Source organism: Orcinus orca, chromosome 4 (genome assembly GCF_937001465.1).
Source record: "Orcinus orca chromosome 4, mOrcOrc1.1, whole genome shotgun sequence".
Classification (NCBI taxonomy): domain Eukaryota; kingdom Metazoa; phylum Chordata; class Mammalia; order Artiodactyla; family Delphinidae; genus Orcinus; species Orcinus orca.
Window position 1 is genome coordinate 119,030,740 of NC_064562.1, and position 144,179 is coordinate 119,174,918.

The 144,179-nt window shown below is 37.2% G+C and overlaps 3 protein-coding genes across 9 annotated transcripts in view; all 3 read right to left on the bottom strand.

Annotated features, from left to right (window-relative positions):
* Nucleotides 1–9,113, bottom strand: part of SLC9B2 (solute carrier family 9 member B2) — a 70,588-nt gene extending 61,475 nt beyond the window's left edge. For 4 of the 5 annotated variants that reach the window (XM_049709493.1, XM_049709492.1, XM_033427841.2 and 1 more), the window contains exon 1: nt 8,645–9,109. The gene's annotated coding sequence lies outside the window, so the exon portion shown is untranslated. Of the gene's footprint in view, nt 1–8,644 lie in introns of all 5 variants that reach the window. The other variant, XM_033427842.2, reaches the window with a different exon arrangement.
* A 2,426-nt stretch (nt 9,114–11,539) lies between these two features.
* On the bottom strand, nt 11,540–34,390 carry BDH2 (3-hydroxybutyrate dehydrogenase 2). 3 transcript variants are annotated; one of them, XM_033427840.2, is made up of 10 exons: nt 34,165–34,390; nt 30,535–30,626; nt 29,650–29,728; nt 28,008–28,104; nt 26,196–26,304; nt 20,439–20,499; nt 19,144–19,257; nt 15,117–15,175; nt 14,434–14,526; nt 11,540–11,724 (listed from the first exon to the last, which is right to left on the bottom strand). In XM_033427840.2, the coding sequence occupies exons 2-10, from the start codon at nt 30,604–30,606 to the stop codon at nt 11,671–11,673; spliced, it is 738 nt and encodes a 245-aa protein (XP_033283731.1). In that variant the 5' UTR covers nt 30,607–30,626; nt 34,165–34,390; the 3' UTR covers nt 11,540–11,670. The 3 variants fall into 3 exon arrangements, with proteins under 3 accessions (XP_033283731.1, XP_033283728.1, XP_033283730.1); XM_033427837.2 differs by lacking the exon at nt 34,165–34,390 and adding an exon at nt 31,010–31,127; XM_033427839.2 differs by lacking the exon at nt 34,165–34,390 and adding an exon at nt 30,984–31,080.
* Nucleotides 34,391–38,526: 4,136 nt separating this feature from the next.
* CENPE (centromere protein E) lies at nt 38,527–112,605 on the bottom strand. The gene is made up of 51 exons (XM_033427836.2): nt 112,495–112,605; nt 110,907–110,998; nt 108,761–108,850; nt 108,526–108,644; nt 107,061–107,180; nt 106,542–106,623; nt 106,316–106,383; nt 106,173–106,238; nt 100,471–100,522; nt 98,665–98,752; nt 98,191–98,320; nt 97,115–97,234; nt 96,080–96,238; nt 91,670–91,814; nt 90,915–91,003; nt 90,139–90,306; nt 86,284–86,358; nt 85,940–86,059; nt 83,947–84,069; nt 83,700–83,865; nt 83,157–83,311; nt 82,347–82,661; nt 81,961–82,233; nt 81,648–81,806; nt 78,394–78,597; nt 76,266–76,424; nt 74,138–74,428; nt 73,858–74,016; nt 72,665–72,955; nt 71,142–71,426; nt 70,834–70,992; nt 70,325–70,612; nt 70,070–70,222; nt 69,606–69,893; nt 68,880–69,038; nt 68,428–68,709; nt 67,586–67,744; nt 66,614–66,904; nt 65,843–66,001; nt 65,355–65,646; nt 63,272–63,375; nt 61,080–61,298; nt 58,689–58,886; nt 57,818–58,021; nt 55,509–55,727; nt 53,254–53,439; nt 47,379–47,491; nt 45,841–45,938; nt 43,726–43,909; nt 41,802–42,088; nt 38,527–39,069 (listed from the first exon to the last, which is right to left on the bottom strand). The coding sequence occupies exons 1-51, from the start codon at nt 112,554–112,556 to the stop codon at nt 38,975–38,977; spliced, it is 8,562 nt and encodes a 2,853-aa protein (XP_033283727.2). The 5' UTR covers nt 112,557–112,605; the 3' UTR covers nt 38,527–38,974.
* Nucleotides 112,606–144,179: the final 31,574 nt, after the last annotated feature.

Below are 144,179 nucleotides of genomic sequence, written 5' to 3' on the forward strand. Positions count from 1 at the left end.
TTCTTTAGAATTTGTTTATTTATATATGCATCAAAATGTGAACTCAGAAACTATACTCCTTAACAAGATCACTTTAATTCTTTTCAAGTTGCCTGGATGGTTCATAAATATTCAAACCTAGCATTCTGTGTTGGCAAATTTTTAGAGCTTTTCTTTAAAGCGAATGTTAAACAAAAATGTTGCATTCAGTAAAATAGGTGTTAGTTACCAATAACATTAATTTAAGTGAAATGCTTTGTTTTTCAACAATGCTAGTTAAATGATATACTATAGTTAATGGACCCTAATTAACTTTTTTATTGTGTTCATGGAAGTCTTTAAAAGTCTTTGGGTCCAGTAAAGGTTCAACATAGTTAAGAATCGATGTGAGATGCTAGGTGTCTGAGATGGAAAAGTTAAAAAGTGAGGAAATATGGAGAAACTAGATGGCTTTTAAGCAGCTAAAAATCACTCATAGTTTAATGGAATAATAAAAGTTGGAAAGGCCTTTAGAAATTACCTTGTTCAATCTCTTTCATATTTAAATAAGAAAACTAAAACTTAGAGAAGCTAAATAACTTTTCTCAGTGAACACAGCCAGTATCCGCCAAGCCCCATAGTAAAACTATAAAAATTTGTGAAATGAGGTAGTTCTTTAATCTATATCTTTGACTTCATGTCCTTTCTATCAAGTCACTGAATTATAATTTTACATTTTTGTTATATTTTGTTTAAAATTCTACTTGTATATACCCATAGTTAATTATAAGTTTGAAAACACATTCCACAAGCAAATATAAATATTAAAAATTTCTATCTTTTTTGTTCAGCTCTACTTTTTTCCATTGTTATCAATGTTATAGAGTTTATTACAAACAAAAATTCTTACTAATCCATTTAAGTTGCACAACATTGGTAACAAAATGAATGAAATAAGAACTTTTATTCTATTCTCTTGACAAATATTGTTTACGTATTCTGAATTATCAGTTAACTGGCTCGGTGACAACTTGCCACTTAAATATGACTTAAGATTCTAAGAATTAAGAAGCTTTTCATTTAAAAAAAAATCCAGTTAAACTTAGATGGTTTGAGAGATTTTTGTATATCAGAAAATTATACTGAGAACTAGGAAGGCAAGGTACATTTTAAATAAACAGTAAAAGGGCCTATACACAGAACCAAGTTTTTTCAAGGTTTTTTTCCTGCCTCTCAATCAGGATATTGCTTTATTCAGACTGATACACAACCTGTAAACCATATTAGAAAAAAATGTATTTTTTTCAAATGGTGAAATTTTTTAGACTTCATAAATTCAGTAAATAATGTGAGTTTAATCAAAGTTCTCTGACTCAAGTACAGATTTCAATAGAAGAATGAGGCTTGACATAAGCCCAGGGACATGGCTGTTATGACTGTTGTGACTGCCCACTTGCTTATAAGTTAGTAGGTAAGTATTTTCTAAAAACAAATGCAAAGGCTATTGGCCAATCATGCCTCTCTTTAGCATTCCCAGTATACAGAATTTCCTACAGGACTGATACACATACTTAGAAACTATCTTGATTTAATTTGAGCTTTATTTTCCAGTATTAGGCACATATGCCACCAAAATCATAGAGCTGTGGACTTCAAAGGAACTTTGTCTTTCCTCCAAACTTGAGAGAAAACTGCAGATCAAGAATATGAGCAGTTCTGGTATGTATATATACGTAAATAAAGAGGAAAAAGTCTGTTAACATTAGTTGCCTTTGGGGAGGGAAATGGAGTTGTTGGAATTTCATTTTTATTCTCTATGTTTCTTTATTGTTAGTATTTTTACAATAAGAAGATTTTTCAGGGGCTTCCCTGGTGATACAGTGGTAAAGAATCCATCTGCCAATGCAGGGGACATGGGTTCGAGCCCTGGTCCGGGAAGATCCCACATGCCGTGAAGCGTCTAAGCCCATGCGCCACAACTACTGAAGCCCGCGTGCCTAGAGCCCGTGCTCTGCAACAAGAGAAGCCACCGCAATGAGAAGCCCTCACACCGCAACAAAGAATAACTCACCGCAACTACAGAAAGCCTGTGTGCAACAAAGAAGACCCAACGCAGCCAAAAATAAATAAATAAAATAAATAAATTTAAAAAAAGATTTTTAAATGCAATTTAAAATACATTTTAAAAGAATTTATGCAATTCTTAGAGCTTTAGAGAAAAGAAAATGACACAGCTTTCCTCGGTAATAATATTTTTCATAAACAGACTCTGGTAATTTGATTTTAGGTAACTTAATTCCACCTGCCACAATTTAAGTCATTTTTTTGTTTTTGTGGTTTTCAAAGAAGATGGGGGAACTGCCTAGAAGCTTCTACAGCAATTTTCAAATATTTTTTTAAGCCAGAGATCTTCTGTTAAATGAAATCTTATCCTGAAATCCAACAAATGGGACAGATAAAGGTGGAGCTGCAGAAACCCTGTCCACTCACCCCTGTTCCTCCTGGCAAGTGAAGCACACTTTGAAAACAACTTCCGTAAATATGCTTTCATATATAGAAAGAGGTTTGTTAAATCAACCTTCTCTTTTTCAGGTTATCTTATTAATCTAAGTGTTTAAAAGTGCTTTCTGTAATATTCCAGAGGAAATGAGAGAACTATCAACTTGCAAATGTCCACAGGCTCTTAGGCAAGTAAAATACACTTGCTGCTATCAACTGAATTACTGCTGAAAGATCATTACATGGATAAAGAATGGTTGTTCTTGTTATTTTCTGTCTTTGGTAGGACAGGCTGACATTTAATGGGGTGACTGTACTGAGAATTTACATATATTGCCGGAGTACTCTGTGCACTGTATTCATGCATTTGAAATAGCATCTCCATGATTGTTCATTAAGTACTCTGTAACAATTATAATAAAAATCTCCTATCTTTGGTGTTCATCCATTTATATGTTAAAAGTGTAGGGTTTCCATACCATACGGTATTTCTATGTAGAACATATTGAAACTTTCCAATTTCTGGATTCTGCTAATCAACTCTGATCTAATGCTCATTTCCCCAAAGAAGCCCTATTCCATCAGTGAGGAATTCAGATTAAGTGAAGAGTAGGGCTTAAAATTTCCTTGACAATTAATTACTGAAATGACTAAGAATGTCTCCTTGAATGAGAACTACCTTATCGGAAAGGATTAAGTGTTCCAACTGCATGCAATCAAGTTATCAAAAGAAAACAACCACTATTCTATTTGGTTAATTAATATAGTGATTTGACTGAATCATCATGAAGTAAAACACTATGCAATGAGATAGGAATAAAAGGAAATTATCCCTAGGTAAGAAGGGACCCAATACTTGCTTCTCTTTGTAAAAAATCTCTCCCCCCGCCCAAAGGCAAATATGTTTAATTGAAAGTTTAAAATATTACTTTTAGGCTTACTAAAATCAGAATCTCCAGAGACTGAATCTCCCCAAGTGTGGCAATGTGACTTATTACCTACCTAAGAGCCACTGCTCAGGTATGCCAGTGGGTCCCTTCACCAGCCCTAGGAATAAATCATGACTGGTCTAAGTCAATCTCTGTAACATCATTCCTCTTTGCCAGCTGTCAGTTTAAGGATGAGCATGATTCATTTCTTGCCAATGAAATTTGCAGGCAAGGCTATTGCAGACCACTGGGTAAGATTTTCCTTTCTAATATAAAGACAGAGAGGCAAGAGGCCCTCTTCTCTTTTTGTCTGTGTGTGTGTGTGTGTGTGTGTGTGTGTGTGTGTGTGTGTGTGTGCGCGCGCGTCTGTTAGCAGGGGAGGATGAAGCTGTGGATGGGGATTGTGTTTCTTGGAATTCTAGCAGCCATCATTTATCCATGAAGAAAACGTCAAGATTAGCTAATGGAAAGCAACCTGGACCTTGATATCAATGTGCTACTGAACAAACCTTGGATCTACTTACCTTAGATATTTCGTCGTATGAGGAAAGAAGCTTGTATTTTTGAAGGCAATTTTGGCTGAATATCCTGTTACTTATAGCCAAAAGCATCCTACCAATACAACAGGTGACTCTGATGCAGAGCCGTCTCTGAGAAGCTCTGATAAGAGCAGTGATGAGGAACCTTTGGCTTACACATGTCTCCCTAGCTTCTTGACATGGTGCAAAACCTTCACAGAGGATGAACAAATATTGATAGAACACTGCCTTCGTATCGAAATTTCTCAAAAATGTCCAGAAAATAACATTTCAGCAGCTAAAAATCAGTGCCAAGGTTTTTAGCACCATTCTTTTAGTCTTTAGAGATTGCATAGCTTGTAAGGTTATATATATTTTTTCTGCCCTATCCCTGAAGTTTAGTTGTAATATTTGAATATTGAATTTTTAAAAGTTGGGCTTATAAACATATGATTGTTTTGTTACTTTCTACTCATGAAACAAAACAACAAGAACAAAACACAACTACCATCACTGCCTGGGGTTTCATGTTTTACTTCTCTACTTGGTAAAGTTCTACGAGTCATTCAAGATCTAACCCAAATGTCACCATCTCAGTTAGTATTTCTTAACTCCATGTAGACTAACTCTGTTCCTCTTTTTTCTCTCTAAGGACTCATTCATTCAACAAACCTCTATTAAGCTCTTACCATGTTCTAGCCCTTGTGTTAGGGATTTGAATGTGAACAGTCTGACACAGTTCCTATAGTCAAAGGTTGCAACCTAGTCAGAGTATGACAGATCATTCCCTAGGTAACCATAATGAAGTGTGGTTAAGTTTCAATTTAAGGCACATGAGATAAGCAACCCCATCTTTTCACAATCATTGAAGTTCATCAGCCTTTTACTGGGTTTCTATGGTGTGTAAACACAAGAGACAGAAAGATGACTGAGATGCAGTCTCTGCTCTTTAAGAAAGGGACAGAGATTGTTATGTGTTCACCAAACCAGTTTCCTCTGCTGCCTAGACACACAGATAGTTGACATTTCCCAGCCTCCCTTGCAGGTCAGTGTGGCAAGTCCCTGAGTCTGGCAAAGGGATGTCGGCATAAATGATGTGTTGTACTTCCACTGCTGTAAGAAAGCTCCCATGTTTTACATTATGCTCTCTCTTTTCCTGTCCATTGCCTGGAAACTAAGGACTCAAAGGTCTTAGGGGGTGGCAAAGCCATAATATAAAAAGAGTTAGCGTTCCTGAATCACTGAGGAGAAGGCCACCAGCTGAACACCTGGTTGGACTTTATATGAATGAGAAATAAGCTTCTATTGTGTTAAGTTACTGAGGTTTTGGAGATTATCTGTTACAGCAGCTAGTGCCACCTTAAGGTAATTTAATTATAATGTGAGAAGTGCAGGCATAGCGTTAAACAGGGGAGAGGAGGTAATGCCCTACGTGGCTGATACTTGAAATAAGCCTTGAAAGATGACTTAGTCTCGAAAAGAAAAGAAAGACCATTACAGGCAGAGGAACCACATGATTAAAGGGTAAGGGGTAAAAAGGAAAGTGCAGGTAGGGAATTTTGTGCACATCCATGTCAATGAGCTCATAATGAGCATCATATGCAAGCTATGTGGAGCGGTCAGAGGAAGAAGGACATGAAAACCCTGAGTTTCCTTCTTGTGTCATTGCCTCCTACTTGGGCCATTTGGGGCAAGTTACTTAGCCAGTCTGGACAATTTTCTTCAACCGCAAAATGGTGATAATGCCTACGTCACAGAAAACCTTAAACTAGTACTAAGTACATCAAGGAGTCCCCCAAAAGTCCCTCAGTGCGGGCTTGCCTGATGGCGCAGTGGTTGAGAGTCCGCCTGCCGATGCAGGGGACACGGGTTCGTGCCCCGGTCCGGGAAGATCCCACATGCCGCGGAGCGGCTGGGCCCGTGAGCCACAGCCGCTGAGCCTGCGCGTCCGGAGCCTGTGCTCCGCAACGGGAGAGGCCACAGTGCGTATCGCAAAAAAAAGTCCCTCAGTGCTTTATCTTCCTTTCATGAGATTTTCCTTGAGAAAGAAGCATACATGTACTGTACTGAAGAGCACAGATAAGGGACACTGGTAAACTCGAACCTTTCATTCCTCCTTATGAACCACAGAAACATAAATAGATTCCTAAAAAAAACACATAAAGAGCTTTTACTGTATTGGCAAGGTATACTTACTAACTTTATAAGGCTGTTCAAAACTCCTTCGAACTTATCATCAGTGCACTTTCCTTAACATGTATGACCCAAGACTACAAAGAATGCTCCCTCACTACACAAGTGCATATACAGGGAGCTCCATCTCCCCACATACTAGTTTCCTAGGCTTTGTGTGAAAAAGATGTAAATTCCTTTTCCCAAGAGGAAAAATCTGTTCTATCATTAGGGTTTGTGTGCCAACCAAGAGTCAGTGGCCTCCCAATTACCAACAGGACTCACGAACAGTTAGTCATGAACCAGATAGTCAACGATCTCTTGTGATATACTCTGAGAATGCTTTAAATGAAGAAATGTTTTACATTACACTTGTAGAGCAAGAGACTTCAGAGGTAATCTAGTGTATGGGTAACAAACTCAAATACCTTCAGGGGCCAACTCAAATGTAGGAGTCTGTAGCAACTAGAGAGGGCAGAGCCCAAGTGAAGGCATTCAACTCACTGCCAGGCCCTGGATCTAATCTCATGGTTTCATTTCCCATCTAAAGAAACTGAAGAGATTAGCTTTAGGTGACTTTTAGAGGCTATACAGCAAACATATTACGCAGAGTCAATGCAGAAAACAGACACCATGCCAAATATTTTAAGCAGAAAGAGATTTTATACAGAGAATTAAGTGAATTGTTGAAAGGCTAGAGATTGTTGAAAGGGCTACAAGTGCAGGGTCTTGGCTGGGCCTCTAGGAATGACTTCCAGAACACTACTAGATGAGCCACCAGGGAATATACTATTTTTGCCACAATCAGGAGGCCTACAGGAACCAAGGAGTTCAAGAACATACTGTACCTGTGACCCTGAGAAGCTGGGATATGGAAGCTGTCTGGACAGGGAACTCAGAGTATGTTCACTATCTCCCTCAGCTGCCTCTTGACAGCCAGAGGGCTGGTGATTCAATATGGCATGCTGAGTCTGGTTGCTGTAAGTCCCTCCCAACACCCACAGTTCTAGAGCCTGGACACTGGCACCTCGTGCACCTTCCGTGCTAACAGAAAACAGCCAAAAACATCAGGGAGGAGCAGGGAGTCTTCTGCCTTATCTCTGCCTTTGAAATCTCAGGCAAGTCATCCAGAACTCTAATTTACACCCAGAACTCTAACTGGAAGGGAGTCTGGGAAATGTTTTTAGCGTTCCTGTTTCTCCTGTACAAGAAGGCACACTAGCCACAGGTAGGAATGAGGGTGAGTTGCCCTCCTGGGGCAACTTTGTGTGTAGGCCCCAGGATTCAGACCTACATCACTGATTTTCCCTACTTATTCTATCATGCCTTCTATGGAAACCCTAAAAAGGCAAAAATCTAGTCAATAGGACTGTAATTCTAAAGACCTTAATATGCTAGAAAATATGTGAACCGGTCATTTTGCTCACATCATTAGTATAGGGTAAATCACACTACCTAATTAATCCTTAGGTATATTCTGATCCATTGGATTTTGAGCTCCTGGAATGTGGAGCTGGAATCCTAAGAATGGAATTGTATTCCATTCTTATTTGTATCTCCTGTCCCCAGGCCTGCTTGGCCCACAGAAGATGCACAGGTATTTGCCGAATTGATATGTTTCACTCTTGACTTAGAGAGAAAGAGTAAACCAGAATTTCATGAGATACTGTATAGCAGCAATAATATTAGGTGGAGGGCCCATTATAGACGAATGGGGAAAGGGGGTTTTAGCCTTTCAGAGAAAACAGAGGTAGATCTGGCAAAGTAAAGCACCTGCTGTCTCTAGCCACTGGTGTCCTGGATTTCTTTTTTTTTTTTTTTAATTAATTAATTAATTTTTTGGCTGTGTTGGGTCTTCGTTTCTGTGCGAGGGCTTTCTCTAGTTGTGGCAAGCAGGGGCCAACTCTTCATCACGGTGCGCGGGCCTCTCACTATCGCAGCCTCTCTAGTTGAGGAGCACAGGCTCTAGACGCACAGGCTCAGTAGCTGTGGCTCATGGGCCTAGTTGCTCCGTGGCACGTGGGATCTTCCCAGACCAGGGCTCGAACCCCTGTCCCCTGCATTGGCAGGCAGATTCTCAACCACTGCGCCACCAAGGAAGCCCATTTTGGATTTCTTGATGGAAGAAAGTTAGTGGTGTCTTCCTGCTATTGATCTTTTGGGCAACAAAAAACACCAGAATCCAGGGTGAGATAACAAGGCTGACATAACAAGCTGATGCCTGGTAAGTAAAATAAAGCCACAGACTCAGCGAGCGCTTTGAGCAGGGGCTTATTTATATTCCCCAATCAGGAGGAATTGATGAGTCTTTGCACATGAGGGGTGCTAACCCAGGCCACAGTAGCAGCAACGTATGGTGGATTTGAGAACTAAAACAAAACGAACAAGAAAAACCTACTCCAATAACAACTAACGACGGGAGATACACACACACCCACACCCACCCACCACTCTGCGTACAACCAGAAGGCGCTGGGCGCTAGCTCCCAGCCTCCGGCCCGGCACTAGAGGATTGCCGCCACGGCCGCCGGTTTAATTTACGCTCAGTGCTCTCCGGGGGCTACTCACCTAACGCTCTCTGGCTCAGGCAGCCGGCTCAGCCTCATGGATGCAAAAAGGGGCTCAAAGGCCTGCGGTGGAGCCCGGCGGAGCCGGTTTCCGGGTGGCGCATCGCCCCAGGCAGCGGCGGAGGCTGCAATTATTGCAGATAGCGGGGCGCTGGGCGCGCCGCCGGGTGTCTGCGGCCCCGCCTTCCCCGCGGCGTGGGCGGTTCCGGGAAGGCGGCAGGGCGCGGGCTGTGTGGACCGCTCAGGGAGCCCGGGTGGGTGGGACCCAGTAGCGGCCACCCCACGCGCTCTCCGCGGGTCTGGGGCCTCAGGGGGCGGGCGCGCGGCTTGACTGGGGGTCGGGAGAACCGCAGGTACACTTCCCGGGACCTCGGGGCGGCGCCGCGCGGTGGGCGGCCTCGCCGGCCCCTGGGGACCGGACGAGCGTGTCTCCCCGGGAAGCTACAGGGATGGTTGCCCAGCGCGCGTCGACCCTGGCGCCGTCTCGGCCGGCGATGACGAGCTCCTGGGCGAGGACGCGCAGCACTGCCTCTTGCGGAGCCAGGAGTGCGGCCCGGGCAGCAAATTGCTGGCTTTATCGTTCCCTTCAACATTCTGGATTTTCACTCCACCTTTTTAGTTGTGCTTTTTAGAAGTGTCTTCTCAGGTGGGGCGGGAAGACCTCTCTTCAGGTGACCAATTAAGTGGGATAAAAGACTTGTTCTCCCTTTCATCGCTTAACACTTGCCCTTCTTGCGTTTATGACTTTTTTTCCATCAGCATTCATTTAATTCTGCCTTCCATTTCTGTGTCTTCCTTTCCTCTATATTTCCCTCCCCCTCCCCTTTCAACTAAGTGTGTGTATATGCGCGTGTGCCCCTTTCGGGGTAATTTCCATTTCCTACAGAAATAAAAATTTTCTTACCTGTTTTTCACGCCTTTAAGCAAGTGCCAATTTTAATCGCCGTTTTGCAGGCAAGAGGTACAATGTCACGTAAATGTCTCCACCAGGCAGAAACCACTCATTCTTCTCTCTTAGGTCCTCCCTTATGGAGAGAATGGATGAACCTAGGTTCCGTCTATTAAGCTTCTTCAGAGCACCTAAAATGATTATTTTCCTAAACAGAACTCTTCCTCTCCTAAAGCTCGCCAAAGTTTCTAGTGACATCCAGCTTCCTCTTATAACAGAAATCAAATATATTTTTCCATTTCTTTCAGTCATATGATCATTGATACATGACTTTGGAGAACATGACTTTGGAGAACATTGAACTTTTTGGCTAGTTTTTACTGTTTATAATGTTTTATAGTTATCTCTGGGAGAACTCACTCTGAGGGAGCATTTGTTAATATTTAGAGTCCATTTTGCAGTGTTCATCATGTGTTTATTTACTTGGCTGTGCCGGGTCTTGGTTGCTGCATGAGAGGTCTTCCATCTTCCTCGTGACACGTGGGATCTTTAGTTGCGGCACGCAGGATCTAGTTCCCTGACCAGGAATCAAACCTGGGCCCACTGCATTGGGAACGCCGAGTCTCAGCCACTGGACCACCAGGGAAGTCCCATCATGTTTATTTATAATTCATTTTTTAATAGCTTACATGTACATGTATAATGGCTCAGAGCATGAAGTACTTCATAAAAGCTTAAAAGCTTCAGTGTTCCATTACTTCACTTGATAAGAAGTTACAGCCTTTTGATAATGATACATCAAAAGAAACCCAAGTCATTTGGCCCAACTCCTTAATTTTACAAAGCAAAAAACTAAAATGGAAGAGAAATTGGATGACTTAGGTTCTAGGTAACCAACCAAGCTACATGTGGTCCAGTAGTGGAATACCTGGTCCAGAACCCTAAAGCAAATCTTAAAATCAATGGACTCTTCAGGAATGTTAGTCAAAATATCCTTTGCTGTCAGATTTATTTTATTTTGTTTTATTTTTTGCTGTTGGTTTTAACTTACCTTCATCAACTGCATGTTCTTCCTCATACATAAAATTTTAAACTTTCATTGTCCATTTCAAAATTTTCCTTTTTAATATTACAGTTCTGAGATGAAAGATTAACTGTTCATTTACTGAGTATGTACATGTGCATCATACCATTTGGTCTTTTGAGGTAACAACAAATAAAACACAAACATAAAACCCTGAAACTAAAAGAGCAAGAAAAAACTTCTCCCTAGTAATCTGTTATGGAATTATTTTCCATGAATTTAAATTTCTTATTGAAACTTTTATTTTCTTTAATTTTGTTTCCTGTTACATGATTTATTTCTGTTTCTTCATCCGGAGACTATTTCTAAGTTTCATGTTCTCTTGTCTGTTATCTCAGAATTTGGTGAGGAAATCTATACTTAATCTGAAAAATATTCTTCAAACTGACAATACTGTAAGGTAGTTAACTATATGTTTCTTATGTCCATGTCAAATACTGCTTATTTTAATAAAGACTTTTTAGTTAGACTAAAAAAAAAGTATTTACTTATAAGTGATGATATCCATTAAGGATAAACATCTGATGATTATTTTTCTTTTACATAACAGATCAACAATATATAGTCCTGAACCTAAACTCCTTTAAGTGTAAGTTACTGAAGCCAAACTCCTTTATACCTTTGGTGTTCACTTATGACTGTGTAAAATTTTAAAATTAGTACCCACATACAGACCAATGCAGAATCGTACAAAAATATTTGAATACGCAAAACAGAAGTAAAATAGAAATGAATAGCTTTTTTCTTAAAAAAGAAACTTCCTTTTTTCTTCATATTCACATTTTAATTTTATATACTTAGAAATTGAGGTTTATTCTTAAAATGTTTTTTGCAGTGAGTTCATTATCTCACCTATCTACAATGATTTCAGAAGAGATTAGAAAGAGATGAATATATTTAAAGAATCAGACTCTTGTGAACAATGACATCATCAAAAAGGTCTTATTTTCATTAATATGCCATTAATAGGAAAGAGAGGATGGGTGAGTTTTCTTCATAAGCAGGTTCACTGTAGACAGGAACGGCCTGCCTTCCCAGCAAGGAGATCCTGAAATCACAAGCTCCAGCCTCCATCAATGATAATAGGATTACCTGTTACATAGGCAGACTGCAGGGATAAACACAAGGAGATAGAACAATTAACCAGGTTGTGTTTCTTCAATTTTCCTGACTGAGATAGCTAAACAGTTTATCCTCATAGAACCAGGAAACCACACTTTTAACAAATAGAAATTAGGAAAATCTGAATTAAATTTCAGATGATTTAAAACTGCTGAGTGTTCTTGTGATCTGGATCTGACTGGCCTCTGGCTGGTGTTTGAGCACATGTCACATCATTCTAAGAGTGTCTGGACTCAGAGTCAGAAAATTAAGAAATTTTGTGATATAGAGCCATTACCCAAATTAGGATAAAGTATAGGCTAAAACAGTACATTTTCATTTTGAATCGCAGAAGTATTCTAACTAGCTGAGTTTTATGCCACTAATAAACCTTTGAACATAATCAAGTGTGTCAGTAACAAAGTAGTAATGTCAATTACCAAACAGAATTTTAAAAAAAAGATGTATATTTAGTTAATCAATATACATGGGTAATTCCAGGTACTGAAGCACACTAAATGTCTTTTTAAAATTTATATGAGTAATAATTATTATAATCTATTAACCAAAAAAAAAATTCTATACTAGTTTCAGACATCCAAATCTGTACAAAACTAAAGAAGTTTAAAAATTACTGATATTTTTCCCCATAGAATTTTTCATTTTCCAAAGAATTAAAGCTGAAGTGATTCTTGTGGTAGAGGTTTAAAAATGTTTTGTTTTGTTTTGCTTTGTTTTTTGCGGTACGCAGGCCTCTCACTGTTGTGGCCTCTCCCGTTGCGGGACACAGGCTCCGGACGCGCAGGCGCAGCAGCCATGGCTCACGGGCCCAGACGCTCCGCGGGATGTGGGATCTTCCCGGACCGGGGTACGAACCCGTGTCCCCTGCATCGGCAGGCGGACTCTCAACCACTGTACCACCAGGGGAGCACCCCCCTCTGTTTTATGTCTGTGAATAGTACACGACCAGGGAACTAACTGGAAGAGAGAAGAGAGAAGGAAAGGGGAGTAGGCAGGAGTGAGGAGGTGTGTTACTGATCAGTTAGCCCCTCTTCAGTGTAACTTGGTGCACACCAGGTGGTGGTAAATGTGACAGATACAGAGGTTGAAATGTTTTAGTGACAGAGCAGTTACTACTTCTCAGAACTATTAACAACAGTTGTTCATAGCAGAGGAAATGACTAGGCAGATTATGAATGACTGAGTACATTAACCTTTCTGATTTCTTTGAATCTGTATCTTCACAAGAGCTCATTTGATTTGTGGGTACTGCTGATAAGCTAAATTGCCCTGGTTTAGCCAGAGCTTAGGTTACCAAATATTTGGGAATGTTCTGGCTTGAAATGTGCAACAAAAGGACCTTTGTCCTTTTAGAAAGATCTAGAAGAGTCCATATGTAAAACAGAAAGCTTGCCTTTTGAAAAAAACTTGGAGAAATTGGGGGTGTTTCTTGGTAGAGTGTCTAATAACCCCCTAGTTTATCTACTTTATATGATCAGTCTTCATATATTGAATTTTATTTTTTTTTATTGGAGTATAGTTGATTTACAATGTTGTGTTAGTTTCAGGTATACAGCAAAGTGAATCAGTTATACATATACATATATCCACTCTTTTTTAGATTCTTTTCCCATATAGGCCATTACAGAGTATTGAGTAGAGTTCCCTGTGCTATACAATATATACTGAACTTTAAAACACTCTGTACTCCTGTTATGATGTCTTTCCTTCCAGCCTCTTCCATTGCCTCAGGCTTTAGGTGAATTTAAAACTAGGAACACAAATTTGAGTCTATTATCCATGTTTAAGTTAAAACATTTTTAGGGCTTCCCTGGTGGCGCAGTGGTTGGGAGTCCGCCTGCCGATGCAGGGGACACCAGTTCGTGCTCCGGTCCGGGAAGATCCCACATGCCATGGAGCGGCTGGGCCCGTGAGCCATGGCCACTGAGCCTGCGCGTCCGGAGCCTGTGCTCCTCAATGGGAGAGGCCACAGCAGTGAGAGGCCCGCGTACCGCAAAAACAAACAAACAAACAAACAAACAAACAAAAACAGAGGGGATGCCCTTGTACTTTATACCTTATAAGAAATATCTCTTATGAAAGTTTCTGCTTTCACAGCTGTTTGCCATTAAAAAATATACAGTAGCCGTTAAGGAAAAAACTGATTACTAAATAGGTGCAACGTGGAAAGAGAATTAGGAATTTCCATACGTGATGATAAATAAGTAAAAATTCATAGGGAAAAAAAAGAGGTACTGGCATTGTTCTAAACAAGTCACCAGTAAAACTGAAAACACCAGATGCTAATTCTGTGTCTCCTGGACGCAAATCTGGTTAACCCTTTCCCCATTTCACCGGAAGCTCTCATAATTTTGGAGGTTCACTGGTTTGATTTACAAATCAAATTTACAAATGGTTTCCCAAATTGTAATTTTTGAAAGTAATTATAAAATTGAGCAATTTAATTTTTTTCAATCCTCCACCACTTCATGTGCTATCAGATTCAGTGACATGTAAAGTTGAATGAGGAAGAGTTGGTGGCTCAGATCAATGTGGCCTTTCTATGAGCAAATTAAATCAGAACTTATTCCTATCTTGTAAAAGCAGCATCTTAGCACCTACATGCCATCACTCCCTCAATCATACTATTTTGATGAGCAAATTGTGGCCAAATGTGATTGAGGATAATGAACCCCCTGGGAAGAACAGTGCTTACTTCATCAGAGGCCAGGTACACGCAGAGCAGGGCTATTTCTTCTGCAGTTGCAAATCTTCCTGTTTTCTGTCTCTTTAGGAAATCGCTCAGTACCTGGAACCAGAAACCATACTGGACATCAGTGATGTGAGCTGAAGTAACTCACCTGCAACACCTTCAGAAGGTCAAAGGCAAGAGGAATCTACAAAGGTACCACTGGCTTGTTGCCTTGATTAATTATACATGACACAAGATACAGGAGAATATCAATATCTTTAATTGTGGACCAAACAGGACTATGGTGACTCCCAATCTACTCAAACTATCTGTTTTATACTAAAACCTACAGAGACTGTGACAGATCAGAAAGATAATATTAAAGAAGAGGGCATTTTCATATTTTTTGAAAATGTGGTAAAATGCACATAATATAAAATTTACCATCTTAACCAATGTGAAGTGTACAGTTCAGTAGTGTTAAGTCCATTCATATTATTGTGCAACAAATCTCCACAATTCTTTTCATCTCGAAAAACTGAAACTCTATCCCCATTAAACAATAACTCCCCACTCCCTCTCCCCCAGCCCCTGGCAACCACCCTTCTACTTTCTGTCTCTATGGATTTGTCTCCTCTAGGTAAGGAAGGAGCATTTTTATTTTTTTTAACCAGAGGATTTAAACACATTTAAAATAGCAGATATACCTCTTCAGGATTTGGTCTGGCTTGTATTCTTTCCTGCAGAGATGGGGTATCAACCGTTCCTAAATCAAAGGAGGGCATTCAGCTTGGTTACTTACTTAGACTGAAAAAGAAATTGATGATTAAATTTTAAACTTCCTTTCCATATGATACAACGATCAGTGAAAGCCTTCTCCATGACTTGGAGTGACAATTTCACCTCTACCTGCCTGCTTTTTATTTAATAGGCTTATAAATTCTTTAATAAATGTCTATGATTTTCAAAAACACAGACTATACTTCTTTGTGAAGTATATTAGGCAAAAAATGACACCCAGCATTCCCAGGACATACTTTAGTCACATCACATTGATATGATACTTTATGGATTTTAAGCACTGTTATAGGTATTATCTCAGTTAATCCTCGCAACAACCCTGAGATGTATTATAGATAAAATCATACAAGCACTATATCAGTATAAGGACCCAGACTACCTAATGATCTCAAAAACATTTTCTGCTGTCAGGTTCACTCTGGGGGGATTCTCAGGGACAACTCCACACCCATCACAGTCCTCGATAACTTAGGTGGCTCTTAATTTTCCTCATTATCTTGCCTATTTTCGTCGGTTTTAAATTCCTGTTTTAACCATTGTTTCATATTTCTCATCGAAAAAATATAACTTTATTTTACTTAAAAACAAGAAAAATAATAATGACTAAAAAATTTTAAATCCCACTTAGTTCACATTCTTTACAGAGCAAGTTCCCATACATTTCTGTTAACTTCTGTGATCTGCAAATTCTCTTCAGAGTGCTTTCTTCTGCTGACCGTACTCCCGGAGACCACATGATCTTTCTAAGTTCATAGCAAGTGATTTCACTGTCATACTCTCAGCTCCATCCTTAGACCATGCTCCTGGGTGTGCCATAGATTTGATGTTTGCTTGGAAATCATTTCTTTCTTTTTTTTAAAAAAAAATTCTTTTCTTTTTTTTAAAAAAAAAAATTTATCGGGATATAATACAATGTTGTATTAGTTTCAGGTGTACAGCAAAGTAAGTCTTTATACATATACATATATCTACTCTTTTTTAGATTCTTTTCCCATATAGGCCATTACAGAGTATTGAGTAGAGTTCCCTGTGCTATACAGTAGGTCCTTATTAGTTATCTATTTTATATACAGTAGTGTGTATACGTCAGTCCCAATCTTCCAATTTATTATCCTCCCCGCCTCGGAAACCATTTCTTAATTTTATTATCATTTGCCATTTCTCTGGAGAGACTGGGAATCTTCGAAATCTGCAAATCCTGGCTCCTTTTTGTTTAACAGCCCTTTCCTTAGCTTGTCTCTGTGCTCTCACATTTCACTGTAAGCAGGCGACACTTTCAATAGGCTGGGTGGGAGCTGCCTTGGCTACATCACCTGGTTCATCAGGAACATTTTCTACCCTCCACAGTTACAGCAGGCAATAGTGTTGATGAAATTTCTTAAACCACAAAGCGAAAATCTCTTTGTATCCAATTTCTGGTGATATTTTCCTCACTTGCCTCATCAACAGCCTCCTTAAAGTCCACAATTCTACCAACAGTGTGTTCAAGGCACCTTAAGCATTCACTTAACGCCCTCCTCAAAATCCTTAACAGCTTCCTCCCGCTGAGGCAAATGCTCACCGACTCTTACATATGGCCGGTATTCATGACTATTACATGAAAACTCTGTAGCAAGCCTATGCCTCGCACTTCATTCCACTGTCACCTGACTCTGCTGTGTCCCTGGCACAGACTGACACACCATGCCACTGTCCACACCAGTCTGGTGTTGAAGTGTTGTGACTATATCATCAGCACCAACCCAGACACACTCATTCCTTGTCACATTTTCTTTGTGACTGGCTCAGTGAGTCACAGCTAGTTCCTTGTTCCAGACAGTGGGAGAATATATTTTCCAATCTTCTGAAAAGTCCAGCTTCAAAACAACCACATTTTCCAAATCATTTTGCCATTTATTCCACTGGGAAAATGGCACCAAAAATAGCTAGACTCAAGTATCACCAACGTGTATGTTAAAACCCGGTGAAACTCTCTCTCCTGTAACCTCCTCTTTCTTGGTGTTACCTATGTTTACCGTTCTAGTCCAAGAAAAATTAAACAGAACACCTCAATCATGGAAATTCTGTCCCTTGAAGGTTATTTAGTAGTCTCCCCCTTTCCTAAGTCAGTGGGTTTCAACCTGAGGGGAGACCATGATGAATTACATCAGAATTTCCAGTGGCACTTTCCAAACTACACACGGTGTTCCCCATCAACTCCTTCTCCAAATGCTGGCATGCCCCTCAGGTTTTGAAAGGTCCCACAGGTAACTGTGAATTGCTTCTCCTCCCCAAAGCCACAATACCAGTTGTGAACTACTAAGAGAAACCTTGATTCTGGACATGCAGTACTGAATTTCTTTTCAGAGAGGAAGTTGATAATTCTTCTTAGGCAGACCTCATTTTACTCTCTTTGGTTTGCTGAGCTTCACAGATACTACATTTTTTACAGATTTCAGGGTTGTGCAATGCTTCTTCGAGCAAGTCTATAGGCACCATTTTTCCAACAGCATTTATTTGCTCACTTCATGTCTCTGTGTCACATTTGGTAATTCTTGCAATATTTCAAACTTTTTCATTATTATATTTGTTATGGGGATGTGTGATCAGTGATCTTTGATGGTACTACTGCAAAATGATTATGACTCACTGAAGGCTCAGATGATGGTGAGAGTTTTTTAGCAATAAAATGTTTTTGAATTAAGGTATATACATTGTATTTTTAGACACAATGCTATTGCACACTTAATCGACTACAGTATAGTGTAAACATAAATGTCCTTTCTACTCATAATAAGTTCTGCTTTCCTCCTTTCCTTTATATGAGGAGCCAGCATACTTTTTGGTCAAAAGCCAGACAGGAAATATTTTTAGCTTTGAGAACCATTTGGTCTGTTATAACTACTCAACTCTGACTGCAGCATGAAAATAAACTTAACCAATATAAAAGCAAACTGGGTGTGGATGTACTCCGATAAAACTGTGTTTACAAAACAGGTGGTAGGCCGGATCTGGCCTGTAGGCCATAGTTTGCTGACCCCCTCTTTACAGCATAAAGGAAGGTCTGAATCCCTCCTTTTTGCTTATGGGCCACCCCAGGTGATGGACATGACTCAGTGGCTCCCTATGTCTGGGAGGCTCCTCTTTCTTCCTGCTGTCCTGTGAGCATGGTCTACGTTTCAACTTTCCCCTGACGAGGCCATCCTGGGCTTGCTTCTAAAACACCAAGCCCTGGCCAGTTATGTCTCTCAACCACAGGGTTTGGAATTGTCCCCATCCACACAAGTAGCATTTAAACCTTTTGCATCTGTTAAATCAAAATGGCATCACTTGTGCTAAAGCCCATGATACAAAACCTACATTTAATGCCTAACCTAATTGCAGTTTCAACCTTTACCAGAAATGTAATCTTAATCAACCAGTCTGGAATTTTCTGGTTAGCACCAATGAGGTAATTGGGCCCCCGTGGGTCCTCTCTATCCCCCTAGAGGAAGAAGAGGCAACCTGTAGTATAAAACCTGTGCCATCCCCTCCCCCTTAAAAAAGCAGTCCCAGCCCAGAATAACCTTTTCTTTTCTTTTGCCAATGACCTCCTTGCCCCACCCTTCTTTCTATGAAAACCTTCCATTTTTGTATATGGCTCCCTGGAGCATCCTTCTAGTTGCTAGATGGGATGCCACTTGATTCATGAATCGTTGAATAAAGCCAATTAGATCTTCAAATTACTTGGTTGAATTTTGTCTTTTAACACATCTGTGGGTTATTCCTAATGACTTAGGATCTCTTTCCCAACTTACCATTGGACTGTTATCTTAATAAGCCTGGACTCTTTTTTCTTTGGAGCTTTTCCCAATGACAATACAACATGTGGTAAACAAGCTTACAGATACTTTTCACAGTGGCAGCCGGGAGGTCAGAAAGGACAAGTTCATAGTCCCACAGTGCCCAACTCACCTGGACACACACAGTTGCACCGGATACCCTGCTGGATGAAGTCTGCAGCAACAGACTTTGTGAGACCAATCACAGCTGCCTTGGTTGTGCTGTACACACACCTGTTCACAACTCCTGAGAATGAAGGAAAGTTCAACCGTTGAAGGAATAAAAAAACACAGTCAACTTCAGGAAGCAGGAGACCATTGTCATGCTTCCTCACACTCCACCATTTTTAAGATTTTTTTTTTTGATGTGGACCATTTTAAAAAGTCTTCATTGAATTTGTTACAATATTGCTTCTGTTCTGTGTTTTGGTTGTTTGGCCTCGAGGTATGTGGGATCTGAGCTCCCCGACCAGGGATCGAACCCACAACCCCTGCATTGGAAGGCGAAGTCTTAACCATTGGACCACGAGGGAAGTCCCTGCACCCTTTCTAAAAATCGATATCAGATTTTCTCCTTTAATAGAGCTAGTTTCTGAATCTGGGAAAATAATATCTTTATTGGCACAATTCAGTTGAGACTTCGGTGTTGAGATGCTGCACCTAAGTGATAGCAGTGGCTTTAGTTTTTCATCATCAGTTGGTAGAACGAAGAAATTTAGGGTAAAGCAAAGCATAACAAAACACAACCCAAACAAACCCAGAGGCATAGGCATTTCTTTGCATTCGTCTCCTGTGCAGGCTTACTGTGTACATCCTTGCTAAGAGAAGGAATGTTATCTCAGCAGTAACTACTTCATTTTCAACTCGAAATCCATCTGTGCCAGACTGTGACACTGTCCATCATCTCCACTTTTGCACTGCAATCTGGCCCTTCAACTTGACTTCTCATTTAGGGCTGGATCAAATGTCTTTGTGAAGCACTCCCCCAATCCACAGGCAGAGTTATGTCCCTGCTATTGTAACAGCACTTTGTACAATGCTCTGTTATGACCCTATCACACTGTAGAAGATGTGCATTTGCCTGACTCTCCCCCCTTTTAGACTGTGAATTCTTTGGGGTTAGGGACATCTAGTGGGTGTCTAATACATCTTTTTTGATTAATTAAATGTATAAAAGTTTCCTTCTCCCCGTTTGATCTTCATTTCCATATCCAATAGAAGGAATAAAAGGTAGAGCAAAGCAAACCAACTTATATTTAACTTTATGACTGGTTCACATCTAAGGCAAAAGGACTGGTACTTAAGAAACTTTAGAGCAATTTATAAAAAAGCAGTTTTATGATCTCTGCTACGCTTGTTCCCCAAACCCTTAGCTCTTGAAGGTGTGTGAGTACGTGTGTCATGATGCCCAGAGGAAGACACACCTACCTTTGATGCTCGATGCCACAGAGGACATGTTGATAATGTTGCCAGATTTCTGAGCAAGCATCTGCCAAAACAAAACAAAGACCAAAAAAAGATGCTACTCTGCAGGTTAAAAATACTACCTCTTTAAAAGATGCGCATTTACTTATGGTTTGCAGGACCATCATATTAGCTAGTAACATTAAGCACTGTTAAGCATGTTAAGCAGTCTTTTTTTTTTTTTTTAACGGATTTTATTTTCTTTTTTCTTTTCTTGGCCACGCTACGCAGCTTGTGAGATCTTAGTTCCTTGACCAGGGATTGAACCCGGGCCCTTGGCAGTAGAATCACGGAGTCCCAACCACTGGACCACCAGGGAACTCCCTGTTAAGCAGTCTTAATGGTCTCACCCAATCATTGCTGGGAATTGATGGCTTGTGTACACATTGGCAGGAACATTTCCCAGGGGTTTACTGCCTTCCTGTGGCATAAAAGCATCAGCAAGACCAAGAAGGAACTCTGAGCTAAATGAAAGGCTAATGAATGTTAATGTTACTGTATGTTCCCGATGGAAAACTCGTTCTCCATTCATCACATATTCAACATATAGTTGAATACCTACTGTGGTCAGGTACAGTGGTAGGTCGAGGAGATTCAAAGAGAAATGACTCAGTCCCTGCCTGCCTATAGAGCTGCCAGTCTGATTGAAGTGGCTGGTATAACCTGCATCCAGCAAGAGGAAAGACTGTCACTGGGGAGGGGGCGGACGTGGAAAGAAGGAACCAGGCTGCAGGGCACTCAGAGGAGGTCTGATTTTTTGAAAGCTAGAGCGTTAATCAGAAAATAAAAGAGAAGGGTATTTTCTTCCCAAGGAAGTGGGAAGAAGGGATGGGTCTGGCTGGAAGACAGAATGTGGGAGGAATAAAGCTGCAGAGGCCAGTGGGGCTAAATTTAGGAATTTTGGCTTTACCCTGAAGGCAATGCGGTGGAGACAATGAGGGGTTTAATGCAGAGGGGGAGTGGCATGTTCAGATTTGAAGATTACAAAGATTACTATGGCATCTTGTAGAGGAGAGCACTGGAAGCTGATGCAGGGACTTAGGAAAGGAGTAATGAAAGTAGAGAGCAGAAACGTCGGTGGGTAACAGAGGTGGAGACAGCCGAGGTACGTGAGCAGGACTTGGTACATGGTTACATGCAGCGAGAGCTGCTCCCCGTCTAGGGCAGTGTTTCCTAAGAATACGTCCTTCAGAATCCCACACAGAAAGTGTGAAAGTCTTAAGACGAGGGTCTGTGGCTGTCCTGTCCTCCTAGACAGGGTACACAGCAGCCAGTCAATATGTTTCAGTGAGTCAAAATCTCTTGGGGCTTCCCTGGTGGCGCAGTGGCTGAGAGTCCGCCTGCCGATGCAGGGGACACGGGTTCGGAGCCCGGACCGGGAAGATCCCACATGCCGCGGAGAGGCTGGGCCCGTGAGCCATGGCCGCTGAGCCTGCGCGTCCGGAGCCTGTGCTCCGCATCCAGAGAGGCCACAACAGTGAGAGGGCCGCGTACCGCAGAAAAACAAAACAAAACAAAACAATCTCTTGAGGTGCTAGGTTAAAGTGCAGATTGCTGAGCTCTGCCTCAGACCTAAACAAATATATCACTGAAAAAAGCTGCTATGAATTAAAAAATGTTTTCAGATGAACTTATATTTAATTGAAAGATGTATGTATGTTTTCAAGATGATATAGGTATATGCGAGGGCATGGGTATCCACCCATCAATGTTTGGGGGGAAGAAGCAAGAGCTGGAGAGAATGCCTGCCTTGTGGGCACTAACTTACTGAAATCAGAGGCTGCAGGGGTGACCACAAAGAACAAGCAGGAGGTGGTGAAGAGTTAAAATAAGTGCTGGGGGAGGTGGAGAACAGAGGAAGGAGAACCAGGATATGCTCTGTCATGAAAATCAAGTAAAGGAAGAGCTTCTAAGACGGAGGAGTCTCAGTAGGCAGTGTAAAGGGTCAAAGAAAAAAGTCACTTCTGCTGGGGTGAGTTTATCCAGCAGCTTTCAAGGAGGTGTAGGAATGGAGAAGGTGAATAACTGGACGATCCAGGGATGAGTTTGCCAAGATTCTCTTTCTCCTTATAGTATTCTTACTTTCTGTTTTGATACTTAGCTACTAATCGGTACCTAAGAGCAGAAAGTCTAAAACAACCCTAAGGTATTATGTTGAATGGATTAAAAGGATAAAAGGAGAGGCTGAGGTGACCCAGTGAAATCCAGAAGATGGCAGGGAAAGAAAATATTGAACCCAACTTGTTTGTCTGTATAATGAAGAGGATCATAATGAAATGGGGTCCTCATAAAAAAAGACCAGGAAGATTAGTAAAATGTAAGTGTTGAAAACGAAGCCTTAAAATTATTCTTTCTTATCCAGTTTAGCAAATAACATAACCCATTTAAATTAATTTATTTTCCCAGTGTCACTGAGGTATAATTGATAATATATACAATCCATTTTTAATACATATGGAATACATGTAGCCCAATTTAATATATAAAGATGGGCTATTAAATAAGTTCAGTCTCTGATCTTCTGAAATGCAATAAAATCCTCAGGCAGAACTTTAGAAAACAGTCACCTGGGAGATGCTACTGCTGCCCACTAACACTTGGACTGTCCACTCAGCCCAGGTCTAGCCGCTGATTCTAGAGCCCAGTCCTTGCGTCCTTCTGTGCTGCCTTCTCAACACCAGCTCAGCACCTGCTGTCATGGTGTGAATGCTCTTCCTGGCTCTGCATGCAACAGCCGTCTCTGGCAGGTACAACAATAAAGTGAAGTGCCTGGATGTAGTAATGCTGTCTAGGATTGATCTCCCAGAAGCTCAGGCGGATGCTACAAAGAGCTCTGAAGATTCCCTCTAGCTGCATCTAGTTAGTCCTACTGTGACGCAGCTCTTCTGCCCCCACTGACCAGAGCCCAGCTTCTAAACCTGGCAGACCTTGGCTTCTTGGGTCTTCAGTGATTCCATGCCTGACCTCCACCTGGACTGACAACCTAGATTCATTTCTTCATCCAGCAAATGTTTGCTAAGCGGCTCTACGTGCGAGAGACTCTGCTAAGATAGAGCACGGCTCTACGTGCGAGAGACTCTGCTAAGATAGAGCAAAGGAGGAGAACACCCAAATATCCAAGACCTCCCCGAACCCTCGTTGTAATGGATCCTCTCTTCTGGTGGACCTTGGATTCTACACTGACCTCTTTTCACAGTATTTTTAATTTGTTCTCTGCCTTCTGACTGCTCTTCCAGTCTTGGAATGGTTTTCTGTATGCTTATCCATGAACAAAAATTTCCTACAAGTGTTCCTATGTTTTGACCATCTGACCTTTCAAATCTGCCTAGACTCTAAATCCTGGCTTCCCCTGGAAAGTTCTATCTGGTATATGTGCGTCATGGTTAATGAACATAATTAGGGCTGGAAAGGACTGTGTAATCTATCACCCTCATTTTAAATGAAGAAATAGACACCGAGAGAGCACAGGTGCCATCTCCCAGGTCCCGTGGCGAACTTAGGGGCAGAGCTCAGGCTGTTCCTAAGGTCTTCCAACACCAGATTCCAGAATTCCAGGTGAGGTCGGTTGGGGTCATTTTAACAAGTGGCACCAACTCATTCTGACTCCCCATCCCAGTCATTAATAACTCTTAGGACTTCTTACAGATGAGTTTCATTGGCTCATACGGATTATTGTTAAGATGCTTTAAATCATAGACAAACTCGCTAATTCGCAAGTTAATGTCTGGTATTTTAAAAGTTAACACTTAACAAGCTTAAATTTCAGCTCCACTGTATCTCACACCTATGTCCTTCCCTGATATTTGTCAAGCATTCAGTACTACAATGAGTCTCATATATGTGTAAGTCTTATTCACTTGACCTGAGCTTTCCTCTTTTACCACAGCCTCTGCTTTTCCTCATATCCTATGCTAAGGATTAGTCTTCAAAAAATACATTTAAGTTCCAAATAACAGATTCTCATGAACTCCAAATAAGGAAAAAAAAGGCAATTTATATTTTAAAAAAATTTGCTGGTTCAACATTCCATGAGCCAACCCAAAGATCCCTTCTAGGGGCTAAACAAGAAGATTAAAAAATTTTTAGTTTTTTTTAGTTACTAAGTCAATTTCTCTAATTTTCCTTTTAGCATTCATCTGTATCCTTCTTGACATTAGGCCCAATGTCCAGAGCAAAGTATCTGCCCTGCCTTGTCATCAAAAAACTCTTCTCCTGGGCTTCCCTGGTGGTGCAGGGGTTGGGAGTCCGCCTGCTGACGCAGGCGACACGGGTTCGTGCCCCGGTCCGGGAAGACCTCACAAGCCGCGGAGCGGCTAGGCCCGTGAGCCATGGCCGCTGAGCCTGCGCGTCCGGAGCCTGTGCTCCGCAACGGGAGAGGCCACAACAGTGAGAGGCCCGCGTACCACAAAAAACAAAACAAAACAAAACAAAACTCTTCTCCTGCCCTGGGTTGGGCAGCATTCAGTATGTCAGTCATCTAATGCAGCTGGAATGGAAGAGAAGCATGGCTCTTCTGCATTTCACTAGGGTTCAACTTACAACCTTGAACTGAGCCGGTTCTGTACAAAGTCAACCTCGTTCATTGTCTGAGCCTGTGTTGTCTGCTACTACTGGCTTATAAGCTCATTTGAAGTCAGTGTTTTTCATATTTATACGCCCCCTCCCCCAGAGAACCTAGCGTGGTGCTTTCCATCAAAAGGCACTTAATGCTTGTTTGTAAAATAAAATGAGAAACAGTCAGGAGTTGTGTGCAGGCTGGCAAATTCAAGGGTAGCTCACTCAGGAGGAATCCTGTCTCCTCAGCACACGCTGTCTCTCACCTCTCCAGTACCTCTGTGGCTCAGCTAAAAGCAGGAGTGCAAGGAGCATACTCGGGGTACAGAAAAGCAATGGGGTACATCCACCTTGAGATGGGGGGGCCTAGATGCTGACATTCAAGAAGGGGCCCAACTTCAAGGGTTCAAATCCTGGCTCTAATCACTTGCTAGTTATATGACCTTAGGCGAGTTATCTAACCTCCCGGTTTCATCCTTCTGCACAGTGGCTGTGATAGTACCTACCTCATTCGACTGCTTTGGTCCCACATGCCCCCTTGCTGTTCCAATCCCTGGAACCCTCTTCCCAGATACCTGAACGGACAGCTTGCTCACTTCATCGGGACCTCTATGAAAATTTCACCTTATTAATGAGGCCCTCCCACTAGACCTCACTGATAGCCTAGCTTCTTTTTTTTTTTTTTTTTTTGGCCACGCTGCGCGGCTTGTGAGATCTTAGTTTCCCAACCAGGGGATTGAACCTGGGCCACCGCAGTGAAAGTGCTAAGTCCTAACCACTGGACTGCCAGGGAATTCCCTAACCTAGCTTCTTTTAAGTTCACTGTACTTATAACCACCACACACGTTAGAGTTTATTTGATTACACATTATCGTATCTCGCCCCTCAAAATAGTACCTCCCTTATAGAAAGGACTTTGTTTAGTTCTCTGATGTGCCTTCTGCACCTGGAAAGCAGCCTGCCACATGGTGCTTAATATTCCTTGAATGAATGAAGTGGAAAGTTAAGTGAGTTCATTTCTATGAAATGCTTTGATATCAGTGTTCCCTACAGGTTAGTCATTATGTTCACTGTTATCACTCTTCAGAGTAGGGATCCTCTCTGGATGTCCAGTACGGAGACCTACTTATCCAGTGGTACTCATCCTAGCGGTGGTGGTCACCTTACTTTAGGAAGAAAGGCCTTGATCATCAGGTACATGCTGCGGACGTTGAGATTCATTGAGAAGTCCCAGTCTCTCTCCCCACAGTCCAGGATGGTTCCATGATGGACGAAACTGGAAGTATGATTAAACCACGGGGAAAAAGATGATCATTGAAAAACATTTCTATTCCATTTCCTTATCCTTTTTATTGTCATTTATTGGCTTAGACCATTGTCCTTTCCCTTAGCAAGATTAACAATTCAAACACAGTATCACTTAGTACCTTAGGGGAGGAAGTATCCCAACAACATAAGCTAAAAAAATTTATTTGAAGACAAAATCCTTCTTTTAAAAGAAGGCAGGAGTTAGAAGCCACCAAACATAAGAAACTCTGTACCTACTGCGCAGGAAACATCGCTGCCATTAAAAACAAAGGAGAACAGGGCGCTTGGCCTAACTCCTATTTCAAGATCAAGAGCGCCTTCAGGTGGCACAGATTTAACATTCTCAAGGGAAATGAAAACTGCAAGGAAAACAAGTGTCTCAACATCTCAGGGTAGCAAAGTAATACCCCTACTGTACAGTTCTAACATACTGAGTAAACAACATACAACAAGACAAAACCTTTAAAATAAACTTCACTCTTTTTGAAGTCACACTTCCTCAAGGAAGCTTTCTAAACATCAGTCAGAGTTAGAGTCCTAACTGATTTCACTGTCCCCTAGACCAAAATTACGTAATTAATTATAAAATATTGTCAGTTGTGATCCCTATGCACCACTGTATTTCTAGTTCAACCGAATGACAGCAAGAACCACATCCTCTATTTCTGTTCCCCTTACATTGCTGAAAATTTAACAGGTGCTCAGAAACTAATTTTGCTAGTTGTTTTTTTCATGGCTCTGGGTATATTCTCATAGGAGAAATGAGCAGGTTATTTATAAACTAGATCATCACAATCGTTACTTTAATTTCCAAACATTGTAACATATGATAAACTATGGATAAACTGAGACTTTTTTTTTTTTTTTTTTACTCTGAATCATGATTGGGAAGAACCACAGAAATATATTAGAAGGCTCTAGAATTTTTCTACCAATGCAGCAGTACAAATGTAACACTACACAAGAAGAGTGGGATATCAGAGGTATCTACTGAGTTCCTGGTTCCTCACATCTACTGTCATGCCTGAGAAGGGACAGTGGGTACCAGCACTCGTTGTATCTACATGTAGCTGCCCCAGGTCCAGCTTTTCATCATTCATGCATGGTTCAGCAAGCTGGGTACCACCCTAATAAGTTTAATTAAGCCATTCTCTTTGTGCCGTGTATAAAGGTACAACATGAAGCTTCTTTTGCTGGGACTGATTGTCCCAGCAAGAAACACTGAGCTTGGGAGGTATAAAAGACTTACTAGAATATGCCAAAAAATTGGCAACATCTTCATTTCAATAAACTGAGTACTTGGCTTCTGGTGTATATATACTTCCTTTTAAAGGCACTCTACTGGAAAACAGTTTTTCTTCTTATTTTATAAGTCCTGGTAGAGCACCAGCAACAAGTCCATTGGCATGAGCCTGTTACCAGCCCTGAGGAGAGCAACAGCGTTAGTACTGGTTGCCTTGCGTGACCTTAACGGCCTTTAGGCCCCAAGCCCATGTCAATGTCTATGGCTGTCTTACTTGTAATAAAAATTCTGTCCAAAATCCAGCCACATTCCCCAAGGAATATATTATGATTCACAGTGAATAATTTTGCCATATTATCAAAATTCTTTTAGTGAAAGTTGCAGAAAGCTTTCTGTAAGGAGAGTGCAATTAAAGAGCTATGAATTACCCAGCAACATTGAAGAGAACATCAAGTCTCTCAATGTCATTGGCGAACTGATCAATTTGTTTCTTCTTTGTGACATCAAGGACCCGAGTCTGAACACCTGAAAAATAAAACAAAGGACACTATTTGCCTATACTCAAAAAGAATGGTTAGCCTTGAAGATTCAGCTGTCTCGAAGTGTGAAGACGGTAATATCTGTCCAGTGGGGCTTTGTAGGACTGTTGATCATTCGTAGGGTCTTCACAGTCTGAAGACTCTCAGTAAAAATCTTGACGTCCTCCCCACTTTGACCACCCAGTAACACGTCTCTTTCTCCCTCTCTCTCTCTATTCTCTGAAACGAATGATTCAGGTCTTTTCTGAGTAAAGACTTCACAGTGAAGTATGAATGATCTACAACAGATGCTTCTCAGTAAGCCAGCAGTAATAGCTGAGAGTTGGCTCATTTTAGCCCATTCTTTCCCCCAGAGGTTGAGTCAGTGCTACAGTAGTGCTGAATTCTGTCTGTGTGAAGGGGAAGGGCAGGGGCGGTGGATAAGGGATTGTTTCTACTTGAGCACTTTACCTTTATGTTAATTTTATTATTTTTTAGAAATGGCTCTGTTGGCCAAGGGTACCATTACTTACTTCTGGACAAAATCACAAGTAGAAGAAACGAGAGGCCAGAAGAGGGGATGAAATACTTGAAAGCCAGACATGAGAGATCCGGCATGGGGTCTGAGAGATACCTACTGCACAGAAACCCCCTGAACATTCTCTAATGAAAGCAGCAGTCATTATTTTTATGCTTTAAATAAAAATATATATAGTTTATTATTCTCTTTTGGATATAGAAAGAAAAGGTTATAAACAAAGACAGACAAGACTGAAATTGAGTTGCAGAAAGACTTCTTTTCTTCTGTGCTTTTCTATTCCAACAGTTTGACTTTGACTTATAGGAATTATAATTCAGTTTAAGTCTAATGCAGTTAACTAGGTCAGTGAACTGATTAGTGTTTGATCACGGAACCTGTTCTATTTTGCTGGAATAGTCGACTTCCAGGTAAGTTCTCTTTCTTTCAGCGGTTCTGCTTTCTTTCAGAGTAACTCAAACTGAAGTCCTCTGGTGTTGGAGTTAGGTTCAGTGTGGTGCTGTAAGGGGTAATATACACCTAAATAATCTGGGTAATCTCTTAGGGTTTCTGGTCATGATATTGAAACCAATATTCTGAAACTTAATTTTCGCCTGTTTCTTTTAACATTTTAAATGTAAAATTTACTAGATAATTTAAAATTATGCATATGGCTCACATCATGTTTCTCTTGGACAGCGCTGTCCTCAGACGAGGGCGGCACAGTTGTCATCAAAAGGTAACATAACGACTGTTAAATGTTCACATATGATTTTGTCATTAGCTACTGAATCCTCTGACATGTTGGATAAATTAAAAATTTTAAGTATACAGCTTAAATACTTTGTTTACACTTAAGTGTACAGATTTTTGTCTCTAGGTTCACAGAATACAAATTTGCTATCAGAGAATCAGGCTCTAAAAAGAAGGCCAGTGGAGCTGAGCAGCGAAGGAATTTTCTTTCAACATGTAAGTACTAATGATTTATAATCCCTTGTAGACTGAATCCCAGATTCAAGCTGTGGAGTGGCTTACCTGGGTACTTTTCCAGTTCCTGAAGTTTGAACTCATTGATATCTGTGGCTATGACTCTGGCACCTTCTCTTGCAAAAGCCTGGTAGACACAATGCACAAATACATCCTTTGTTTACATGGTTAAACTGCTCTCATGAACTGAAAGTCATTTAGCCTTTCTCTTTTATCTTATTTTCACTATAAATGGGTGGAATTTCAAACTATCTAGTCTCACCTCATCCTTCCCATTGTTACTATTTTTATCATTAATTAGAACAACGTGACATACATTGTGCTTGTCAGCTGACTTTGTCCCTTTAATACCAAATAAAACGTTTTTTTAAAAAAATAGGATTCTGTTATTAAACACCTCTCAAAATACTATTATTTTGTGATTTGATAGCATGCATTCTATTTCTGAGCAGGTGAGTAAACTCCAAATAGTAAGAGAAAAATGGGTTATATCAACACTTTTCCTCCTAATAACAGTGCATTATTAGCTCTGGTGGGGGGTTTCATGTGTGAGAAGTTGATATAAATTAGAAGGCAAAGGTAACTTGATAGTCTCATAACTCTGGAGTCCTATATCTGGACTGACATAATTTCAGAAAGCCATGCACTTCTGTAGGGTCCCTGCAGTAAATTTATTACGGTGCAGAGGAACTGAGGCAGAGAGAGAAGTTTCTCAGGTCAAAGGTTATCAGTGATGTCACATAATAAACATGTGAGGTATTCATTCCTTTATCTGCCTGGAGTTAGGAGTAGTCACTTTTCTTTTTGTAACTTAAGACAACAGAAGCACTAAAGAAAAAAAAAAAAAGAGCAGAAATAAATACCCATGGAACCCAGCCACATAATTCAATACCTCAAAAGTTAGTAAGCAAACAACAAAAGATAATAACTTACTAAGGTAGCTGCCCGGCCAATCCCCTGAGCAGCTGCTGTCAGGACGATGACCTTCCCATCAAGTCGACCCATAATGGAACCTGTGGTTTAATCTAAAGACATGTGTATTTAATGGCTTACACTGTAGCACATGGCCTTGTGCAGTAATGTCTAGAAGGAACGGTTCAATGCACTCCTTTAAGAACCTGACGACAGCACCTCTGTACAAATACTCCTACCACTTGAGAATATTCCCATCATTCTCCAAGAATGATTACTCTAAATACCTAGCTTTGCATATGAAAAACATTTAGCAAAAACCACTGAAGTGATAACTGGTGACAGACAGACATCGGACTTTAACCCATCTTCAGGTTTTTTCAGTACCCAGAGAAGTCAGCCTCTGATGCTGATACAGCAGCATCCCCTCACTACCACCCACCCTCCCCGCTGGCCCTCCCTGCACACACTGCTATGGCACTGGGTGGGTCCTTACTACTTGGGGCTGCTTCTTGCTTCCTCTCTTGTAAACTTTTCTTTGGGTCTGCACTATTAATCATCTGTGTTTTTTCCATGTCCCTTGGGAAGATTTCACAGTTGGCCTCAGAGAGTCACTGAAAAAAAAGAGTTGGAAAATCAGATCATGTCCAATACCCCCATTTTACAGATGAGGGAACTGATTTGACCTGCTCAAGGTCATAGAACTGGTCAACGGCAGAGCCAGAACCAAACTCAGGTCTCCTGACTCTTTTGCTATGTGAACATTCTACCCAACAACGCTGCTGATCCTGTTTTAAAGTTTAAGCATTCATCAGTAACACTTTAACAGACGCAATCAGTAATTTTTAAAAGGGAGGACTGAGAAATTCTGACATAGGGGAAATATGACGTGCAGAAGATATTTGGTCAGTGCTTGGATTGTAGATCTCAGTGTGAGAGGAATGGCTAGTGATGAGGTTGGGGGTCGTGAAGAGTCAAATGATGATTAAATGAGGCTGTCTGCAAGGAACCAAGTCCCTTCTCTTACCCTGCTGTTCTTAGTGTGTGCCTCTGACCACACACCAACCACAAAATGGCTGCTTTCTCCCAAGACATCGTATCTGCATTCCAGGCAGAAAGAAGGAAAGCCTGAACTCTTTCAGAGGCCTCACCTTTCTATTCAATGAGTAAGCCTTCCTCAGAAATTCTATCCTGTGTTTTATTGGCCAGCTCTAGCAGTGGAGGCTAAGAATCTGAGTTTGTTTTCCAGGCTTTACAAAGTAAAAAGGTGGGGGTGAGGGCGTGAGTTGGGTGGATGTTGAGTGAACTAACTGAAACAGCACATGCACAAAATGACGTCCACAATCAGTCTGCTCAATTACCTGCCTGATAAAGAGTACAGGTAGCTAGCTAGTCTTGCCTGGAGGGCTCACATGATCCAGTCATTGCTTTTTGAACTTATCTCTGTTCTCTTCAGCCAAACTTGGCTTTTTGCTGTACCCAATGTGCACTCACTGGGATTTCAAGCCTCCACTCTTTGTGCAAGCTCTCCTTTCTGAGGGCTAGTTACTCCTGTGGGCAATGGGCAATGAGGCTTTCAAAAGCATGACATGATCAGATGTGTATTCTAGAAAGCTCACAGTGGAGGACAGACCTGGGGAGGGAGTGAGCAGGCGAGAGCAGGGGGTTTCCTTCGGAGGTGGCGGCAGTGGTGCAGAGACGGTGGAGAAACAGCAGGGACGGAGAGCAGGGGTGGATGAGGGAAGTGTTTAAGAGTTGACACAGGGTCTGGTCATCAGTGCACAGACTTCAAAGACATTACGTGGCTTGCCCAGTGTTTCACGGCTATGAATTCAAACCCAGGCCTCCTGATTGCGGGTCCAAGAGAAGACCTCGTGGTTCTAAATCCCCACGCAGCGCCAGGGGCCTGCGGCTCTGTGGAACAGGTGCCCAGTAACTGACCACGAGGCCGGCGCTGTGCTCTGAAACCCATCGGTGAGTTTGTGCAGAGGCCACCTCCCCCCTGGCCTTTCCCAGCCGATGCCTGAGTGCGGCACGAACGCTAAGGCAGGCCCACTTCTGGGACACATCGAGCACCTCCCGCCGGCCTCGCGGACCCACCCGCGCCGTGAAGGATGCGCCCACACCGCCCAGCCCAGCGTCCCTCGCTCCCTCCCTTGCAGGCAGACTTCCGTCGTGGTCTGCTGGCTCTCCCAGCCTTACCTAGATCCCTACTCATTTTCTCTCGCACCAGCATTTCCCCTAATAAATCCCGTGCGTGTTGAACTCTCTCGGAGTCAGCTTCTCGGAGGGCTAGACTAACAGCGCGTTTTTATAAGAGCCGACTCCAGGGACTAGCTTATGACTTCACTGATGGTCTCTGATTGACGGAGAGCTGGGCTGTTACAATGCCTGACCTACTCTGATGCAATGAATTTTCAGCTTTTATTTTTCTTCTTACATGAGTGATACGTTTTTACTTAAAACTGGTTAAGAGTCGAAACTCCAATAATCTTTACCCTCCCCCAGTCTCGAGCATGATGTATTAAAAAGTTGCTGTTGTACACTATTGGCATTAGTGACTTCTGGGTCATGGGACTGTGAAGGCACATTGCAAATGTTTCCCTAGGAGGCTCTGACACCCACCGAAGAACTTACTAAACAACTGCTGAAGCACAGGGCAGCCGTTTTGCTCCCTATGAAAACCTCCCCCGAGCTGTCCTCCCTATTTTCTGGGACCAGATTTTCGAACCAAAGCCTTACTACTAGATATAACAGCACTATTATATTAAAACGGATTTGTTTGGAAAAACGAGTGCAAACATGGGCTGAAATGATGAAATGAGGCAACTTTCAAGAAATCCAACGTGAAAACCAGACATGATGGATTTCTTACTCTAAATATTGGAATCAAATTGTTAAATTTTTTTTGCCGCGCCGTAGGCCTTATGTGCTCTTATTTCCACCACCAGGGATTGAACCCGGGCCCCAGCAGTGAAAGCACCAAGTCCTAACCACTGGACCACCAGGGAATTCCCTCAAAGTGTTAATTTTTGATTAGCAGAGACACAGAGCATTTTCAGGATCTCTTTCTTCATAAGCCAGGAAAACAATGTCCACTTTGACACTGTAAAATCCTCTCCTTTGGCTATTTTGAAAAACCTACCGGAGTTTCAAACTTGTTAAAAACCCATCCGTATCCTGAACTAACTGCTAAGTTTAATCCAGAAAAAAGGTAATGTGCAAAACTAACATCTGAAAAGAAAACCTCTCCTTTTCCCTGGCCAAAGTTTCATTTAAAATATACTGGGAGAGCTTCCCTGGTGGCGCAGTGGTTAAGAATCCGCCTGCCAAAAAAGGAGACACGGGTTCGAGCCCTGGTCCAGGAAGATCCCACATGCCGCGGAGCAACTAAGCCCGTGGGCCACAACTAGTTAGCCTGCGCTCTAGAGCCCACACGCCACCGCTACTGAAGCCTGCGCGCCTAGAGCCCGTGCTCCGCAACAAGGGAGGCCACCGCAATAAGAAGCCCGCGCACCGCAACGAAAAGCAGCCCCCGCTGGCTGCAACTAGAGAAAGTCCGCGGGCAGCAACGAAGACCCAACGCAGCCAAAAATAAATATATTAATAAATAAATCTATTAAAAATATAAAATATATTGGGAAATCTTACTTTATTTCAGCAAGTTGATGGCGTCCTCCAGATCACTGCGCGGGCAACAAACTTAAGACCTTTGTTCCAAATCAGGTCAGGTGCCTAATGCATGTTGGGATTTGTAGTTCAGGTTCCTCCAGTTTTTAGAAAATAATTCGCACATTCACATACTTTATATGTAATGTGCTGCCATCTAGTGGAGCTCAGGTAGAACTGTTAACTCCAATTACGTAGAAGGTGAAAAGTAGAAAAGCATCTTACTTAGAATGTTGAAACTTAGAATGTTGAAATCATTTCCTTCACTAATTTAACCTAAGTCCTTCTCTCTTTTTTTTTTTTTTGTTCCGGTACGCGGGCCTCTCACCGCCGCGGCCTCTCCCGTTGCAGAGCACAGGCTCCGGACGCTCAGGCTCCGCGGCATGTGGCATCTTCCCTGACCGGGGCACGAACCCGCGTCCCCTGCATCCGCAGGCGGACTGTCAACCACTGACGCCACCAGGGAAGCCCCCCCCCTCTCTTTTATTAGCACCTACTATGTGCTGCTCTGGGAGCACTCAAAGATTGAATGAGCCAGGAATTGCATGTGGAAGTTAGCAACAAAATAGAAGGAATGCAGGTCACTGAAGATACTGGAGCCTTCCTTTCTGGACCCTGACCTAGATAGTTCAGAGGGAGGGAAATAAAAAATCTCTTGTGCTTTTTAAGGTATAAGTACAGTTATTTTGGCACAGGCAGTCTATTCTATCACTAATACATACTTAGTGGCAGAATGCAGGCATCCTGAGTATACTGAGGGGGTTGAGTCTGGGGAACTTCAAAGTGCATTGTTGGGTAAGAGCAAAAAATCAGGTTTGGCTGAAGAGAACAGAAATATCAGATCAAAAAGAATGGACTAGATCCTGTGAGCCCTCTCTAGAGGCTTAGTAACTCACCACTTTATCAGGTGTGTAACTGAGCCGAGACTGTGTAGGCTATTTTGTGTAGGTGCTATTTAAGTAGGGCTCGCTCAACACCCACCCAACTGACTTCCCCTGCCTTTTACAAGGCTGGAAAACAACTATCAAATTCCTAGCCTTCTTTGCTACTAGAGCTGGCCAATGAAACACAGGCTGCAATCTCTGAGGTCTTCCTTCTTGGATAAAAAGATGATGCCTCTCTGAAAGGCTTTTGACTTTTGCTCCTTCCCTTCTTTTCTCCTGGAATGCATCTGTGATGCATAGGGACATGGCAGCCATGTTGTGACTTGGTGTGAGGTCAGACGCATAAAGACAGCAGGGTGAGAGAAGGGACCTGGTTCCTTGAAGACAGCCTCAAGACAACAGCCCTAGACTAACTCCTCTGGATTTCCTATGTGAGAAAAATAAACTTCTTTCGATCACTTTTTTGCTCTTGGAGCTAAGTGTATTTACAATAGTCACAGTGGCTCAGAACAAAGACTGTGAAGTCAGAAGGATAAAGGTAAGTCCCACGTCTTTCCCTCACTAGCTAAGTCACTTAACTATAAATCTCAGTTTTCTCATCTTTAAAATAGTCATAGCACTTACCTCAGGGATGTTGTGAGGAAGGACTCGGCATGTAAAACCATCAGTACAATAAGTTACACTTGCACTTAATGATTATTATATATTCAGTTATAATGGATAGCAAACATTGCCCTTTAAAAATTAAAAAAAAAAACCAACCCAAAAGTACATTTTGGGGCCTAGACCAATGAGTTCATAGTAGATGGTCTTTTAATATTCACTGAATATGAATGGTAGGCTCTCAGTAATAATTCTGCCAGGCTCAAGAACATGTTTCTTATGAACAGTAAATATATTTTGTCTTCTCTGGTCCTAATTTTGCTTTTCAGATCATTTTAGTATTGTCTGACCATATTACTGCTTTTTAACCTTCTTGCAAGTTTCCATTGCTGATTTTCACTACCATTCCTTCACAAACACTCATCACAATATTGAAACTCAGATCATTAGAGGTTAGCAACATTCCAACATTGATGGAGGAACAGAAGAGCCAGCTCTCTTTCCCCAACAGACACCGACTTAACAACCATATATAGACCGAAATACTTTTGTGAGAACTTCAGAAGCCCATTAAGAAATTGCAGTACCCTGGGTGAGGGCAAAGCTGAGGACAGCCACACTGAAGCGGGTGAGAAGAGCCATTTTTTACCTGCTACTACCCCTCTCCCAGGCTAGCACAGCTTAGCCCCTGGCTCAGTTTCCCCATCATGGGGACTAGGGGGAAAGGGGAGAGTGGAAGATTCACCCAAAGTTCCAGCTTTTCGAGGGCTGCTTGAGTGACTGGTCACGCTCCCCTACTTGGAGTGCTGATGGAACCAGCATGGTTTGGCACCAGAGAGCCTGCCGTGCCATCAGAGGCTGGTGTGGCTCTGCACAGTCAGGACAACGTGCCCAGCTCGAAGCTTCATCCTTGAGAGGGAGGAAGAAGAGTAGAGTGTGTGTCTGGTGTTCCAGCTTCTTGGATGGCTGCACAAGTGACTGGTTTGTGTTTCGCCTGACTTGGGGTGCTGATGTACTTTGGCTGCCTGGGGGCCAATGAGAAAAATGGGCAGTGGGGTGGCTTCCTGCTGTAGCAACAAAGAACCTGCAGTACTGCAGACAGACACCAGAAGGAGGAAGAGGTTATGAGCTCCTGAAGAAGGCGCTGGCAACCCTCTCGACTTGGCAAATCACACACACAAGCCCAGAGAAGGTGCAATAGCACCAAAAGGCTGATTCAGAGGACCCCAGCATCTATAAATGAGCTCATTGATGGTGCTCCCCTGTACGAAGCTAGAAGAGGTGGCTGTTTTTTCAAATGCATAAAACCCAGCAAAAAGTCAGAAGGCACACAAAGAAACATGGCCCATTCAAAGGAACAAAATAAATCTCCAGAAACCAACTCCAAAGAAATGGCAATCTAAGAATTACCTATCAAAGAATTCAAAATAATAGTTTTAAACAAGCTCAGTGATCTACAAGAGAATGCAGACAACTACATGAAATCAGGAAAATGATGCACGAGCAAAATGAAAATATTAACAAATAAATAGAAACTATAAAAAGAACCAAACAAATTCTGGCACTGAAGAATAATAACCAAATTGAAAAGTTCATTAGAGGGGTTCAACAGCAGACTTGATCAAGCAGAAGAATCAACAAAGTGGTAGACAGGTCATTTGAAATTATCCAGTCAGAGAAGCAAAAAGAAAGCAAAAAAGTGAAGGGAGCCTAAGGTACTTATGGGACACTAGCAAGTAGACCAGAAGAAGAGAGATGGGGACAAAGAGCTGATTTGAAGAAATCAATAATGGCCCCAAATTTCCCAAATCCAAGGAAGGAAATGGACATCCAAATTCAGAGTTAAGCAACGTTCTGCTAGACTGGAAACCTGATGACTGATTATATTTTTAATGGCCTTTAAACTAGTTTTATTATTCAGGTGAACGTACCTACTAGACGTCGTAAAGAATCAAACCTGCAGTGCTGTTATAGTGTTCTGTTTGGGTAAGGGTGAAAAGGAGAAACAGGCCCAGGGGAAATTATAGGAGGGGACACTTTCCCCTCAGCCCTAGTGAATCCCTGTGACAGTATGTTAAGATAAGGGAAAATATCCAATCCAGACTTTAGAATGATGGCTATGATGCAATTCATAATCTTTTCCTTTGAATAAATATTCTTACCAAAGAGCCAAGAATGCCTTGAAATCACTAACTCTGTTCTGAACCTTAAGCATCTTGCTGTTCTATGCGGTTTTTCAAAGTTATATGCTATAAAATATCAAATACTCTCTAAAATGTAGTTCATAACCTCTTGTAGGGTCAGAGACCCCTCTGGGAGTATGATAAAAGCAAGTATGGACCTTAGTACCCTAGAAAAATGAATCCACACACAAAAGTTAACATTAAATTTCAGAGGTTTTACAGCCTACATGAAGAAGTCCACCTTAGAATGCCTTACGTATCTGTGGGGACCCCACGTTTAGAAAACTTTGATGGAAACTCTGGTTGCTGTTTCCCCATGTCTAAAGTGAAAGGGTAAAATAATCTATGTGGTTCTTCCACTTGGGAATAAATGTGCAATCGGGTACAAAGTCTAATAACAAACCAACCAATTTAGAGTGCTTGCATAGGGAGTGGGGTGGTTGGTAAAACACTGAAAAGTGAGGAACAGCTTTTGTAGCTTATCACAGCAAAAGGAAGATTAAACCTAGAAAATGAAGAGGTCGTATCACTTGCTATTCCTTAACAACTTAAGTGTGGAATGCATGTATGTATTTTTACAGCAAAATTCTGAAAGTCAACAAACAAGAAGAGAGCCAAACATACCCTGAGTACCCCACCGAGAAACCATCAGTTAATATTACATGGTGCCATCATTCAGAACTAAGCAAACGTTTATTGAATGTTCAAGGTACTAAAAAGGGAGTCTGTAATTTTGTTAATTAAATGATGTTTCATATTAATTTATGAATCATGCTTTGGAATTCTCTAAGTCACATGTGGATAACTTTACATTAATGAAAAAGTATACATTTTATGTATACGTGGAAAGATTGGAAATTTCCTTCAATAACTTTATTCTTTACAAAACATATAAATAAATAAAACTATTCAACTTCTAAAGGATTGCCACATTCAAGAAGAAGGTATTGCTATCACCATTCTAAATAACGGGAATGAATCCCGTTCCTTCACCTTCCAATTCTACCGGCAAAGTGAAAACTGAACTGAAATTAAGTTGGACTGTGACATCATTGCCAGGGATAAACGCAGGCATTTCCAAACATGGAACGCTGGGCCCCCAGAAAAGTGACAGAGAGTAATCTACTGAGTCTTGCACTCGGGCACATCTTTTCCAGAGGAGGCATGCCAAGGACCTGGCTGGGGATCCACAGTCTCTGCTCCAGCAATTTGTTCTACTGAGAGGGGAAAAAAAAAAAAAAATCAACAACAAAAGTAATCTTAGTAAAAACATACACAAATCCCAAATACAACTAAAGTGAAAAGGATGTTTGGAGTAGAGATATAAGAAGAGATGTAAGAAGAAGGGAACACAGCACTTAAACATGGTTCATTATTTTGCTTGTTACAAAACTATATTTCACTTCAGCAGAGTTGAAGTTTTTTTTTTTAATAGAACTTTATTGGAGTATGATTGTTTCACAATAGTGTGTTAGTTTCAGAGTTGAAGAAGTTTATTCCCCATTTTCTCATAAGATGAATTGTTAGAAAAACCATATTGTACATAAAACCAAGAAGTAATAAAGTCTTATTTGGAATTCATCAATTTGAGATTCAAAGTGAACCAAACACAGATTAGCTCAGTTAGATTTTCTTTTGTCCTATTTTTAGGGGGAAAAAAAAATGGTGAGCTGTACAAATACTATGTATTTTAGAGAATATTTAGCCATCTTTAAAAAGTTTTCTTTGAGCCTTTAAAAAGCACTTCAACTGCATCTGTTTATAAACAATATCTATTTTCAAATTATTATATTCATGAAGGTAAATCTAGAACAACTGGTCTTGGAAATTATCTTAGGTGTTGAGATAATATAAATTTCCTTTTATAATTAAAATTTTTTTAGACTGACATTTTACTAATTCAAGCTGAGACTATGTCCTTTAATTCTGAATTGGTCAGTTCTTGATTTATATATCCCCCCAGACTATTCTTTTATTTTACTTAAAAACTGTACCAGAGAGACCCATGTATTGATTAAAAAACGTAAGCATTTTTATTTGAGGTTGGATTACTTCATATTATGCATGTGCCTTTGGCACTGTCAGATAAAAATCAATAGGTGATTATAAAACTTTATCAGTGTTTGAATAGACCCTTCTAAAATGGTGTGTGTGTGTGTGTGTGTGTGTGTGTGTATACAGCAAAAGTTCCATAGAAGTGTTAGCTAATGGAAGGTCCTCAAATGTTTGTTACATACTGTTCAATGAAGTGAATAGTTCAAAATTTTTCCCAAATTGCGTTGTTACTTCCTATATCTCTAACAGCACTGTCAGAGTGCTGACGTGATCCAGTTTTGACGTGTAGTTGACGAGAACAGACTGATTCCTTCTTTGTCACAAAGTAGAGTTCTCATAAACCCTGGTAACCTTTGCTCAGAGCTTTAAATGATCTCTGCCAGCTGCCTCTCTTAATGTACAGTTTTGTTGCTTTAGGTTTCTACAAGTGCATAAAAGGGTGTTTCTGAGAGGCAGATACACTGTCACAAAGGGCCGTGGCCATACACACGTGGGCACATGATAAATGCTATGTGGTGACAAAGACTGAGAAACGCCATATTACAGAGCTTCTCCGGACATGTTCCCCACCTCTGTGTATAGCACCTCCGCAGAGCTGGGGGCGATCCCTGACTCCACCCCAGTCCATCCGATCAGGCACCTAGCACTGCTCATTTTGCCCCCAGATCTCTCCCATCTGTCCACGTCTCTCCATCTCCATTGCACCTGCCCAGGTTCATGCTGTCACCCTTGCCCAGGCAACTGTCAAACTCTTGCTCCTATGATTTGTTGGTTACCTAACATCTGAGGTAATGTTTTCAAAATTTACAAGTCATCACGTTCCCCTGCTATTGTTTAAAGTCTTCCAACAGCTTCCTCTAGATGCCTACAGGATCAAGTTTAAATTCCTTTACACTATCTACAAAGTCCTGCATGTCTGGCTCTGAGCTCTCTCTTTGGCTTCACTGACTACATCCACAGAAGCCTGTGTTCCTTGTGCTCTGGTCACAGCATATTTCTTTCAATCCTTCCCCTGACTGTGGTTCCTCCTACCCTGATGGCGGCTGTCACTGTCCCATCTGCCTGAAATGCTTTTCCCTCCCCTCTTTGTTAAGCTAACTCACATTAACCTCCTAGATCTCAGTTCCCTTTTTCAAGGAAGACTTCTGTAATATTTAAAAAACAACAACCTATTGTAAGTCTCATAGCCTTTTGCACTCTAGAATTTTACTTTTTTTGGTCACTTGATTACTGTCTATACCTGTTAGACTGTAAGCTCTAAGAAGGCAGGGACCATATCTGGTTTTGCTTATTAATGTACCATTAGGGTCTAATGTGTGACACAGAGTTGAAATAAAAAAATTCTGATCGATTAAATGAATAAGTAAATGATACAAGTCTATGATCTGGCTTGTGTAAAATGAATATAATACTATTGGAAATACTGGCCCATTGAATTGATAAGAAAATCTTTTTCAGTAAAACTGGTTTTGTTTATAAGGTAGTATCTTTATGGCCTTGGGAGAGTTGCTTGTCCATTCCAGGGGAAAGCTGAGGGTTTAAGAGGCAACCTTCACTTGGGGTTGTTTTCTTGCATTTCTAAAGAAATAATATCTTATTTTCAGATTTGATTTGCTAAGCAATGACTCACAAGTAGAATTTTTACATACCAAAGGGAAGAAAAAAAAAAAAGGCTTCACTTGGGGTAAAAAGTGACTACTGCACTTCAGAGCTGTGCTTTGGAGAAACTTTCTCCCACAGACACAGCAATGAAGTCTGTGCACTGTGAGCCTGATCAACGCCATCCTCTCTTGTCTACACTTGCCCTGTGGGGATCACACATTAAAGAGAGGTTCCAACCATTATCTGCCCCCCATCCTCGCCCCATTTCCAAGCAACCAGTATATTTACCTACCTGGGCAAAGGCCTAAACTTGAGTTATCAAAATAGTGAACCGGAGAAGGTACTGGCAAAGACTTTGATCGGCTATCAAAAAACCAAGACTTTGGCGATTCCTTTGGCACAGGATCCTGTAAATTCCTTTCCTTGCACTGAGATGACATATGTTGTCTCTTTTTAGAGGCTGTTCCAGTCACTTTAGGAGACTTTGGAGAATTCTCACAAGTTACTTCTTTGTGAGCCTCTCTTTTAAGGGTTCTCTCCTTCCACGTTTTGACCTCATTGTAAAGATGCTGATTATTGCTTAAATGTGAGGGGTCAGGGCGGGGCGGGTGGGGTGGAGGTGGAGAAAAAAGGAGAACATAAGACTGCAATTCCTGCAACGTACTCATGTTTAAGTTAAAAAAAAAAAACTGCTTTAAATTGTGGTAAAATATACATAACCTATAATTTACCATTTAATCATATTTATAGTTAAGTTTCAACCTAATGCTTCCTGTTTAGACTGTTTCCACAGTTCAGAAAATGAAATGAGGTCAGTATAGTTTAAGTAATTGTAATAAACCTCCGAAATCATGGAGTTTTGAAAAGAAAGCTCAGAGCATGACATCAAGTTTTTAAACAAATCACTGATATCGTCCAGAGGTTTATCTGTTGATAATTTGTGGCCATAATTTGGTAAATCAGTCTGGGTAGATGATTCTAATGTACCTTTGTTATTTTAAAAGAAATAATTCACGGTACTTTTCTGGATTAGTTACAGTCTTGCTTCTCATAGGAAATGCCACCAGCATTTATCCAGTTTCTCCAGACAGAAACCTGGGCAACCATCCTAGAGGCCTTTCTCTCCTTTACGTGAGCCAAGTCTGTTGATACAACCTCATACTTACTTCTCAAATTCGTTTCCTTATTTTTATCGGCATTGGCACCATTCCAGTCCATGCCAAAATTATCTTTTGCTTGGACAACAATAAACAGATTCCTAAATTGGGGCCTCCTATACTGTGATGCTATCTGATCTCAGCAGGCCTTGGCTTAAAATCCTCCAGTGGAATGAATCCTTCCATTGCGTTTTAGGATACCACCCAAACGTCCTCCCAATGACCTTTGGGGCCTGTGTAACCTGGACCAGTTACCTCTGGCATCTCATCTTGCACTTCACTGTCTCAGTCTCTATGCCCTGGCCACAGTGGATGTCTTTCAGTTCCACCAGCTGGTCACCCTTCCTGACTCAAAGCCTGTGCACATGCTGTCCCCTCAGCCTGGAAGGCTTACCCATCTCTCCTTTCACCTGGCCTAATTTCTACTCATTTTTCACATCCAGTCTTAAAGGTCCATCTCTTGATCACCACCCCTCCCCATACCTAGAAAAGGTTTGATCCCTCTGTGTTATACTCTTTCATAATGTCCTATTTTTCGTTGTTGCTGTTTGCTTGATAGCACTCATTACAAAGGATTAGTTATTTGTGGAATTATTTGTTTAATGCCTATTTTTTTCCTCGTCTCATTGGTAGAGGTTAGCACAAGTTTCTAGTCATTGGTAGAAGCCAAATAATTAAATTTGCCAGAACTGCTTTTAAAGTAAAACTAAGTAGGCTACGATAATGGACCTAAGGGGTTCCTCCTTGAGTAAGAGCCTCATTAGCTTGGGTATATGGACTTGTGGTGTATTTAAGCTGCTCCCTCAAAGATCCTGCTTTACTTCCTAGTTCTTGGCTTAGTTAAAAATAGGTCAACTGACAGATAGCCAACATCTGGAATGGTGCTACCATATTCTTATGCCTTTTAAAAAAGACATATTTTATGTAACTTAAAAATTACTTTCTCCGTATGTGTGAAGGATTGCCAACTGCAAAAAACTATTTATGTATGTGTCTATATCATCCTCCCCGACATGTAAGACGTAAGTATAATTTCTATATTGTGTGAGCAGATCTTACCTTAACAGCTCATTCTTTTGCTTTATTAGCTGTTCATTTTGCTGCTTTAACTTGGAAACTTCCTTTTCGAGCCGTATATACTCACTCTTCAGGATAAGAGCTTTCGTGCTTTGTACAATGCCACTGCCACCTCCACAGGTGAAGGGTTTATTTGAAGGCTGAGGATCAGCATGTTCTGATACCACTGTGGGAGGCAAAAATATAGACAGGTGATAATTTTAGTAGTTCCAAATAAAGAAATAAAGAAAACATTATGAAAGGTAGTAAGTCACTATAAAAACCAATACACCACCATCTCCCTGGAAGTCATCCTTGCCCACCTCCTTCTCCCTTAACCTCACACGGCTATTTGGTCATCAGTTCTAAACAGCTCTCGAATCCTCCTGCTTCTCTCCACCCACCAATTCCACTCTCATACTCCTGCTGAGATCGTTCACCACCACTGTAGTAGTGGCAATCCTCCCCAGAGCTATCCTCCACTGATCTATCTTCTAGAGCAGTAGAATCACCTGGCGGGTTTCCTCCTACAGTGTGTGTGGGGTCCACCCCTGTCATTCAGTGCATCACAAGTATTCAACACATACCTGTTCACAAGATAAACCTTAGAATGATATTAGAGCATATATTATTAAGTATTCTACACTGTGTGTGTAAAAGTAACGTAAGGAACTGTTCTGTAAATTTTAGATAAAACTGCATACAAGTGTGAGGTGCTTATGAAATAGAATAATCCACTGGGTCATTGACGATTTATAAAAGGGGGGTAAGGTGTGTGTGGGGAAGATACTCAATGTCCATTTCCTTTTGAATTATTCTGAATTCAGGGACAATATGTACCTGAAAGTCACTTACAAATCAAGAGTAATTATCCTGACCCTTCTGTAACAACGAGGAATCCTCAGTTCTATTTTTATCCCTTGAAGTTTTCCAGATAGGAGCTATGATCATCTTTAACACTATCTCTAATTCTTTTTTTTAAATGAGTGGACAATACTACACACAAATATCATCTTACACTTGCTTGACCTTTAGAATTTTCAGTGTGCTTTGCACACACAACTTTTAGTTTGATCCTTATTATATACATTGCCTTCAGGATTTCACACAGCCCTTAAGTGAGAGCAATCAGTTCAGAGGCCTGGCCCTGACTGCTAGTTCAATGCTTGTCTTACTGTACAAAGCTGCCCCAAGTACTGTTCAGCATTTTCTCTTTTCAAATGAAATATAAGAGATAGAAATACAGAAAAAGGTATAGTTTGAGAGATATATATGCAGAAATTGGATCATTAAACTTGAAGACTGTTCCTAAGATAAATTTCAAAAAGTTTGCAAGTATGCATCAACTCTATATTTTCAGTATCAAGAACAAATAGGATAATATTTAGTTATTTTTACTGTGAACTGATAATATTTTTACTGTGCACATGGTTACAATCTATTAAGACATGTGCTTGTATTTTTATTGGGAAGTATACTTATACCCTGATAGTTAAGTCATTCTTTTACAGTGCTGAAGATATCTTCACCAATAGGTAAAGATCTGATTATGCAAAAGTAAAATTTGTATTTTCTAAAAATCTATAATGGATAGACAGTTAAGATTACAGTAAACTAAGGAGATGTCACAGGATAAATATGAACCCAATGAATTCATTTTAAAAAGACTTTTTTCTTGGGGCTTCCCTGGTGGCACAGTGTTTAAGAATCCGCCTGCCAATGCAGGGGACACGGGTTCGAGACCTGATCTGGGAAGATCCCACATGCTGCAGAGCAACTACACCCGTGCACCACAACTACTGAGCCTGTGCTCTAGAGCCTGTGAGCCACAGCTACTGAGCCCACGTGCCACAACTACTGAAGCCCGTGCGCCTAGAGTCTGTGCTCCACAGCAAGAGAAACCACCGCAATGAGTAGCCCACGCACTGCAACCAGAGAAAGACCCGCATGCAGCAACAAAGACCCAACGCAGCCAAAGAACTAAAAAAAGTTCTTTCTAAATCAGTGATTAACTTAGCTTTATTTTTGACTATCATACCTGTAATAGCAGTCTTCAAAATATGTAAGTGTATTGAAGTAAAATGGAAAGATCGGGAAATATCAGCATTTTCTACTTACTTGAGGTATCTTGGGCCTGTTGATTTCTTCTAAGATTTTCTCTCAATAGCCTTATAACTTCTTTTTGATATTCCACAGTGGCTTTTGTCGAAGCGATTCTATTAAGAACAATAGAAATATGTAAAAGCCCAGAAACTAATTTTTAATGAAGGAATAAACACAACTGCTGTCAAGAATTTTCTAATAAGACACATCACATAAACACAATGTCCTGGTAGCAGTAGGTGAGCCCTCATGATACCCTCCTGGTATCATGCACCTCACAGCTATAACACCACCAAATTGGAAGTATTCTGTTTTGTTGCAGCAGCAATTTTTTTTTTAACATTGAGAAATCAATTCTTTTAAAATTTCTGCAAGCCCAATAGCTATTAACCGGATATTGTGTAAAATTATATCTGGGGGCACCATAAAATAAATAATTGGTATGTTACCATGAGGTCCTAGAAATACCTTGAAGGTACAACAATTACCAGAGCATGAAAGCAAAAAGCAGCTTCCTTTCTACATTGTCAGGAAAGCAAACCCTGGCTGCAGCTCTGGTCTAAGGTGATACAGTCAAAAGTCAAATTCTACTCATTGTTCCCTGGTAGAGACATTTTGTGAACTGTTTGCTTAAGCATTAATCAGCAATGATAAATCAGCAATGATACTCTGCTTTTCTTAGAGGCTGACAGTTATCTGCTGATTCGATTCTATAAGTAGAATTGCTTTTTATAATGAAGATCTTAATAGACCTAAGTTTCACTTCTTATCACCAGAAGCCTGGTTAGAACGAATGAAGATTCAGAGTGCTACATTTTAGGCAAAATTAGATATCATCATTAAATATTTATTAAAGATTTATAGGAAGAATTAAAAGTGTTAGGAGCCAGAAGGGATCTTAAGAAATCCTTTAATATAAACCTATCCTTTTATTGATTATGAATGTGAGGCCCAGAGAGATTAAACAGCTTGTGTAAGGTGATATATTCATTACAGGCAACATATTTCTAATTTAGTTTCCTGACACTGGCTAATGTTCTTTTCATTACGCTATACCACAAAGAACTTGAGGCACGTTATTACATATATAGTACTATATATAAATAAATCAATAAAAAGAGGATATGCTCTTGGGCATTAGGTATTATAATTTAAAAGGAAATACAACTTTTTCATAAAAATACAATGGGAAGAACAAATAAAATTAAGAGAACCAACAGAGACCTTAGTCAAACTGCTAAATACACCACAGGTTCTTAACATTTACTTTCAAGCGTAAAAAGGATATTTTAAAGCTCTTTAAATATGATTGAGCAAGAAGCATCCAAAGACATAGTGTGTTAGTAATCAGAATTGTGCTTATTTTAAAAACTTTGTATACGTAATGAGAATTTAATAGATTTAAAATCTGTGAATGTTTGTATTTATTTTTTTAAAAAGCAATAACAATATTTTCACATATTTAAAAAAGTTAACTAATGCAAAGAAAGTTATATAGTTTTGAAAGGAAATTTAAGCTTTTAAAGTCATGTTCAATTAAGGCAAAGACATACTCCTTTTCAAAGTCCTTGGCGTTTTTCATCTTCTCTAGGTCTATTTTCACCAGCTTCGTTTTGAGCTCCTCAATTTCTTCTTTATAGGGCTTAGCTCCTAAAGCAACTTTGTCCTAAATTTTTTAGAGAAAAGAAAAATAAAATAATTTTAGAGCAGTTCTGAAGAGTTGTTAACTGCCTTGATCTGGTAGAAACATTTTAAAACAGCAATCTTCAAATATATAAAAAGCAGGGAAGGCACGAATTAACACTGAAATGAATAACAAATAGATATGATGTGAAGTATAATCTGAAGCTCTTGGAAGCTAATACGTACTTAGAGGACATATGACTTTTGTTTCTTAGAACAATTTTTTTTCCCAATTTAAAAACAATCTACCTAAACAAATGAAACAAAGGTTGAAAACAATGAAATGGGCAGACGAAGGTTAATCAGGAAAATGAAAGAAAACGATGTCAGAACAGCAATGTAAATATCAAACTGGAACTGAATTTAAGGCACAAAGTATTATGTAGCATAGTTGAGGATATTTTGTAGTCAAAGATGGTTCAATCCAGTGATATATCTACTTTCTACTCAGAGGGAAAAAAATCCATATATAAATCTTTTTTTTTAATGAATAGATTTCATTTTCAAAGTAATTTTAGGCTTATGGAAAAATTGAGCAGAGAGTACACAGAGTTCCCATAAACTGTGCCCTCCCCCTGCCCCAACTCTCCTGTTATAAAACATATTAATGTGGTATAGTTGTTACAAATGATGAGCCAATATTGATACATTACTATTAACTAAAGTTCATAGTTTACATCAGGGTTTATTGTTTGTATTGTATATTCTATGGGTTTTAACACTTGTATAATGACATGTGTTCATCATTGCTCTATCATACAGAATAGTTTCACTGCCCTAAAAACCCCCTGCACTCCACCTATCCATCCTTCCCTCCCTCCCCTTAAACTGTTGGCAATGCCTGAACTTTTTACTGTTTCCCTAGTTTTGCCTTTTCCAGAATGTCATATGGCTGGAATCATCCAGTATGTAGCCTTTTCGGATTGGTTTATTTTAATGAACAATATGCATTTAAAATTCCTCCACGTCTTTCTGTGGCTTGAGAGCTCACTTCTTATTACTGCTAAATAAATTGCTCTTTTTATTGCTGTACCACAGCCACACAGTGGAATACTATTAGATATTGAATACAAAAATAAACCCATCTAAATTAGGAACCCAGAGAGCTCTCTATTCCTCTAGGCTTTCCCACTCCGACCCCCATCAAAACATCTGTACACACACAATGACTAGCAAAGACTAAAAAGATGCAAAGCTTCTAAAAATGACAGATGCTCAGCTTAAGGAGGTTGATGACTGGGTCAGATGAAGCCACTGTTTGCTCAGTCAGAGCACCAGTTCAATACCCAGGCCTTCTGGACCAGACACTGATATCAGGGACTCCCTGGGCGTGTGTCTGGCTGACGTGGTGTCAGTTTCCCAAGAAACTGCCAAACTTTCCTCCGAAGTAGCTGTACTATTTGCATCCTGCCATGATGACTGAGTGTTCCTGTTGCTCTACATCCCCACCAGCAATAAGTGTTGTCAGTGTTCTGAATTTTGGCTGTTACGGTATTTTGAGATACCAAAGGTGTGTAGTGTTATTCTTGTCATTTTGATTTTCAATTCTGTAATAACATGATGTTGAGCATCTTTTCTTATGTTTATTTGCCATGTGTCTGTCTTCTTTGGTGGGGTGTCTATTCAGATTTGTGGCCTGTTTTTTGTTTGTATGTTTTGTTTTGTTTTGTTTTTTGCGGGTACACGGGCCTCTCACTGTCGCTGCCTCTCCCATTGCGGAGCACAGGTTCCGGACACGCAGGCCCAGCAGCCATGGCTCACGGGCCCAGCCGCTCCACGGCATGTGGGATCTTCCCGGACCGGGGCACGAACCCGTGTCCCCTGCATCAGCAGGCGGACTCTCAACCACTGGGTCACCAGGGAAGCCCTGTGGCCTGTTTTTTAATCGGGTTGTTTGTTCTCTTATATTTAGTTTTAAGAGTTCTTTGTATATTCTGGATAACAGTCCTTTATCAGATATGTTTTGCAAACATTTTTCTCCCAATCCATGGTTTGACTTTCACAGGGCAAATGTTTTTAATTTAAATGAAGTCCAACTTATCAATTTTTTCTTTCACGGATCGTGTTCTTGGTGTTGTGTTTAAAAAAGTCATCGCCAAACCCAAGGTCTGCTAGTTTTTCTCCTATGTCATCTTCTAGGAGTTTCCTAGTTCTGTGTTTTATATTTACGTTTATGATCAATTGAGTTAATTTTTGTGAAAGGTGTAAGGTCTGTGTCAAGCCTTGTTTTTTCGCTTGTGAATGTGCAATTGGTCCAGCACCATTAGTTGATAAGATTATCCTTTTCCACTGAACCACTGAATTGCCTTTGCTCTTTTGTCAAAGATCAGTTGACTATATTTGTGTGGGTCTATTTCTGTGCCCTCTATTCTATTCCATTGATCTATTTGTCTATATACTGTTTTAAAAATTCAAAGAACTCCAAAAACAATTATCCATTTATGATATCAAAATTTTTTAAATATATTCTATAAGTGCAGAAGTTATAGTAACTTTTTACCACAATATAATGAAATAAACTAGTCATATATAACATTGTTTAAAATAATTCTTACGTAAAAAAAAATCAAAATTGGAAATACTGCCTTAAAATGAAAGACAATAAGAATTCCATATTTCAAACGTTTGGCATGTGATGAAAGCTGAACTCAAGACATACCGATCACCTTAAATAGTTTTTCTAATAAACTGAAAGTACAATTTTTAGTTAACATGATCTATTTATCATCTATATTTTAGATGGATTCTGTTAAGAAACTTTCCTTGTTCTACCAGAAAAAGAATTCCTTTGTGTATGAATTAAATTACATCAAATTTAGAAATTAATTTGGGAAAAACTGATGGATGTACAGTATTTAGGTTCCAAAACAGGAAATGGCAAGTTTCAAATCTTAAATCACATTTTCTCCTACATTACTCTTTGAAGTTCTGTTGTTCCTTTCATATATGTTTTCCTCATCTTTTGTTTAGTCTTCAAATACTTTATTTTAGATTCTGTGGCCATTATAAGATTTTTTTCCTATTGTGTAGGATGTCCATAAAGTTCTAGTGCAGTTTAAATTTTTAACAAATTCACTGCTATTTGACATACAATTTGTAAAGATACAACAGAGGAAAAATATAAAGACTTAAATGAAATTGTTAATGATTCATTTGTTCAAACTACTTTCTTCCATATTCCATTAATAAACCCTACATTACATTGGATAGGTATTTTCAAATAGTGGTAAATAGTTTTTTATTTTTTTATTATGCCAACTCTTGAGTTACATGCAAAAGACTGTATTTTATAGAATATTTATATAATACACAGAAACAAATTTTTCAAAAATTCAAACTGTACAAAGATTTTTATGGATACCCTGTATTTTGCTTTCTTTCGCCAAGGGTGCTGTACAAGACCCCCCAGACTCCGCTATATTATCTAAATGGTTACTTCTGGTATGCAGGAAAGATACTTGTCTCTCCATAATATAGGTTCAATCTATACTGAATGTGAAGTTTGCTGCTCACTCCCTCTTTCTTTATGCCCTTTCTTCACTTATGTGAGGAAATTAGAACCACTCTCTCTTGCCCCCCACCTGCCCCTCTTTCTCTTTTACTCACGCCTGCTCCATCTCAGTATCTTTTAGTTACTCCGCATCTCTTCTCCATATTGTTCATGCTCCCATCTAGTCTCATGACTTTTATATGCTGACAATTCCCCAAACTTACACCTCAAATTTAGATCTCTCTCTCTCTCTCTCAGACTCACATATCCAACTGCCTAAGACATATCTCAGCTTGGGTGTCCCCAATAGGCATTTCAAATTCAACGTGCTCCAAAGTGAACTCTGAGTCTGCTCCCATGGTCTCAAACTTGCTCTTCTGGCAGTCTTTTCTATCTCCATAAATGGCAAGTCCTTTTTCCAGTTGTTCAGGCCAAAAACTAGGGAAATCATCTCTGACTCCAAGAAATATGAGAGGAAGAGATGTGTGCCACTTCTGGGCTAGAGCCTTTGAGAGTAGAGATTTTAAGATATTTTAGCTTCTCCATCTTGTCCCTTTCCTGTGAGCCCAAGCATGGACAGCTTAAAACCTGGCTTTAATCACTAAGATGAAAACAGGACCCAAGGGTGTGGCAGAGAAACAAGATGGGAGAAATGTGGGCCTCTGATTGATCATGTGGAATGAAGCCATCCTCCAACCTGGAATTCAGGCTTTTATATGAGTTAGAGAAATAACCTTCCATCTTATTTGAGCCATTGCATTTTTGGTTCCCTTTGCTGTAGCAGCTAGCATGTCACACTAACGCACCCTTCTGTATTCTATCTTCAGAGGGCAACTTTTAAAAAATTAAGTAAGACCATAATATCCTTTAGCCAAAATCTTCTGATGATTTCCCATCTCACCCAGAATAAAAACCAAAGTAGTCTGCAAGACCCTTTATGGGTTGATTCTCTGCTACTTCTTACCTTATTTCCCACCTCTATTCTCTTGCTCACTCTGCTCAGGAGACAATGGCTTTCTTGTGGTTTCTTAAACATGTCTAGACTGTTTCTGTGTTGAAGTCTTTGTGTTTGCTATTTCCTTTGCCTAGACGGCCCTTTCCCTACTACATCACTCACCCCATCACTTCATGTCACCTTAAAGGTGTGGCTCTCCTCAATGCCCTTTTATAAAGTCACATCTCTTTCCCTTATACCCCAACTCTCACTCAGTATCCATGTACCCTTGTCTGGCTTAATTTTTTTCCATTGCACTTTTCACCATTTGACACACATATATATACTTCATTATTTTCTGTCTTCCTGAACAAGAACATAAACTCCTTGAAGGGAGAAACTTCTATTTTTTTTTCCCACTGCTGTATACATGGCATCTAGAACAATGACCAACACACAGCAGGTAACCAAAAATATTTGTTGAAAGAATAACAATGTGGTCATTTAATTATTTGAAATATTAAAAAACTACTGTCAAAAATTCTAAAGCCTCACAGTTGATTTTCTTGGTTTTTAGCTATACCAACAATTGTTGAAAAACAAAACTGAGATTATTTTCTCTTGCCTCTCTGTTTCATGTCTCACTGAATGAATCAGAATTTTTAGAACAATGTTAAATAATGGAAAGAACAGATATCCTTGACTTATTCCTAATTTTAACTGCAATGAAGAGACACTGGAGCAGGAATAGCACAAATACTTATTAGGGCTGGACTCAAGTAGCACAAGTGTGAGAAGTGGCTGGGCTAAAAAAAAGGGAGTGGTAAGGATATGATGAATGAGGGTGCAAACTGTGTAAGGGCATTCATGGTCAAAAAGATTTATATTACTGCTCTTTATAAAGAAAATAGGTCAGAGTCAGCCGAAAGGCTGGGACTCAATAACAAGGGATTAAGCAGAAGAAAAGAGAATTTTAAAATGCACTTATCTAATAAAGAATGTTAAATATTTATATAGGAAGCCTTTTTTTGAAAAATAAAAAAATAGACATTTTAAACTATAAAGAATAATATTTATATCTCTTAAAAATAATTTTTCTAGGAAGATAAAAATCATTATCTTGAATGAAAATATACTCCTGCATTTCATTTCTAAGTTGTCACTTGGTTCTTAAGAGTTTGAGTACTGAACTTCAGATATTCATAGATAATAGGAAGTTGAAGTAAAAACTGAGTCCTAGATTATCTGCCAAATTCAACAGTAAAAGAAAAAAAAAAACCAAACAAACCCTTTTACTTATAAAATAAGTTTGTTAAATTACCTGAAGTATTTGGATCATTTCTTTTGTTTTTTCAAGGCAATCATTTGATTCATTAACTTGCCCTTGAAGTTTTGCTATTATGTCATTAGTCATCTCAAGTTCTTTCTGCATCTTTATAATCTTGCCTTCCTCATGCATAGCGCTTTCTTTAGCTTCATGGAGTGACGTTTCCAGCTCTTGAGTTTTCTATTAGAAAAAGTACACATGCTTAAGGTCTGCCATATAGACAGAGTCATAGTATATAAGTTTAAGACAAAAATAATCATATATAGAAATTAATTTTCACAGATTTCACTAACAAAGGATAGAAAAGAAGAGAAGCCAATGTCACTCAATTTACACATGTATTTCTTTTTATTTGTAAGCTGATGTCTTTCGGATTAAAAAATGCCCACATTTTACACTATAAGGTTTAGCATTTATTTACTAGTTAGCATGGTGCCAAGCATATTAAATAGGTACTTACATTTTAAATTACCACTTAGATAAAGTACATTTGATAATTAGCTCTTTAAAGTAATACATGTCTTTTCCTTTATTTTTATTACCTACTTTTTAACTTGAAAAATACAAGCATATGGAAAAATTCAGAGGCATTTGATGAAGAGTAAGTTTCCCCACCTCAGAACCCTAGCTGACCCTGAATGAAGTAATGACTAAACTCTTTCAGGTGTATCCTTCCAGAAGTTTCCTATGTGTATCTAAGCGTAAGTGAATATTCAGTTCATAAGAACAGTCATACATACAGTAGGAAATAAATATATAGTTACTAAATATATAGTTCTGCATTAAAAAAAATCTAATAATATATTTTTCAGATCTTTCCATTATTGATACACATAGATCTCTCATATTTGTTTTCATGGATACATCCATCCATCCATTAGTGGAGATCATCCACTAATGAACACTTAGGTTATTTCCAGTTTTTTCCAAGTACAAAAATACTGGAATTTAAATACCTGAATTTGTTCATATTTATAAGATTATTCACATACATATATATGCAGGTTTTCCTGGAAAATGTGTTTTTTGACCTACTCAGAATTTATTTTTGTTTCATGAGTGGGGTAGAAATCCAGACTTTTTTTGCAGATAGCTAGGTGGTTGCTCTGAATCAAACATTAAGTAAATCGTCTTTTCCCCACTGAGCTAACTGTTACCATTATCATACACTAAATTCTCATACTTATCTGAGTATGCTGCTGAACTCTGTTCTGTTCCAATGCTCTGTTTACCTATTTCTGCATCATTACCAAACTACTCTAGTCATCTATTCCTGTATCATTACCAAACTACTCTAATTTGGCATAATTACCAAACTAGTGGCATATTATTTCTTATCCGATAGGGCACTTCCTGGGTCACTAAAGACGTAATCTCCCTCTGCTTCGTTATCTTATTGCTTTGGTAGATGGGTTTCAAATTTCTGCTATTTTATCTCTGCCAGCTGACTGAGGTAGTGTAGTGCAGCAAATCAATCACTTGTATACTAGTGACCTTCTAGTTTCCACTGGTAGTGATTAAACTAGTGGTTGATGTTTTATTATAAGTATTTACTTTGGTAAAAATGATTATAAGTTATATAAGTGTATAACTTATATACACTCTTGGGTGCCCTACTAAGTCATTTTGTGTGCTAACAAAATAAAATAGCATGTTCGCTTTACAGAGTCCCACGTAAGAGTAGTTAATAAAGTAACTGAATTATTCAAATAATATACTGATTCTTGGATACAGGTTAATCTGCTTAAGAAATCTGTTATATTTTTGGCCTCTTCCATTTTGATCTTGATTATAACATTAACCAGTATGAAAGACACTGATGATAATTAGAGAAAAACTAAATTGCTCTTTCCCCCTAAACTAGTTCTGTATACAGACACAGATTATATTTTAATAGAAAGTCACATGATTTAGGAAACTTACACTGTATGGTAATAATACTTTAAGTGTCCGTATCTAGTAATCAAATTAAGCTATGAGTTACTTATGTTTTATAATCCAAAGGGAAGTTCTTATATAATGTCTAGCTTCATAATTAGTTGAGTGATAGCCACGATAGAACTATATTTAAAAAACAAGCCCATCACACAGGCACAAAGATGGTCCATGTTCCTTAACACATTCAATACTATAATTTTGCTCTGAAATGTTATATAAGACATGTTATATATAAATGTTATATAAGATGTTAAATGCATTTTTAAGTCTTTGATGAAGCTGCAAATTGAAAAACATAAGAAAGTACATACCTCTGTGGCTTGTTGTGTAGTTCTTGATGTAACATGAAGATTTTTATTGTCTTGTGTAGTAGGATTAACAAGGGCACCAGAGGTCAGGGAGATCTTCAAAGTTTGGTAGTTTTTAAACAGTTTTTCATTGTTCTCTTTCATTGATTTCAGATCATGTTCCCATTCTTTGGCTATGGTGGCATTTCTTTCTTCGAATTCTGTTGATTCATTCATTATAGCCTATTGGATAGTAAAAACACCATTATAGCTCTAAGATGAATTACATTAAAAAAAATCCACTATGAAAATAATAGATTTCTAGGACAAGGCATAAGCCAAAATTATTCAGAATATTCCAGAACAGCACTTTAAAAGAATGTGAACATTCTTTGCGGTTTGCGTCAGTTCCTGAAATTTCAAACGATGTTGGATGTTGGTGATGAGAATAAAAGAATAAAGGCTGGAGAGCATTCGTGTTGATTTGCAAGATGATAATCTTACCTTATTAGATCAGTACTAATGTATGAAGAAGAATCCGAAGAATTGTGCAGGTTAAAGTTATTATGTATGTTATGACACATATCATGTCATATATAAACATTAACTGACATCTAACAGCAGAGCATAACCAATAAACTTAACAACAAGCTATTTTCATTCCAAACCTCAGTGGTTCCAGGGAAAATCATTCACTGACTTTTGGTAATTAATCTGAAAACCTTGTATTTCTGTGCAGGGAATAATGATCAACCAATGTCTTCTTTTATATCAAAGCCTAACTAACTCTGAAATTATTCATATCATCTTTTTACTTCCTAATTCCTAAGGGATGTACTTTTTTGCTCTCATCGTGGATGCCTTATTGGTCTTACCTATAAATTTCTTTGTGGTTTTATGGCAATTCTGTCAGACTTGGATCCTAAATTAGCTGTGTTCTTGCTGGCATCCTGGACACTCCATGGCCCTAGACTATGGACCTCCCACCATACAGAATTACCAGTTCCTTCTTTCAGGGTGCTGGAAGAAGCCACATATCCATGCTGATCCATGCTGATCCCGACAGCAGGAATCCCTATTTTCTTTTCTTTTCCTTTTTATTGAAGTATAATTGATTTACAAAGTTGTGTTAGTTTCAGGTGTACAGCAAAGTGATTCAGTTATACATACATATGTATCTTTTTTTTCATATTCTTTTCCCTTATAGGTTATTACAAAATATTGAGTATAGTTCCCTGTGCTAAACAGTAGGACCTTGTTGAAGGAATCCCTACTTTCTAATCACAACTGGGCCTTCAACATTACAGAACATGGAATTATATGGAAATTATCTTATAGAAATATCAGTTATGGTTTTCTCCATTGACTGTGGACTTTTTTTTTTTTTTAAAACAGCTCATTTACTATTTTGCTTAGGGTATTCAGCAAATGGATGAACAATCCAGCCACAGGAAAACATTTTTTTTAAACATTATCTATATTTCAATGTGATTTTAGTTTCCAGATGAAGTTAAAGTCTTTGTCTGGAAATAGCTACCCAAATGTAGGAATATAAAACTAATATTAAAAGCTGTAATACTAATCCAGGTCCCTTTGTTCCAATTACATATAATAACAAGCAACTTTCTGATTAATGCATATTTTACTAGGTATATGAGATAGGGATTACTTCAGAAAGTAGAATGAATATTCTGAGCAGTGGAAAGTAAAACAAATCTATAAACTGGTCGTAAGCCATGTTGGTTCTTATGAATCTGTCCACTAGGACTGATCACCTTGGGAACAATGATTACAAACCACATTTTTGAACATCAAAGTTGAAGGATCAGGGCATGTGACAGTGACACCACTGAGACAAAAAGCATGTGAGGCCTTATTAATAAAGCAGCTGGCTAGGCTTGTCCAGGGCTTTCCTACAGTTGCTGCCTGTAGCCCTGAAACAGGCTCATGTCTCACCTTGTCTGAGCCTACTTGGGGAAAAGGCTCAATTCCTACAGAAGCAGTGAGAAGTGAGAAAAGAAAGAGGAGGATTGCAAGAGGATTCCGGATTCCACAGATTCCAAATCTGTGTGTAACAAACTGATTACTACACACCAAGATTTTGTTATCTTCTTTACAAGTATAAATATATATTTAATTATCCTAAGGAAGCATAATACATTAGAGGCAGAAGATGTTTTACATAGTCAAATTTTTTTCACAAAGCCTATAAAAATAAATTTTAAGAAAATACTTAAAATTAAGTTGCTTTAAGTCTTTTTACAAATGAGGTATAAAAATTAAAGCAGACAACAACAAAAAGAATGAGGTAGCACAAGAAAATTACTACTTACAATTATTTTGTTATTATAGAAGTTATTCACTTGAAAAATACTATCAGTTTCTTTCTGGATGCCATTTTTAAGCTTTTCTATATCAAAATGAGCATTCAACCACTCTTCCAAAAACCGGGTCATTTCTTTTCTATTACTTAGTACTTGCTGAAATTCAGTCTCTATGCTATGGCAATCACTTTCTGAAAAATCCTTGAGAATTTCCTGAGAAAAATAAGCATTGAATCACATGAACATTAGAAAAGTTTTAATCTAAATATCATAAAAAGGGGAAAACACCTTATTGAACTCTTATTCTTAATATTTTGAAGTACTGTAAATATAATTCTAATTTAAAACTTTAGTTATTTGATAATAAAATTTTGGTGTATAGCCTATAATGGAGGCACGTCTACAAATCTGCATGTTAGAATTAAAATCCCTCAAAAGTATAAAACTGTGACTAATAATCACAAAATATGAATTGTTTCTGGATGTAGTTTTCTGTGCATAAAACAGGCTGCACATGGTTTTGGGAATTGAATGCCAGCCTCCTACTGCTGAGAGAGAGCAGGACACTTCATGCAGAGTTGTAAAAAAAATGTTTCTGACTCCCAGTCACAGACCTAGGAAGTTTTAGAAGGCATTCGGAAACTTATCCTGGGGTTCCATGAATTCCCACTTGATGATATTACATCTATTTTCTGTATCTTTGGGGTTCTGAAAGGAGGCTAGACTATTACTTGGCACTCTTTACAACTGGCCAGCTGTCATTCTGCAACTGATTTTTAATTTTTGGTAAATAAAAATGACTCTAAACATATGAAAAGGTACTTTTCTACTTGATAAAAAGGCTTGGAATCTAATTACACCCATTTTAAACAAATTGTACCTCAATATGCAGATCCATACTCTGGCTCAATTTGAGGTCCCTTGATTCTCTGGGTGGTAAGTCATAATCTTGTTGAAGGTGCTGTATTTTAATTAGCAGTTCATTTTGCTTTTCCACTTCATCAATAAAAGCCACTTCAAGTTTACTGATGGATTCATGTTGTTCTTCCTTTATCTTTGTAACATGGCTTAAAACATACTTGAAGAAAAACATTAAACAAATTGAGAAATGAAACTTGTACCACATTTAGATGAAGTTTTAAACCCCTGAGACTATGAGGCAGGATGGCATCTCTTATTATCTATATCCTCTGGTAAGTGAGGGAGAAGGAAAGAGCCTCTCTCTATCCCCAATTTTCTCTTCTCAGCAACTTGGGAGAATAACTTCCAGGCCTCCATCTAGTTCCATATTTCTGACTTGCCCCTGGATATACCTCATGGATGTCCTATAGTTACCTCAAATTCAATAGATTTAAAATGAAAAAAATAAATAAATAAATAAAATGCACATGATTCCTTTCCCTAGAAACCCACCTTTGCCTATTTACCCTCCTTTTAATTATGTCATCAATCACCCAGTTCCCAGCTAGATACCTGAGATTCATTTTCAACATCTTCTGCCTACCTTGATTGGGTAACCAAAATGGGTATGACATGTCCCAAGATTTACTTGTCAAGCATATTTAGATGTTTGGCTTTAAGGTGACAATATTTTTTTTTTTTTTTTTTTTTCGGTACGCGGGCCTCTCCTGTTGCGGAGCACAGGCTCCGGATGCGCAGGCTCAGCGGCCATGGCTCACGGGCCCAGCTGCTCCGCGTCATGTGGGATCCTCCCGGACCGGGGCACGAACCCGTGTCCTCTGCATCGGCAGGCGGACTCTCAACCACTGCGCCACCAGGGAAGCCCAAGGTGACAATAATTTGAAAGCCATATTGAAAGCCATCCGCTTCATGGATCTCCTCAATAAGTTCTGGATATCTGATTGCCAGGGTTTGTGGAAAAATATCAGGGCGTAAGGGGCAATTTACCTAGGAAGGGCAGATACCAGCTCCCTACTTCCTTAACATCCACCATTCCTTAACTCTTATAATTTGGCCTTTTCCTTAACTACTCAACTAAAACTGCTCTGACAGATGTCACCAGTGAGCTCTATTATCAACAAGTTGAGGAGATCTCTTCAGTCCACATTCTAGCTGACCGAAGCATCTGCCACTCTTGACTACTTCATCTTTGACGTACTCTCCTCCACTGACTTAAGTAATAGCACTGTTGCCTGGTTCTTTTCTGTCACTTTGACTTTTCTAACCTTGAACCCATGAGTTGCTCTTTTCTGCTACTGTCTCTTGGAGAACTATCTTTTCTGGAGTTTGGATCTTACCCGAACATCTCCCCAAACTCTCATTCCTCTATTATGTTTTCTGGGCGACCTTACACATGTTGTGCAATCTATCACCTATATGAATCCCAAATCTTTATCTTTAGTCCTGACTTTTCTCCTGACAAGCCTCAGACTCTTGACTAAATGCCTGCTTGGTCTCCCTTCTTAGACGTTCTGTCTTAGGTATCTCTCTCTACCTCAAAACATCTCAAACTAAACACCTCATCTCTTTTCCCTCTCTATCTCAGTTAATGGTACCACTCTCCACAAACCTGGCTAAGCCCAAATCCTGGGACTCAATCTAAACTTCCCTCCTGTACCTCCACCACCAATCACACCAACTACTATGTTAAGCTGCCAAATGTTTCTTTGATCTCGTCTGTCCTCCCCATTCCTATGAATCCTTCCCTAGCAGTAGAGTCGCTCATAATAGCGCATCTGGACCACTGTAACTGTCTCTTATCTCTTCTCTCTGCCACTAGGCTTATCCTCCACAAACTCATTTCTTCTTTGTCTGCAGTGAAGTATCTAAAATGATAATCTGATCATGCTACAGCCACCACCTTAAAATAACTGTCCAACGGCTCTGCCTCATTTACAAAAGGAACTCCAAGCTTTATCATTTGAGTCTGTCTTCTACTACAGTCTTATCTTCCTTAACTTTTTATTTGGTATGTCATATAATCTAAATGTACTTCTATCACTACACTTATTACCTGTTTATATGTCTGCCTAACTCACTATGAGATCCCTGAGATGTTATTCATACTTGTCTCCTGAACACCTGGACAGTGTCTAGGCCCATAGGCAAAGCTCAGGTTTTGTTGAATAAACAGGTCCTAGGTGCATTGAGGATCTTGCACACACTGTTCTTAGACCCACATAATCTTTAATTCAGTAGTAAATACACTAAATAACAAGTATGTCAACTCTCAAAGCAGGACTTAAACACTAAAGTTTGTAATAGAAATTTATAATGATATTTACAAAGATAGTACTAAAAAAGATGGTACCTGAAGTTTCTTCATGACTCTATGAAATTCCATGGAACATCTTTGGTTTGCAGTGAGAAGTTTTTGAATTTGCTTGCTTTGTGGACATGGAAGTGAGAGGTTTGCTTTTACTCTAATTGAAAGCTCTTTTTGTGTTTCGATTTCCTTCTTCAAGTCAAGAGACAATCTATTTAAGCACTCATAATGATTATCCATCTCTGAGTATCTCTTAAGAAGCTCCTAAAGAAAATTAGAATTTATTCAATTTACCAATTCATTCTAATTTAACAAGAAATAGTCTCAGCCCTAGAATTGCAACAAAACTTAATTCTTTAATACTTTTTGTAGGAGAAAAATAAATTTCGACCTTTGTGTTTATAAACAAAAGCGAACTCTTATTGTTGATTTTGGATTATAGAAATTATTGTGGAAATTTAAAAGAATTTAAACAAATATAACAAAGAAAACCAGAAGCAACCATTGTTATCATTTTGCTGCATTTTCTTTTGGTCTTTTGAACATCCATGATTTGAAGGAGCATTTATTTACAAAGTCTGAAGAGAAATGTGAGTGAATTCAATCTAGTATGTATTGTAGCTCAAGGCTGAATGCTGGCCTCTATGTACAGAAGGCAGCGTAAGTGAGCAGATACGTGACTAAGAATCAAACTAGTTATATGTCAACTTGGTGGAGCCTCTTCACATATTTCTATTATCTGCCTAGAATCCAAGTTTTCTAACCTTTTATCAGAGTTTGTGTTCAGGTTCTAGCTCTGCCACTTGCTGACTGGGGAAACACTGAGTCATTTTCACCACTACAAAATTAAGACTACAATAATTGCCACAAAGTTTCCTAGGGGATCAAATATTAAATAATATCTATATCTATGCAATCTATAAATATATAGACATTATAGTTTAAAGGAAATAAAATTATATTTGTAAAAATGCTTCTATGCCCAAGTTTCACTTTGTCAGACCTGGTTTCAAACCCTGATTCTACTAATTTACTACCTATGTGACCTTGGGTAACCACTAAACTTCCTCTCTGAGCCTCAGTTTGTTTGTTTATGAATGGAACAATAAAACCCATCTCATGAGGTAAAGCACCCAGTACAGTGCCTGCATGTGGAAGACATTCAATGAGCCTAGGCCCATCAACACAAATGACGAGAGGCCAGGCAAGTGACCCCTTGGTCAGAGTACAGGTGGAAGAACACATTAAGTTCAAGTTGCTACAGTCATGTAATAAATAACATGTTTAGTTCAGGGTGTTAGATTATAGAAGGGGCTTCTGACAAGAACGAGCTCTCTTTTTTATAATTTAAGGAAAAGCTAGATAGATGTTCAGTAATGTGGGATGTTGGAGGGGGGATTCTTCCTTTAGTCTTAGAATGAATCACATTATGGCATGGAGCAGCATTGTATGGTCATTCATTTGTACTTTTAAGAAACACATACTGAATGCTGATTCCTGTCAGGAAGTTTTCTAAGTGATACAGCCATAACCAACATAACAAAGTTTTTAGGGACTTTGCATTCTAATAGGGGTGAGAGTACATCCTCTTGGCTTTACCCTCAATATGTATTCAGAGTTCGAACACTTCTCACCAGTTCCGCTGCTACCTCTTTGGGCTGAGCCACCATCACCTTTGCCTGGATTACTGAAATTAGTCTTTCAAATGGTCCTCCTGCTTCCACTCATTTTCAATAACATTCCTTTAAAATGTAACTCAGATCATGTCTCTCTGTGCTCAAAATTGTCCAAGGGATTCTCCGTCTTACTCACAGCAAAACCCAAAGTCCGCTTAAGGCCCCACAGCCTGCCTCTTCTCCATTAACTCCTGACCTCACTTCTAACCGGCTATCCTCCTTCTTGATGTTCCTGGAACCCACCAGGCAGGCTTCTGTCTCAGAAGCTTTCTACTTGCTGTTCCCTCTGCTTATACTGCTCTTTCCCTGTATACCTGTGTGGCTTGATCCTTTACCTTTCTCAGGTATTTGCTCAAACATCACCTTTCCAGTGAGGCCTGAAAACCACAAACTCCTCTGTTTTCTGTGTGTGGTGTATGCACGTATATATGTACACATATACATACTTGTACTAGATTATAAAGTTTAGAAAAATATTGAGCATTATCTATTCATTCCACATTAGGCCTTTGGAAGGGTATTACAAATAATCATTTGTAATATTAACAGGAGAGCACTTACTTTTATCCTGAAGCACTTTTCTCTCAGGCTTTCTATAAGGTGTTGGTTTCCATCACACAGTATTTTTTTTTCATATTTTACTACCTCTCCGTGGTTCTGTTGATTCTGCTTTGATACAAAGAAATAAGCAAGGCTTCAGCTGTAACTATAGTAACATATAATGTCTAGTCATATACTTTGATTACATTTTTATATCTTTTCAATAATGGAATTAAATATCACACATGTAACTCAAAAGTAATGTTAAAAATGCTCAGAATATGAATAACAGTAACACTAAGTCTTATGCTGAGTGACCTCAACTCACTGGAAAAAGTGACCTCAACTCATTGGAAAACCTTCACATATTTTTTGAAGATAGGATTTGTTGCTTTACTATCTATAGTTGCAAATTGGATTTTAGATATATCTCTGGTTCCTACTCTTCCAAATCTCTGTCTTAGAATCACTGCTGCCAACTCATATATGCTAGCAAAACCAAGTATACTACCTACGGTGTTCCAAGCCCTGTTCATATATTCTTTCCAGCACCCTGGAACAGAAAATTCATATTCTGTTTATATTTTGTATTTCTGATTAAAAGTGCAAAATAAAACATTGTTCAATAAATAGTTTTTGAATGAATTAAGTCTATAAATTTAGTTAGAGCCCACATAAAGGTGATTTCCAACTGTCTGAAATTTCTACTGAGATTACAAGTGGTATTGCTTTCCATTTTATTATTTCTTTACTATGAGATAATGATGGACATGAGAATGAAATATGAAAATAAGGTTTTTATAGATTTCATACAATTTCTTATTTGTTTGAATTTTATAGAGGGATTCAGTTCAGTTCTTTAAGATATGTGATTCTGAATATCTATAAATAGACATATTAGTAGAACTTCCTTTCTTATACTCATCTTGCTTTTCTTCCTTCTAACTTCACTAACAAGAGCCTATGTTTAAAACTCTATCGTGTAGAGGTAGAGAAATGAGATATTTAATCTTTTACAAATATTTCTCCACTGAGAATAATGTTATTTCCTGGTTTAAAAACACTTTTAAAAATTACACTGAAGAAAATAGTCTGCTTTATTTAACAATTTTTTTCTTAAAACTAAAGAATTGGGAGGGGAGTTTGGGGGAGAATGGATACATGCACATGTATGGCTGAGTCCGTTTGCTGTGCACCTGAAAGTATCACAACATTGTTAATCGGCTAGACTCCAATAGAAAATAGAAAGTTAAAAAAAAAAAAAAAAGGTATTTTCTGAAAAACAAAAACATTAATTTGAAAAGATACATGCACCCTAATGTTTATAGCAGCATTATTTACAATTGCCCAGATATCGAAGCAACCCAAGTGTCCATCAACAGATGAACGGATAAAGAAGATGTGGTGTATATATATATATACATATACACATACACAATGGAATACTACTCAGCCATAGAAAAGAATGAAAATTTCCCATTTGCAACAACATGGATGGACTTCTAGGGTACTATGCTAAGTGAAATAAGTCAGACAGAGAAAGACAAATACTGTAGGATGTCACTTACATGTGGAATCTAAAAAAATATAACTAGTGAATGTAACAAAAAAGAAGCAGACTCACAGATATAGAGAACAAGCCAGTGGTTACCAGTGGGGAGAGGGAAGGGGGAAGGGACAATATAGGGGTAGGGGATTAAGAGGTACCAAACTATTACGTATGAAATAAGCTACCCGGATATACTGCACAACATGGGGAATAGGCAATATTTTATAATAACTATAAATGGAGTATAACCTTTAAAAATCATGGATCACTATACTGTACACCTGTAACATATAATATTGTACATCAACTATACTTCAATTAAAAAAAATGTTCTTACCAAAAAAAAAAAAAGTGGTAATATCTGAATAACATCATTTTGGCTTCTTTTAAAACTGTATTTTCTATTTGTGTGAAAAATTATAATTAATAGTTTCCCTCATTATTCTTTACTGTTTGTAGACGTTTCCAGGAAATATAAAACAAAACACTGTTACCCTTTCCAAGAAAGCTTGATTCTTATAAATAGTTACTAGATAGGGGAAGATTCTGAACTCTCTCTAGCTATCATTTCTCTCAATGTTTCTCTGAATTGGTCTCTTTCCATTTTGAGAGACTCTTTTATTCTCTTTAGCTCATCTCTTTCCTTAGCTACAATTCTTATTTCTTCAAGGCTTTCATACAGTTTCTTGGTCAAGTGTAAGTTATCCATTGCCACATTTTGCACAGATAAATTTTGGGCGTCAAATTGCTTCTTCAATTGTTCCATTTCATTCACTTTTTTATGAGTTTTATTGACATCTTCTTCCACTCTAACAAGTTGAAGCTCTTTTCTCTGAAGTTCTGGTATCTTGACATAATTATAAAACAAGTTAGAATGCGAACAGAATTCCTTTAAGAAAGGAAAATAGTGTCTATGTATATGTACATATAGTATAGTACATGTACATATATATCTATATTGACATATCTGTATCTATGTCCTTTCTCATTCCGTAAGTAATTTCGGGCACAGTTATTCCCCCAAAGAACAGAACAACACATACCTTTCTCGGTAATTCGTCTTTTGATTTATTTAAATCCTTCTGAATATTTGAAATCTGAGGTGTCTTTTCTGAAACTTTCTCTCTGAATTTATCAATAGTTTCTTGGTGTTCTTTCAAATGCATATGGGCAATTTTTAGTTGCTCTTGTGTTTCCAGATCCTTTGTTATTAGAAGAAATTGAGAAATATGATATAAAGGCACATTACCTTTTCTTAACAATGAACTAGTTAAACAAAATCTCAAAAAACACATGTTCATAGTTAAAAACAACCTCCATGCCACCCCCAAATTAGAACAGTACAGAAGGACATAAAGTCCAAGTGTCTGTCCCTAGCCTCACCCATCGCAGTCCTGTCACACGCTGAACTCTGCCACTTATTTTTCAAATTTCATACCACTTGGACATCTTTCTAAATCAGTATCACATAAAGAGTGTCCCATTCTTATGCTTAGTTTTCTACTATACAAACGAACACCACTTAGCCAGTGCCTTACTGGTAGATACTTGGATTGTTTCTGATTTTGTTCATCACAAACAATGTTGTAGTGAATGCTGCTGTATTTCTGTCCAGATATGTGAATATATTGGTAGGATGAATTTCTACAAAAGTGCTGTAGCAAATGTATATGTTGATAATTTTTAAAATGCTATTGTCAAACTGCTTCCCTAAAAGGTTATAACATTCAAATTTTCACCAACAGTATCACTTATTTTCAAACTTCTTACAGTAAAAACATGTTTACTTGACAGGAAGAAAGGGCACAACTCACTCTAGCTATGGCTTCTTGCAGGTCTGCCTTGAGTAGGTCTCTCTCCAGTTTCAGAGTCTCTTCTACTCTCCTTAGGTTATCTCTTTCTTTCATTACAGATTTCATTTCTTCAAGGTTTTCATGAAGTTTCTGAGCCAAATTTAAGTTCTCCATTTCTATTTTATCCAGAGTTAAACTTTGGGCCTTGAATTCTTTCTTCAGTCGCTCTAGGCCACATATTTTTTTCTGTGTCTCACTAACCTCTTCTTTTAACTTAAAAAGTTGATGTTCATTTGCTTTAAGTTCTTGGACCTTAAGATAATCGTAACGTTAGGATTAGATGGCTTCTTAGGGAAGGATAAAGAATAGTTTCTAAGCTGATTAAGACAGCTTTCCCATGTCACTCATTAATATTCTGTGTAATTCCATACAGGATTTACTTTTTTTTGTGGTATAATTTACATAACTACACACTAATCTTATGTGTATATGGCTCAACTACTCTTGACATATGTATACAGCTATGTAACTACAACTCAGATTAAAATACAACTCAGAATTAATACAGAACACTTACTTACCTTACCATAAGGTTCCTATGTGCCCCTTCCTAGAACAAACCACTATTCTGACCTTTTTCATCCCAGATCAGTTTGCCTGCTTTTAAACTTATAAATCACAATGTATTTGTCCGTTCTCCCGTTGATAGGCATTTGGGTTGTTTTCAGTTTTTTGCAATTATGACTGAAGTTGCTGTGAACGCTCTTGTATGTCTTTACGTGGAAGTGTGCACTTTCTTCTCTTAGGTACATAGCCAAGGAGTGGAAATGCTGGGCCACACACAGGTATATGGTTCAGTGCTAGTAAAAGCTACCAAGCTGTTTTCTAATGTGGCTAAAGCATATTACATCCCTCAGGGATTTTAGGCATTACTTTTTATTCTAGGAATAAATCAGGTATCCAAACATATAAGCGTCATGACCCCCTCAATACCTTTTCTTGTAATTTAGCATTTGAATTTTCTAAATCCATTTGCATATTTGATATTTCTTCTGTCTTCTCACAAACAATCCTTCTGAGTTTATCAATAATTTCCTGGTGATCTTTCAGATGCACGTGAGCAATTCTTAGTTCCTCTTGTTTTCCAAGGTCCTTTATTATTAGAAAAAAATTAAAAACCAATGATACAGCTTAATGTTAACTGGTATTTTCTTTTTAATGAAAGTGATACATTTTCTTAGTAAAAATAATACGTTTCTTATTTCTTACTCCACATCTTTGATGTTGTTAGAAAGTTATCGGCTTCCCCTTCCCCTGTCCTCACCTCCCCACAATGTACTCATATTTTGCAGAGGTAAACATGCTATACACATACTATTCTACAACTTGCTTTTCCCCCTAAGAGTTATTTTGAGCTTCCAAATTAGAACATTCAAATCTATTTCATTTTTTTAAGGGTTGCACGTATCCTGACATATTGCTTATATCTACCCAGTTTCCTTGTGATAGACATTTAGGTTATTTCCTATTTTTATCACAAATTGCTATAATGAACAACCTTATGGTATATGTGTGTGTGTGTGTGTGTGTTATGAATATACACACACATACATATTTTTCTTTACCTTAAAAATTGAGTAAGTGTACATGTAAAGTCCATGAAGAAAATGCTGGTTACAGAATTTAAAATTTTCAAAAATAATACCAAATTACCTGCCTAAAAGGCTGTATCCTGTTCCTTCTCACCAAAAGTACCACTCATTTCAAAGAAGGGTTCACTGATGTAAGGAAAACATCACATTAACTCGCTGGGAAGAGGAACGAGTGTAACTTACTTTAGCTTTTGTTTCTCTGAGGATTTCACTGAGCTGGTCTTGCTCCATTTTGAGTGTTCGCTCCATTCTTCTTAGGTCATCTCTTTCCTTAGTAACAGATTTTATTTCTTCAAGGTTTTCCTGAAGTTTCTGAGTCAACCTTAACTTCTCTGTTTCTATGCTTTCCAGGGTTGAATTCTGGGCCTCTAATTGCTTCTTCAACTGCTCTGTTTGATATGTATTTTCCCTGAGATCATTTTTTACCTTAAGAAGTTGACGTTCCTTCTCCTGAAGTTCTTGGATCTTGAGATAATCATACAATAAGTTAGGATATAGATAGATATAGAGAAAAAGCTAACAGTTCCTAAATTGAATACGTAAGTCTCTATGTATATTAAGCTAACTGATATCCTGTTTCATAACACAAAAGACTTGATTCAAACTCTCAGTTACTTAGGTATTAGTAGAAATACCTGTGCTTTTAAGGCAGTATTTGTGTTTTCTAAAGCCTTTTGAATATTTGATATTTCGTCTGTCTTCTCTGAAACAATTCCTCTGAGTTTATCGATGGTTTCTTGGTGCTCTTTCAGATTCATTTGGGCACTTCTTAGTTCCTCTTGTTTTTCCAAGTCCTTTATCATTAGAGAAAGAAAAATAGTACGTTCAGAATAATACAATTCAACCGTGTGTAGAAAGGTACAGGGTTAGAAGTAAAAATTCCCCCCTCCTTAGGCCTCCCACTTCTCACCCTCTAAATGACTTTTAGATGTCAATATATTCTAGATACACTACTCTGTATAACGTAACCCTTCTATCAGGATACTTCCAAATCAGCTCTGTCTTGTTCTTTACCTGTGGGTTGGTATTCCATGGTCTGAATGTGCTGTATTGATTCAACCAGTCTCTACTAATGGACAGTTAGAATTTTTCCTGTTTTGGGGTTTGCTTTATTTTGTTATTGCAACTTGTACAAATATCTTTGCACAGTTGTGCTAATGTGTGTGGGATAAACAGCAATAACTGGACTTTTTGGGTCAATGCATACACTTATTGAAAACTTTGGAAGATATTATCATATATCCATCCCTCCAGCCTTCCCCAAGATTGGACCAATTTTACAACCTCACCAACTCTATCAACCATGGCTCTTTTAGGACACGATGTCATATTTACTAGTTGGGGGAAAGACGGTAACTCACTCTAATTGTGGTTTCTCTTAGGTTCTCCTTGAGCTGGTCTATCTCTACTTTGAGAGTCTCCTCCACACTCCTAAGGTCATCTCTTTCTTTTGTAACAGATCTTACTTCTTCAAGATTTTCATGGAGTCTCTGAGTTAACCTTATGTTCTCCAATTCTGTATTTTCCAGGGTTGACTTTTGGGCCTCAAGTTGCTTCTTCAAGTTTCCCATTTCACATATTTTTTCCTGAGTCTCACTGACATCTTTCATCTTAAGAAGTTGATGTTCTTCTTCTTGAAGTTCTTGAATCTGAGAAAATCATAAAACAAGTTATGACATAGACAGAAAATTTTAGGAAAAAGAACTGTCTCTAAAATTAAGGTAATCATCTTTACATTTTAGTCTAACATATGTATTATTTTCTTCTGTAAGGGATATGATGAACACAATAATCAGATGTCATTTTCCAACTTAACAAGACCTACCTTTGCCTGTAATTCAGTATCTGAAATTTCTAAGTCTCTCTGAATATTTGCTCCTTGACCTGTCTTCTCTGAACTATTCCTTGTATTAATGGTTTCTTGGTACTCCTTCAGAAGAATGTAAGTAGCTTTTAGTTCCTCTTTGATTTTCTGTCCCTTTATGATTGGAGGAAAATTAATCAAACTTAGTAGTGAACATCATCATTATCACTTGAACACTATTTTTATATCCAGAAACATTATAAGAGGGAAACTTACTTCAGCTACAATTTCTTTAATGTTTTCTTTGAGTTGGTCTCTTTCCTTTTGAAGGACTTCCTGCACCCTTTCCAGATCATCTCTTTCCTTAATTACGGTTTTTATTTCTTCTTGACTTGCCTGAAGTTTCTCAGTCAACTTGAGCCTCTCGCTTTCTATTCTTTGTAGTGATGAATCTTTGGCTTTGAGATGTTCCTTTAACTGTTCCAGTTCAGCCATTTTTTCCTGAGCTTCACTGCTTTCTTTTATGGTAATCAATTGTTTCTGTTTCTCATGAAGCTCTTGGGTCTTAAAAATAATAATAAGATAATAGCCAAAAATATACTTATGTGCGCACACACATAAAAACGTGTGTTTATATATGTATATATATACGTGCATGTATATTTTTTAAGGAAAAAAATCCAGTATGTCTTCTAAAACAATTTAGGAGGTACACAGTAGTCTTTGTAATCCAGTTAGCTACCTCCCTTAAGTTTTCTCCCACTGTTCCTTTACTCCCAATTTACCTTTTTCTGTAATTCATCATTTGTTGTTTCTAATTCCTGTTGAATGCTTGATATTTCAGTTTCCCTCTCTGAAAGATCCACTCTCAATTTACCAATAGTTTCCTCCTGTTCTTTTAGGTGACAATGAGCAACTTCAAGTTCCTCTTTGGTTTCTAGGTGCTTCATTATTAAAGGAAATTGCAAGAAATTTATGAAAACGTTATAACCATTACACTGTAACTAATTCCTTTCCCCAAAGGTTTAGTTTTTACCAAGATATTTGCTTACAGAATACTAAGCACACACACACGAAAAAGGATGAAACCTACTTTAGCTGTCATTTCTCTTATGTTTTCTTGGAGTAGGTTCCTTTCAGATTGAAGAACTTCTTGTAGCCTCTGTAGGTCATCTCTCTCCTTAGCTATAGATTTCACTTCATCATGACTTTCTTGAAGTCTCTCAGACCACTCAAGCTTTTCCATTTCTAGTCTTAGTAGTGCTGAGTCTTTGACTTTGAATTGCTCCTTCAATTGCTCCATCTCACTCATTATTTTCTTGGTCTCACTGTCTTTTTCTTTCATATGGAAGGACTGTTCCTCTTGAGATGCTTGAATCTTAAGAGGATCATAAAACAATACAGTTGGTGCCCAGAGATACTTTATTTTATTTTAGGGGTAAAGAAACAAGGATACTTTCTAAAACAATTAAGTCAGGGATTCAACAGCTCATTTACAGAACAATATTTCCACTCACCCACTCTTCCATTATTCAGATATTTAACACATTTATTGAGTACTCATTGTGTTGTCAGTATCTTATTAGAGATTGGAGATGAAACGGGAAATGACACTTTACATGATCTGCCTTTTTGAAACTTACGCACTTTAGAAGGAAAGATACATATTATACCAGATCTTACCAAACAGAGGTGCTGGGTTCTTTCAGGCTACCAGCGGCAAACCTAACCTATTGTGAGTGCTTAGGAAGGGCTTCCTAGGGGATGGAAAGCTTCAGTGGAGATCTAAAAGATGAGAGCGCTTGTTAGGCAAAGAGGACTATGGAAATACTACAGGAAGGGAGATCAGAACATCTGAAAGCCATGAGATGCAGAAGAGCAACAGACTAGAGTTGCTGGAGCACAATAAGCAGGAGGAAGAGTGAGATGAAACAGGGCTAGAAACCCGCAAGGTCTGGGATCTAGGGTCTCAAAGGTCATGTGAAGAAGCACGCTGGTGTGTATTTCAAAAGCAATGAGAAGTTATTAAAAGGTTTTAAGAAGAAAAGATCACTTGGGCCAGAAAGGGGAATGAATTAGAGAAGTATGATATGAATGGGGAGACCAGGTAGGACGCTATTGCACAAAGCCAGAGAGAGGTAATTGTGACTTGGATTAGGGTATCAGCAATGTGGAGAGAAGAGTGGGAGGATTTCACACACAGGTACACACCTTAAAATCAACAAGGTTTGGTTCTTGTATTACAGAGTGAGTGGGGAGGGAGGGATAGTAGTAGGAATGATTCCCAGATTTCTGACTGGATCGGTGAGGAAGATGGTAATGCGTTATGGGATGCTGGGGAAATAGGTTTAAACAAGGGAAGAAAACAGTGTTTTTGACTTTATCCTTTCCTGTAATTTAACACTGCTTTTTCTAAATCATTTTGAATATTTAAGAAAACAACTCATTTTCCATAGTTTCTTAGTATTTATGAGCAATTTTTAGTTGTTCTGTTTCCAATCACTTCATAATTAAGAGACATTTAAAGAAAATTGGTAGGAACATTACAAATGTCATTTTTCCCAAAGACTTATTTATTAAACACTTATTAAAATGGGAGGAAAGGATGAAACTTACTTTAGTCAAAGTTTCTCTAATTTCTTCTTTCAGTTGGTCACATTCAACCTGAAGTGCTTCTTTTGTCATTTTAAGATCGTCTCTTTCCTTAGCGAGAGATTTTATTTCTTCGTGACTTTCTTGAAGTTTTTCAGTCAAGCTGAGACTTTCCATTTCTACCCTTGCCAGTGGTTTCGAATCCTCGGCTTTGGCTTGTTCTTTCAATAGCTCTGGTTCATCCACTGTTTCCTGAATATCACTGACTTCTTTCACATTAGCAAGTAGCTCCTGTTCCTCATGAAGCACTGGGACCTTACGATAGTCACAAAATACCAAGGTTACTATCTAGAGAGTGTTATCATAATTTTTTAAAGGGAAAACATGAGGCTACTTTCCGTAGCAATGAAAGTGATTTTGAACCTTCATGGCCTACCGTGGACCACAAACTCCTATTTATTCATTTTCTCTCGATTCCTACTCAAGCTATTATTCATGACTTTTCTGCTAGTAATAGTCTGTCATAATTGTTTTTTTTCTCCAGCTTACAACCACAGTACACTTTACCAACAAATTATCAATCTGGTCAGTTGCATGCTTCATTTCTATACCAGTTCCCAAATGCAACAGGAGAAAAATCAGAATTGAGCAGATTCTATCTCAATAAATGAATGGCCCCCATTCTCAGAAGAATTCTAATGCTACTTCACAAATTTGTTATGTGTACAGATTGATTCCCCCTTTCCATGATCACTAGTGGTACCATGTAGCTTTGCATAGCATATTTCTGCATTTATCATACTGGAATTGAGAGATTTTTTTATATGCCTATATTGGGGAAAAAGAACAGTGTCTTATTCATATCCACAGTCTCAATGCTTGGCACATAGTAGGCTTTTAACATAGGTTGGTCCAGTTATCCCAATGTTTCATTTTCTCCATAGCATTTGCTATTATCTAAAATTATCCTGTTCATTTGATTGCTTATTTATTGAGAACCTCTTTCCACTACAAAGTAAGTTCTATGATCACAGAGATTTTGTCCACCTTGTTCCCATTTTATTTCTATAATCCAGGACTGTACCTGCTACATTAGACACTCAACAAATACTACCCAATAAATGAATGAACCATAACTCAGTCACTACCTACTGCTTATTTTTCTTTCAGAGAAAGAAAGGAGGAGGGGACAAGGAGCAAAGGAAGAAAAGACAAACCTTTTCTTGCAATTCAGTATTGGATTTCTCTAAGTTCTTCTGAATATTTATTATTTGAGCTGTCTTCTCACAAATGTTTCTTCTTAGTTCTTCAACAGTTTCTTGGTGCTCTTTTAGAAGCATGTGGGCCACTTTTAGTTCTTCTTTTGTTTCTAGACCCTTTATTAGAAAGTTAAATTTAAAGAATAATTGTAATAACATTATCCCAACATTGCCTCCCCCTTTCCAACTCAGTTTTTAAAGAAACATTTAATAGATGAAAGAAAAGGGTATGACTTACTGTAGCTTCAATTTCTCTTATGTGTCCTTTAAGCTTATTTCTTTCTATTTCAAATGACTCCTGTAATTCCTTTAGATCATTTCTTTCTTTGGTTATGAATTTCATTTCCTCAGAATTTTCATGAAGTTTCTGAACCAACTCTAGCCTCTCAATTTTTATACGTTCCAATGTTAATTCTTGGTTCTTTAGTTCATTCTTTAAATTTTCCATTTCATTCATCTTTTTCTGAATCTCAGTCATCTCTTCTTGTACACTAAGAAGTTGTTGCTGTTTTCCTTGGAGTTGTTGGCTCTTAAGAAATATAGTTTTTATAATTACCATTTTGTCTATATCCTCCTAAAATTCTTATGTAAAATGTACTTTGCCAAACTGAAATAATCATTATCATAGCCCTGCCTACTACTCCAGTATAAACAGACAAGTAACACTAAAAGTAAAGTAACCTTTTAGATAGTGCTTACAGTGGGTCAAATAGGGTCCCACCCCAAATTCAAGTCTGCCCATACTCTTGAGAATGTGATCTTCTTTGAAAATAGGGTTTTTGCAGATGTAATTACTTAAGGACTGAGAAGAAATATTCCTGGGTTAAGGTGGGCCCTAAATCCAATGAGAGGGTCCTTGTAAGAGACAGAAAATGACACAGAGACACAGAGAAGGTCATAGGTAGATGGAGGCAGAGATTGGAGAGATGCAGCTACAAGCCAAGGGTACCACGGACAGCTGGGAGTCAAGGACAGGAAGAGGCAAGAAAGGATTCTTCCTTAGAGCCTTCAGAGGGAGCTTGGTCGCCAGCATCTTGATTTTGAACTTCTAAGAGCCAGAATTGTGAAAAAATAAATTTCTGTTGTTTAAAGCCATAAAGTTTATGGTAATTTGATACAGAAGCCCTAGGAAACTAACAGAGTGTCACTAGGTTAATCAAAGAAGTAAAGTGAAAATGAGAGAAATTTAAAAAGAGACTAAATATGCAGATATAACTGCCAAGTAACTATAATTCCACTTCTCCTAAAAACTTGGATAATTTACTTTCATTCCCAATAAGGTCCATATGGGGTGGCCCAAACAAACAATGAGGCATTAACTTTTACATAAACTTACTGATTTCCCTTATTTAGGAGGGATATGAAATAGATGTAAGGTTTTAATATATTCAGTGAAGTTATAGTAAAAAGGATGAGAATTAAGAGAACCCACATTAGGAAAAAAAAATACAGAAGCACAATGGAAATCACAATATATTATCTATAATGCATGTGGCACTACTACTAGAATATACAGAAAGATCTTGGTGGGTGCATTTTAGAATTACTTGGGGAGTACAATTGTTACAAGGGTCTTAGCTCTTCTATAAATTTTACAATAGCACCTTATTGTAAATATCTAAGAGATGGTAATACAGTCATCCCCTGGTATCCATGAATCCCTGTGGATACCAAAATTGGTGGATGTTCAAGTCCCTTATATAAAATGACATAGTATTTGCATATAACCTAAGCACACCCTCCAGTATACTTTAACTCATCTCTAGATTACTTATAATAGTGAATACAATATAAATGCTACGTAAATAGTTGTAAATACTATGTAAATAGTTGCCTGTGTGTGGCAAAATTCAAGTTACACATTTTGGAATTTTCTGGAATTTTTTTCCCCTGAATATTTTTGATCAGTGTTTGGTTGAATCCATGGATGCAGAATGTGCAGGTATGGAGGGCCAACTGTAGAGATAAATTTTACATTTTAGAGAATAACTAATATATCTCTATAAGGGCAGAATCTTTGTCGATTAATGTATCTCAAGAGCCCAGAACAGTGCCTGGCCCATGGTGGTACTGTATGAATGTACAGTATTTGATGAATGAATATATCAAATGATTCGTTTAGATGAATGAAGGCCCCCTCTCTCATTTAAAGACTAAAAAAATATAATCCTCACAAAGGATGTTAGTTAACATCTCAGTAGGAGTTGAAATTGTCCAGAATATTAGCATTAAGATCTGTTCATTGGCAAGGTATGTACTATTTCTGGAATTTAGGTCTGCTGGAATCAAATTTATTACCAAAAAAAAAAAAAAAAAGAAAAAGTTTAGTCAGAAAAATGACCAGGAATGTAACTTTAAAAAGTCACCTTTTCCTTCAGCTTTTCTTCAACTTCTGCCAGTTTTTCACAGGTCCTAGAAAGCTCTTCTTCTTTCTTTATGGTATGGCTCTTTTCTTGTGCAACTATCTCTTGTTGCTTTTTAAGTTCATTTCCAAGAATTCTTAATTCTTCCTGGTTTTCAATGGTCTGGAATTTTAAAAAAAAGCTGAGATTAAAATACTAGCTTACATTTATGAAATCAGGTAAAAATCAGCATTTGCCTTAGCCTGAAAATGAAGAAGAAATCATGGCAAACTACATTGGAAAAGACTAATTAAAAAAAGAGTCTTAACTTAATCATATAAAGGTCAAGAATCTGCTTTTTTAATACTGTTTCTTTATTGCTCATCTTATATTCTTATCATGAGAATTAGAACTGGATTTTGTATTCTGTCATGAGAGGTTTGCTCATTTTCTACCCCAAGCCAAAAGAGACTTTCTAAGCTTCTGTTGACAACAGATGATATATGAGACATATATATATATATATATATATATATATATATATGGTTATGGGCTTTTCATATGCTGGAATGACTTTTTTTTTTTTTTTTTTTTTTTTTTGCGGTACGTGGGCCTCTCACTGTTGTGGCCTCTCCTGTTGCGGAGCACAGGCTCCGGACACGCAGGCTCAGCGGCCATGGCTCACGGGCCCAGCTGCTCCGCGGCATGTGGGATCTCTCCGGACCGGGGCATGAACCCGTGTCCCCTGCATCGGCAGGCGGACTCTCAACCACTGCACCACTAGGGAAGCCCATGACTTTGGTTTTATACATTGCTTAATAGCAAGCTCAAAATGGCAGCATCCTTTGCTAGCATAAAGTGGGTTAATCCTAGTTATTAAGCTTAAACAGTGACTTTCTCAAGTATCAATATCACAAAAACATCACAAGCCAGAGACTGAGAAACAAATATGACTTTTGTCTGTATTCTTATTTACATTCAGCAATTTTAACCAAACAGACAATCCCAAGGAACATGGAAAACTGCACAAAAGGTCAGGTTCTACTGTGATCCATAGCAAACTTCTCAAAATATTAATTTCAATTAATTTCAAAAAATTAATTTCAATCCCTAAATTTAGAAACAAAAAATAAAGTAGGTTTGAAAATATTGGCAAACATTAACAACAAATAATTAAAAGTGAAATAAAAAAATTACAACAGCGTAAATAGAAGAGAAACATTTAGGAACAACTTTAACAAAATATGGAAAAGACCTGTGCACTGAAATCTATAACACATCACTGAGACAACAGATAATTTACAGAAAGATACACAATGGCCAATAAGCCATTTCATGCTAATAAGCATGAACAGACGCTCAATATCTTTAGTCATTAGGGAAAGGCAAGTGAAAACAATAGGTACACACCCAACAGAATGGCCAAAATTAAAAACACTGATACTATGAAGTGTTGGTGAGGATGTGGAGCCCTCAGTATTCTCTTAATTTGCTGATGGGAATGTAAAATGGTACCAACTACTTTGGAAATCAGTCTAGGAAATTTTCATCAAGTTAAATATACATCTACTTATGAGCCAGCTATTCCATTTAGATAGTTACCCTAGAGAAATAAAAAAAAATATGTTCATAGAAAGATCTGTATATGAATGTTTATAGCATCTTTATTCAAAATAGCCAAATAGTGGAGATAACTTAAATTTCTACCAATAGGATAAAGTCTAAACAAATTGTGGCCTGTTCATATGATGGAACACTACCCAGCGATAAGCAGGAGAAGAAAGAAGACACAAAAGAGTGTATGCTGTGTGATTCTATTTGTATGACGTTCTAGAAGGGAAAGGCAAGTGAAAACAATGTGATTAAGTGATTAAGGTAAAAAAAAAAAAAAGGACAGTGACTATATGGGGCAGAGGGTAAGATTAGGATCAAATAGATCAGAACTCAAGGGAACTTTTTGGGGTGATGGAAATATTCCATATCTTGACTGAGGTGGAAGGCACACAAGTAGAGACATTTGTCAAAAGTCATCAGACTGTGCTCTTGCATCAGATACATTTATTGCATGTAAATTATACCTCAATAAAGTTGGAAAAATCTAAAATGTACAAAGACAAAACTGTATTGCTAAGTATACAGTGCTAAATCCTACCATTTCAATGCTTTCCCTTAGGTCAGTCTTCAATTGTTCCTTTTCTGCTGTAATACTCTCTAACATTTGTTGCAGTTCATTTTTCTCCTGTATTAAAGAAGATATCTTTCTCTGTTGCTCAACTAGCTCATTATCCTCAACATCTGCAATCAGTGCTTGGGTTTTTTTGGCTTCCAAATTTTGTTTTTTATCTATGCCAACCATCTAAAATATAAATACATTAAAGAATTTCTTAGTTAATAATAATTTTAATAATAATAAAAATAGCCAACATATATTACTTATTATGTACTAGGCACTATTTTGATATATTGACACATTTAATCATCACTATAACCATGTGAGGTAGGTACTAGTATTATCTCCATTTGACAGATGAGGAAACAATACCAGGGAGGATAGGTCACTTGCCCCAGGTCACCCAGGGAAGAATAACCAGGTTTTGAATCCAATAGTCTGGCTCCAGAGTGTGTGCTCTTGTGCCTGTTCACTGATAAGAACTACCTGGACAGCTATAGATAATTAACAATTATCTTCACGTATGATGGGTTAACCTGACTTTATGAAAAAGTAAGCCGCCTTAAACTCTATCACTTTATTTTTTTCCTTGAAAGCTGGAAATCATTCCCTAGCCCCTATTCCCAATTAATCTTTATTTTCAGAGGTAGTCATACTCACCAAAGCTGGAGTTTTATTACATGTAGAGGGCAAAATAATTTTGGTAGAAATATATCTCACATTATAATAGCATAATTCATCTTTTCTTAATATACAATTTTCATTTACTGCTTAAGAAAAGCATGTTATATAAATTCATTTATCCATAAATAAGTCTTAACCAAAGGTAACTTAAAATGTGAACTCCTTGGTAAAAGGAGATAAAGACTGACATTACAATTGTTGGCATGAAATTAGAGTGTCACTATATAACCTTATAGTAGCCCAATAAATACATTCAGTTCCATACTGGCCACATATGTTTTAAAAAGTTTTTATAGTAATCTATAAGTAACATTAGAAAAAAATTTGAAAAATAAAGAGAAAAAAATGTCATCCAGTGTCACCAACACAACCACTATTAGAGTTCTAAAATATTTCATTCCAGTATTTTCCATTAACTTTTTAAAAAACATAGCCATCATAATTAATTTACATATATAGGATTCAATTTAGCTTTTCTTTTTCACTTAGATCATGTGCAGTTTCCCATACTGCTACATAATCTTCAAATTAGTATTTTTAGTAGTTGCTCTATTCTCTAAAGTGGATATGGACAAACCATATTTTGTTTAGTTAACCTCTTAGTGTTGGCAATATTCATGAGCTTCTGACAATGGTGCACACAGAGCTAACTACTGGGTTGGCCAAAAAGTTCGTTTGGTCAATGAATACATTGTTCAATACATTTCTTGGTGAAAATGAAAAATGTGTCTTTTATTTTTACTTAAAATCAAACGAACTTTTTGGCCAACCCAATACATGAGGTGGGGAACATATAGGCTTTGGGAGCAGTTTGTCAGATATTATAATTCAGAAGCCTGCATCTTTACTCCTAAACAAAGGAATATACACAAAGACAAAACAGATGGAGAGGAAGTATTCTATAATGATGCCCAAGGCACATTTCAAAACTGAACTCAGCCTAGGAAGTATTTCAGCTACCATGGTTATGAGTAAAATCTAATTTCTGTTGAGACACACTAGAGAAATTGCATTTCCAGAGAGACACATCAAGCAGGACTGAAAACGGGTACTCCAAGGGATTCCTGATAGACCTACTTAATGGAGTTCTGTGGTACCCAGATGAACAGAGGGCCCCTGGAAATTCCCAGACCCACTCTTTTATCTACACAGGTGATTCCAGCATGAGCAAGGTTATCACAAGAACAAGGTGATCTCAGACTTCCAGCCCAGGTTTCAAGATCTCTAATGAACAGAATGGCCCCAGAGAATCCCATCAGACTCTTTTATCACCATGGACACTTCTAGCATGAACATAATACTACAGGAGCCAGTTGGTCCCACTGAGTATAACTCTTCCTTTCCCTCACTTCTCCTCTACTGCTTCCTTCTCATGGGGCCCTATGATTGCATTTTTCATTTGTTTAAAAGCAGCTATACATTGTTGTATCTTATTCTAAAAAAAAAACTGTTCAAAAAACCTTCCCCCTGTGAAAGTAGAAGTTATAAATTTCAAATCAAGGCCAAGAACCTTTGGCCCATGGTTGATCCAAATTATAGATAAGCTGAGAACACAAGATAATAGTGGAAGTGAAAATGCTTTTCTAGGAGAGAAGGACTCAAGAATAGGGAGAGAGAAGAGAAAGCTCATTTTCCAAGGCAGGAATATTGTGTGCCTGGGTAAAGGGGGAAAAAAGAAGCTAATTAGACTATATCAAAATTTAAAGCTTCTGTGCAAAAAAGGACAAAATCAACAGAGTGAAAAGGCAACCTATGAAATGGGAGGAAATACTGGCAAATCGTATAACTGATAAAGGGTTAATAACCAGAAAAATACAAAGAACTCTTACAACTCAGTAACAACAAAAAACCAATTTAAAAATGGGAAAAACTTGAACAGACATTTCTGCAAAGAAGATAAACATATAGCTTACAAGCAGTCTGTGATATTTTGTTATGGCAGCCTTAGCAGACTAATATACCTCCCTTTAAAAAGTCACCATTAGCATCCTAGTTTTTCTTATATATAATTGAATAACTAGTTAAGTAGTTTTTCTCCTAAGGTCTCAGGACAAAATGAACCATTTTACCTAGAATGAATTATTAAGGCAAGATTTAAGCACCTAATAGTAAAATTATGGTCCAAACCCTAAAAATAGATACAAATACGATACATACATTGATTCTATAGCAAACTCTAAACAAATATAGTATACAAAATCCAACATAAAACAAATATTTTAGCCATAATTAATAATAAGCACTGAATCTTTCTTACATTCTTAGGATTCAGAGGGGCTTTTAAAGATGTGTAAATTACAATAGCCTTAGAAAAGTATCAGCTCAAAGTCCGAACTAGTATTTTTTTGTCTTTTCCTTTTCAAATTGATTGTAAGCAGTTATATTTGAAGTTATTTCAAAGACATGAGACTTACGCGTGTAAATTATTCTGAGCTATTACCACTGTGAATAATAAATAAGATTGAGATTACTGTTCTGCACTTAAGTGTTTGAGGTTAAGGAGAAAGCTCATATACAAGCATATAAAAACTTTGAACAGAAACACCCTTTACCTTCTCCTGAAATTCATCCTTAGTTTCTCCTAAGTTGTCCTCTATATGCAAATTCTTGGAAGTTTCCTCAGAAATTTTCATTTTTAGTGTGTTAATCGTTTCTTGGTGTTGTTTCAAAGACTCAAGAGCATTTCGTAGTTGTTCCTGGGTGTCTATATTCTTTGTCAGAGAAATAGAAAATAATTTCCATTAGAATGTGAAACAATGAAAATAATTTTATAGCTATTGCTTGATCATAAATAATAAATGATGGCTCCTGTAATGTTCTTAAAGAGGCTCTGAGATTTCAAAGTTTAATCAGTCAAAACCTTACCATGTTTATAGTATCCTGAATGTCACTTTTGAGTTGGTCCCTCTCAATTTGCAGGCTCTCTTGGAGTTGTTTTTGATCATCCTTTTCTTGGGTTAAGGTTTTTACTTCTACTAAGGTTTGTTGAAGTTTCTCGGTAAGCAGTGTTTTCTCCTTTTCTACAGTGTGCAGCCTAGAATCTCTACTTTCTAATTGTTCCTTCAGTTCTTCCACTTCTTTTAACCTTTTTTGATTCTCAGTTGTTTTCTGCTGAAGTTCTTGGGTTTTGTGAGAGAGCTTTAAGATAAGAAAAAGTAAATGTGAAAAGCAGAGCATTCTGCGACGTACACATGGAAGCCAAACCCCATTAAGACTAAAGATCATTTCCCTAGAGGGTGTCTTGTACCAACCTCTGTCTTCAAAGCATCCAAATTTAAACCAAGTTCTTGAGCTTCTTTAGAGAGATTTCCTATTTCCTGTTTCAATTTTGCATTCTCTTCAAGGACCATCTTATACTTTTGCTCAAATTCAATATGATGATTTTTAACATCTTGGAATTCTTGATCAGTGCTTTCATAATTCAACTGGGAAGTTGCTAGGTCATTTTTAGTTTTCCCAATTTCTTCAAGTAAATCTTGAATTCTACTTTCCTTATGAGCTACTTCAGAAAACAATTTATCTTTTTCCGATGTTATTATACAGAGCTCTTCAGATTTATCATGTATCTATGGAAAAGAAAGCAAACTTAGCTATGTTAGCAATATATGATCTACTTAAGCAATTTTCAGGAAAAAACTTTCTCTGCCTCACCTCAATTTCAAGACATTGAAATTAAGCAAAGGTTTGACTGAGGAAAGGCAATATTTTTATTGTGACATCTCTTTAACGATATATTATCCTGTTTAACTTTACCTTCAAAGTTTTGATTTCTAATCTCTGGTTCTAGTAAGGATTGCATGGAGAAGGACAGTAGAAACACAATCAGCATGTGCCTTTAATTCCTCACCTATCATTTTAAAGTGTTTTCTAACTTTCTGGTGTAGCAGGCATTTCATGGTTTTTCTTAGAATTTGACTTATATTTCTATTGCTAACAAATTGAGTCAGGCATTTACAGTCTCTTGGCTGGTACTTTAAAATAAAATATGGCAAAATATTTAAGGCACTATTGCAAAGGTTTTTATTTTAAGGTAAGAGTTGTTTGCTTAAAAAAGTGTTTACCTCCTTCCTTAGCATTTCTACTTCTGAAGGTAAAGATTTCAGTTCTGAGAGCAAATTAACTTCTTTGTGCAAAGCTTCATTTTCTTCGACTTCCTTATTCAGTGCTTTCTGGAGATGGGTAATTTTCCTTTCCAATTCCATATTAGACAGTAAATCTAGGAAATTTTTAGTAAGTTAAATAAAACAGCTTGCAGTTGTTGGGTAAATCTAAATTACATACATAGTTAGATTATTTAACCAGATTATATAAAATTTATTAAAGAAAGAGCCAGTGTTGGTAAACTACTCATCCAATTGTTAATCAACTTGTCCAAGATAGGGTTCAATTTATTTGAAAAATAACTTTTAAACCCTTATGGTTTGAGGTCCAAGGAAACATTTATAAATACAGATACCAAATGACATTAAAACTTCACATTAAGCTATTAAAAACACCAGAGAATAATGGATTTTTAATTACTGCAATATAGTTGCAAAATCTTTTAGGTACATTTCTGTATAAAGTCAGATTTGCAAAGAGATAAGTCTGAAATGATGAAATACCTTTTGGAACTTTGCCATCTATAAGGGAGGTGAGTTTTGTTATTTCATTAAAAGAAGATTGTAATTCTTTCTCCAGATCAACTTGCATTTTCTTTTTCGCCTCCAACTGGCTTTGATATAACTCAATATCATTTTCCATTTGCTTGCATGTACTTGCAAGTTCTTTCTATTGAGAGAAACACTGCAGATTCACAGAAATGTACTGATCATTGCAACTGTTTTTACAAATATTACAAAAATAACTTACCATTTTTTCTTTCACCTTTAGATTTTCACTTCTGAGAAAGGCTGATTCTCTCTTGGCGTCAAGAGCTACAGTTTCAGCATCAAGCAGAGTCTGTTTCATTTGTTTTAAGTCTTCAGTGTTTTCCTATACACATGACAAAAAGGATTTTGTGAAATCTAACTTTGTTAGAGTTGGAAAAGACTTAACACGTACATGTATGTTATTCCTAACAAATCAAAAATGGTTAAAATATGCGAATTGCCAAATGTATTTTTGGAATAGATTAAAAAATTAACATTTCAAATAGTAAAAATATTTTAGGGAATTCCCTGCATTCTAGTGGTTAGGACTCGGTGCTTTCACCGCTGGGGCCTGCGTTCGATCCCTGGTCGGGGAACTAAGATCCTGCAAGTGGCACAGAGTGACCAAAAAAAAAATATTTAAAAAATTCTGGCTATATTTTTCAAAAGGATAAAAGCATTGTATAGAAGTACTATAATTCTGTTATTGTTTAAAAAGGTTAACACAATTGTTGCTCAGCTAGCCTCTTAAAGTTTGATATGTATTTTTATTTTAAGTTACTCTCTGCAAAACATGACAGATGACTAGCTAATAGTTAAAATTAAGGATGTTAAATCACAAATTGAAAAGAAAAAGATAAATAATCCAACAGAAAAATAGAGAAAAGATATGAACAGGCAACTCACAGAAGAGAAAATGCAAATGACTGATAAATACATGAAAAAAAATCCACAGTCGGGCTTCCCTGGTGGCGCAGTGGTTGAGTCCGCCTGCCGATGCAGGGGACGTGGGTTTGTGCCCCGGTCCGGGAGGATCCCACATGCCGCGGAGTGGCTGGGCCCGTGAGCCATGGCTGCTGGGCCTGCGCGTCCGGAGCCTGTGCTCCGCAATGGGAGAGGCCACAACAGAGAAAGGCCCGCGTAACGCAAAAAAAAAAAAAAAAAAAATCCACAGTCTCATTTTTAGAAAGAAGTGGCATTTCAACATGACTTGCACATATATGAATTCAACCGTATGTACTTGGCAAAATATTAATGCAAACATGCATGCATGAATGAATAAATAAATTGGATGAATAAAGAGAAAAAATAAACATCAATTTAAAAAAATGGGCAATTCTATTTGCCATTCTATCAACAGATACTCCAGGATGATATGAAAGTGCCTTTCTTCCCAGGGCCTCAGAACAATGAGAACACTTTTAAAAAGAATCACTTGTCATTAATAGAAGGTAGCAAAAGAGTACTAATAGAAGGTAAGAAAAAGTACTCTGAAAAACTCAAATGAAAACAAAAGAAGAACAATAGAAACTAATATTGTAAACTTTCCAGCTAGTAACTGTTGCCTTTTTAAAAAAGTTAAAAACTAGAATCCAACTGATAGTTTCTTGAAGTAATCAGGTGGATTGAAAGCAAATAGGAAAAAAAAGTTAATTTCACCATGAGATTCAATACTATTTAATGCCATGATCTTATACCAACTAAAATCACCTACAGCTATAGCTCTGAAAAGTATCAAACTGTTAAAATAGTTACATAATTATAATGAGAATGCATTAATATCTATTAATGAAATTAATGAAATTTATGAAATCATGCTCAATTACACGTTTTACAGTTCTAGTTACTAATCAATGTTAAGTGCTTACCTGAAGATATTGACTATACACTTCTGCACTTGTATAAAACAATTGCAAAACATTAAAATTTTTTGAATTACTGATTTTTAATGGAAGCTCATCTCTTACTTACTTATATTCAATCAAAGGATAATATCCTTAACTCTCTATGATTCTTTATCCATAAAATGGCAATGATACTAATAGTGCCTCTCTCATAGGGTTACTGACAGGATTAAATAAAATACTATATTTAGAACAATTAGAACAATGCCTGGCACACAGTAGGCTCAATATAAACATTTGCGATGATGATGATGACAGTATACTACAAATGCCAAAATGATGACACAACAAAATAAACCTGATTTTTACCGATGAGTACGGCAAGTCCATTTCCATACTTTCTGACTTCTGAGAGTCTATGTATTTCTGTAGCTTCTTAATCTGGTCTTCCTTTTCTCTAAGCAGCTCTACTTTTGAACTTAGTACATCCTAAAACAATTAAAGGAGAATGAAATAATTTAATTGGGTTTTAATTCTAAGGAATTAAAAAGAAATTATATTTAATAGTTTAAATTGGTAGATAGTAAAATTCAAAACGTTGATATTTAAAGAATATAATTCCTTCTATTTTCTGAAATCATGCTCAATTACATATGATATATGTTTTATAGTTTTTGTTCCTTATCAGTAGAAATACCAACATAGATGCTCACCTCAAGATCTTGATTATACACTTCTGCATGCTTAACTAAATTCTTTAAGTTGGAAATTTCATGAATTAGTTGCATCTGTAAGAGCATGTGAACAGGCAACAGAGCAAACCAATAGTTAATAAAGCAAAAAAAAAAAAAAAAAAAGATAGCATTCATTCACCGCTTTAGAATCACCCAACACAATAAGAAAGACTGGGAGATCAGTCTAGTTCAACTACCAGAGATCAACCGTTCAAGCTACTGCAATGAAGCACCTCATTATTTAAAAATAAATAAATAACTAAAACCCAAACTCAACCAACCAAACAAAAAAAATCCCCAAACCCCACAAAACAAGCAAATAAGAAAAAAGCCTAAGCATGACCCCAAAACAGTTATGTCATGTTAATAAAGCTACAATAAGGTCAAAAGCAAATTAGTACCCACCACTGTATAAGATAGAGTGGTAATCAAACCTTTATAAAAAACATACTTTAAATAGATTTTTGTTTTGGGTAAGCTAAGTGCAGAAATGTATTTATTCTATAAGATTTTTTTCTCTTCCCATAAATTATCCACCTAGCTTTTATACTGGCATACTTTTTAATGAGTTGTGACTTGGAATTTAGGTTTGGATTATGACAGTTTCATGTGGTACCTTTATAATATTATTATAAGAAAATAATAATATTTTCTTCACCAAAGCTAAAGAGATATGTATGGCATTATCAACTATTACCTTGCTGGTTTATTCTACAGGAAATACTGGAAAGATGATGTTATTGCTTTATATTGTTCAACTGTCTAAAAGTATAAAGAATACTTAAAGATACAAGTACTTCTATTAAAGTTTCCTTTTTATCAAAATATCTGTAGCATTAAATATTTGAGTACCAGAAACTTCTGTGTTCAAAAGAAGTAAACTACAGTTTAACAAAGATAAACATAATTACCCTGAGAATTATTTAATCATTATCAGATGAGTCCTTAAAGAGTAAAAGCAAATTCTAGTCAAATGTAAGGGACTTACAAAAATAGCACCTTGTTTAAATAATATTTTCTGGATGTCTAATTCAGTCCTGACTAGTTTTAGATTTTAGACTAGTGCTGGTTTGACATTCGTATTTTAGGTCGGCATGAGTCAACAGAAATATAATGTGAGCCAAATTTATAATTAAAATTTTTCTAAGAGCCACCTTTAAAAAAAGTAAAAAGAAGCAGGCAGAATTAATTTTAATATAATTTATCTAACCTAATATATGCAAAATATTATTTCTTCATCAGTATTAAAAAATTAATGTAATATTGTATATTCTTTTTTTCATACTTAAGTCACTTGAGACTGGCCCCATTCCAAGTGCTCAATTGCCATATGTGATGAGTGGTTACCATTGTTCAGCAAAGTTTTAGACATCTGTATTGATTATAATTTAAATTGGCTCTATCTTTTACCTTTTCTTCTGTTTCTAACTTTTGTGCAAGAAAACCACATTTGTCAGAAATGAAGAACTAAATAATCAACCTTAATTTTTGAAAACATCTAGAAAGGAAAGTTCCCCCACTTCTCATTTGCAATCACTCTTAATTTTAAGTACTGGTTCACACAAACGGAAAAAGATTAAGTCACTTTTGAAAAGAGCTGAGTACACTCTCCCAATGATGTTTAAGATGCAGAGCATAGAGAAAGTACACGATATGATAGGGTTAATCCACTGTTACAAAGAAAATATTGCATATTTCAACTGTAATTTTCAGCAGGTGAAATGAAATAATTAACTTCTTAAACATCTCCAAGTTGTGAAAATTATAAAATTAAATCAAGTTAAAATAGGTAGAGAGATGAAATTTCTCTTGTTCCCTGATCGTGACAATACTTGACCTTGTTTATTCCTTTCTCTAAAATTACTATTTAAACATCTTATATTACTGTATCTCCACTTGAAAATTATCCACAGCTTTAGTGATTTTTGACAAAACCCTTAGGAAACTAGGGCAATGGCCACATATTCTAAGGCCGTAATTTGACCTTTACTCCGTTTTGGTTAAACTTTTCCCCAAAATGTAGGTTTCAGAACATATTTTGTTGCATACACCTACATTTGTATTTGTAGTTTAACATGAAATGCATATTGTAAAACTGTCTTTGAACAGAGTAAGTTTATATTACTTAAACTTTTAGGTTACCTCACAGAACCTAGAATTTCAATGTGTGTCTAAGTAAAAGTAAAGAGAATAGGATTATTTTCCCCGTTAACTGTAAAAAGAAAAAAAAAATCGAGATGTGAGATTCAAGGCATATATTCTGTGTTATTTTGTAATCTTTTCGTGTGTGAGTCAATTCAGTGAGCTTTGATTTTAATAATTAATTGAATGTATAAGTGATGTAAGAAAAATTAGAGAAATTACTGCTACACATATGCCCAAAGGTAATTTTATACCGTATTTTTTTATAAGATATATACAAAAAAATTAGATGAGATTTTGGAGTTAGAAGGGGACTTGACAAGCTCCCGATCTAACTTCAAGGAGGAAGATACACAAAAACGTAAGCCCTGAGAGACGTGATGACTTGCTCAAAGCCTTGCCAATAATTTGTGACAGGCTCAAATCTGTGGTGAGCTAATAAACAGCAGAACTAGGGCTTCATTCCAGGTAGTTTGCTCCAGAGACCGTGCTCTTAACCACAACACTAGAGCACCCCCTCTCAATAAAACTGTTTATGAAGTCTACTGTTCTTTTCATGAAGTTTTACATTCTGCGAATTCACAAATTTTAAAACAAATTAAATGAAAGTCTGTAGAGAAGTTATAGACTTTTGCCTCTCAGGATATAATACCTATGAAATGTAGGAGTAAATGTAATTTGTAGGTAGAACAGAAATAATAGTTTTGGCACAGAATTTTTTTTTCTTTTTAAAAAAGAAAAGTAGGTGAGAAACTTTGATACTGAGGAAAAGGAACTGTGTCCCTTTGGGCTCTCCATACAGAAATAAGTAGCTGCAAATTAACTCATGTTTTACCTACATCAAAACACCAGCTCTTATTTTTGAGGGGATTCGTGGATCACGTCACAAGTCTGATAACAGCTATGGATTCTTACTCCACAAAACTGAATATGCACTCCAAAATTCTATAGAATAATTTCATAGGGTCTATGAACTCTAGGTTAAAGACTCTCCACACTAAGAAATTGCTTGAATTCTTCTGGACAGTTACCAAGTCCCCAAAGTCTGATGGTTTATGGATTACATTCTCTTAACATGTAGCCTAATACTACACACTTGAAAAATTTAAGTGATCCATTTCATTTCTAAAAATTCCATTAAAATTATTTAGTATTAATTATACTAATTTTCACAGTAAGTTTCTTATATGGAAAAAGAAATGTGCAAAATTAGCTTCCCTAGCTATTCTAATGTTCTAGCTATTTAGGAAAATATTTTCTAAAGAAAACAAAATCCATTAATAGGTAGTATCCATATATAAAACATTCAGCAACATATTAAAATTCATGTCGGTCTCAGTAGGAAATGGCTACGTTCTAGGCAGGACTTCTGATATGTTAATAAATTAAATATTTTAATATACAAATTATAAGGAAATAACTTCTTCAAGACAAATCCATCAATAGGCACATTCACCAAACCTTCCTAAAGATGTTCTTAATTTCTTCTTCTTGTGCATAAGCACAAGTGAAACAAATATGATTCAACTCTTTTAAAATAGAAATAAATTATTTCTCAAATTCTCTAAATTGTGTATACATATGGAAAATGGTTGGATCCCCAATATCTCAACCTTAGAAATACCTTTAAGAGAATGATACCTCATTTAAATGTGTGGTTTTAGTTTAGTTTCATATTTCCACATCTTTTACCTCTTGATCTTTCTCTGCTTTTCTTTCTAGAGCCTCAAATTCATCCAAATCATTCTTTTCTTTTAATTTCAATTCCATTTCTTCATTTTCTCTTCTTAGTTGTTCATAGTCTAACACCAGATTATCATAGTTTGCACGAAGTGAACTCAATTCACTTTCTAAGTTTTCCTATTGCAAACAAACCCAAATTTTCAAGTCAGAGAGAATTCCAATCATATATTGTTTGTTTCCTTAACAAAATTTGGATTAACAAAATAATTAATTTAACCTTGAATCGTTTGGTGGTTTAGGCCATTTTCTTTTTCAATAACTTTTTAATGGTCTAGCTTGATCCAGAGTAAGATAAAGGATCTGCATTTTGGTAAATTAGCTAACTTAGAATAGAAGACGACTATTTTGAAAGGGTTAAAATTAAAAAAAAATAAATCATAAACAAATGCTCTGTTTGTGTCTGACTAGAAAAGCTGAGTCAGAAGTAGGAGGTAGCGCTCATAATGGGATACAGATCCTTAAGCTCCTTAGTAATAAAGCTGATAATTTAACTCTCCACCTGTCTGACTACTATCTTATTTCTCAGGTAGCTCTGAATCTAGGAAATGAAACTGAGGGATTATTTATTGACCTTTAAAACTCTACTGGCCTTAATTAGAAGCAAAACTGTTACTGAAATTAAGTCAGAGTTAGAAATGTGTTACAGCAACAACAATAAACCCCGATAACAAATGAATTTAAAAAAGAGTAAAAGGATAATACTCTGTAAAATACATTTAAGTTACCTGACTTAGTAGCTTTGTTGCTGGATTCCACTCTATCTCAGTTAATGTATCAAGAGTGTTACTGAAAATATCAGACTCTGAACAGACAGCTATAATTAGAGGGAAAAGAAATTTATCCATAAGCTTGTTATTAAGTTTCTTAAAACTCAAAGATAAAAAAAAAAATCTGATCAGAGGTAATAAACTCAAATTAGCTAATACGTGCTCACAGTATGATCATAGCCAAGAATACATTAACAACAAACGTGATCATTTAAATTATTATGTCAATTAAGATCACTGGTTAGAATGAGTGATAACATACAGGGGTCCTTAATACAATATAGGTAAAAAGGACAAATTCTAAATTTGAGATTTGATTATTTTAAGTAGATTTAAAAATGCCCCTAAAAAATATTTATAACTATGTTGGAGACATAATTTTGAAACGGATTCCTGTGTAAACGCCATCCTTTCAAGGTTAGCAGAGTTTAAGGCTGATGTTTGTTATATGGATACTAATTTAACTGGATAATGATTAGAATAAAAACATGTGTTTCAACTATAATGCATTATTCTTAAGAAATCTAGAAATAGAGAACGTCATGAACGTTCACTTTCTTAAAATTACTTATTTTTATCATTATCTCCATTGTAATTACACCTAAAATACATACATTTTATTTAAATGTGTTTATCACATTAATTGAGTTATAAATAAAGTCTCTCTTTATAGGGATGTTTTTATAATTAAAACTAATTGAAAAAGTACTCACATTCATCAATTTCTCCTAAAGTTACAGCAGCCTTATGTGTTTTTGTTGTTACATTCACTGGCATATTGAATTCATTTACATAGTTTGAGTCCTTCATTTTGTTAATTTTGCCAAGGCACCAAGTAACTCTTCGTTTTTTTTTAGCCTGAAGAGAAAGAAATCAAAATTACCTCACACAGATCTGGGCTCAACATCTTAAAACAAGGGAACTAGTTTCCATTTTAAAAAACCATTGGGACTTCCCTGGTGGTCCAGTGGTAAACAATCCACCTTCCAATGCAGGGGACGCAGGTTCTATCACTGGTCGGGAAACTAAGATCCCACATGCCACAGGGCAACTAAGCCTGCGCCACAACTACTGAGCTCCTGCGCCTCAACTAGAGAGCTCCCATGCTGCAAACTACAGAGTCCACGTGTTCTGGAGCCCACACGCCACAACTAGAGAGAGAAAACCTGTGGCCACTAGACAGAAGCACTGCAACAAAGAGCCCAGGCGCGGCAACAAAAGATCCTGCATGCCTCCGTGAAGATCCTGTGTGTCGCAACTAAGACCCGATGCAGCCAAAATAAATAAATAAAAACAAACAAACAAAAAAAACCAAAACAAACAAACAAAAAACCCCATCGACTTGGCATAATGTTTACTAAATCTACTTTAATATCTTACCAGTTTAAGGATAACCTGAGATAAGAAAACATATTCAAACTTTTCAGATCAGTATTTAACCCCATAATAAATTTGATGAAACTACTATTTAAATTGCATATTTTATTAGAAGGTTTACTTATAAGCTTTTCTGGAATGTAACTGAAAGGAATCGGTTGACTCTCAACTCTTCAAGTAACCTGGGGATATACGGAAGGGACAACTGTTGCTGCCCCCTTAGAGCTACCGAAAGCACTTTTGGGTGCCCAGTTCTGTTCCTCTCAGTTATCTGTTCATCTATCATCTTCCCTAGCTCCTTCCTCTTAGCTGTACGAATGCTCAAGCTTATTTATCTGCTGTTGAGTTTTAAAAAAACAATCCCTTGCCTCCTCACTTCTCTCTAGCTACCATTTTCTTTTAGTTTCTACATTGTCTTCTTCCTCATCATCTATCTACTTCTTCCTCATCCCTTCAGGGGCATTTCTGTCTCCTGATTCTTATCCCACCCAGCTAGCTGTCTTCATCTCTCATTCTGCTTTGCTGGTTTCTCTTCCCCTGCCCACTTCCTAAGTGTTTGTGTCTTTCCATATTTCACAGCTAGCATTCTTCTCTTGTGTCTCTACTAGTACAAGCATTATCTCCTCTTATTTGATCCTCTCAACAATCCTCTATTACTACATCCATTTTATAGTTGAGCTGGGTGTCCAGAAAGTTTGGAGAAGCTGAGTAGAGTCATACAGCCAACTGGAAGCTGAGCCCATGCCTGTTAACTTCAGAGCCTATCCACCAACCATTCTACTGCGTTGCCTGTCAACATTATCTGCTGTCCCCAGAATATTCTGCATGCTTTCATGCCTCTACCACATACTACCCTTTTGCTTGAAATAGCCAGCCCTTTCCACAGCCTGCTCTGCAAAAACCTAGCTGTACATACATGTTTGACTCCAAAGACCTTCACCTCAACTCCACGTGCTCCCAAAGCCACTCCTGGACCTTGTCATTATCTCAAACTCATAAACCCAGACATGCTCTTAGTACAGTGGCTATCCTCCACTTTCTTTATCCAGTTAATCCCATTATAGTTACTTAGCTTACAAGGTACCTTACTTTATTCCTGTTTTTCTCTTCCTATCATCTTAGATTCCATAGATCATCACTTCAACCATGTTTTTGGGTCAACAGCCTCAAATTATTTGACCCAATATCTGTTCCCCAAACCTATTCCAACACAGTGTACACACAGATGAATTACACTGTCTTTTAAGACTTTATCAGCCTCCTGAACACTGCCAGGGCATACAGTCAGAAGACTGGCTGCCACCATCACCTGGGTCCTTAATGCTTCCCGGTAAGACTCTTTTCCTCCTTGTTGGCTTTCTTTTCTATTCCCTATAAAGGCTATACTATTTCAAACTCTTAGCATTGTCTATGAACTTGTGTCTCCACCATCTCCTGCTATCAGAGCAGAAAAATTAAACTTCCTACTTCAGAAAGACAATAAAAGCCTAAACTTACAAAAGCATTACCTGAACTGATGCCTATCCTTTCCTCTGTCCTTGTTATCATGAATAGATGTTTCTCCTTCTAAGGCCAGACCCTTCTACTGTATTCAAGATCCCATCCCTTTGGGTCATCTCAACCCACTGCAAGGTGGCTTTCACTACCAGCACATAACTCAAAATTGCTTTTGCAAATGAGCTTCTTATTTCTAAATCCAAAGCATTTTTGTCTATGTGTATCTTACTTAACTTCTCAGCAGAATGTGACAATGCTGACCACTACCACTCTGAAATACTCTGTTCCCTTGGTTACCACATTCAGCTGGTTTCCTTCTAAATTCTGAGCTAAACATGGGTTCCTTCAGGGATTCTTCTTTACTGCCTTTACCTAAAAAGTTGTTGTTTCATGGGGTTTTGTGTCTGACCCTCTGTTTTTTCCATTTTCAACATGCTTCCAGAGCAAGCTCACCCATTCCCAGGACTCTAAGTTGGATCTGCAGTAGTTAATGCCAAATTGATACCTCCATGTCAGACCTTTCACATTTTTGACTGCCTGACATCTTAAAATGGAGATGTCCTGAATGAAACACTGAGCAGCTCCACTGCTCTTCATTCAGTGTTCCTCAACTCAGTGAATATGCTACCAGCTACCCAGAAAGCCTAGTAATGCCAGCAAGTCATTTTGGATACCTCCTTCTCCCTTTCCCTGCCGCTGTGTCTACATAATCACAAAATCCTGTTGAGTCTACCTCCCAAATAGCTCTCCAGTTTATCCAATTTCTTCCACCTCCAGAGCCACAATCATTGCAGAGGCCCAATCTATCTGATGCACATAATAGCCTCACATTCCCAAAATGCAATTCCGATTATGTTCCATACAAGGCTTTTCCTTGTCCTTGGCGTAATGCAACATTCAAGTCCTTCACTGAGGTTTTAAAATGCCCCTGCCGCCAGAAAGTCCAAGAAATATAGTTTTCCCACAATTTTAAGCTTCTGTACATTTAAGTGTCTTCCTGAAACACTATTCCTTACGCCTTCCACTGGGCTATTTCCTACTCATCACTCAGTCAACAAATTGATCTAGAGCATCTTCTAAATACTTAGAATGGTGACCTGAACATAATGTCTATTAATAATTATCTTAATAGTATATATTTATTGAGGATTTGCTGAGCAGAAAGTATAGTGTTAAGCATGTACTGTATGTTACTTCACTTAATTCTCACAACAATCCTATGAGGTGGGGATCAAGCTATATATCAGATAAGGAAACTGCAGCAAAGTGTATTTGAGAAATTGCCCAAGGTCAAGTGTTAGGAACTGAAAGAACAGGGATTCAAACCTAGGTAGTTCAAATCCAGAGGCTGTGCTCTTAAGAAAATATCTGTTGGATAAATAAATCCCTACTCTAGTAAAAATAAAAACCACAAAAACTGGAAGCCAGAATTTTGATCAATATGTTGATCTATATTCTAGATCAATTTCCTGATACTAATATTTCTGTTTCTTTAAACAGAAAATATTCCCACATACTCTAGACATCTGTGGTTTCCAATCCCTAATTAATTTTATTTGAAGTTCTTAAGAAGCATATTGCAAATAGATTCCTTGAATATACTCTAGACTCTAAACCATGAAAGACTCCAAATAGCCAAAACAATCTTGAGAAAGAAGAGCAAAGCTGGAGGCATCATGCTTCCTGATTTCAAACTGTATTACAAAGCTATAGCAATCAAAACAATATGTATGATAGTGCCATAAAAACAGACACATAGACAAATGGAACAGAATAGAGAGCTCAGAATAAACCCTACACATATATGAGCAATTAATTTACAACAAAGGAACCAGGAAGATACAATAGGGAAAGGACAGTCTGTTCAGTAAATGATGTTGGAAAAACTGGACAGCCATATGCAAAAGAACGAAACTGGGCCACTATCTTACACTATACACAAAAACCAACTCAAACTGATTAAAGACTTGAATGTTAACACCTGAAACCATAAAACTCCTAGAAGAAAACATAGGTGGTAAGCTTGAATCCTTGAATTAGGACCTCTACATTAGGGATCAGTATTTTTTAATTAACCTCTTCTCTTAGGTGTTTTGTTGCTATATAGGTAAATAGCAACACAAAAGTTCTGGGTTTCTTGAATACACTGTATCAAAAGATAAGAAATGCATAACTATGTAATAAACACATAGGAATACCCATTCTATTCTCTGTATACCAAGTTTAAGTTGTCATCTTTTAAATTTTACCTTTAATTCCTGTTGTGATGTGAGGGAAGAAGAGGTCACCAGCATCCGTGTTAAGTTTTGAATTTTCTCAATCTGCACTTTTTGAAGTAAATCTTTTTCTTCCAAAAGTTGTGCCATTTGGTCTTTTTCCATTGCCTGGGCTCGAGTCTCTAAAGAAACCTACAGAATGTAATATTGGGTTATGTTAATAACAAATGTAGCTAGATTTTAAAACTTCGAAAGTAGCTTAAAAGAACAGAATAGAAATTTGTATGTGAACTAAGAGAATTTTAATTTTATTGAAATAAAATATACCCTACCTGCAGAACACCAATACACAGTTACCATAATCACTAATTTCTCAAACTAAAAATAAAGTCAAATATACATTTCTTCTCATGTCACTATTCTATATGCCGTTACAATGCTCTTAAAGCAATTCTATTAGTTGCCTAAAAATATATAAATAGTAGGCAGAGAAGTCATAAAAGCAGAGATTTGAATATCTACAGCAAAGGAAGAGATGTTTTCATAAGACTACCATTTGATACTTTAGCTTATTCCTAAAAAGATCACTAAAATGCAAGATTTATATAAAATAGAGGACCATAATAGTTAAAACAAACAATGACAAGTGATTATGCTATCTTATTAGATTGCTATCTCAGGGTTGGAAGAAAAATTCAAGTTAACGTGAAACTAGAGAAAGTAGTTTTAGGTACCTATACATGATCTCTCTTTTTTAACCTAATTCCCTATGTATAATTTGTGACAATTAAAAAAAAAATTATCTCCACTTGGCCCACTTGAAAATATCAAATTTCCTCCTTTGAAAATGAAAAACAAAATCTAAAATAACTTCAAAAAACCAAATCTTTCAGTTTATAGTAAATTAAACTAAAATTTTTATGAGTTGATTTCTTCTTAGTTGAAAGCTGTTTTAAATTTAGGTTGCAAAACTCAGATATTGATGACTTAAGAATCTCTGGGCGATTAGGTAGATCTCAATTCTAAATCTGTCCCTACTCTTTACTGAAATACATGGTTCACACATACCTCCTCTAATTGCTTTTTAAGATCCATTATTTCTTTTCTGTATCTTTTCAGGAGAGCTTCATCATTTGATACCTCGTTAACGTAAGGAGTATTTTTCATATGTTTAGCAGTGCTGGCAAACTGGGAAAAAATACAAGAGTGTTATGTGCTCCACACACAAAAATTAAGTAAATTAATAACATTTGGTCTTCTTGTAATTAAGTTTTGTAAAGAAAAATCAGTACTCTTCCCAGGTAGTTTAATACTTTTGAGTACAGAGTGCATTTTATGTCCCTGTAACAATGCCTGTAATGCTCCAGTCAAAAGCCTCTCTCCTTCCTTTGAATGCTATCCTACTTACTAGCTACTTAAGTATTAATCCAAGGCAATCATGTTGGAAGACAGGTCTTATCTTCCCTATAAGACTATATACATTCTGTGAAGCCAGGGACTCTATTTTCTATCTGTTTTCTCTGACAGTACCTCGACCCAGTGCTCAGTAGCTATTTAAAGCAATATTTCTTAGAGTATGAGTATCAGAAGTTACTTTAAGTGGGTACATGAAGGTATCCATTATATAAAACATTGAATCCTTCATTGAGACAGCTATTCTACTGACAATTCAATTCCCCCCTACTCGCCCCTCTCCTTTTTTAAACATAAAATGCAGGCCTTAGGCTCAGTGCAAAGGCAGGCAACAATTAGCTAGCAGGAATTTAGGAATTATTTTATTATAAGCACATACACATGTTTTTTGGGTCACCTTCTATTTGTTGCAAGTGATAGTAGTTTTTCATTTACGGAACTGATATAACGTTTCCTTTCATAATCAATTAAGTAAAAAAGTGAGTTTGTAAAAGAAAAATATCAAGTCAATTTCAGTAAAATATTGTTGGATGTGGCAAAAATTGTGGAGGTGGGATATGAATAATTGAATTTTGGGAAAATTAAGAAATGCTATTTAGCAGACAACACGTAATTTTATTTTAACAGGTAGTTATGTGAATTAAAAAAACTCTACCTATTTTTAGTAGGTAATTTTTCCTTCTTAAAGATGATATCCCCTCCTATTAAGTTGAGATAAAAATCACACTCACCTGGAGAGTAGTAAGAGTTTCATCAAAAGACACTGGAGTAATTGTGCAGATAATACGTGTTTTCGCATTTCCTCCCAAGGAATTCTGGAGAATTCGTGTTAATTTGCTATCTCGATAATTTATGAAACCACTTAGTGAGAAATGAGTTTGGGAAGAAAAAGAGTAAGAATTTTTATATAACAAAAGTGGTTGGTTCTTAATGTAGAACCTTAAAATAGCTACAGTTAAAAAAATTAATTATTTACAGGTTACATGAGGCAGATCAAAACTACTAACTAAAAAATATTTAAAATATAGAAAGTAAATTTAGTAGGACACAATCATATGTATAAGAAGCCAAGCATGATCACAGAGTCATGAAAGCTTTTGAATATATGAAATAAGAACATTTATTTGAGTGTCACTAAAATATTACAATTCTCGACCTAATGAAAACATAAGCTTAACAGATAGAGTACAGTGGGATAAACATACCCAACTTGTCCATCACTAAGTTTCTTGATCACTTGTCCCAAAATAAATAAGCTTCGATTTATATTACAGCCTTCTTTGAGTCGCAAACCTGCATTTATTAAACAAATATAAAAACTAAAATTGAGCCCTGTACTGGATGATGAACTTATCAGTAAATTATGAGAGAAAGTAGAAATTAAAGGGACAGATGTTGAAGTCCATGCTTTGGACTAGATCTTAGCCCACCTTTAATACCACTGGTGGAGGAGCTCTCTCCCTAACCGTCCCCCAATTAGGTGAATCAGAAAGGTTATCACCTGAGAGAAATGGCAAAATGAAAAAGATGACTAAGAAAAGAATAAGAGGGAGGGAAAGCCCATTGTCTAAAAGAACTCCTCTAATTCCTCCATTCAAATCTATTTTTTCCAAACCTTCAAATATAGGCAACTATAGGCTCAAAACCAAAAAAAGTTCTCATTTTAATATTGTGAGTATGCTCACATGACTCTAACATTAAAAAAAAGTACCTGGAAAAAGCTCTATTCCAGTTTTATGCCCCAACCAGTTCCTGTTCCCTCCACCAGTAAACCATGTTTATTATTTATTCTTCTAGATTTGTAGAAATACAAGTTCATATATATTCATTTCTCCCTTTTCTTTTTCAGACAAATAGTAGCATACTATACACATTATTTTGCACTTTGCTTTTTTCACTTGGCAGTATATTGTGCATCATATCAGTAAACACTGGTCTTTTTCATTCTTTTTCATAGCATAGAATTCCATTGTATGGATGTATCAGAAATTATTTACCTAGAACCCTGTTGAGGGATATGTAGGTTTTCAATCTACCATGTATACAAAAAATACTGCAATAAATAACTCTGAATAGCTGTTATTTCACAGGTGCATTATTCAGCTATTGCTGTAATATTGCTGCTTAACAAGCCACCTTAAAACAACAAGCATTTATTTCCCATTCATGGGTCTGGTTTGGTGGATATAGGCCATGCTCAGCTGGGTGTCTTTATGTCAGGCTGCAGGAAATGAACACAGAGAGAGGCTTGACATCTTTATGATTTTGCACCTTCCCATCTAAGTATGCTTTTCCATTTGTTTAAGTATTTGGTTATGTCCTTCAGGTCTGTTTTGAAGTTTTCTTTATTTTGGCCCTGTGCAATTTTTTTTTTTTTTTGCGGTACGCGGGCCTCTCACTGTTGTGGCCTCTCCCGTTGCGGAGCATAGGCTCCGGACGCGCAGGCTCAGCGGCCATGGCTCACGGGCCCAGCCGCTCCGCGGCATGTAGGATCTTCCCGGACCGGGGCACGAACCCGCGTCCCCTGCATCGGCAGGCGGACTCTCAACCACTGCGCCACCAGGGAAGCCCGGCCCTGTGCAATTTTTGTTGAGTTTCTTCCTAGGTATTACACCTTTTAAGCCATCATTGTAAATTGAGTCTTTTTGCACACTAAATATTCTAACTGGTTATTTGTATTATAGAATTATTAATGTCTGTATATTAATTTTGTGCCCCACTTCCCTTCTGAATTTTCTTACCTGATATGGAAATTTAGATGGTTTTCATGGTACTCTCACGAGCTTTTCAGCTATACAATCCTATCAACTGTACAGTTCTAGTTTTTTAATTGATGCTATAGTAGCCCAAATTAGATAATCAGCCATATACATAAGCTGCTTTTTACATGAAGGACTTTTATCACAAAATTATTATTGTCATTATTAGTTTCTAAAATGCATGGTAGCACTTTTATTCTGTGAAAGAACAGGAAGACACTCAGACCAACATATTTCATAAGTTTTCATTACCTTCAGCACCTGTTTGAGCAGCTCTTTCACTGCCAGCAAGATCAACCAAATTCTGTAAGACAGATGATAATAAACCTTTAGGAAGCATAATGAGATAAAACCCAAACTACTGAAAGAACATTTAAAACACATAGTTTACTTGAACACCCCATCTGTACCCTCATCTTTCACCCCACTGTTCAGGCCTTCCCTTGTCAAACCGATCTGTAACCCTTGTTCCTTCTTTGTTATATACATCCTCCATAATGCCGCCAGAATAGGTTTTCTATTTACTACACAAAGTTCAAAACCTTATCATATGAATGTGATTCTTTGCAATCTGGCACTTGTGTGGCCCCAGCATTATATCTATTCATTACTTACTCCTAACTCTAGCTGAACTACTCACTACACCCTAAACGCCTCATGTACTTCTACACTCCTAAGTGCTACCTTCTGCCATTCTCTTTGTTACTTCTAAAGTTCTAGACCGCCCCTAGTCTTTATTCAGGACCAAAGGCAAATGTTACCTGCTCAATGTAGCTTTGCTGATTTTATCCTTTCTCCTCCCATACCTTGAATGAGTTGTTCTTTTGACTGTACCCAGAGGTCATTATAGATATGACTTATTCTTACAGCACTTATTGTGTGGAGCTAGTCATTTGTCTCTGACTCTACTGTAGCATCTTTAAAAGCACGGACCTCTTTCATTTCACAAATATTGTTGGAAAAAAGTGACTGTCATGCTTCAGGCAGTATGTTAGGTGCTAGGGATATGGCAATGAATTCGACAAGTAAGGTCCCTGTCCTGATAGAGCTTATATTCTATATGGAGTGGTAAGAGGAGAGGAGGAAGTTGGTGAGAAGACAGAAGACGACAGATAGGAAACATAACCTGGTAAATGTAATACAGATAATTTAAAGAGAGTCCTGGAAGAGGAAAGAAGGGACAGAGTAGGTTCTCTGGACTGAGTGGTAGGGGTAGACTTCCCATTAAGCTCAGATCTGGAATGACAGAGGGAGGCAGCCATGTAAAACCAAGGGAAGCACAGTGCAGATTAAAAAAGCAGCCAGTACACTCAGTCACAAAACAGAAGTGGGCTTGGTATGCTCAAAAAATAAAAAGGGCAACGTGGCAGAGTTGGTGAAGTGGCGATGGAACACATAGCGTAAGAGAAGGAGGTAGGAGTCAGATTATGCAGAGCTTTGTAAGTAGGGGTAAGAACGTTGGATTTTCCAAGCGCAATGGGAAGCCAAGAGAGGGCTTTAATCAAAAGAGTGACGTATCTTGATTTAACTTTCTGAAAGATCAACCGTGGCACCCTAGATGGAGAATGAACTGGAGAGGGGCAGAAGTGGCAGCAGTTAGCCCAGTTAGGAGGCTAGTGCAGGAATGTAAGTGAGAGATGATGGTGGCTTGGGCTAGGGACGTTGTAGTGGAGATAGTAAGTAGTGGAGGGATGTCCTCTTTGTTTTTTAATCTGAGAGCCCAGTAAATATTATTAATGCATTAAAAGAAAGTCAGAGATTTAAGTTACCTCTCTCTTTGAGGAGTAGGCAGGTAATTATGTACTCCTGCTTTACAGTCCTGTCTCAGATACTGCTTTCTCTAAAATACTCAAAGAAGTCTAATCATTGTTATATACTATCTAGTACAAGTGACCTAGATACATAATAAAAGGGAAAAGTGGTGATGAAAGCATGAATTAAGGTAAAAAGATGAGGATAAGCATTAGTGTTCAAAGGCACTAAGAAGCTCAGTCTATCTGTAAGAGAGGAGCTTATGTGGACCAGAAGGAAGCAAAGTAAGACTGGTTAAGCCAGATCTTGTCCAAGGAAATGCCACAGCAAAAGTAGTGCTTAGTAACATTAGAAATCTGCATAACAGACCAAAGAAAGGAAGACTAGAGTCCTAGAGGCCAGGCTCAGGAGAATGACAGAGTAATTCAAGAGAGATGAGAACCTAAATGAGTATGACACCCAATGGAATGATGACAGGTAGGATCAGGAAGAAATGGTGATGACTGGAGAAAAAGGAAAGAAAGAAAAAATGAGCCAAAATAGACTTGGGTTTCCAGCCTAGGTGACCAGGATAATGCTAGTATTACTGGAAAAAGGAATATTCATTAGAATAGGAAGAAATTAATTTGGTTTTAGATCCACTGAAGTTTGAGATAACAGTGGGACAATCTTTAGAAAGACAGGAATTAGAACTCAAACTCAATGGTGAAAAACTGAAAGCATTTCCCCTAAGATCAGGAACAAGACAAGGATGAACACTCTCACCACTACTATTCAACATAGTTTTGGAAGTCCTAGCCACGGCAATCAGAGAAGAAAAAGAAATACAAATTGGAAAAGAAGAAGTAAAACGGTCACTGTTTGCAGATGACATGATACTATACACAGAGAATCCTAAAGATGCCATCAGAAAACTACTAGAGCTAATCAATGAATCTGGTAAAGTTTCAGGATACAAAATTAATGCACAGAAATCTCTTGCATTCCTATACACTAATGATGAAAAATCTGAAGGAGAAATTAAGGAAACACTCCCATTTACCACTGCAACAATAAGAATAAAATACCTTGGAATAAACCTACCTAGGGAGACAAAAGACCTGTATGCAGAAAACTGTAAGACACTGATGAAAGAAATTAAAGATGATACAAACAGATGGAGAGATATACCGTGTTCTTGGATTGGAAGAATCAATATTGTGAAAATGACTATACTACCCAAAGCAATCTACAGATTCAATGCAATCCCTATGAAATTACCAATGGCAGTTTTTTTACAGAACTAGAATAAAAAATCTTAAAATTTGTATGGAGACACAAAAGACCCCGAATAGCCAAAGCAGTCTGGAGGGAAAAAAACAGAGCTAGAGGAATCAGACTCCCTGACTTCAGACTATATTACAAAGCTACAGTAATCAAGACAATATGGTACTGGCACAAAAAGAGAAATATAGATCAATGGAACAGGATAGAAAGCCCAGAGATAAACCCATGTACCTATGGTCAATTAATCTATGACAAAGGAGGCAAGGATATACAATGGAGAAAAGAGAGCCTCTTAAATAAGTGGTGCTGGGAAAACTGGACTGCTACATGTAAAAAGAATAAAATTAGAACACTCCCTAACACCATACACAAAAATAAACTCAAAATGGATTAGAGACCTAAATGTAAGACCGTACACTATAAAACTCTTAGAGGAAAACATAGGAAGAACACTCTGACACAAATCACAGCAAGATCTTTTTTGATCCACCTCCTAGAGTAATGGAAATAAAAACAAAAATAAACAAATGGGACTTAATGAAACATAAAAGTTTTTGCACAGCAAAGGAAACTATAAACAAGACGAAAAGATAACCCTCAGAATGGGAGAAAATATTTGCAAACGAATCAACGATCAAAGGATTAATCTCCAAAATATGTAAACAGCTCATGCAGCTCAATATCCAAAAAACAAACAACCCAATCCAAAAATGGGCAGAAGACCTAAATAGACATTTCTCCAAAGAAGACATACAGTTGGCCAAGAAGCACATGAAAAGCTGCTCAACATCACTAATTATTAGAGAAATGCAAATCAAAACTACAATGAGGTATCACTTCACACCAGTTAGAATGGGCATCATCAGAAAATCTACATACAACAAATGCTGGAGAGGGTGTGGAGAAAAGGGAACTCTCTTGCACTGTTGGTGGGAATGTAAATTGATACAGCCACTATGAAGAACAGGATGGAGGTTCCTTAAAAAACTAAAAATAGAATTACCGTATGACCCAGCAATCCCACTACTGGGCATATACCCAGAGAAAACCATAACTCAAAGACACATGCACCCCGATGTTCATTGCAGCACTATTTACAATAGACAGGACATGGAAGAAACCTAAATGCCCATCAACACACGAATGGATAAAGAAGATGTGGTACATATATACAATGGAATATTACTCAGCCATAAAAAGGAATGAAATTGGGTCATTTGTAGAGACATGGATGGATCTAGAGACTGTCATACAGAGTGAAGTTAAGTCAGAAAGAGAAAAACAAATATCATATATTAACGCATATTTGTGGAACCTAGAAAAATGGTACCGATGAACCGGTCTGCAGGGCAGAAATTGAGATACAGATGTAGAGAACAAACGTATGGACACAAAGGGGGTAAAGTGGTGGTGGTGGGATGAATTGGGAGATTGGGATTGACATGTATACACTAATATGTATAAAATGGATAACTAATAAGAAACTGCTGTATAAAAAAATAAATAAAATAGAACTCAGAGACTTTAGAAACAATAAACATTTGACCATCGTCAACACAGAAATGGTAACAAGGGCAAACAAGGGAAGAAAAGCCACAGAACACTCCTGTGCTTTGATTAGGAGCGTAGTAGGAAAGAAGCCACAAAAGGGAATAAAGGAGCAGAGCTAAGAGCACCTGGATGTTATTATTCCAGAAAGGCCAGGAGACACTCATAAAAAGACCACCTCCAAAGAGCCAGAAAAAGACTCTTTGGGGAAGACTTCTTTCCAAGAAGATACTTAGAGTAAGTGGGAAGTCTGGAGTGTTGGACCAGATGGTTTCTATGGTCCCCAGATGATGGAGCATCAAATAATATAATAAAAGACACCAAACAGATCACTGAATATGTCAAGCTAAATTATAATTAAATTTAATTATAATTAAACTTAATTTATAATTAAAGCTAAACTATGAGAGAAAAGTTAAAATTGTAGTGATATATCACAGGCTAGGTTTGGAAAACAAAACAGAAGTTAGGTTTTATGTTTTTTGTTGTTGTTAAAGACTAATCTACTAAAATAAATGATATACTTGTATAGTAAAATAACTCAGGTGAACTAGAATTAGATACTTAAGACTCTGATTTTTCAAAATCTGAAAAACAAACATATTATAGATTTATTACTTTTTCCCCTGAAGTTTTCAAATCAAATCGAGAAATCTTACATCATATCCCACACCAAACTAAAGAATTTAGGCCTTGAAGACAGAATAAAGCAATAATGGTAAGGAATAGAAAGGAAGCACAAAAAAAGAGAAATGATATGGTGCAGCATGGAGGAATGTTTGCATAATGCTTATATTCACTTATCAACAAACAGGTATTGAATATAAACTATGTACAATGTGTTGGAGTTACAAAGATGAAGGAGATATCACTCTTCCTTTCAAGGGATTTATAGTCTAAAACACTGTTTATAATACAAAGCTTATTTTCTTATTGTACTTAACTATGAACTTGAATAATCTGATTTATTTTTTAACTATCTCACCCAGGTTTTTGTTCATCTCATAAGTATCAATACCATTGGCAGAGACCCAAAAAACCCTCAAAACCCCAAACACAAAAAAATCACCAAATTCCAAGATTACTTTAACTCTTAAATGTGCATGGAATCAACCCTTCCTCAATTACTAGTTAGGGAAAGCCTCAACTCCTACAGTTCTTACATCTAAAGTTCAGGAAATGGCAGCTATAAGATCACAGGAAGTAAGATTCTCTGAACTCCTCCCACATTTCCGCTAGTAATCTCATGTTAGTGATGAGACTGAACTACCAATTTATAGATGCTTTTGCCAATTAGTTAACAGTTCTCATGAAACCAAACATACAGCAGCTAAATTAAATTTTGGTTCGGCTCATTTAGTACTTTATCACGGTTCATCAATACTCACCAAATGGGACACCTTGACAGATCCTTCAAAATTAGAAGGTTCACCTTTCTCTCTACTTTCCAAAATCTAGAAAGAAAAGGCAACTTGTAGAAAAATTAGTGTATTTTTAATTGGAAAGACCAAATATAGAGAGAATTACCTACCATCCTAAAAATGGTATGAGAACGACTACTTCTTTGATTCATTTTTGTAATTCCATAATGCCTGTTCTCTGTAAAAGAATCATATTTCAGCTGTGTATATTACAATCCAAAGAAAAACACTAACTTGTATTTAAGTTTAGAAGTGAAAAGTGTGATTTAAAGCCTAAATACATTCAATTAAATAGTTTTTACACGTGTTTTGAAGAAATACAGTATAAAGTCTTACTCTCTCCTTTTGTGATCCACTTCAAAGCCATTTCTGATGTATAAACAACTTCTTCTGTGAGATCAGCCACATACACATTCCTCTGAAACAAGTTTAATTATGGGAAAAGTAGAGAACTTATAAGTCACTTAAAATTTTGCATTTCAAAAAGAAAGTGCAAAGTATTATAGAATTCATTTGTGGAAGTTAAGAGTAGAAAATGGGCACTTTTATTCTGTACAAAAATAACAACTAAATCTATGCTATTTACAATTTATTTCCTGTACCAAAATACACCGAATTCTAACCTGATACTTCCAGCTTGCTCTTTTTAGGCACTTATGCCACAATATTATAGCTGTCAATATTTAAAAACTATACATGTTAATTAAGAGATAATCTCTATAAATGTTTAAGAAAGAAAATAAAAACCAAACGATAGTAACAGGAGACACTTTAAAATATATAGAAATTAAAGGCAAATGTTCAAGAAAAATAATCCCAATGAGTAACTCTTTTTTGAGCCACTCTGTTACTTACATTGAAGTCTTCCCGAATTATTAAAGGCTTCATTTTTTCAGTGTCACAGAGTAAGTCTGTAATGGTTTCATTGTATATCTCCATGTAAGACACACGTAAAAGAAATTCCCTATCAGGAAACTAGAAGAAAAAGATATGTGAAAACATATCAGAAAACATCAGAGATCATCCAATTATGAAAATCTAATAATGAATGCTTATGTGCTAATATTAAAATATTCTTTGAGAAACTATCTTTTAAAACTTTTTATTTATTTATTTTTTGCAGTACGCGGGCCTCTCACTGTTGTGGCCTCTCCCGCTGCGGAGCACAGGCTCCGGACACGCAGGCTCAGCGGCCATGGCTCACGGGCCTAGCCGCTCCGTGGCATGTGGGATCTTCCCGGACCGGGGCACAATCCCGCGTCCCCTGCATCGGCAGGCGGACTCTCAACGACTGCACCACCAGGGAAGCCCTAAAAATATTTATTTATTTTTTAGTTGATGTATAGTTGACCTATTCCACCATGTTAGTTCCTGGTGCACAACATAGTGATTCAATATTTCCATACATGTCAAAATGATCACATGATAAGCCTAGTTACCATCTGTCACCATACAAAGATGTTACAGTATTATTGACAATATTCCCCATGCTGCACATTTCATCCCTGTGACTCATTTTTTTCTAACTGGACATTTGTACCCTTTAATCTCCCTCACCTATTTCTCTCATTCCTCCAACTTCCCTCCCCTCTGACAACCACCTGTTTGTTCTCTGTATCTATGAGTCTGTTTCTGTTTTGTTTGTTCATTTGTTTTGTTTTTTAGATTCCACATATAAGTGAAGTCATGTGGTACTTGTCTTTCAGGAAGTTATCTTTGTAAAACAAACAAAAAACAAAACTTCCCCAGTGCTTCTATATTGATAACAAGCAACAACAACAGTAAAGCATTTTTTCAGAAATAATGAAAAGTATAGTATCATAGAATTATAACAGGAAAATACCCAGTCCAATTCTCTAACCTCAAAATAAAACCTACATATATTCAAGAAATTAAAAATAAAGTAATGATGAAAAAACTAATTTAAAACCAACTCAACTAATTAGCTTGCCTATTCTGACCTTCTGATTCCCTTGTCTTTTATCTAGTCTACTTTTTACTGCTCCTTAATAATCACTGGTAGCTAAACAAAGGCAATGAGGACCTAATCATTGTGATAAGATTTTCCTGTTCCTTAATGCCCACTTTTTGGTGGGAGTACTGTTTCATGATTCAAAGGAAAGAATGAAAGAACTTTAAGCTTTGTAGTTAGTAAGTTTGTGGGAAAAAAATGAATCTATGCTATGCCTTCCTTCTTTCCTCATGGATAATCAAGAGATAACTATAAATATACTTCATCATTACAAGAGAACACTAAGGTTGCTATCCTATTATCACCACTTTTACCTGCATGTACTAGAAATTTAGCTAAATTATTTACCTTCTTAATTTTTTGGAAAATGTCATGAATTGCCCTGGGTATTACTCCCAAATAATCTTGTGACCCCAACATAGTATATGTTTTTCCTGATGCAGTCTGCCCATAGGCAAATATAGTACCTGCAAAAACAAAACACACACATGCAAAGATTAAAAATGAATCTATAGTGTATAAAACTATCAAAAGTTGCTAAACAGACCCCCAAGACTGAAATGTTTTTGCAGTGAATACACACCATTGTAGCCTTGTATGGCAGAATCTATGATTGGTACTGCTATTTCTTCATACACATTTTTAGTAGTTTCATTACTATGAAAGACACGATCTAAAAAACAAAACATAAAAGTTAAGTCAAACAAATTAACTGTTTTCATTCTGAATTAGTAGTTGCCCACAGAAATAAAATTGTCAGGATATGGTATGATAAAAGATTTAAGACACAATATTTCCTTCAACTTATTTGTCCTCTGAAAATACTCTTCTCTTTAGGTAAAATGTGTTGGTCCTCACACAGAAAAAATACAAGTCTGTTACCCTATGTGCTTTCAAGAGGCAGTAGGGCATGGTGGCTGAACATGGGGGTCCAGAATCAGACCGCCTGCAAATCTTGGTTCTGCCATTTACAGTGTTATTTTGGCCAAAGTGGTTGATGTCTCCGTGCCTCAGTTCCCTAATGTGTAAAATGGATATATATTATCTTCCTCATAGAATTATTGTGAACATATGTTAATACTTTGGAAGTATAAACTATTACTATTCTTTGAGAAATGTTAATGTTTTTAACATACCTAGCAAGAAGGTCTAGCTCAAATGAAACCAAAAAACGCAGATATTTGGAAGAAAAGTACTGACCAAAGCTGAAGTTCTGCTAAAGGCTGGGTTTAGAGTAGCATTTGCACTGATAAATTCACAAGTCCAGGATGTGGTTCTCTGCTTTTGTTAGCACATTAAAAATAGACCACTCTTTTAGCAGTGCCCTCACATTAAAAAGCTCACAAGAAATGGATTTGTAAATCAGGAGGGTAATGTACTGACCTACAATGAGAAATTCAGTGATCACACTGCTTGCACCATGACCACACATCTGCCCTATGGGCAGAACAATATGGAAAACCAAAGTGCCCTCTGTAGGCTGCTTAAGGGTCATGATTTTAGAGCAAGGAGAAATGGCAGGGTGATTCAAACTTTAATGTTATCTGTTTCAGACAGCTGGATGAGTCCAAAACCTGCATGGGCGTATATGGCTACTGAGAATCTGTGGTACTTAGGTTTTATAATCTCTGGCACATATTACCTTTTAAAAATTATGTTAATACCACCAAACATTCCTTTACCAGGAATCATTTTCTCTTCTGCGTATCTTTGTGGCTTTCTAGTTAAACACTAATTGGACAACTTAATCACTTACTCCTGAGGTTGGTGACAGGCCGTCACTGTTGCTCTATGGTGCCTAAGTGGCAGCATGGTAGCGTGGCTGGAACACAGATCTGGAGCCTGACTCTTTCATTTGCTGGCTGTGTGACTCCAGGCCTCTCTGATTCCTCATTAAAATGGGAAGGTACCAAATTATATAAGCTTATTAGGAGGATTAAATGAGTTAATATATATGAAGTGCTTAGAACAGTGCCTGGCACATTGTCAGCACTATATACATGCTAAATTAATACACAAATCAACCTAGTTAACTGTTAGGTCCTCCAAGTCCCTTTGTCCTAGCTAACTCTCACTCATCCTGCAGGTCCCAGTGTAAGTGGTACCATTTCAGACACCTAGATTAGTTAGATCCCTGCTATAAACTCCCACAAAGCTTATGTCATCATAAGTGTAAAAACTTGTTTAAAGCCTTTCTTTCCACCAAATAAGATCCACAAAAGCAGAGATAGGTTCCCACTGTATTCTACCAGACAAAGAAGGAATATCTTCACTATTTATTCTTTAAAAAGTTTTGAAAAACAACTGGAAAAAAAAAAAAGAAAATAAACAACAAAAAAAGAAACAACAACAACAAAGAAACCAAACTGGAAGATCTTAAAGATGACTTGACATTAAATAGCATATTTTGGGCTTACAGGGTTTTACGCCACAAGTACGTTGACGAATAAGAGGAAAAATGTTAATTTCAGTTAAAAGGCACTATGACTATAACTGTGTTTAATTTTTTATTTACTTATTATTATTTTTTATTATTGCTATGTTTTAAGTGTCAGTTTATTATCTTACTTAGCATACATGAATGAACAATTTTTCAAAGTTTCCACTGAAGCAGTTTACTGAAGGCTTAGTTTGATCTTTAGTGACAAATCCAGTGTTATTCATAAGGCTTTTGTACTCATAACAGAAAAATGATACCAGGTTAACTTTTGATGCTGTTATAAACTTACCAAAATTGAAGGATTTACTCCCATCAACTTGATAAATTGTATTATTGTCAGTTTTCCAGTAAACTTGAGTATCTTTTCCAAGCGCCTCTTCTCTAAAAGAATAAAAAAACTGCATTTTAGAATAACTGGTCACAGAAGTTGTGTTACATGAAAGATAACTGAAAAGACCTCATCTTCTGATGAATATTTTAAAAGATGGTAATGACGTATACCATAAATAGGATAAATGTGGAAAATCCACCTTTGAGGGGTCAAAGGTGGATTTTAAATGGGGCTTTGTGACCTCCTGCACTTTCATGGGAGTTTCTTTGTGAAGCTCTTCACTTCCACCTTCCAACGCAGTACTGGCAGCTGAAAAGATACGTTGAAAATGCAACTCTGGTTATGTCCCTCCTGCTTAAAGCCTTTAAAAACCATCTGAAATCCTTAATTTGGCACATGACACCTGGATCATTGTAATTTCTCTCTTCGAGCCATATCTTCCTCTAAATTCCTATATACACCCTAACTCCATACAAATCAACTGCCTGAAGGTCACTCCAAAATAAGATTCGACCCCTCTCTGCCTGGAATACCCTGACTTATGTTTCCATTAACTAACTTAACTGTTCTTTCATTCATGAAAAGTATCAGGAGTTTCCTACACAGCCCTGTCCCTCCCCTAAACTGTCTCACTTAAGGACTAAAGACTCCTCTAGCAAACATTCTCCACCTGTCTATCATAACACCTGTCATGATGTATTATAATGCTTTATGTAGATTTCTTCTAATGCATTAATGAGCTTCTTAAAAATAGGAAATTCCTCATTTTGATATTTTAATTTATTAAACACCCAGTAATGGTTAACAAATGTTTCTCAAACAAAATGTGTCAGCATTCTGGGGCAAAGGCCCGAGACAGGCAAAGCAAACAGACTTCATTTTCATTTCTGCCCCTTCCTGTTTTTTCTCTATAGCATTTATTACTCCAGTATCATCACTTAATATTCTATATTTTTCACTTTATTTTCTGTCTACCCCTTTAGAACGTAAGATCCACTGGGCAACGATGGTAGTGTGTGTTTAGTACAGTACACTGAACTAAAAAAAAAATCAATTTTGATGAATATCGGTCATTCAACCTGAACGTGGAGTTCACTCACTGAAGTGTTGAGGGTCTACCGAATACAATGGAAGAAGACTGACTAGTTCTTGCGCTCAAGGAGTATACAGTAAAGGGGGACAGAGCGTCAGTTAAATGTAAAATGACTAGCTGTGAAGAGTGCCAGTAAGGATTTTTCCTATGCGACTTTCCTGGGGGAGGGATGGGGAGCGCAGATGGGGGGACGGCAGAGCAGCGCAGGGAGTAGGGTTTTTAATGTCGGCGAGCCGGAGTTATAGACTTAAGAGAATCCCACAGCTGGAAAGTATCCTCTAGATCCTCCGATCCTGGCCCGTCACTTTACACATAAGAAACCAAGGCACAAAGCGGGTCAATGGCCGAGTTTCTAGGCAGCGGAGCAGGAAGGAGCAGCGAGGACTCACTCCTGCGGCTCGGGCCCGGGCCGGAGGCCGCAACGGGAACCTGGGCAAGGTCTGGCCCACCTACCTGCTGTTGAGCGGCCGAACCCGAACGCAGACGGCGACGGCGACGGCTCCTTCATCGGCCATCCTGCCGGGCTGGATCCCAGGAAACTGTACAAAAACCTCCGCGCCCGGCGCTTCTGAGCGTAAGATCCACCCCGCCTTTAAATTTAAAATTTCCCAAACGCCGCGTCTGATTGAGCCGCGGCCTCGTGACGTCATAGGCCGTTCCATTTGCGTCGCGGCGCGGGGGACGCCGGGCCGGCGGCGTGTCCACGGATAAGGGTTGGGGGAGCAGTTATAAGGGTCTGGAGGAAAAGGAAGCTTGGGGCTCGCAGAGAGTGGGTCCGGATAGCCTGTGGCCAGAGGCTCTCAAGGTAATAGCAGAGATAACTATTGTTTGCTAAACGCCGTTGAAGTGCTGGCAGCCGTTTACAAACGCAATCCTCCACCCCATCCTTCAAGAGTTTGCAATCTGTGGAAAAACAAAGCCGAGAATTTTTTCTTCACTAACAAAAGAGAATTAGGACCTTTAAAGAATTACACTGTTTTTTTTTGTTTTGTTTTTTTAATTTAAAACAAAACAGGGCTTTCCTGGTGGCGCAGTGGTTGAGAGTCCGCCTGCCGAGGCAGGGGACACGGGTTCGTGCCCCGGTCCGGGAAGATCCCACACGCCGCGGAGCGGCTGGGCCCGTGAGCCATGGCCGCTGAGCCTGCGCGTCCGGAGCCTGTTCTCCGCAGCGGGAGAGGCCACAACAGTGAGAGGCCCGCGTACCGAAAACAAAACAAAACAAAACAAAAAGATACTTCAAATGCCAAGAGTTGAAAGTTACTGCCCAGCCGAGAAACAGAAGACTCGTGTGCTCCTTGGAAACTCTTGAGTTTAAGTTTTTCCTTTTCCTCTCTTTTTGCGGTACGCGGGCCTCTCACTGTTGTGGCCTCTCCCGTTGCGGAGCACAGGCTCCTGACGCGCAGGCTCAGCGGCCATGGCTCACGGGCCCAGCCGCTCCGCGGCATGTGGGATTTTCTCGGACCGGGGCACGAACCCGTGTCCTCTGCATCGGCAGGCGGACTCTCAACCACTGTGCCACCAGGGAAGACCCCTCTCTTTTTCTTTAAACTCCTTTTTTCCATTTTCTGTGAGTTCCTAAGAGGTTGACTTAGGAAAAGAATTATTGAAGACTGGAAAAAACTCGTTTAGTAGTGAGGTGAAACACTTTTTTAGCAGAAATGGGAAAGTGATTCTAAATAATTCTTTCCCAGAAATAGTGCTTGGTTTCCTTTGTTTTAAATATGTGTCATAGTAAAGTATAAACATTTTATTTAGGAGTAGTTTCAGTTTTAGTTGATTTAAGAAGGATCAAGAATTATCCCCTTTTCCCTCACCAAAAATATGACCTGCAGTTACTAATAATTGTTCATTATTTAGAGGATTAGAAAACTATTGATTTAGTAAAACTATTTTGGAAGGTAATCTGGCAATATTAATAAAAAACTGAATTGCTGTCCTTTATGCCAGCAATCCTGCTTTTAAGGATTCATTTATAGATGTATGAAGAGTCTTGCTATATAGCCATATAGCTATTACTGTAGTTGCAGCATCACATATAGTTAGCAAATGACAGGAAACATATTGTGTCAATTAATAGGAAATGGATGACATTTTATCACTACAATGAAACATTATGTGGCGAGTATAAAGAATGATACAGCTCTTTATGTGTACTTTAGAAAGTCATACAAGATGTTTCATTAGCTGGAAGAAACCCAAGATGCAGAATTGTGTGCACAGTATGGTGCTATTTGATATTTTCAAAGGATATTTATATGTCTGCCTATGCATACATAATTTCTGGAAAGATACACAGAATATACCTAGTTTCCTTAGAGAGGGAGGACTAAGATAAAATACCTATTTTTCATTGTATACTATTCTGTAATTATTAATATTTTATGCATGCAAATACTAAGTAGTTTCATTCAACTTAAAGAAACTAGCTAGTAGAAAAAAAGTAAATAAAAATGAGTTTGTTCATTCAAGATTTGTTTTGGTTAACCAAGAGTAGCCTAACCAAAATACTACGCTTTTTTTGAGGCTGAACTGTGAAAATACTTGGCTGTATCTAATAAGATAATACAGAGTTAAAAAAAGTGTGTTTTAACTGATTTTTAAAAAACGGTGGGCAAATATTGCACATTTTTAGCTAAAAGAAAGGAGCCTGTGAAGAGGAGGAAGGGACATATAATTAATGAAAGAAAGTCTCTAACAAAAAAAGGGGAATTGATTCAAGAGCACAGAGGATTAGCCTTTCATATTTGTGCTCATGATTGATGCCATGGCTGTTTTTGTTACCATGATAACAGCTGACGTTTATTGAAGATTTACTATTGCCAGGGGCTCTGTTATATGCTCTACATGCATTTTTTTCATTTACTTTTTCAAATATGTCATGAAGAAATTTTCATTGAGCACCTACTATATGCCAGATGTGGTTCTAGGCTTATGAGGCACAGAGTGAATAGACTAGAAAAGTACCTGCTTTCGTAGAGCTATTATTCTCTATGAAACGTTCTTGTGGGAAGAAGCAAACAATGCATAATAAATGTGTAAGTAACTTATGAGGAGAGCATGGGCCACTGTAGGTAGGGTACTCAAGAAAGGCCTAGGGGGGGATGGTTGAGGCCTTGTATGTTAAGAATTAGCCAGACTTGGGAGGGTGGGAGAGAGGGCTTACCAGATGGAGTGACAAGTAAGTCAAAGGACCCAAGGCTCGTGTAAGTTTGTCATGTGTCTGAGGCACAGAGGGAAGGCCCCCGTGGCTTGAGCATTTGGGGCAATGAAGAAATGTCCTGTGGGATCTTGTCATGTTAAAATGTTATTCTAATAGTGAGGGGAAGCCTATAGAAGGTTTTATGCAAGGGAGTGAAAAGGGATTCGCTAATTCCTTCAAACAAGATTTTCTTTTCTATTTCATTACGAAAATAGAAGCAGCCAGAAGAAACCTTGCACTGATTCCTGCCAACCTGTCTACCCACATAACGTCTGTGCCCATTTACCTCGTCTTCCAGATTTTAAATAGATGAAGAACTGTCTGTCCTCCACTCTGAAAGTCTCTCCACGTGTGCACTAGATCCTACCCCTTCCCTCTTACTCTTGTCTGTCTCGCATAGTCATTTCCCCTGCTTTAATAAACCGGTCTCATCAGCAAACATATGCCTTTATTTCTCCCATCTTGGATATTTAATAAATACTACAAACTTTCTAATATCAAAACCTGCTAATATCAGAACTTTCTAATATCAAGTTTTCCCCTCAAAACCTGCTTGCTCCACAGTTTTCTCTGCAGGTTACTTTGCGGCAAATCCACTCTTTCAGTTACCCAGGTCATAAACTATGGACTCATCATGCTTGACTTCTTTTCTCTCAGAGTTTACATTCAATGTGTCTGAATGTCTGTTGGGGCTACCTAGAGAATATTTCAGAATATGAGCATTTATCACAACTTCTGCTATCCGCCTGGTCCAAAATACCATCTCTTCCTGGTCTTCACGTTCTACGTTTGTGTTGCCCCCTGCTACCCCCCAACTCTGGTCTATTCTCAACCTAGCAAATTGAATGATCTTTTAAAAATGTAAGTTAGGTGATGTTAATCCTCTCTCAAGACCCCCAGTGCCACCCCACCTGGATTTTTTTCAGGATAAAACCTATAGTCTCAGCTGTCTCCCAAGCCTCACGTGACCTTGCCCCTTGTTGCCCCTCTGGCCTTCCCTGCTGCCACTCTCCCTTTTGCTCTCTCCCCTCTAGCCACAGCAGCCTCTTTGTAGTTTATTGGATACTGGACTGGCTCCCTCTTAAGGCCTTTGCACTGGCTACTCTGCCTGGTGGGCTCTTACCCCAGATTTCCATGTTTTCTTCTTCCATTTAATTCTGGCATCTGCTCAGATGTCACCTTCTCAGAACTCTGTCTGTATAAAATAACAACTCTCTTGTGTACTACTTCTGTTTCTTTACTCTGCTTTCAAAATATTACTTATGTCTTTCTGATATAATATATATGTATTAATTTATGTCTTCTCCCACCAGAGTGTCATCTCTGTGAGGTTAGAAACTTAGTTTTTTTGTAATAAATTTATTTTATTTATTTATTTTTGGCTGCGTTGGGTCTTCATTGCTGTGCGTGGGCTTTCTCTAGTTGCGGTGAGCGGGGGGCTACTCTTCATTGCGGTGCGCGGGCTTCTCATTGCGGTGGCTTCGGGCTCTAGAGCACAGGCTCAGTAGTTGTGGCGCACGGGCTTAGTTGCTCTGCGGCATGTGGGATCTTCCCGCACCTGTGTTACTTTATTACTGTAAAATTTTCTTAACCAAAATTTGGTGAATTTCACTAGTCAGTCTACCTCACATTTTGTTTATGATTCTAAATTGTCTTAAATTGTGTCTACAGTATGTTCTTGTCCTTTAATTTGGTGAATGTATTAAAATTCTGTGTCCTCAGCATTGGCAGCTGGATTCTTAACCACTGCGCCACCAGGGAAGCCTAGCAACTTTGTTTTTATTTACTCCTTATACCCTGCCCTGGAAAGATACTTGCAGTTTAGTAAACATTCAATTTAAAAAATTGCTTATTCAATTACTCAATAAATTGATATATTTATTACTCAATAATATTGCCTATAAATTAAAATATTCAATTGTTCAATAATATTGACATAATTTCTGAAAAGATACATGGAATACACTTAATTTCCTTTGGAGGGGAGCACTGAGTTAGAAAACAAACCTACCTTTCATTGTATACTATTTCATAATTATTAATATCTTAGTGAATGTTGATTACTTTCTCCCAAATTTAAGAGATTAGTTAGTAGATAAAAACTGTAAATAAAATAGTCTACTCTTTTGTAGTCTATTCAATATTGCTTTGGTTAAGCAAATGTGAGCTAGTATAGACTACTTTTCTCACAGCTAAATTGTGAAGATGCTGGGTATATCTAATAAGATAACACAGAGTTAAAGAAGCTATGTTTTCATTTAAATTAAGTGGTTAGGGAGGGCAAAGAAATTTGTTAAAGATAAACAAGGGCATATTAAAAATTTTAAGAGTCTGTTTGATCAAAAGCTGATTTGAATCAGGCAGCATCCAGTCTAACAGAAAGGGGCTCCAAGAACCAGTATAAAATGAAAGACTTTTATAGGCACAAGGGGACAGGAAGTTATACTGGGCAAAAAGGGGGGTTGGTAATTGAAAAGTTACTTTCCTTTAGGGGATGGCCAGTTTCTATCAGTCAGATTACCTAACTGATTAGGCCATTCCTGACTGACTGGCTTACGATTCCATTTCTGGGTGAGCTAAAACTGTAATTAAGTTCAATCTCAGTTTGTGGATATGGGGCTTAGCATAAGTGACTCCATTTTGGGCATGTTGTTTTGTTTTTAACAGATTAAAGAACTTGTCTGAAGTTAAGGAACTTCTGGAGAGAGAGGCTTAAAATTTGGATGCATACCGTTTCTTTAAAAGGTAATCAAAATTTTTATTGATTAACTTTTCTTCTTACCTGAAAGATTAATACATGCATGTGATGAAAAATTTAAGTAGTACCAGAAGAGTCACAGTGAAAAGAAATCTTCTTCCCACGTATGATCCCCAGGGTGCTAGTTTATCTCCCCAAAGGCAACTGTGCCATGTTCTAGAGTACTATCCTCAAATTAATCTCTAGACACACACATATATGTATCTTCTTCTATATTGCATATCTTTTACACAAATGATACCTGCTATACATGCTGTAGTGCATTTTGCTTAAAATGTGATCTTTACATACGTATTTTAATTCAGTTTAAAAGTAAACTGAATTTCTGAGGCATGTTAATTGCATACACTTCCATGTTGACATTTAAATTACTGGGGTTTTTTTGTTTGTTTATTTTGTTTTGTTTTGTTTTTAAATCAACTTTGGGCTTATTTCTGCTGAAGCTGCAGAGGGCACTGTAATCCTTCCGAAAGCATGACGTAGCCTTGGATAGTGCTTTGCAGTTCTTGAATGTGGTGTAAATTTTAGGATTTGGAGAAGATCCTGCATCATTTCAAATTACTTACTTGTACTCAGTTCTTTTATGCATCTCATATAAAATTAATTGCAGTATATTTGTATTATGCCATCACCTTCAACAGGAGTAATTTTTGTTTGATAGATACTATGTTTAATTTCCAAAGCACAAGCCTTATTTTAGTTTTGTGACAACTATTTGTGATGATCGCAGACATAGTATCCTTTTCTTTTTAATCATGGTTACACAGGGTTTGTGTGGCATTTTGGAAACTGCCCTGACCTGAGTCAGTCTAATTCCACCATTTATAAACTATTGCCTCACTAGAAAATAATTTATCTCTGTGATTCACCATTTTCTCATCCACAAAATGGGGAAATTGGTATTTCTAAGGTTCCTTTCAGCTTCAGTAAGTGTATAATGTCTTCATAAAAAAAGAAACTTGTTAAAATCCAGTATGGATGAGTGTCAGGTAGAATATGGACGTGTGAGGGGGTGGGAAAAGCGATCTAGGTTACAGACAAAATCTAAGGTAGTCATAGTGCCACAGAGACTGATGGCAGTCCACCAAAATCCATTCCCCTCTTCCTGTCTGGAAAGTAAGGCTACCCTCCCAGCCTGTCTTACACCTTGTCTGCTACTTCTAGGACTAGATAATAAAAACTTCACAGGTGCACTTTTCCTCCCTTGTCCTTGGTGAATATCCCTCCTCTTTCCCTCATTGACTGTTCCAAACCTTGACCACTCTCCTCAACCCTGGGTCCCATCTTCAACCTTACTGAGAAATCCCAGCTGTCAGGCAAGCCATGTCTCATCTCCCAGCCCTCCCACCCCTACAGCCTGGACTCCAACTGATCTATATCCCCACCAATTCTTGCCACTTTTCATGCCCTTCCTGAGAATGAGGTGTCTGTCATTTCTGAGATGCATCCTTCCATTTATGCCCTCGATTCTTTCCTCTCAGTCTCCCAGGACTTTGCTTCAGCAATTATTCTGTATTTCAGAAAAATGCTAGAAAACAACAAAAATAAGAATCATCTGTAATTCCAGTGCTCTAAAAAATTATCTAGGGCTGTCAAGTGAATATTCCTTACCACCCACCCATCAAATTTCATCTTCCCTAAAGTGGCTTATGTTAATTAAGTTCCTTTCCAATCTTATTTTGAATAGGTGCAAGAAATCTATATAGAGAAGCAGCCACATTTATATTTTCAAGAATGGAATCATTCTCTACTTATTGGTGTGCAGTTTGCTTTTTACACTAACAAACCAGCATGTAGATCTTCCTTATTTTTATCTGCCTAATATTCAATTGTATGGTTACATTGTAGTTTATTTAGCCGATCTTTTATGGAAATTTAGATTGTTGCCAATTTTTTCATTATAGCTTATAATACAAAATCCATCTATGTATTGATACATCTTTACACTTTCATGATTTTATTTTCATAGAATAGATCGCTAGAAGTTGAAATATTGACCCAAATGATATGCTTGTTTTGAATTATAATAAGTACTACCAAATTGCTTCCTAAATAATTTATATTACAGCCAAGAGTATGTGAGTGTTCATTTCTCCATTCCTTCACCATCACTTGATATTATCAGTATTTCTGATACTGATAAAATTTTTTCAATTTTATGGGGAAAAAGGATATTTTATTGTTTTAATTTGCAGTTCCCTGACTGCAAATAGGATTGAATGTTCTTTTATTGCTTATTAGTAATATTTATATCTTACTTTTTGAATTCTCTATTTGGATTAAATAGTCCTTTGCTTCTGTGCCCATTTTTTAAAAATATGGATTGTATATCTGTTCAGATACTTTGCTTACTTTTTAAAATTTGGCTGTTTTCTTACTTTTGAGTCTTAGGAGTTATTTATATATCCTAGATACAAGTCCTTTACCAGATGTTTTTTACATATATATGCTCCCAGTTTATGATTTGTCTTAACAGTGTCTTTCACACAACAAATGTTTGTAATTTTTATGAAGCCCAATTTATCATTTCTTTCTTTTATGTATTGCACTTTTGGTGTCATATCTAGGAACTGTTGGCCTAACCCAGGGTCACAAAGGTTTTCTCTTATGTTTACTTTTAAAGTTTTACAGGTTTAGATTTTAAATTATGTCTATGGTCTATTTGGAGTTAATTTTTATATAAGATGTGAGTATGGATTTATGTTCATTTTTGGCACATGCATAGTCATTTGTGCCAGCACCATTCATTGAAAATATTCTCTATACTACATTGAATTGCCATTGTACCTTTCTAAAAAAGTCATTTGATCTTTTTGTTTATGTCTATTCCTGGACTCTCTATTTCATTCCATTGATATATATGTCTATCTTTAATTGTTATTGTTTTAAGCGACTAAATTTTAGGGCAGTTTGTTATACAGCAATATATACCTGACAGAGTCACTGTCGAGAACGGTGAAATGTCTGAGATTTTACCCTTCTTGTAAGCTAACAAGTTAGCCTGCCACAATTTCATGGATGCGGGTAGAAGACCCAAGACTTCTGGGTCAGGGATGAGGAAAAGTTTATTACTTATAAAAAACAAAAATTTATTACTTATTACTGCAATAACAGTAGCCAGAATATCAGCATTTTTGTAGTTTTTTAAAAATTTTTATTTATTTATTTTTGGCTGCATTGGATCTTCATAGCTGCGCTTGGGCTTTCTCTAGTTGTGGCGAGCGGGGGCCACTCTCCATTACAGTGTGTGGGATTCTCATTGCAGTGGCTTCTCTTGTTGCGGAGCACGGGTTCTAGGTGCGAGGGCATCAGTAGTTGTGGTGCACGGGCTCTAAGCACGCAGGCTTCAGTAGTTGTGGCACATAGGCTCAGTAGTTGTGGCTCACGGGCTTAGTTGCTCCGTGGCGTGTGGTATCTTCCTGGACCAGGGTTCGAACCCGTGTCCCCTGCATTGGCAGGCAGATTCTTAAGCACTGCGCCACCAGGGAAGCCCCTGTACTGGTTTTTTAAACCCCAGTTCCCACAAGACATTGCAAAGAGGGTCAAGTGACACTTGCACACACAGTGGATTTAATCACAAAAGAGGAACCCTGAGCTTAAGAAATCTATATCTTTTATAATGGGTAGTAAGTAAGTATGCCTTTTCTTTGTTCTGCGGTGAGACATCTTCATTTTCCAAGGCTTTTTCTTATACAAATATCCTTGAAAAGATATGTTGGAATAAAGGGTACACAGTGCTTTACTTACAAGATCTACAGAAACATGAGATCTATGGAGAATTGTCTCCCTACATTCATGGTTACTTCTTTCCTGAAATATTGTATGTCCAACAGAAACAAAATGAAAGCCATGATACCTACTAGCCACTTTCAAAAGTTAAAAAGAAAATCAAGTGAAATTAACTTGAATAACATTTTAGTTAACCAAATATATCCAAACTATTATCGTTTCATCATGTAATCAGTATACAAAAGCTTTAATGAAATATTTTTACACTTTGTTCTTCATACAAAAATCTTCAAAATGAGTGTATTTTATATTCACTGTATGTCAAAATTCTGATGCTAAATTTTGATCAGCACACTTAATCTTGTTGAGAGTTTATAAAACTTATCATTAAAAAATAGATTCACATACTCAAGTTATCTTAAACATACTTAAAAGTTTTTAAAAAACTGAATCAATTATCAGTTTTTAAATTAAATTAAAAATTTAATTCCTCAGGTGCACTAGGAAATTTCAAGCCCTCAGTAGCCACATGGGACTGGTGGATACTCTGTTGGACAGTATAGCTCTGATCCCTTCGAGTCTAACATATGTCCCTTCCCTGGTTCCCTTCTTTCTGGCCATTGCTCTTTGGTCTCCTTGGTAAGCTCCTTATCTTTGCCTTATTCTTAGATGTTACGGTTCCCTATGGCTTCATTCAAAGTCCTCTGCTGTTTTTATTCTCTGTCCCCATCATTGTTTTAGTTACCATTTGTAGGCAGATAACTCCCAAATCTATATGTCTAAACCAAAATCTTTTCTAAGCTTTAGAAATATACATCTGACTCTTTACTGAACATCACATGAACATCTCAAAATTTCCCAAACTAGCCTCATACTTTTCATTAAACTAGCTCTGTCTCCTTTGTTGTAATTTTCAATTGGTTTACAACAACCCAGTTAATATCTAAGAGAAAAAAAATTGAAAGTCACTTTTAACTCCTACTCTTGCTCAGAACCCACAACTAACAAATCAACAAGTCCTATGGGTTTTTTTCCTAAGTATTTTTTGAACCCTTGCCTTCTTGTGCATCACTAATACCACTGATATATTTCAGCATCCCCTTCCTTTTGTGACTAACTCCTATTTTTTTTTCCAGAATCAGTTCAAACACCATTTTCTAAGAAGCCTCTGGTTTCTTATCCTCTGTGTTCCTGTAGTACCATAGGTATTACTTATAACTTGGCGCATCATATGACTTCCCAACAGGCAGTAAGCTCTTTGAGAGTTGGGCTCAGTCTCATTTTCCTTATATCCTAGTTTTTAAATTATTTAAATGCTTGATGTATATCTTTTTGAAGCATCAGTTGATGACAGTTATTACGCCCTCAACATCTTCATGATATTATAAGAAGTGGAATACACATACTTTAATACTTGTAAAAAATGATTGTCCCCAAAGAAGTTATTTCTGTTCTGAGAGAAGCATGAAAATACCATGAAGTAAGTTTCTTCCTAAAAATGTTAATTGATACACTACAACTAGAATGGACCATAATACATAATCTTTTTAAAGATTTTTTTGAGGTGGACCATTTTTAAAGCCTTTTATTGAATTTGTTACAATATTGCTTCTGTTTTATGTTTTGTTATTTTGGCTGTGAGGCATGTGGGATCTTAGCTCCTTGACCAGGGATTGAACCTGCACCTGCTGCATTGGAAGGCAAAGTCTCAACCACTGTATTGCCAGGGAAGTCCCGTAATACATAATTTTTTAACACTTAGAGCCATCTCTGAAATGCAATCTCTGAAATCAGTATATATCAGTAATATTGAGAACCACATCATTTTATTCCAGAATCTATGAAGGGCATTGCATATGTAATTAGCAGAACAAATTGACAAGTGGGGCACATACATTAACATTTGCACGGTGGGTAAGCGTGATTGTTTTGATTATGATTTCCACGTATCTGTTTTTTTGCTTCTTTGACTTTTACAATCATTAACGTATACATCCCAGTACAAGAGGATACACTGAATTTTTATAATAAAACAATTATTTAATTTGGTGAAGTGTAAGATCTGCTCAACAGTAAAACGCCCTGGTTTCGCTTTATTGTTCATATGTTTCTCTAAGTATTTTGAGGAAAACTGTTTAGTTTGGTTTTTGAAAATTTATTTTTGAAGTTCTTTTGCAAATGTATGTGTGAGAACAGCCTGAATTTTCTTAATGCACAGAATAGTAATGTTTATTTGAAAACCTAATAGTAGTGCTCATTACAGCAAAACACTGACCTCTTTGCCAGAGTGTACCCTTGATTGTTTATTTTTCAATTTCTTCTAAACAAGTTTGTAATTAGAATTTTCTGTTTGTGAGATAACCTGTCATCTTGTGAGAAACTATTGGAGAGTTAACTGAAAGTGGAAGCAAATCCCAAGGAATCCCTAAAAAATAGCTCACCCCCTTTACCTGGCTTCTTCAGACTGAAAAAAACCCCCAAATAAACCCACTGATAACAACCCAATCCTGTAGGAATTTATGCATCTATTATTTGGAAACAGAGTTCAATGCCCACATTACCTAGGTAAGATATTTGAAAGCAGCTGCCTCAGAGGAACAGGAGTGGGTAATAGATAAGGAGTAGAAACTGCTGTTTCTGTTTTAAGCTTTTTCACACAATTTGATTTGTAAACTCGGTGCACACAGTATTTCAATAAAAATAAAACTTAACGTAGAACAAGAAAATTTATAAAAAGAAATTATCAACCCCAAACCTGGGCATTAGTTCCTGTGTTTTCTTATACACTAGATATACACCCATTGAAAGAAAGCTGGAGTGGTTCTCCTTGAGTGGGGCTTCTCTCAAAGCCCCTCCTGGATATCAGTGGCTGGGGCAGGAGTCAGTCATGAGCAAGCAGCTGGGGGGAGTCATTACTTGTATCAAGGGAACCACAGGTGAGAGATTCCTCAAACACCCACAAAGAGAAAGAGTTCTTCCCAATGTAGTCCTTTCCACTCTGCTTCCAAAAGCCAGTATGATGGACTGATGTTTCCTGTCTAAAAGGGGAATGAAACTAGAAAACCACTATTTCTGGGATTTTCAGACATGTGTATCCTTCATAAAACCCTGGTCTCTACTCTGAGAAACATTAGAGCAGAATCCAGTTGCATCATCCATGTCCTTGATCTCCTTTGCTTGATAATTGAAGAAATAGTAAAATAAAATGAAAATAACTCTAGCTGGGTCAAATTACCGTTCTTACTAATCTTTGCCCCTTGACCAGATTTTGTCATTCAGCTTAGCATGATTGATGCTGGGGACAAAGTTGCCAGAATGAATTCATGATTTATGACGAGAGCCGGGAAAAATGGAGACAACGATAAAATCCCCCCTCCTTTGCCTACCTTCTGGGTGTGGCGTGCTATGAGCCCATTGCCTTTGGAGGCATTGAGCTCTGGGTTCTCATCAGTGAGATCCATTTGGGTAGCCAGACAACTCAGAGGAAGTCTCCAGGTAGAGTAAAAGGGAAAAGAAAGATAGAACTTTTGCTGGCTTCTCTGGATGATGTGGGGGGCAAGCTGTTAAGACAGAAGGCAACTCATGGATCTAATGACCCTCTGTTAGAGCAGGTGCCTCTAGATGGGTTATATCACCTTTTCCAGATGATGACTGTGGATAGTATTTTCTGGAATTAGATTGTCTGAAGCTATTTTATTTTCATTTTCATTCAGGATGACTTCAACCTACTAATAAGTGAATATTGAGAAAGATCAGGAGCTAATGATAGTTTACCTAATTGTACTTGTTATTCAGTTTTATTTCTTTAATCGTTCCCAAAGTAACACGAGCCTTATCAACTGTATTTTTTTTAAGTGACATTATTCTGTTTTACTGTCAAAGAGTATCAAGCTTTAAAAATAAATGTCAAGAGCCTAATCAAATTTAATCAGAAAGTCTTTTTACCAAATGTATAAATATATATTGTACATTGTATACAATGCTCACAAGTGTCCATTATATATAATGCTCACATTGACATAAGATTACCAGCTCTATCTCAATACACCATGTCAAAATGGACATTGACTAATTTTCCTCTTCATGAATAGGTACATACATAGTGATCATTATCTCGAAAGAAGTATCAGTGAATTCTGTCTTTGGGCTTCCTTCAGCAAAGAGCTCACAAAGCAAGTATTCGAGCCAAGCTTACCAAGTGTGCTACAAATTCAAACTGGTCAGAAACCATCGTCAGAAAACTCTTCCTTACTTTTTGCCATTTTAAATGGTTCAGAGTACATACCAGCTGATTCCTGATTGAGCTTTCCTGACACCATTGAATATCCTCACTTCCTCTTTTCGTATACAAAATTGAGGGCAATGAAGTTGAGGATCATTTTCCAAAATGACTCTTCCTGCTCTAATATGCTCCTCCTTTGATTTCCATGAGAATATTTCATTCTCTTCCAAAATTCTTTTTAAAAATGTATTTTAATTTTTATTTTTTAAAGTATAGTTGATTTACAGTGTTGTGTTAATTACTGCTGTACAGCAAAGTGATTCAGTTATACATATATATATCTATATTCTTTTTTAAATATTCTTTCCCGTTATGGTTTATTATGGGATATTGAATATTGTTCTCTCTGCTATACAGTAGAACCTCGTTGTTTATCTATTCTATATATAAAAGCTTACATCTGCTAACCCCAACTTTCCACTCCACCCTTCCCCCAACCCCCTTCCCCTTGGCAACCACCAGTCTGTTCTCTATGTCCGTGATTATGTTTCTGTTTCATAGATAGGTTCATTTGTCTCATATTTTAGATTCCACATATAAGTGATATCACATGGTATTTGTCTTTTTCTGACTTACTTCACTTAGTATGATAATTTCTAGTTGCATCCATGTTGCTGCAAATGGCATTATTTCATTCTTTTTTATGGCTGAGTAGTATTCCATTGTATATGTGTACCACGTCTTCTTTATCCATTCATCTGTCGATGGACATTTAGATTGTTTCCATGTCTTAGAAATTGTGAATAGTGCTGCTATGAACATAGGGGTACATGTATCTTTTTGAATTATAGTTTTGTCCAGGTGTATGCCCAGGATTGGGATTGCTGGATCATATGGTAATTCTGTTTTTAGTTTTCTGAGGAACCTCAGTTTTCCACAGTGGCTGTACCAACTTACATTCCCGCCAACAGCGCAGGAGGGTTCCCTTTCCTCCACACTGTCTACAGCATTTGTTATTTGTAGGTTTTTTAATGACGGCCATTCTGACTGGTGTGAGGTGGTACTGCATTGTAGCTTTGATTTGCATTTCTCTGATGATTAGCGATGTTGTGCATCTTTTCATGTGCTTTTTGGCCATGTGTAGGTCTTCTTTGGAGAAATGTCTATTTAGGTCTTCTGCCCATTTTTGAATTGGGCTTTTTTTGTTATTGTGTTGTATGAGCTGTTTGTATATTTTGGAAATTAAGCCTTTGCCTGCTGCATTGTTTGCAAATATTTTCTCCCATTCTGTAGGCTGTCTTTTCATTTTGTTTGTGGTTTCCTTTGCTGTGCAAAAGCTTGTAAACTTGATTAGGTCCCATTTGTTTATTTTTGTTTTTATTTCTATTGCCTTGGGAGACTGCTTGTCAACTGTACTGATGAGGTCAAGAAACATTATATCAATCACGTATTCCAGACTGATCCTCAGTAATTGAGTATCTCTTTATGCCAGGAACTAAGAACTTAGGATACATCTTGATCAAAATAGATAAAAATAGATTTGAAATTCCAACTACATTTCCATTGCCTGTAGACCTATTTTTCTTCTCCCTGCCCCCCAAATGCACACACTATTTAAAATTTAAACTATTTCATGGTAAATGTTGAAATACAAATATATTTTTAATTTGATTGTTTCCTATCACTCCTACTTTTTTTCTGGTAAAGGCCATCAAGTATATTCTTTTTGAATTTTTGTTAGGTTTGTTTATCATTTTTATTTGAGCTAAGATGTTATATTCTAGGAGATGTTCTTAGCCACTAGATAGCAAAAATTAAATGATCATTTATAAGATTTTGATTTTATGTCTCTTAAGCAAGATGTTTTTGCTTTTGAAGCATTATGTACACTCCATTTTATTTCTTTAAGTAGTGATTAATAAAGATGGATTTTGTCTTATATAGTAACGAAGATGGTTCCCTTATTCTATAAGAAGTATTATCTAATAAATATAAATAGAGGGAGCAGGGATTATAAATTCATGCTTTTGGGCATTCCCTTACTTCACTCCACTGCATCCAAGCATATTATTCATGATGAATACACCATAAGAGAAAATAAAATAAGAATTTCTATAAACCAGAAGTGACACAGCAGTATACACGAATGAAGAGAATGAAGCCAAGGATCTGCTGGGAGTTCAGCTCTTACGAGGTAAAGGGAAGAGAGCAAAAAACCAAGCCAGGTTTGGTTTCAATCCAGGGACTAAAACAGCAGCAGAGGAGACTGAATATTTACTAGGATCCCTGCCTGAGGTTGTGACTTATGCAAAGCCTGAGTCTGAGGAGGTTTCTGGATGCATGTTTTTTTTTTTGTTTGTTTGTTTGTAATCTCATGCTAAATTGTTTATTGGCATTGTTATATACAGAATCCTGAAAGAAGTGTTGTTCACTTAAAGGGAATGTATTAAATTGGGAACTCTGCAATCATGTTTTCTATGAAGGAGCCGAGTAAATTTGGAGGCTCCGATATCGTATTCTTTAGGGTTCGCATGATTTGATTTAAAGACTATTGTTTCTAAAACTCTTTTCTGATAGAAAACTAAGAGACTAATAAATATGAGTGAATTTAGTTTCACTCCCTCTAGTGAAACTGTTACTAAAATAACTTAATCAAATTCTGAATTGTTTTGTTATTTGCACCAGGCATATGAGTGGCAGAGTTAGCTATCTTCCTTCTGTGATGTTTACTAAGGTCTGGAGCCAAGCTTCCCTCTTATGCAGCAAATTGATTTTCAGTATGCCCAATATTATTAGGTGGCAGGAGCTCTGAGCAGCCAGTATGCTCTTTGGTTCTGGACTTCCAAACTATTGGGCAAAAGAGAGGTGAGTGGAGAAAACAGAGAGTCAACAAGAACCTCCAACTAGAGAAAAATCTCCAAAATCCAAATTCCAAAACGTGGGAAATTAATTTTAGGAAACACATCTATCAAAATCAATAAGTGGAAGATGAATTCATCCTAGATGCATGAAAATAAAAGAATAATCCAATGGGCTTCCCTGGTGGTGCAGTGGTTGAGAGTCCGCCTGCTGATGCAGGGGACACGGGTTCATGCCCCGGTCCGGGAAGATCCCACATGCCGTGGAGCGGCTGGGCCCGTGAGCCATGGCCGCTGAGCTTGCGTGTCCGGAGCCTGTGCTCCGCAACGGGAGAGGCCACAACAGTGAGAGGCCCACGTACCGCAAAAAAAAAAAACCAACAAAAAAACGAATAATCCAAAAAGTCACTCAAAATAAGTATGTTTATGATCCTCAAAGATACGAATAAAGGAATAATGCAGAACAAGAAAAAGGAAAAATACAGGAAGAAATGAAGTAAGAACATGTGGATATGAAAAAAAATAGAAATTTTGGAAATGGAAAACACAGTAATTGAATTTAAAAAAATTTAGTCTTGGGGAAAAAGGAAAAGAACTATACGAACTGGTGGAAGGCCTATATGGTGGAAGTATAGTGGAAATGGGGTTAGGCTGGTGATGTAGAAGGAGGAAAGGATTATGTTCAATCCTTTGTATGTCAAGTTATATGAGTATATGAAAAATCAAAATACATGAAATAAAACCCATATGAGCACATAGGATAAACCCTAGACAGGTCAAAGTCAAAGAGAGAATCATTGAACTCTAAGATCATACTCAGGAATTTTCTCAGAATTCAGTCTAGATAGATAAAGTAATTTTAAAAATATGATTAATTAAAGGAAGTGGAGGAAATGGAGCTAAAGAGGCTCCAACATTCATACTGAAATCTAACAAGAATTCCAGAAGAAGTGAGTAGAGGAAATAAGAAGAAATATCCAAAGAGGCAATGGCTGAGGAATTTTCAAAAATTGAAAAAGGTGGAATTCATTAGATTGAAAATATACCCCATCAGGTGGGAGGGAGGGATAAATTGGAAGATTGGGATTGATATATACACACTACTATATATAAAATAGATAACTAATTAGGACCTACTGTATAGCACAGGGAACTCTACTCAGTACTCTGTAATGGCCTATATGGGAAAAGAATCTATATGGGAAAAGAATCTAAAAAAGAATCTACCTATATGGGTATATGTATATATATATTTATATATAAGAGATTCACTTTGCTGCACACCTGAAACTAATACAACGTTGTAAATCAACTATACTCCAATAAAAATTTAAAAAAAAGAAAAAAAAAGTAAATATACCCCAAAGGGCGAGTAAAGTAATTAAAAGTAACTCTGTACCTAGCCATAAATTGTGAAATGGGGGAATATCATGAATAAAGAGAAAAGTCTTAGAATCTTCCAGAAAGGAAGAAGAGGATTAACAATTAGACTGAGAACAGACTTCTCACTAGCAATAGTATACGACTGAAGATAATAGAGTATCCTCAAAATGCTGGGGTAAAATAGCTACCATGTAGAATTTCATAGCTAGTTAATCTATGACAAGATTAAGGGTAAAAATATAGATATCTGCAGATACAGAGATAATAAGAGAATTTATATACCTACAGATATTCATTGAGAAAACTACTAGAGCATGTGTTCTAGAGGGAAGAAGTGGAATGGAAGAAATGACAAGTGCGTGAAGGGGCAAATAGCAAAATATCGTTCTGTTCTTCTGAATGAGAAAATATATATCAGGCATATGCTTTACATACAGTAAGTGCTGAATTAACATTAGCCGTTAGCACTTACTGTATGTAAAGAAGCATGTGCTTAATATACATTTTCTCACTTAAAACAATATTTTGTATATGCATGGTTTCTAATTCAAGGGACAAAACATTTTCTGTTATTTAGGTTATAAATACTATTCTATCATGGTTAATGTTTTAGCTGTCAGAGGTAATGAGTGGTATTTTTTAAAAAAACTATGTGCCTCAAAAAGATATATACATTTACCAGAATGGCTAAAGTTAAAAATAATGATAACACCAAATGTTGGTGAGGATCAAAGAAATTGAATCACTCATACATGGCTGGTGGGAATGTAAAATGGTTCAAGAACTCTGGACAATAGTTTGGTAGTTCCTTAAAAAAAAATTAAATGTGTACTTACCATATGTCCCAGCAATTGCACTTTTGGACATTTATCACAGGGAGATGAAAACAAGTTCACACAAAGTCCTGTACATGAATGTTCTTAGCAGCTTTGTTCATAATAGCCAAAAGCTGGGAATAACTCAAAGGTCCTTCAACAGGTAAATGAATAAACAAATTGTGATACAGTCATACCATTCGGTACTACTCAGCAATAAAAAGGAACCAGTGATACATACAGTCACTTGGATGGACCTCAGAGTAATTATGCTGAGTTAAAAAAAGCCAATCTCAAAAGGTTACATACCTTATGATTCCATTTATGTATAATTCTATTTATAGTGGAATACAATTACAGAGACAAAAAACAGATTGGTGGTTGCCAGGTGTTAGAAATGGGAGGTAGGAGTAGAGTGGGTGTGCTATATACAGAGGTGAGGGGGAGACTTGTGGTGATGGAACAGTTCTGCATCTTGATGGTGGTGACCATACAAATCTACACACATGATAAAATTGCATGGAACTCCATCCACGTATGAGTACATATAAACTAGTGAAATCTGAATGAGCTCTCTAGATTGTACCAATGTAATTTCCCTGGTTTTGGTACTGTACTATAAGTTATGAAAGATGTTATCCTTGGGAGAAACTGGATAAAGGGTACAGTACAAGGTAGCTCCCTTTACATTTTTTTTTTTTTACAATTTCAGGTGAATCTACAATTATTTCAAAATTAAAAGTTAAAAAAGCGATTTACTCAATGTTTAGCAGTTTCACAATGATTATCCTAACCTTTGTGCTAAAAATTTTGAAAGCAGCCCTGAATCAATATTTAACAAGATAAGTTTTCATAAATGTAGACGGTGGACTCTTCATGCTCTAGGTAACACAGTCATAAATGATTTTCTTTAAAAAAGGTGGTTTTTTTGCTCGTTTAAATAAAGCCACATTGCTTTAGGAAAAATAATTTATTTAATTTTTAAAGATTGCCAGTTATGTAGGACTTCAAGGTGGGACTGTGTCTTATTAATCTTTGTTTGCTTCCACAGGCAGTAACAAACAAAACACATTAATCATTTCAGATAATCAACATATTTGCTGATTTCTTAATTTTGCTGCCCTGTTCTGCACTGTATTACTCCAGATGTATAACAACTCCCTTCTTCCTTGATGTTCATGAAAAAAACAATTTGACCAATTTACTATCAAAGCCATTTGTGTGGGCAACTAATTTTTTAGGTGGGAATAAATGAAGATGGTTTACATGACATATGCAACTTAATATTGAATATTTAAAATTTCTCTTTTTAAAAGTTCTTTGGTGCCTTCTCTCATAGGCCAGTTATTTTTGTAGTCTTTAGCCTTCTGCCATGTTATCTTATCCCTTTCTCTCCATACTCTTTACTCTTCTCTCTTTTATATTCCTTCTTGCCCATAAATTTCTGCATTAAAAAAATGCAGAGCCATTTCTTGATTTCATTGTCTTTCTCCAACTTATCCGTCCACAGTTTCACGTTTCATTTCTAACAAAGCTGATTCCTCCATCAGTGGAGCTTGAGTGCCACCTATTATAATACTTCCAGCCTGACTACTGGAATTTTAAAAACTGCCTATAATACTTTTGGAAACAGTTTGAGGTACAAATAAATAAATTAGACAAAGTTATGTATATACCACACAGAAATGTGTACATGTGTGCATCAAAAGAGACATATAAAAATGTTCATAGCAGAAGTATTTTCAATGGCCAAAAAAGTAGAAACAACCAAATGCTTACCACCAGTAGAATGAATAAATAAATTATGGTATTTTCATATAATGAAATACCTAATGAAAATGAATGAGGTACTGCTACTTACAGTGAGGTGGGTAAAACAAATTCGATGATGAACACAAAAAGCTGGACACAAAAGAATACACACTGTTTGATCTATTTTAAATAAAATTCAGAAATAGGTAAAACAAATCAATAGTGTTAGAAATCAGGACAGTTTTTTCTTTTGGGGAAGAGGCGCATTAAAATTGGAAGGGGGCTTGATGGGGACTTCCAGAGTGCTGGTAATTTTCTTTTTCTTGATATTTGTGGAGATTGCAAAATCTCAATGTACATTCACTCTGTGAATGTGCACTGAGCTGACCCTTGTAGTTTGTATATTATGTATATTATACTTCAGTTACATAGTTTATTTTTAAAAAGGTGAGTTAAATATTCTCATTTGTTTCACAGTTGACCAAGCTAAACTTAAAATATTGTGTTATTTGCCATTGAATCAGAAGTGGAATGCAGGTCCAGTGCTTCTGTACCACTAGTACTGTTTTCAACTGTTTTTGGACACTCTTTACCCTTTACTTTTTCTCTGAAAGACCATGGCCATATAATTTAGGCTTTGTGGGCCATATGGCCTCTGTTGCAATTACTCAACTCTGCTATCAGTGTGAAAGCAGTTATAGACAATTTGTAAATGAATAGGTGTGGTGGTATTCTAATAAAACTTTATTTATAGACAATGAAACAAATTCATTTAATTTTTATGTATCATAAAATATTATTCCTATTTTGTTTTTTGTTTTTAACCATTCAAAAATGTAAAAACCATTCTTAGTTCCTGGACCATACAAAAATGGGTGGCAGGCTGGATTTGGCCTGTGGGCCTCAGTTTGACAGACCCTGTTGAAGGAGGTCTGTTTGCAGTGTTGATATGAATTGCAATTTATGTCCATAACTTATGTATTTCTTTATATACATGGGCATGCTACACTGTGAGGCTCTTTAAATTGTAAAATTTCCAGTTTATTTAGCACAGTCACTAATTTCATGGCTCATAGGTTAAGCTAGAAAGTTTTCTGAAGAACAGTTTTGTCCAAGGTCTCTCTCTTGTGTTTTCTTTCATTTCTTCCTTTTGCATTTAATGTGAATAAACAAAATGTTCTAGGATAAGAACAAAAGGATTTATCAAATGTCAACAGCTGTTGAGCCATCTGTTATTGAAAAAGAGTTTGATTAGCACCCTGGGACAATCAAGCCATTTTAGCTCTGGATGTACTAGAGGAAAGAGGAAATAGAAGGTATAGCTAACCAGTGATAAGTATCACTATTGACAGCATCTTATTTGGAAAAAAGATTTGGATAACAAAAGAAGTAGTAATTTGAAGACTTCTGATAAATTATAATTCTTATGAATTTTTTAATTCATTTTGGTAAAATGAAAGGAAGTCATGGCATATGAAAAGAAAGAGCTGAGAAAATTACTTATAAATTTGTAAAAAAAATTTGATGGTCTATACGCCATTGATTCTCAGTTGGTTTCCTGGGGCATACATGCTATAAATCTTCTACAAACATGGTCCTGGATTTTGCTCATTGAATTTTGGTTACAACTGAGAATAGAAACTATTTCACCAAATGCCTGGCAGACTGAACCCGCAGCTATATGATAAGATGTGGTGAGGAGTGGGGTACAACTTGCCACAAGGAACATATGAGAGGTGGTGTATATTACCAAGTTGACACAAAGGAAATGCTCGTGTTTATTAGAACAAGTGAGGATTTGGCCTGGTGAGGTTATAGGATGGAAGTCAAGGCAGTAAACACTTCAACCCAAACAGCAAGATAGTGCTGAAGGTCATTTAAGGGCATTCTGTAGTAATAGGTGGATACAGTTGCATTCCTTTGAATATACAGCCAAATATTCTAGTATCCAAAGTGTGCTATGAACACAGTCATTGTTTAAACATGTTTCTCAACATAGCCACTATTGGGACTTCGGGCAGAATAATTTTTTGCTGTAAGAATAACCTCACATGCTTTGCAGGATGTTTATCATCCCTGCCCCACCCACTAAATGACAGCAGGATCCCCAGTTATTGGGACAACCAAAACACCTTCGCATCCTTCCAAATGTGGTGTGGTATCACCACTCCTGACCCTGAACCATTGGTTTGAAGACTACAGTTCTGTGTCACCAACTTTACTCACAGTGGACTTTTGCCAGACTGTTGGTTAGATGGCTATAATACCAGAGTTTGCAACAATAGACAACTTGGCAATAACACATAAAGATAGGAAATGTTTCTTTCACCCTTCAGATGAACAAAGCAAAAAAGACACATTAAATAAAAGATGTGCTATCCCTAAAATTAAAGTACATTGTTCTTTATTCTTTCTCTATATACAAGGCTGGTACAAGTAGAAGGTTGTGTATGGCTATTTCTAATAAGCACAGCTTTTCACTAATTTCAGGACATTGATCCTACTCTTCCTTTGTGGATGATACATTGTTTTGTACTCTTTTGTCTTTCTTTCACATGTCAGCCCTTCAGACATGTGAATTATTTAATTATGGCTTCCACAGGTAAATCACTTTTAGTTATTTAGTTCGCATGAACTAATACCTTATGTAAAGTAGTTTCCATACACTTCATTGTCCTTGTCACTGTTATTTGTCAATAGCCTTCCTAAAGTCTGGTGCCCAGAATTAAACCAATCAATGTGGCTGTCCATTGTTAGGTTACAGTGAGTATTGAGTACTGTGACCCTCTTTGGTCTGGATGTTAACTTCCTGTCAACGCAAATGAAGAATTGTATTTTAGATATCATGAGTTATTATTTCTTAATGTTGTAGTTTTGGTAATTTAAAACTTTTTTGGTTGTTTTTATGGAAATTAGTTACTCTTTTTCATCTTGTACCTGAGTTATTAAGGTTTTATTCTTATGTTTCAGACTTTATGTTTTCCTTTCATATTTTTTCATGTTGATTTTTAGCTTACTTAAATTTATGAGGAATAGTTTGAATCCTTATTATGTCACCCATTATGTTAACAATCTCTTTTATAGTCGTGTCAAACACAGTTTTGAGAAGCATACTTTTATGTCTTTATTCAAATTATCAATAAAAATGTTGGACAGGGTAGAGCCAATAATAGAGTTCTCCAGCAAATCAATAGACAACACTTTCCAGGTTGACACTAATCAGCAAAGTAGTTATTATTCTCAATAAGCAAAGTGTTAACAGTGATTTCCTCTGAAGAGTAGGGTTTGGGAGGAGGTGGAAAATTTTAACTGTCTATATTTATTGGTTTGATGTTTTTCAGTGGCTGTTTATTTATTTAGAATAAAAAAAATAGGGCTTCCCTGGTGGCGCAGTGGTTGAGAGTCCGCCTGCCGATGCAGGGAACACGGGTTTGTGCCCTGGTCCGGGAGGATCCCACATGCCGCGGAGCGGCTGGGCCCGTGAGCCATGGCCGCTGAGCCTGCGCGTCCGGAGCCTGTGCTCCGCAACGGGAGAGGCCACAACAGTGAGAGGCCTGAGTACAGCCAAAAAAAAAAAAAAAGGAAATTAGTAAAGAACCTAGACACTCTTTTTTTTTTTTTTTAACAGATTATGAGGTAAAATTTATATGCAGTGACATGCAAAAATATTAAGTTCAGAATTCCATGGATCTTGACAAATCTATGTCCCTTGCATAAACACAAATCTACCAAGACAGAGCATTTCCGTCACTTCAGAAAACTGGCTCCCCTAGGTATGCTTTTACTATCTCCTTTTCTGACAGGGCTTCAATTCTTTCTTCCTCTTTTTTTTTTAGTGGGTTCAATTCTTTCTTGATGGTGTTTGTTTTACTCTTCTGATTCACAGTAATCTATGTTTCCCTAGTCTACATCAATCTAAGCTAAAAATAGGAATTCTCAAACATAATAAAGGAGTGTTCCAACCATTATAAGCGAAAGCCACACCAACTCAAATTCATCTGATATTTAGTAAAATAGTAGGTTATGTAATCAACAGGCAAAATCAATAGTATTCATATTTACACATAATAACCTGTTGGAGGACATAATAGGAAAGGAAGAAGATCCTGTTTATGATGAAAAATGGAATGAGTTTAAGTAGATTATCTAGGCATGAACTTAACAAGAAATATTCAGACCTGTATGAGGAAAACTATGTGACATCTCCAAAATGCACAAAATTAGATTTGAACAAATGGAAAGACACATCATATTCTTGTCTAGAAAGACTGAATATCATATATATGACACTTTTTCCTAAGTTAATTTATAAATTTAATGTTATCCAGATGAAAACTGGAGCTATACTAGTTGATTAAAAATTTTATTTGGAAGATCACTAAGCAAAAATAGCCAGGAAAACCCTAAGAAAGAAGAGAAATGACTGGAAAGCTAGTCCCAGCAGATATTATTGCTGCATGAATTCCACAGACTAATGTAATAGACAAACTAATGTAATTGGACTAATAGAATAGAATAAAAAATCCAGAAATAGTCCCAAATGCATACAGAAATTGATATAGGATAAAGATAATATATCTAAAGCAGTGCTGTAAGGTGGATATTTTAATAAATGATATTTGCATAGCTAAATAGCTATATGGAAAATGATAAAATTTGATCCTTCCTTAAAGCATACACCAGGATGAATTCCAAATGTATCAGGGAAATCATACTACTAATATGGGAGAATTCCTTTGTAATTCGTAAATGGGAGACTTTCTTGGTTAAGATTTTAAAAATCTAGAAGAAATAGGGTAATGACAGATAAGTTTGCACCAAAATAAAAAAGAATTCTTGCACGAAAAAAGCTATAAGAAAATTAAAATAAAAAACAAACTGGGAAAAGTATTTATGAATTATATTACAGATAAAGGGTTGATATCTCTAATATAAAAAGAGCTTCTAAACATACAGTAGAAGACCAGTAACCCTAAGAAAAATTGGCAGAAGTTAACTAATAAAAGTAATAATAAATGCTAATTGTCCTAAATAAAATTAAAAGATATTCAACCTCACCTATAATGAGAAATGCAAATTAAAATTACACTGACATACAATTTCTCAACCATCAGAAAAACAATAGTAAAAATTTTGGCAATATACTCTATTGGCTGGTAGAAATGCAGAAAGATACAAACTCTATGGAGGGGAATTGGCAATATGTAGCAAAGTTGTATTTGTATTTTTTCTTTGACCCAGCAACTCCAGTTCTCGGAATTCATCTCAGATATATGGACATTGCAAAAGTAAAAAAGAACACATACACAGAGCTTTTCATTGTAGAACTATTTTCAATAGAAAAAGATTCAAACAAGTCAAGTATCCATGAATGAGAAATAGTTGAATAAACTATTATGCATCCACATAATAAAGTACTATGCTCCTGTAAAGAAGAATAAAGAATATATTTATACACTGCTTTGAAATGAGCTCCAGGGTAGATAATTAAGTCAAAAAATCAAGGAGAAAACTGTGTATATTATGCTTACTGTTTAAGGAAGTAAATTATTTTTTTTTTGGCTTTTATTAGAAAAATGAAAGAGCAACCCAAAGCTAAAAGGAAAAAGTGTTATATAGAATAGGATTTCTCAACGGCAACACTACCTAAACTTTGGACTTAATAATTCTTTGTTGTAAGATTGTCTGGTGCATTGTAGGATGGTTAGCTGTATCCCTGGCCTCTACCTGCTAATGCCAGCAGCTCCTACCTAGTTGTGACAATCAGACATTGCCAAATGTTCCCTAAGGGACACTATTTTCTCACTTGAGAACTTCACTGATTGTGGAAGAGACAAAGTGGAAAGGTAGAAATGGAAGCTGGTCTTCTCAGAATATATCCTTCTTTTTTTTTAAGATTTGACTTTGGAACCATGTAAGTGTTTTATAATAACTATATAGTAAATTAGTCCAAAATAAAAAGCAGTTCCTAAAAATTGGAAGCAAAATGAAACAAATTGAGTTGCTAGGTTAACCACACAGAGAGTAGATATTTCAAGTGACTTTAAAACATAATAATTTTACTGTACAACTCTAATGAATGTACTGTAAAGAGAAAAAGAACTGCAAAGAAACATTAATTTTTCTTTTTTTAGTAATAAGTGTTAGCCATAATATTGATACTGTTGTTCAAAACTAATTAATAACTAATTATGTTAATGCTGTTAGGAACCAAATATTTTTAGCAAAAGAGAAGAGACATATAAAAGTACAAACAAAAAATTAAGTAAAAGCATCTTATCCTAAATTTAGGTTGGAGATATTAAGATGAGCTCATGATATATTTTCTCTTAAAACAAGTGTTTCCTAGCCCTGTCTACTGAAAAAGTCCTGAGACGTTACTTTATAGTACCCAAGCTGTGGTCTTTAAATAACTCTTTCCTCATAAAAAGGAACCAGAGTTTCTTGCAGAAATGAGTGTTTCCAGGTACAGGGCAGAAAAATGTACAAAGAGAGTCTGAAAGATTTTGCATACCAGAAACTGAGGAAGCACCAAATCCTACTATGAACAATGATAAAAATGACAGAGAAGCCAAAATAAAGAGGCTTCACCAGACAAGGAATAATAACTGTGTTAGATTAAAGCACAACAGATATGTTAAACTTCATGACTTCATAATGATGCTCAAATTAAAAGCTTCATTGGTTACTTTTGGAGAATGTTACAGAGCCAACTCATTATTCTGAAACTTGGTAAATAAAGGGAAAAGGTTCAAACACGCATCTGTCTTTGCTGTATGAAGAACCTCAGAGTATTAGCCATATAGTTAATATGGGAATGTTTTTCTTTATTGAAGCATTCTAAATAATAAATTAAAAAAATCAAATAATTAGAATATTCTCATTTTCTAATCTCTAATGAGAAATAGATCTAGGCAAAGACCAGCAGTAGATGCAAAAAATATTTTAATGAAAGAATCAGGCCAGCAACACCAAAACTCACAAAAAGAGGGACAAGCAAATATTATATACTTCCTAGTAGATGTACATAACACCAACTATGATGTTTTCTTGAAAACATATCGACCTGAATGTGAACAGACTTCTATATCTGACTACCCATTTACAGGAAATATAGGAGACAGAATGGCATAGTACTAACTGACATCATGGGGGTACAATCAGCAAAATCTAGAATGTGGAAAACTCTATAGGAGTAGCAGTCTTGTTTCTTCAAAAAAAAAAAAAATTGCAAGGAATAAACGAGGGAGAAGGAACGTATGAATTAAAGAGATTTAAGAAAGTCAACCAAATGCAACATTGAACCTAGCTCGGTTCTTGATTGAGACAAATCAACTCTAAATAAAACACTAATGAAGCAATTGGAGACATTTTAACATTGACTAGACATTTGATAATATTAAAAATATTATTGTTAATTTTTTTGGAGGGGGTACCTGGATTATTGTTAATTTAAAGAGAATTATAATGATATTTAAAAAATATTTAAAAATTATTTTTAAAAATTTATTTATTTTTGGCTGCATTGGGTCTTCATTGCTGCACGCAGGCTTTATCTAGTTATGGAGAGCGGGGGCTACTCTTCGTTGTGGAGCACAGGCTTCTCATTGCAGTGGCTTCTCCTGTTGCGGAGCACAGGCTCTAGGCGTGCGGGTTCAGCAGTTGTGGCTCACAGGCTCTAGAGCACAGGCTCAGTAGTTGTGGCGCATGGGCTTAGTTGCTACACGGCATGTGGGATCTTCCCGGACCAGGAATCAAGCCCATGTCCCCGGCATTGGCAGGCAGATTCTTAACCACTGCACCACCAGGGAAGTCCCAGTGGTATTTTTTAATAAAAAATAATCCTTTTCTTGTAGACACATATATTAAAATATTTATGGGTGAAATGAAATGTCTGATATTTGCTCTCCATTGGAAAGGACTACTTAGTTCTGCCTTATTGGCCCCCCAGAATTTGTTTAGAATTTGTAGTTGGTATCTGAACAGCTCAGGCAAGTCAGGGTAACATATTCATAAAGATCGTACTCCTTGGAGAAGATAAAAATGAAACCATTTAATGGATCTTTCTGCCTTTCCTTATTATCCATTAACATTCTGTTATCTATCTCCAGCAGGGAAATAGACATTCCTTATTTATTGCTCCCCTGGAATTAGGCAAAAACATCCAACTTGTTTTCATGTTTCCCCAAATTTCAGGACATTTTGGAGTTAAACCTTTCTGGAGCTATTTAAAGGTTTTATGTCACTTCTGTAAAGTTTGTGTTTAAAACTTTGAGATCCTTTCATTTCTCAATAGATTTTAAAACCTGCAGTTTGACTGTATTTGACTATGTCCAGTATGTCCAGGATTTCCTTCCTTTGCTATTATTTATTCCAAAATGAAGAGGTTATTTCCTACCTAAATTTCTATCTTGTATATATAACAAAGTAGTTTAAAATAAAATGTTAATAGCAGTTTAGCGTATGTTTTTAATTTTGTGCATGAGGATATTATCAGAAAGGCAAGAAATGGGGGAGAGAGAGAGAGAGAGAGAGAGAAAGAGAATTTCTGATGCAGACTATTTTTTTAAAGAAGGACTTGACATTAGCAGATATCCAGATATTGAAACACCCTATCACTACTGTCTTTTGCCTTTGTGCTGGATCTGTAACCTGTGTTAGGGACGTGTCACTCCTTTCTTCCATGTGAGAATCTGTAATGACATTATTTCTTTTTCTCCTTCATCTAAATGCCCTCAACTAGACTGGCATAGTAGGGCTTATGAATTAGCAAACCCTATTCTTGTACGACATCTGGGTAGCTGCTGTTCAGTTTTCATTTCCAGAATCATGATCTTCAATAGAAGCAGAAGGAGCAGTACCACCTGTGCCCCCAAACCCTCCATTTTCTAAGTAGAGTTTCAAGGTTGCTCAAGCTGAATTCCACTACCTTCTGACCATGTTGTTTTTCACAGTGAATCAGCAGAAATGAGTCTACATCCAACGTGGGTTTTATATTTTGCCCGACTTACTTTAGAACTATTTCTTCTCTATTAGATTAAAAAAAATAATTATTGTATCTCTATCATGAACATTATTTTGTAATAGTTTAGTGATCTAACTAATGGAGGCCCTTTAATTCCTTGTGTCAAAAGTTTGAATTGATTTAAAAATTTTAATAGCCTTTATTCCATATACGATTACGGAGAGGCAGCACATTTTAATAGAAAGGCACCAAAAAGAAAAAAAAAAGGAAAGAACACCAAAATGCATGTCAAAAATAAATGCTGACATTCTGGCTCCAGAATTTACCAGCAGTGTGACTTGCTAGTACACCATTAAGCTTCTCTAACACTGTAAAGTAGGAATGATATTTGAGAGTTTTATTATATCAAATAAAAAAATAAATGCAGAAGTAATTTGCAGACATTTTATGTACATATGCAACTATAAGTTGGTGTTATGACTATTGATGTATCAGTCCTTGAGGCCATGGTTAATTTTTTGTTGTTGTTCTTCTATTGTTTCCTTCCTGCTCATGATTAAGCATCATCTCCATCAGGACCTTTCATTATTGGTCAGACTTCTGCCTTAGAGGCAGGGTGCTGAGACAGTCTCCTAAAGTTGGGTTTTCATTTTGTTCTATAATTTACTGATTATTTCCTCATTTGTCAGGTTCTCATGGGGTGTCATGAAGATTAACAGAAAGGTGATAAAGCAATCTAGATTTTTTGTATTGGAATCTCTCCTGAACCCATGTATCGGCTCTCTATGTCCATGGGCTCCATGTCCACAGATTTAACCAACTGTAGATGGAAAATATTAGAAAAAAATTCCAGAAAGTTCGAAAAAGCAAAACTTGAATTTGCCACACATTGACAACTATTTACATAGTATTTACATTGTATTTACAACTATTTACATGGCATTTATCTTGTATTAGGTATTATAAGTAATCTAGAGATGACTTCAAGTATATGGGAGGATGTATGTAGGTTTATGCAAATACTACACCATTTTACATAAGGGACTGGAGCATCCTCAGATTTTGGTATCCTTGAGGGACCTGGGGATGACTGTAGTCCCTCTTTGGTTTTCAGTATTTCCTCTAACTCAAGTTCTTTAAAATTGAAGTCATTTTCTTACATAGATGTCCCACTGTGTCCTCTGTCTTGATGAATAACATGTGATGCACCAGCTAGCCCAAGCCAAAAATCTAAGATTCATCTGTATATTTCATCAATGATTAAATCTTATTAGGTTGATTTCCTTAAATTTTTTTAAAGCTTGTGATTCTCTATTCCTCTTATCACTGCCTTGGTTCAGGCACTTCCCCTTTTATTCTTGAATTATTGCAAACAGACTTTTACCTCTTTTTTTGTCCTATAGAATCCTTTGTCCTGCCACCAATTATTTCTCCTCATTGGTGCCCGTAGGTGCTTTTTGGAATGCATATCTGATCATCTAACTCCCTTGAAATGTTAAATAGTAATGATGATGAACAAGTGGCCTTATTCCTGACTTGTGCAGAAATTCATCTAATGTCTCCCATTAAGAATCAGGACAGATTAAAGAAGCATCCAATGAGCCCTGTTTTTTTGTTCTTGGCTGTGCCGCGCTGCACACGGGATCTTAGTTCCCTGACCAGGGATTGAGCCCCTGCCCCTTGCAGTGGAAGCACGGAGTCCTAACCACTGGACTGCCAGGGAAGTCCCGAGTCCTGTTTTATTAACTATTTTCTTCTTTTTAAAAATCCCGAATTGCTATTAAATTTTGCTAAATGCCTTTTCAGCACCTATGGAGATACTTGTATGATTTTTCTCTCCTCTAAGCTATTAGTGGATTTCCTAATACTGAACGATTTTTGCATTCCAGTAATGAAACTCACTTGGTCATCCTGTGTTTTCCTTTTAGTGTACTAATAGATTACATTAACTAATACATTATTTAAAACTTTTTACATTGATAATCATAAATGGGATTAGTCTGTAGTTTTTTTTCCTGTATGAACTTTGTAAATTTAGTTATCAATATTATCCCTAATTTTTAAATTGAAATTTAGTTTTTCTCTCTTTTATATGCTTTGAAACAGTTTAAATAGCATTGGAATTGTATGATCTTAAACTATCTAGTAGAATTCTCTTCAGAAACATTTGGGTCTGGTGCTCTTTATTGGGGTAGCTCTTTTATATTTTTTTCTTATTTCTGATGAAAATTGACTTATTTAGTTTTTGTTTTGTTTTGTTTTGGTTTGGTTTTTCGCGGTACGCGGGCCTCTTACTGTTGTGGCCTCTCCCTTTGCGGAGCACAGGCTCCGGACGCGCAGGCTCAGCGGCCATGGCTCACGGGCCCAGCCGCTCCGCGGCATGTGGGATCTTCCCGGACCGGGGCACGAACCCGTGTCCCCTGCATCGGCAGGCGGACTCTCAACCACTGTGCCACC

Excerpts from the sequence above, each read along its gene's own strand:
- CENPE (XM_033427836.2), bottom strand. The coding sequence starts at position 112,556 with ATGGCCGATGAAGGAGCCGTCGCCGTCGCCGTCTGCGTTCGGGTTCGG. Across the intron at positions 90,307-90,914 it reads CAACAAAGCTACTAAGTCAG|GAAAACTTAGAAAGTGAATT; the intron begins GTAACTTAAATG and ends TGTTTGCAATAG. Across the intron at positions 58,887-61,079 it reads GAGTCATGAAGAAACTTCAG|TATGTTTTAAGCCATGTTAC; the intron begins GTACCATCTTTT and ends TTTTTCTTCAAG.
- BDH2 (XM_033427840.2), bottom strand. The coding sequence starts at position 30,606 with ATGGGTCGACTTGATGGGAAGGTCATCGTCCTGACAGCAGCTGCTCAG. Across the intron at positions 19,258-20,438 it reads TGTGGCATCGAGCATCAAAG|GAGTTGTGAACAGGTGTGTG; the intron begins GTAGGTGTGTCT and ends CTTCATTCTCAG. Across the intron at positions 14,527-15,116 it reads CCAGACCAAATCCTGAAGAG|GTACTGAGCGATTTCCTAAA; the intron begins GTATATCTGCTA and ends TTCTGGTTCCAG.